Source organism: Salvia splendens, chromosome 4, assembly GCF_004379255.2.
Source record: "Salvia splendens isolate huo1 chromosome 4, SspV2, whole genome shotgun sequence".
In the NCBI taxonomy this organism is placed as follows: Eukaryota; Viridiplantae; Streptophyta; class Magnoliopsida; order Lamiales; family Lamiaceae; genus Salvia; species Salvia splendens.
The window spans coordinates 27,050,531-27,194,709 of NC_056035.1; the positions used below are offsets into that span (position 1 = coordinate 27,050,531).

The 144,179-nt window shown below is 39.1% G+C and overlaps 3 protein-coding genes, 6 long non-coding RNA genes and 1 pseudogene across 10 annotated transcripts; 4 read left to right on the plus strand and 6 right to left on the minus strand.

The window, feature by feature from the left end:
* The first annotated feature begins 8,760 nt into the window (after positions 1-8,760).
* LOC121801532 (cationic peroxidase 1-like) lies at positions 8,761-11,363 on the plus strand. Its single transcript, XM_042201038.1, has 4 exons — positions 8,761-9,046; positions 9,587-9,778; positions 9,866-10,031; positions 10,853-11,363. Exons 1-4 carry the CDS (start codon positions 8,834-8,836, stop codon positions 11,236-11,238), a joined length of 957 nt encoding a protein of 318 aa, XP_042056972.1. The 5' UTR covers positions 8,761-8,833; the 3' UTR covers positions 11,239-11,363.
* A 12,730-nt stretch (positions 11,364-24,093) lies between these two features.
* On the minus strand, positions 24,094-33,232 carry LOC121800901 (annotated as a pseudogene).
* A 382-nt stretch (positions 33,233-33,614) lies between these two features.
* Positions 33,615-34,914, minus strand: LOC121798519. 2 transcript variants are annotated; one of them, XR_006050063.1, is made up of 3 exons: positions 34,568-34,914; positions 33,951-34,423; positions 33,615-33,868 (listed from the first exon to the last, which is right to left on the minus strand). It is a non-coding gene; the product is annotated as an uncharacterized LOC121798519 (long non-coding RNA). The 2 variants fall into 2 exon arrangements; XR_006050062.1 differs by having other exon boundaries at positions 33,951-34,914.
* Positions 34,375-36,293, plus strand: LOC121798520. The gene is made up of 3 exons (XR_006050064.1): positions 34,375-34,450; positions 35,595-35,660; positions 36,132-36,293. It is a non-coding gene; the product is annotated as an uncharacterized LOC121798520 (long non-coding RNA).
* Positions 36,294-49,493: 13,200 nt separating this feature from the next.
* On the plus strand, positions 49,494-49,872 carry LOC121798928. The gene is made up of 2 exons (XR_006050117.1): positions 49,494-49,613; positions 49,703-49,872. It is a non-coding gene; the product is annotated as an uncharacterized LOC121798928 (long non-coding RNA).
* A 7,378-nt stretch (positions 49,873-57,250) lies between these two features.
* Positions 57,251-58,533, minus strand: LOC121799908. Its single transcript, XR_006050387.1, has 2 exons — positions 57,587-58,533; positions 57,251-57,504 (listed from the first exon to the last, which is right to left on the minus strand). It is a non-coding gene; the product is annotated as an uncharacterized LOC121799908 (long non-coding RNA).
* Positions 58,011-59,959, plus strand: LOC121799909. Its single transcript, XR_006050388.1, has 3 exons — positions 58,011-58,086; positions 59,253-59,318; positions 59,790-59,959. It is a non-coding gene; the product is annotated as an uncharacterized LOC121799909 (long non-coding RNA).
* Positions 59,960-74,214: 14,255 nt separating this feature from the next.
* On the minus strand, positions 74,215-75,649 carry LOC121800206. Its single transcript, XR_006050452.1, has 2 exons — positions 75,452-75,649; positions 74,215-74,799 (listed from the first exon to the last, which is right to left on the minus strand). It is a non-coding gene; the product is annotated as an uncharacterized LOC121800206 (long non-coding RNA).
* Positions 75,650-106,518: 30,869 nt separating this feature from the next.
* On the minus strand, positions 106,519-107,765 carry LOC121800902. The gene is made up of 4 exons (XM_042200391.1): positions 107,547-107,765; positions 107,206-107,430; positions 106,852-107,093; positions 106,519-106,711 (listed from the first exon to the last, which is right to left on the minus strand). The coding sequence occupies exons 1-4, from the start codon at positions 107,763-107,765 to the stop codon at positions 106,519-106,521; spliced, it is 879 nt and encodes a 292-aa protein (XP_042056325.1).
* A 28,865-nt stretch (positions 107,766-136,630) lies between these two features.
* On the minus strand, positions 136,631-137,892 carry LOC121800903. Its single transcript, XM_042200392.1, has 2 exons — positions 137,213-137,892; positions 136,631-137,006 (listed from the first exon to the last, which is right to left on the minus strand). The coding sequence occupies exons 1-2, from the start codon at positions 137,890-137,892 to the stop codon at positions 136,631-136,633; spliced, it is 1,056 nt and encodes a 351-aa protein (XP_042056326.1).
* Positions 137,893-144,179: the final 6,287 nt, after the last annotated feature.

Consider the following 144,179-nt stretch of genomic DNA (forward strand, 5'->3'; position numbering starts at 1 on the left):
ACGTGCTAAAAATGAAGGAGGAGGCATTCCACCCGACCGGGTGGGATTTGTCGCACCAAGCCACCCGGCCGTGTACAATTCTCTAGAGGAGTCTAGTTCAAGCTGTTCCACCCCGCCGGGTACCCATGTTGCCACCTGACTGGGTGCGTCGTCGAAGGCATGAAGAGTCCAGGGGGTTTCACCCGACCGGGTGACTTTTGGGGTCACTTATTCCACCCGGTCGGGTGACTCACGGAAGGCACGGTGGGTCCAGAGACCTTCACTCGGCCGGGTGATTTAGCACCCTAAAATCCACCCGGTCGGGCAGAGTGACGCAAGATAGATTTTGTGGGCCTTTTTCTTGGGATTTGGGCCTAAACTATAAATACCCTTTTTTCCATTTTATTCCTTAGTTTTTGCTGAAATCATTTACTTGAGAGATTTGTTCCTCTTGAAGATGGTTTTCATCTAATTCCTAGATTTAGGTTGCTTAGTTCATCAATTCCTAGTGAAGTATGGATCAAGTAGAGGTATGATTTGGGGATTGTGGTTGCCTTGAAGATCTAGCCATGAATGCATGTTAGTTATATTGTAAGTGCCTTAGCTTACTTCATCAATGACTTTTTCTTCCAATTTCCACACTATCGTATGTTAAACCTTCTTGTTTCATCTTAGATTCATGAATTCTTGTTGGATCTATGATTTGCCTTTGTTTATTTTGATAAATTGAAAATATATTTCACCAAAAATATTGATCAAGCATCTACAATTGAGTTTTCCTTGGGTTAATGGATCATGATCTACATGGATCCATATCAGGAAAGAGTGCATATTCTTGTGGGACGGAGGGAGTACCATTTTTTCAAAATGAGTGCATAAAATAAAATGTGACAAATTTTCAGGGACGGAGGGAGTTAATTTTCCGTCCAATCTCAAACTATGCGTCATTCATGATTTCCTCTTTAATTTATTCTTTTATGTATTTATGATATAAATTATTCATTAATTAATTTAAGTTGTTTGTAAAATAAATTTCAACCGACTAGATTTCTGAATAATAAAACTCTTTTCTAAACACCTCTTGAAGATATTATCAAATCGAACTCTCCCAATCTGATATCGAACTCGAAGACTGATTTTTTATGTGGAAAAATGATCAAATTCATATGCCTAGATCTACAAACGAGACAGAAATCGACTTGAATAAAAGTTCTAAAGTTGTGAAATTATAAGGGAAGTTAACAAAAGTATTTTTTATGGAGGCTAACGTTTTCTTATGTGTTCTAAAAGATGTATTGCTTCTCATATCTAGTCTTCTATTTGTAGATTCATTATGAGTCATATTAGGGATTTAAGGAGTTAATTAGGATTAGTATATAGAGTACTTTCTCTGTCCAATAATAATATGTGAGTGGAATTAGTTGGTGGAATGTAAGGCCACTTTACCATTAATGGTAATTATGAACTGGGACTCCTATTTGCAGACGGACCAAAATGGAAAAATGAGGCTTGTATTCGCGGACGGAGGGAGTAAAACCTAAAAATGTAAGGAAAACTTTTGTAGCATGTAGCTTTCTATTAGGTTTATTTAGTTTCTATATTATACATTATTTGTCCCAATAAAAATTAAACACTTTTTTTTGTCCTATTGAAAATGATATGTTTCCTGAAATAGAAACAATATCATCGTTACTTTTTAATTTTCTTTCTCTTATTTTACTTTTTATTCATTCACTCATAAAATATCACTGCATCAAATTTTGTGCTGCTAATAGTTACATATTTATTGGGACGGAAGGAGCATATGCTTATGCTTATCAAAAACTACTAGTTAGAACACGAACTTATATTGTTAACTTTGTATTGATGAAATTTAAAAGATTATCAAACTAAACAAATCACTATAAGAATATATTAAGTCAATCACATGATTCATTGCTTTAATGATAAAAAAATAATCATTGTTGGGGTTTTGGTGAATCATGTACAACGGAAGATTTGCATATACAAATAAATACAAAAACAAATATATTTATCTGATTATGTGATTAATCAAATTCACATGTTAAACATAATAGCATATTAGAACGCAAATAATTCATGAATAAGAATTTAAATCGTAAATCATGAATTGTTCAATTTTCTTTAAAATTCAATGAATCAAAGATGACGTGCGACTTCTCCACGTGATAGTCATCGTACTCAACCATGAAACTTGTAATTAGTTTCACGAACTCAAAGTTTGAACTTTGTGTGGCTAGAACTTATAAAACAATAAAGGTTTAGACTAGAAACGAGATATGACTCCAGCTCTGGAGTGATGGTGAAAATTTTGACAAACTTTGGGGGAAACGAAATTTGTGAGCAATTCTTGCTCTGTCTCATGTCGTCGTCTTTATAAAGAGTTATTATTGCCATATCCAAGAATAGTGGAGGTGGACTTGGCCAAAATCTGTTAGACATATAAATTAAATTGAAGCTCAATTTAATTCATGTCAAATCAAAATATAATACTCCATTCGTCCCTGAAAATTTGTCACATTTTATTTTCTGCACTCGTTTTAGAAAAATGATACTCCCTCTGTCCCCAAAGAATATGCACTTTGGGTTCGGCATGAGTTTTAATGCAAAATTGGTAAAGTAAGAGAGGTAGAGTTTTAAATAAAGTATTATTAGTGGAGAATGATTCTCACCTCATTAGAGAGAAAAAAGTTTCCAAAATTAGAAAGTGTATATTTTTGTGGGACGAACTAAAAAGGAAATTGTACGACCCCACGTGGAGGCCCCATGACGAAGTCCATGGCGAGGCGGCTACGGGAGGGGCTCTCTACTTTCGTGCAAAAGGTCATGCTGGAGGAGGCCATGAAGAACGAGGAGCCCACGATGAGGAACGTGCTAAAAATGAAGGAGGAGGCATTCCACCCGACCGGGTGGGATTTGTCGCACCAAGCCACCCGGCCGTGTACAATTCTCTGGAGGAGTCTAGTTCAAGCTGTTCCACCCCGCCGGGTACCCATGTTGCCACCTGACTGGGTGCGTCGTCGAAGGCATGAAGAGTCCAGGGGGTTTCACCCGACCGGGTGACTTTTGGGGTCACTTATTCCACCCGGTCGGGTGACTCACGGAAGGCACGGTGGGTCCAGAGACCTTCACTCGGCCGGGTGATTTAGCACCCTAAAATCCACCCGGTCGGGCAGAGTGACGCAAGATAGATTTTGTGGGCCTTTTTCTTGGGATTTGGGCCTAAACTATAAATACCCTTTTTTCCATTTTATTCCTTAGTTTTTGCTGAAATCATTTACTTGAGAGATTTGTTCCTCTTGAAGAGGGTTTTCATCTAATTCCTAGATTTAGGTTGCTTAGTTCATCAATTCCTAGTGAAGTATGGATCAAGTAGAGGTATGATTTGGGGATTGTGGTTGCCTTGAAGATCTAGCCATGAATGCATGTTAGTTATATTGTAAGTGCCTTAGCTTACTTCATCAATGACTTTTTCTTCCAATTTCCACACTATCGTATGTTAAACCTTCTTGTTTCATCTTAGATTCATGAATTCTTGTTGGATCTATGATTTGCCTTTGTTTATTTTGATAAATTGAAAATATATTTCACCAAAAATATTGATCAAGCATCTACAATTGAGTTTTCCTTGGGTTAATGGATCATGATCTACATGGATCCATATCAGGAAAGAGTGCATATTCTTGTGGGACGGAGGGAGTACCATTTTTTCAAAATGAGTGCATAAAATAAAATGTGACAAATTTTCAGGGACGGAGGGAGTTAATTTTCCGTCCAATCTCAAACTATGCGTCATTCATGATTTCCTCTTTAATTTATTCTTTTATGTATTTATGATATAAATTATTCATTAATTAATTTAAGTTGTTTGTAAAATAAATTTCAACCGACTAGATTTCTGAATAATAAAACTCTTTTCTAAACACCTCTTGAAGATATTATCAAATCGAACTCTCCCAATCTGATATCGAACTCGAAGACTGATTTTTTATGTGGAAAAATGATCAAATTCATATGCCTAGATCTACAAACGAGACAGAAATCGACTTGAATAAAAGTTCTAAAGTTGTGAAATTATAAGGGAAGTTAACAAAAGTATTTTTTATGGAGGCTAACGTTTTCTTATGTGTTCTAAAAGATGTATTGCTTCTCATATCTAGTCTTCTATTTGTAGATTCATTATGAGTCATATTAGGGATTTAAGGAGTTAATTAGGATTAGTATATAGAGTACTTTCTCCGTCCAATAAGAATATGCACTCTTTTCATTTTAGTCTGTCTCATAAGAATATGCATTTTCTAATTTGGAAACTATTTTCTCTCTTATGAGGTGGGACCTATTCTCCACAAATAATACTTTAATTACTTTTTCTCTCCACCTCTCTCTTACTTTACCAATTTTGCATTAAAATTTGTGTAGAACACAAAGTGCATATTCTTTAGGGACAGAGGGAGTAACATATTTCGAGTAGGTTGCGCTATTATAATTGTTTGTATATGATAAATTCTACAATCCTCATTTACCCAAGGCGAGAAGAAGAAATTTTATTACATTGTGTTTGCTTATGTGTTTATAAAATGTTTCTTAAACATTTGAATGTATAACAAGCAAACTGGTATAATTCTCTACTTAGTAGACTGGTTCACAATCATTTATTTGCATAAGACAAACTGAATTTCACAACATAGATAGACTTTGATTACCTAACCGTGACAGGTTGCAGTTTCAGTCCTCAGTTTTACTTTTTTTAAGGAAACCATCGACACTGGGTGTGGTATCGCACTAAATGGACCTAGCAGTGAGATAAGTTTTTTTGGCTATTAACTAAAACATGAGTCCTTAGTGATTGTTGTTTCTTAATCGTTGTTGACATAACATTGAGCATACAATATTGGTTCTTTCATTGCCTTGACAAATCAAAAGGTATGAGTCTTTCGTTACCCCGAAAATCATAATATGTTGGGTAATGATAGCTAATGTTTAGTGGTTCTTGTATTGTTATTGCAACTAATCGTATCCTGTGAGAGTACAATTCGATAGTATCTTTAAGAGGTATTAGGAGAAAAAAAGTTTAATTATTCAGAAATCCGACTGGTTGGAATTTTGTTCCACGAATATTAAATATAGTCTTCGAACTAGACTACTCTTGTAAAGATACTCACTCCGTCCCCAAAAAGTATGAACTGTTTCCTTATTAGTCCGTCCCTTAAAAGTATGAACTTTCTAATTTTAGAGTAGTTAAACAACATACTACCATTACACATCATTTTGTTTACAGCTTATACTATTACACTAACATTACTAATGATGTGGTGCCCACTCCACTAACACTACTGCTCACGATATCAGGTCTAATGGGTTGCTAGAAACCCACACATATAGATAAGTCATAGTAATTCATAATTAATATTCTGCACTCAATGTTATGTAAAATGATTAAGAAATAATAACCACCAAGACTTTATCTTTGAATAAATAACAACAAAGATGTGTCTCACTATTAGATCTATTCTGTATTATGCCACATCAATATTGTTAGTATCTCAAGGCATGAAAATTTTTGGAAAGACACTGCAATATTCATGGTAGCTAGGTAGTTAAAACCTATCGAGGTTGTGAAATAGTAGTACGCACTATTTTACTTTTGTTGGGAACGACTAAATCACCTACTATGATGACATATTTTACTACTCAGTGTACTATGCAGAAGATTTAGGCTTGTTTGATTGTAGACAAGTGCTTGTAAGACACAACATAAATAAATAAGTAAAATATAATACAACAAAAATATTCCTTCTCATAGACATATAAAAATAAACATATAAAAGTGGATGTAGAGTTTTATATATGCAAGCAATTAAAAGATGTTTTGGGTTGCGTTAGTGTGCTAACTATTTTACAGTAATAACTAATAACTTTCAATTATGTGTATTAAAATTATCAACACGGAGACATAAATAATTATATCAATACAATATGTAAATTTAAATATCAACACAAAGACATAAGTTTATCAACACAAGAAGATTGATAAATTTATGTCTTTGCGTTGATATTTTTAACATACAAAATTGATATTTAGTTATTAGTTATTACTGTAAAAAGTTACACATCTGCTTTTACAATTCCTAACAAATATGCTTTACAATGTATGAACCCTAATAAATATCCCTAATAATTATATCTAAGCTAGGGAGTTTTTGCTCCAAGGTTAGGTGACCCTGTATGATGAAGTTCACCATAAACTGCTACCCTTACTAATGTAAATAGTTGAATTTAAACTGATGAAAATTCACCATATATAAACTGCAACCCATACTGGTATATAGTTGAATTTAAACTGAAGGAGATATATATATAGTGATAATTTAGACGAGCATTCATCTTTTCAGTTTGGGAGATCCTGGAATTGAAATAGGCAAGAACAAAGTTTATGATTTTACAATTAATTTTGAATTATTGTAAAAGTTTTAAACTGAATTATATTTCCATCATCACATCAAAGATGATCCATTTTCGTTTTTGATTTGTGTCAATTAAGATGAGTCATTACTAAAAATATAAGTGCATTAATCTCTATTTTATTCACTCTCCTACTTTATTCTCTCTATTTAACACCTAAAATAAAATTAAATAAAATATTATGACGTCAAAGAAAGTGACCATCTTCTCTTTATTCTCTCTATTTAACACACAAAATAAAATTAAATAAAATATTATGACGTCAAAGAAAGTGACCATCTTCTCTAGAACCGATGGAGTTTTAAAAATAAAAGCGCTTGTAGACCCACTTAAAGAAGAGTAGATCATTGATTGGTCCCACATAAAACGAAATATGATTATGTTTAATGAGATAGGCAATTTTTTCAACAAATCTTTCTTGAATTATTTAGTAAAAATGGTGTGGACAAAATCAACAAAATTGATAACGACATATCCAGCTATTTATTTACGAAGGCTGAAGAGCCGTAGTAACATTGTTTCAACGTCACTTTCTTTTTATATTTACTTATCTAATTCATTAACGTAATTTTAAAGATTTTTATAGATTAGTTGCACGAGTAGTAAACTTTATTTTAATCAGCATCCATGATTTCCTCTCTGTTTCTTCTTGCAATTAAAAAAAAAGTTTGGGTAAATATAATTTGAAGGATATGTTCTGACATCCAAGAGGATTCTAGAAAACACGCATTTTGAGACACAGAATTTGACTCTACTCTTAATCATGCATTAGAGAGAGAGGGGGTTTTTTATACATACTCTTTCAACAATCAGACTTATATTTTATTATTTATGTTTCTCCCATATTTCACTTTTACTATGAATGGTAAGTAGACTCACCTTACATTAACTTATTCCATTCACATTTATTATAAAACTAATACTACCTCCGTCTCACATTAACTGCCACGTTTACTTTTCTACACTCATTTTGTAAAATTGATAATAAATAATTAAAGTAAAAAAATAGTAAAGTAAGAGAGAGAATAATGTAAACAAGATTCTTCACTACCTTATTCTCTTTCTTATTTTACTATTTCTCGACTTTAACTATTTACTATCATTTTTATAAAACGAGTGAAAAGCAAATATGACAGTTAATGCGGGACGACTGGAGGTAATACTATATATAAATGAAACTCATATTCCATTAACTTATTTAATCACTTTTCTCTTAATTTCTTAAATCTCGTATCGAAATCAAATAGGACTCCTATGTAGAATAGAAGGAATAGTTCAGTTCAGTTCAGTTTTCCTATTGTAAGCTTTGAGTTATATGTATATAGGTTCAACGATTACCAAATTCATATCCCATGACCATAGCCCCTTAATTCATTAATACTTTCTCAGTCCTGACTAAGATTTGTTGGATAATATGGTTAATTTGGAGAGAAAAATAATGAATGTAAATATTAAATAAAAAGAAAAAAAATGTGATAGGGGTGTAATAATTAGAGAGAAAACAAAAATGTATCATCTTAATTAACAAATTAAAAAAGAAATTATATATCTTAATTATGAATGAGAAAGTATTACTCAAAACACTTTGAACTATGAGTACTGCATTGGTATAAAAGTCATCCAAAGAAAGATTTTCATGGGAATCTTAAATACATCCTTATCCTTGTCCACCCGCATACTAATAATTAAGGTTCTCCACTTTACAATGTTCACACACAATTTTCACTTCTCGACAAAATTACATAATTAATATTCCCTACAAGCATGTAACCGCGTTATGTGTGTACTAATGTCTTACTAAGAGATAGGCCCACGTCTCGACCAATTAGTGTGCATTGCATGCTTGTATATACGTAATTGTGACTTTTCATCAACCCTACCCCTTTTCAAGGAAAATTAGGCGTGATTAAAAGACTATGTGTCGATTTTGTCAATTAGGTAATATGATTAATCTAAATTGCATGCAATTAATAACATATATAACTAATTCCACCCTAAAAAGGAAGAATAATTCACCAATTAATTCCCATGCTACATGGTTGGATCATTTACTTAGACATGAAGTTGCCATTTTGCTAATGTAATAATTAACTAAACTTGACGATAACTAATCAATGTTCAATGGCTCTCACAATCGTGGGTATAATAATTAATAATAAAATAAATAAATCCAGCTTTTTTGTAGGTTGACTCGACCCAAAAGGGCAAGAAAAAGCTACAAATCAACCAATAGCTAACAAAAATAACACCGACTCTTTTTTCTTCGTCCACTATAAATATGTGAAGCAAATCTCTTTTTTTTTTATCACTACAACTTGAAGTATTTACTCGACAAATTTAAAGTCTGTTTTCCTTGAAACTAAGCTTGAGCATGGCCATTCTAGTACCTCAATGTTTGGCTCGATTAATGCTCCTTCTCCTCCTCATTGGAGTGACCAATGCTCAGTTATCTTCCAATTTCTATTCTTCTTCATGCCCTAACCTCCTTTCCATTATCCAAACAGCCGTAAATTCAGCCGTCTCGAGCGACTCTCGCATGGGGGCTTCCTTGCTTCGTCTTCATTTCCATGACTGCTTTGTCGCGGTATATATTCATTTCGCCTCTCATTATTCTTTTTATTCATAGATAATACTCCATCAGTCCATGAAATAATGTCCTATTTTGTCATTTTGGGGTGTCTGTGATTTAAAGTCTCAATTACCTTTTTACATTCTAAGTAAATGGACTCCACGATTCACCTAAATCATTAAACTCATATTCAATTATACACCAGTATATTAAAGTGTTGGCCACATTCCACTAACTCATTTTTCTTCACAAAGTCAAATAATTTCTTAAAATCCATGCCGAGTCAAAATAGAACTATAAATTGCGGACGGAGAGAGTACTATTTTTAATTGCATTTACAATTTTTGATTTTCATGCATCAACTAATCCCGCCATGTCTACGTGCATGCATAGAGAGACATAATTATTAGGCAACACGAAAATAAAATTTTCATTAGCACACTTTAATTGGTTCACATGCCATTTGCTTCCTAACTAGAAAAACACACACACAATTAGTAATAACACTAGAAAGTTTTGAGATTCAAGAATAACATATACGAGTATATAATACAGGGGTGCGATGCATCGGTTTTGCTGGACGATACGGCGAATTTCACCGGCGAAAAGACCGCCGGTCCGAACAACAACTCGTTAAGAGGGTTCGAGGTGATCGACAACATAAAGACTCAAGTCGAGGCCGCCTGCCCTGGTGTGGTTTCGTGTGCTGATATCCTGACCGTAGCTGCCCGAGACGGCGTTGTAGCTGTAAGTGAAATTGAGTTAAATAAATTCCATATCTAATACTAGTACTAATAGTACGTATTTCCTAATATTTGGAGTTATTTCATTAAGCTGAACGGGCCGAGCTGGGCTATCGCACTAGGAAGAAGGGACTCGACCACCGCAAGTTTGAGCAACGCAAACAGCCAAATCCCGGGTCCTAACAATAACCTCAACGGCCTCATCACTGCTTTTTCTAACAAAGGCTTCACCGCTAGAGAAATGGTTGCCCTCTCAGGTAATCTCTTTGTTTCCGATCACTTACAGTGATAGTTCTACCCCCTCCATTTCTCGACTCTAGATCCGCCACTAGGACCAACCCAAAGTTATCCCTCTTGTTCCTATTTAGTCCTCTTCATTTCGGAAGTTGTTTCTATTTCTACATATCTTTCTTCTGTTTTGGAGGTTTCTTTGAGTTTCATTCCCATCTCTTTTTTTATTTCAATAACAAAAAATACTTTTTGCATAATTTTAACCCACGATACTTGATTCCTTTTTGAAGTTTCTACTGCCTTTCTACTCATCATTTACGTAAAAACAGTCAAAATCTAAATGATTAATTCGATTTAATTTCAAATGAATTTGAATCAAACTTTTCTTACAAATCACATCGACCCATATAATTCAATCTTGTATTGTAAAACTTAATAAAATAAGTGAATAATTATTTTGAGTGAAAGAATAACACAAATTTTAACACATGCTTTGCACATACATATATGTACCTCAGTGATGGTACAAGCGAGTTCAATATAAAATAAGTGTCATCAATATTCAATATGCTAAGAATTCGTTGTGAAACTAAAGGAAATGAAATTTTGCTAAGAATTACTTTAGACTGATCAAAGTAATTCTTGTGTACAATTTAATTACATGATAAATTTCGCTCATGGATGGTGATAATATGTTAACTGCATTTCCTACAAAGTCCAAACTATGACCTGGACGGTTAAATTTCAAGATTTGATGTTAACAGATGACAAATAACTTCAACTAGAAATATCAAGAGTTTGCATTTGATTACATTTCTGTCGCTCATTCATATAATTCCGAGTGCAGGATCCCACACAATAGGTCAAGCAAGGTGCACCACATTCCGGAACCGGATCTATAACGAGGCAAACATAAACGCGACGTTCGCTACCAGCACGAGGGCCAACTGCCCCCGCAGCGGTGGCGACAACACTCTGTCTCCGCTGGACGTTGCCACGCCAACGGCCTTCAACAACGACTACTACAGAAATCTCATCAGCCTCAAAGGCTTGCTGCATTCCGACCAACAGCTCTTCAATAATGGATCAACCGACGCTCAAGTCCGAGCCTACTCGACCAATTCGGCTTCGTTTTTCAATGACTTTGCCGCGGCCATGGTCAAGATGACGAACCTTAGCCCCCTTACCGGCACCAACGGCCAGATCAGGAGGAACTGCAGAAGGACCAATTAAATAGTTTTCACTTTGTTTTGACTTTGTCATCACTAAATTTGGATGTTGTTTGAGGTTTTTTCTCTGTTTTTGATCTTGTCTTATTTGAAGTGATCAATAAAGATTGGTGTTAAGTGTTGTTATAAGATTGTTGGTCACTGTTAAGGGTAAATCCCTTAAAAACAACGTAGAACAAATAAAGGAAGTCGCCGAAACAAAGTCTGTCGATCAACCGAGAACTGATACTAAAATAAAGTGCGAAAAAGCATAAAAGGAAAAATAGATAATTTGATTATTTCTTAAATGATTGAAATGAAGAACAATTTATAATATGCTATAACCTAACTCAATGAACAAGAAAAAATCCTAAACATATATAGAAGATATGGTAAATCATTAATGGTCTAAATAATAGAGATATTATTAAAAATATGTTCGTATCAAAATCCACCCTGTCCTCAAGGTTCACAATCAATAAGCAAGGATGCGTTCCATTATATCAGATGCACCGTAACAACGAGCACTCCCACCAATTTAAAAATATTGCCAAAGAATTTCGAATCCCTCCAACTTTGGAGTAGTAATCTTTGTTGATAAAAGTGTGAGTATGATTCTTCACAAACAAAATTTTCTCACCTTCAGCATGATTGTCTAAAGTAGTTCTCCCAAAAATCCCTCTCCCGGACAAAACAGCCGGAGCTCCCTACGAGCCATCATTTAGTCTGTTCAAACTCCGACCTCCATCCTCCATCTTAAGCACTTCTGGAACCTCGAGTCCCCGTGCTCTCAACCATCAACTTCATTTTCTTTTTCTCCTCACTGATTTCCCCAATTCCTAATTACATTCCAAACTTGATTTACCTAGTTGTGAAATCAAAGACCATCCTCTCGTCATCATCTAACAAAGCCTCTTCATCTCCATTAATATCGGGGCTGCATGGCTGGTGGGGGCGGGACAACAGCCGCAATAGGTAACGAGTTGCTAGATGGATCATGATGGAGATAGGGGCGCAAGAGGCATCCGGAATCCGTGGTTCAAGGCGGCGGGCAATCAGCAGGGATTGGTTGATCATAAGCCGTGTATCCTTGCGGCGCACGCAATCCCGGCGGATCCCAACATGTAGGTGAGCTCGGTGGCAGGTATGGGGGCGGCGTGGACTGATATTCAGGCAGCCCAAGTGATATCCGACTTAAGGATTTTGCGGTGGCGCGTCTGAAGAGTAGGGAGGCTGCCCAAAAGTCGAGGTCGTGTACTGCATCGGCGGCGCGTTTGATGCACTATTATTTAGCACTACAACTACTTGCAAGTATACAAGGCAGAAATAGTATAGTTAAAGGTCAGTACCGGATATTGAACACAGGAAAAACGATCACAAATTGTCTATCTTCTACTAGGCTTCTTCTACTATTTGGAGAAACGAAAAGAATTTGGTTTGAAAATATAGATGCAGAATTAATAGCAAATAGTGATTGCAGACAAATAAACATAGAGAAAGATCAGATGAGATAAGGAAATTTCAGGGATGTTCTTTCACAGTTATGATTATACAAATTTCAACTACAACACCCTAGCACAGTTCATACTTCACTATAACGAGCACAACTATATTGTCCATGCGGCACAAAGTGGATTATACACACTAGGGGCGTCAATCCTAGATTAATACTCCCTCCGTCCCCGAATAAGAGTCGCTAATTTCCTTTTTGGGCCGTCCCCCATTAAGAGTCACTCTTCATTTTTACCATAAATGGTAGTAGGTCCCACATTCCACTAACTCACTCCACTCACATTTTATTATAAAATCAATATAAAAAAGTGGGTCCCACATTCCACTAACTTTTTCAACCAACTTTTCTTTACATTTCTTAAAACTCGTGCCCGGTCAAACAACGACTCCTATTAGGGGACGGAGGGAGTAACTCCTAAAAGCTCATAAGACTCCTAATGTTCTCACTCTCAATTAATAGTGTCGTTTTAAGGGAATCTAATTGTAACGTCAACTAAGCTCTTCTAACTCGCCAACCTCCTCTCACGATTATGTAGCAAGTCAATAGATCATCACAAAATGTGTTACTCAAACGTGAAGCAATTATCCAACACTTAGAATAGAAGCGAATTAATGAACAAAACATATATTAAATAAATAGGAATTGTATAACCAAAGTCGCTACTGACACATATCTAGAATTCTATGAGTTTAGTTACACATGAATGGATAATCTAAAAACATACTCCCTCCGTCCCCGAATAAGAGTCGCTAATTTCCATTTTGGGCCGTCCCCCATTAAGAGTCACTCTTCATTTTTACCATAAATGGTAGTAGGCCCCACATTTCCACTAACTCACTCCACTCACATTTTATTATAAAACCAATATAAAAATATGGGTCCCATATTCCACTAACTTTTTCAACCAACTTTTCTCTACATTTCTTAAAACTCGTGCCCGGTCAAAGAGCGACTCCTATTAGGGGACGGAGGGAGTAGTTTCTAAGGAAAACAATGAAAACATATAAAATCCAAAGGTTGAATCTTTGTAGCTCTGATCTTCTTTTGAATCCTTCTTCAAACACCTTGAACTTGATTAACAATGGAAGAACTCTCAAATTATCCTCTCTGGAAAATTGTGCAGCAAAAGGATCTCTTTGATGAAGCTTGAGGGAATATTTATAGCCTTATATTCGTGTCCCATAATTACGGCAAATGTTCAACATTGTATGGTAAATCTTAGAGAGAAAGTAGGTCAAATCTGTGCGCCGCGTTTTCCAGCGAGCCGCTGCACCTTGTTCAGCGGTCGCTGGCTAGTGTTCTATAGCTCTATCTCTTTATCAGCAGTCGCTGCACTTTGTTTCAGCGGTCGCTGGCAATCATCACGTAGCTAATGGATCTCCCGGAGCGGTCGCTGCCCACGGCCCAACGGTCGATGGGCGTGTTCCTCTTTTCAGCTCAACTTTTCCGAAGCGGACCGCTACCTGTTCAGGGGTCATTGGCTGTCAGCGGTCGCTGGCAGTGTTGCAGTAGACCGCTGGACTCCTCGAATACTCCAGATTTCCAACTTCTAATTTTAGCTATCTTTTTAGGCTCTGTTTTGCACATTTCTCACAAAACACGTCTAAATACCAAAATAGACAAAATATGCAATTAATGGACATGTAATGCAACTTTGACACTCAAAACGGACCAAATAATGGCCTTTAAACAGTGCAAAATCCGAGCGTATCAGTGTTTAAAGACTACGTGTCGGTATAGAGTAGTAGTCCATAAAGTGGTAGGTCCCAGGTAGGGCGGCGCATGGGCGGCTCTCCGTAGTCGGCTTGTTGATAGTGTTGATGTCCATACTGTGTGTACCCCAGATGTACGCGATTACCTTGTGGCTCCCACCAAGAGGTTTGGTGAGCATGGTGCTGATCGTTGGTGGATATCCCTACAGTGGCTGCTATCTCGGCGGGTCCCAGCATGATGGCTGAGAAATAGGCCTGTGTTGCACCTACTGAAACTGATGCGGCGGAAACCGATATTCGGGTTATGATTTGGTTGCCCATGTTTGAGAGCTTGACGATTGTACCAATCAATTGTATGACAGGTGGTGTGTGACTGGGTATACGCGCTGAGGCGGGTCTCGTGGTCGGTGAGCGAAGTGTGCGACGACTCCATAGTCACTAGAATAGTGTAGGTCTCTGCACTGAAAACTGCAGCTACTGCGCGGCCGAGCGCGACGAGGTCTGTGGTTCCAAAATCATGGGAACCTTAGGGCAGCAGCTTTGAATTGAGTTGCCAATCTGGCGGATCAGGTGGTTATTGCCAAGGTTGTGTGTCTGGGCGTAAGTTGTGCACCTGCCAGAAAGGTCTGTCATCTCACATCACTGGAGTTATAGATCCTCCCCCAACATTGAAGCCAACCTCTTCAATGAAGTATCACAATACGCGATGGCTCGGGACTATGGGAGGGCATGGCCATCACGTATGGAAGGGGAGCTTATCCATTCAAGTTTACCTACAGACATGCATACAACATGAAGCAGGAGAATATAAGCCTCGAAAGTGTATGGAATAAATTCTAAGACCTCTGGATTCCTATAGATGCAAGGGATCCGAACTCAATGGATACTCCATCAACAATCGAGAAGTACAACAAGGACACCTAGAGACATAGGTTATTCCAATTCCTATGGGCTCTAGATGACAAATATGATGCTGTAAAGAGAGAGATCTTGAACAAAGATCTGTTACCCACTGTGCGGAGAGCATACGGATTGGTGAGGCGCGAATCTGCCAATGAACGGATCCTTTATAGTTTTTAAAGAATATATGCCTAGTTAAAGTGAGATATTTATTTATGCACAATGAAATATAACTATTTATTTTTATTAACATTAAATTTAAGTTTTAGAAAATATATGTTAAATTAAAGTGAGATATTTGTTTATAAACAGAGGGAAAATAGCAATACATTTTTATTTCATTAAATTGTAATAAAACAGTAAAATTACAGCTAAGAGACTAGATCTCAAGTGTACTTACCGAATCAGAAATTAATTTATCCTTATTATGGACCAAATAATATGCAATAAAATTAGTGTATTGAGTTTAATTCAGTAGAGAAGCTTCCTTCTTTCAGTATGTGAGGTAGACTAGACACTAAAGATTCCAAAATGAAAATGTATGATATTAAAAACTTAGATAGCTACCTGCAACCCAACTATATTTACATTAAATACTCCTACTATACTGACAAAACCACTAAACTCATGTATGACCCAGAGACCTATGTCTGTCCTTCACAAACTAACTACATGATACTCTATTTATGATTGGATGATCTGTCACAAAAGTTTAAAATGAAATTTTAACAATTATAGGTGGAGGATTTTGAGCTGATGATTTTACATATCTCAAAATCACTGCAGTAATATTTTTAATCAATATGGGAATTTTTAAATTTCCAAAATATGTCATTCCAGCTCAAAGCAAAAGAAATGCAATAATTTCAAAAGTGTAAAAGAATAGCGGTGATTGGTGACTGGTGAACTTTTTCTATCGTTTTATATTTACATTTATACGTGTAATATAAATTCCTATAATAGTAGTAGCTACTTAATGAGGTAGAACAACTACTAGCAATGCCACTATTTATGAGACTGTTATATGCCCCATGTGTTTTATTGCTACATACTTCACGTGCCCATTTAGGGCATGGGCAACGCATGGTCTCAGGCACGTTCGGCCTGGATGCGATGATCACGAGCCGTGTTGCGGGCCGTCATATCGTCAAGCCAGCTCATGAGTGAGAACTGTCTCGCCCCATGTGTCACGATCTTTATATTTTTTTTGTATTTAAAAAAAATTAACTCCTATATAAGGGAGGAAATTACAAATAAACTCATATACTATAGATAGGAGGAAATTACAACTGATGTTAAGAGGGATCAAACTCTGCACCTCATACAATAATGTCTAAGCTCCTAGGACAAAAGCTCTTGACTCTTTTTTTGGTCATAAAGATATTGCTAGTGTAGCGGTATCAGACTTTTTTTACTTTATTTATGCATAAAGTAAACCCAACTTAAATTTTGCATTCTTATAGCTTGTTGATAATTTTAAAGATAAATTTCTTAAGGGATGTTTGAGTTTGAATTCATTGTAATGAATTAAAAAAAAACTTGTTGATTTTCTATAGAATTTGGAGAGAGGATGTAGAATCGTGAAGAATGATATGGACTTGAGAGTATTTATAGAACAAATATGTCGACAAATACCCTAACTAAGGCAGCAAACTCAATAAATTTTAGTGAAGTACGGAACAAGTTAAGTAGTAGTATTGAATATCTCATTAAGGAAGAGTGTTGAAATAAATAAATATGCAAAGATCGATCAAAGATGGATGGTTTTGAGGTATTATACTTTCCCTAATTACGTGATTGATTACTTTAATATATCTTACGAGGTTTATGTAAAATCAATTTATAAAATAAATATAATTCTCCCCTTATGTAAATAATTCGTCTGTCAAAAAGTGTACCTTTTATCACATTCTAATTTTTTATTTCTCTCATATAATTTACTCATTTTATTTATTTCTCTTCTCAATATGTGACAGTCCGCCAACAGAACTATTTCCTTTTATCACATTCTAATATTTTTTTACTCAAACTAACTTTCAAATGTGATATCAGGGTTTTATTTTATGAAGTAGAAAAGAAAAAATAATGTAACATTCTCATATCAACAGATATCAATCATTGACAACTCTAATTTGATAGTAAAATTGGGCTGCTATTAATAGAAATAATTGGATTAAAAGAAAATTAGCACAATGCAAGATAGGGACATTTCAATAATTGGTAACAAAACATTCAATTTAATTATTTGAAGTGCCATCCAACATTATTAACTATAAATCAGGAAACTGTGAAATTACCTCTAAACCGCGATCTACTGTAAAGATGAACTAATTAATTAAGAATTTCTATAACCTCAGGCGTCGGATCAACGGCCGACGATCGACAGCAACGCTCTCTTCACCGACCGTCCGCCGCCGCCGATCCCGACGCACATCCTCGGCGATCGGAGATCGTCCGCTCTCTCGTCGAACGACGATCCGAAGCTGGAGACGCGTCGCCTCCTGCGTACGTTAGCAGGGGTGGAGATCGGATCTGATTGCGGCGATGACGACGAGGAGTGATCGCTTCGGATTCATCCTCCTCAAGAGGCTGTGGAGGAGCACCTTCGATCTGGATCCGCCGCCGCCGGTTTTGGCGCCGGCGGCGGTGAAGCAGGACGGAGGCGGAGTGAGCGGCAGGATTTCGCAATTCGCGGCGGAATTGTGCTTCGGCGTGCCCGGGCGCGTCTCCCAAACGAAGGGGACCTCGCTGGGGGCGGCGGCGTAGTAGACGCGGAAGGAGGATTCGCGAGAGAGAAGCTACGAGAACAATTTGTCGTTTTCCGGCGTGATTTTGAAGGATTTCTCTTCGCGGCTGATTATTGAAGCCATTTTTGGGTGAGTGGAGAAAATGATTATGGATCTACGTTTGAGTTTTATTTTATTAAACTGGAGTTTCATTTAAATATGTATATATAGGATTTGTGCTAGGGTTTTAATTTAAATTGACAAATACTATTAAATGAGGGTCAATTTTTTTAAATTGAACTATAAATTTGGTTTCTAGTAATAGAAGATTGCATATTTACGATAGTCTATAAAAATAAATTATATTTTGGATTAAGATCTGAGATATTATTCATCTTTTATAAAATGTACTATTGTTTTATAACTTTATTGACAAATATGCAATGAGTGTCAATTTTTTTTAATTGTACTATACTAATATAATATTCCATATTTACGATAGTCTATAAACATGAATTATATCATATGTTTTTGGATTAAGATTTAAGATATTTTTCATCTTTTATAAAATCTATAGTTTTAATTGACAAATATGCAATGAGTGTCATTTTTTTTTAATTGTACTATAGTAATAAAATATTCCATATTTGCGATAGTCTACAAAAATAAATTATATTAGATGTGTTTGGATTAAGATTTGAGATAATTCTTCATCTTTTATAATTATTTCTTTCCTATTTTGGCATTTTCAACTTAAGAACAAATTTGACCATATCTCTTTATTTGAAACTCTCTCGTCAATGATTCTTGTTTCTTATCCTCCCAATTCAGTTTCTGAATAATTAGTCTTATTTTATGCAATAAGTCAACTTACTTGTCCCTCAAGAATTTGAAATGAATACTACTATTTGTTGACTCTACTTTAATAACTTTTCTGCTTTTTTATTTCTTACATTTGATCAATTTAACATCCACAGAGCCTCTATTTTTAAGGAATTGATGTAGTAGTAGTAGTAGTATATAAATATAAGAAATTTAAATTGACGGAAAAAATGAAAATAGAATACACAGTGAGATACTAAAAATTGAGTGGGATCATGGTTGTGAATTGGCCTTCAAGGAATTTTAAGCAATGAAATTCCCATGCATCATGCATGTGTCTATTCATAGCATTATTAGGACACGCTAAATAGCCCTTGTCCCTTGAATCCTGATGAATAATGTTTTATTAAGTGAGCAGATACAATAACATATTATGCGCACACATATTTTGTATTCAGTCAAAGCATACAATTCCACTGTAATTCATTAAGTTGTAAACATTTATTTATTTAATTTGTGAAGATTTGACTTTGGGGGATGATATCATAATGTATGTCCATATATATTTATATACTCCCACGGTCTCTAAATAGAGCTCTTTTCTAGTATATCCCATAAAAATAATCTATCTTCTAATTTTAGTAATTAGTACTTTTTTTTAGAGGTGAACCCCATTTTATACTTCTAATAACTTTTTTATGATCTCTCTTATGTTACTAATTATTATACATTAAAACTTGTGTCAATTTCAAATATCTTTATTATTTGTGAGATGGAGTTTTTAGACTTTAAATTTCTGTTTTGAAATGGAATGTGATTTTCCTATAGTTAAAGTGACATAATTAGATTAAACAAGTCTTGTTGAAACTAAAAATTTAATATGTACAGTACAATATTTATTGGTGTATCTACCCATTCATATAATTAATTGGACAAATTTGACTATATAAAGTATAAATACGGAGCCTCATAGTTTGTGTGTAAAGGAAGGGGAAGCCATAGAAGGCATGGGCTACGTAGATTTAATTTTATCCTACTATGTTAAAATTTTGAAATTGGTAATTGAGGAACAAGGTATTATTTGTGATTTTGTACATTCCTAACACGCAATAATGCTGTGAATTAACAAATTCTATGATTTTTAATTACTTTATTACTTACCTCAAACATACTAATATAAGAATAAAATCAAACAATAACTAATAACAATTACTAAAATCAAACAATTACTAAACTACAACCATTAGATAGTCATGTGGGAATTTGATTGCCATATATAAATATTTAATTAATGGAAAAGGGTAATTAAGTCTGTAATTATTTGTGGTAGTTATAATATTCTTTAAATTTCTAGTTCTTTCCAACATTAAAATCATAATCATGGAAACGGATATTTGCGTTTTTTTACTAAGAGATTGATTTGTTGAGCTCCTAGTGAGCTCCAGCTTCAGCGACTACCAAATAATTGCTTTTTTTATTTGTTTTTATTAATTTCTCTCTCCTCTTGCCTACATACCCCTTCTTCAAAATTTCTACTTCTCTACAATTCTGCCTCAACATTTACCTCTTTGCAAAATTAAAAAAAATATCTGTACTTCTCCTCCACAATTTACTAATAGCCAAAATCTTATTTTTATTTTACAGCGACTATCTGCTATCTGGAAATACCACCACTAGAGCTGTTTTTTAGCATGAACATAAGAGAAAATACAGTCCCTAGGATCACCTCCTCCACTCATAAGATCAACCAAAACCTAAATTCAAGATGGAATTAGGGGAAGCAAGAATAAGAGAATTTTTTATTGAATAAGTGCAAGCGTTTGCTTTAGCATGTTCTCAAACGGTTGAGTATCAGGAATTATAAAAACTTAGATCCTAACAATCTCAATTCACACGATTATTCAATACAAATATGAATTACTTCAACAACCTAATTGGTGTAAAAGCAATCGAACTGGAGCTCTTTTCCTTTTTCTTCTTCAGCCCTATCATCGGTCAATGTTTCAATTTTTGTGTAGTGTGATGAAAGAATTGTGAAGAAGATATTGTGGAAGATAAGTAGAGAGATTTTTTAATTTTTACAGAGAGTTAAATGTTGAGGTAGAATTTTACGGGAGTAGAAGTTTGATGAAGAGCGTGTATATAGGTAAGAGGATAGAGAAATTAAAAAAAAAAAAAAATAGCAATAACGTGGTAGTCGCTCAGGCTGGCGCTCACTAGGAGCGCTCAGCATATCATCCTATTTTTACAAAATCTCACTATATGCCATATTTTCTATATGTCATATTTTCTACACTACATATCATAATATTAATCATGGGATATATTAAAATGATAACCCAAATTAAAATGAAAACTTACCACCAATGAGGACCCTAAGTTTAAGAGCAGATCCAACCTTAGCTTGCTATGTGTCAAGCTTATTTGCGTATGTATCGCAGATTGCTTGATTATTTGTGATTTCATATCGCGGATTGCTTCGAACCATATGTCAAGTTGCTTGCTTATGTATAGCAGATTGATTGCTTAGATTGTCATTTTAACAATGGTGTCACCATAGTGCTCTAATTTCGTATCATTATTACGTGGAAACTTATGCTGAGTTGCTTGCCTATGTATCGCAGATTGCATGATACGTTATTGCTACATTGTCACTTTTAGAGTGGTGTACCCTAACGCACCCCTATTAATCATTATAGTAAATATTCGATGGTTTATGTGATTATCCTAAAGAGTCTTACAATAATTAATTTTATGTGGACAATTATAGAATGAAGTTGAAGCCATATATAACAATCTTCATCTAGAAAACTGTTGTACTTACCTGAACATTGCCTACAACTATGTTATTCGAGAATAAAGTTAAAAACACAAATTGCCTGTTCTTTGATAATTCTTCTATGAACTAACAATTCTGTTTTCGTACGTAATACTCCTCTCGTCCTAATAAATATGAAATATTTGGTTTTCGGCACGAAATTTTATTTAGTGTTTCGCGAATTAATGAATAGAGAGTAAAATAAGAAAGGTGAAAAAGTAGAGATGATGTTATTTCCAGTTAGGAAACGTTTCATTTTTAATAAGACAGTAACAAATAAAAATGTTTCATTTTTAATGAGACATATAGAGAATATTATTTCAGTATTTTGATTATATGGATGGTTCATTCAACACATATGGTATGTTATTTTATGTTGTTTAAGGTTTTTGTTCAATCGAATCCTATAGTTGCAATTGATATTAATCAGACGCTATGTTAATTGTGTTAGGATTGATATACTATAAAAGTATATTTCGAATCGAATGGTTTGTTTGTATAACGACAACTACACTCTCATGACGCAGAAAAAATATCGATAAGGGGCTGTGATTTCTAAATTTTGTTCCAAAGTTACATTTTTGGGTGTGTTAGATTATTTGTAAGAGTTTACAATAATTTACATTAAACTTGAATTTTAAAAATTTATAAAAGTGAAATGTTCAAAAAATATTTTTATTGAGGGCTTTAGCCCCACCCCACTTCCACATGGGTCCGCCTAGGCATGCACACGGTTCAAAAACAGCCGGTTCCGATTCAGAACCGCCGGTTCACGGTTTAAAATTTCATTGAACCTGAACCTGCCGCCAAGGTTCTAGGCGGTTCCGGTTCTAGTTCAAAAACCGACGGTTCATGGGGCTGTTCAAAACAGCAGGTTTTCAGCCTAAACCTCCGGTTCCGGGCCGGTTCGGCGGTTCAATTTTTTTCCCGTTCAAGTCTTTGTTTCAACGAGACTACAATTCACAACTTATAAGTTATAAGTTACTTAATGTTGGACTTGAGTCTTTGAGTTGAAAGAGAGTGTATTGGATCTCTTTTGTAGCTACATGTTCTTAGATGTATTGCTCTTTCTTTCAATGTGGGATAAACGTCATTATTTGTAATTACATGATATATTTCAATCATCTTTGTTTATATCTTGACTATCTTCTATTATTATAAACAACAAATATTATTACATAAAGTATTATTCTTTAATTCTTTATCATTATCGATTCTTTTGTGTATAAGTTTATGTATATGTTAACTAATAAATACCATTATACACATTAGGAGAATAATTATTACAAATTGTATTAATCTAGCGATAGCTATTATATGAATAATTATTTATCTATATACAAATCATATTACTCAATAATTGTTTATTCTTATCAATTAATAATATATTCACAAATAATAATTTTATTTATATAAATTATACTACATCTATTAGAATAATAGCTATTATACAAAATCATACTATTAGTCTACTACTAATATATAAATATATAAACTATATTATACCGCTATACAAATAATTCTTTAGTGATCTATTTTTATCATTATTATACAAATTATATTAATTTTTGTTTTTTCACATTTTAATCAATATATTGAGAAAAATTAGAAACATACTTATATTTAAATCCAATTATTTGAACACGTCCACATTCTATAAATATACAAATTATGAGCAACATGCAACATTCAAATTTAAATAAACTATTCAAAGTTTCAAAATAAACTATTCTAGTTGATACTATTATTATCTATAAACTTGTCTTGAAAAAGAATCATAACAAAAATAAAGATAAAGTTAGTGAATAATAAAATGTAGTAAAAAATAAAGAAAAGTAGAAAACAAAAGAAAGTTTGGTATCCCACATTGGAAAAAGATGAATGAATGATCTAATCATATAGTTATAAAAGAAAATATTTCAACATATTTTGTCCCACATTGAAAGTGAAACAAAAAATATTCAAAGATGTCTCAATAAAAGTGAAACAACCAAGAATTGTTTTATTTATAAATCATATTACTCAATAATTGTTTATTCTTGTATTTATTTATTTGTAAAAATTGTTTTTAAATATAAAAACAATTTTTATAAATAAAAAGTATTTTTTTTTTAAAATTCGATTTTTTTAAAAAAAATTGATTTATTGCGTCAGCGTGACGACGCCGACTCGCGGGCCAGCGAGTGTGCGTGATATAAAGTAGGTTTAGGGCTCTTTGTGAAACAAGTTAGGTTTTAGTTACCAAAACACCGTCAATCAAACCCAAGCTGCAAAACTTACGTAGTATTAATTTAAATGGAAATCTTTCATTAATTATCTATTAGTAAGAAAAAAAATAAATAAAACAGTAACAGGAAACAGAAAATATGAGCACCAAGAAAGTCAAAAGGAATGTGACAGTCGAAACCTATTAAAGGGATGCAGGAAATAATGAATTTACAATTCTTCAATATATTAATAACTCGCTTGCATATAATCTACAATTGAACTTGAATAAGAAGATAATGTTCAGTCATGCCTTTCCTCTTCACCAAGACTTTGTTTAAACTGCAATGGCATGGATGCTTCACATCAGGCAGAGAATGTTTTCAAGGGATCTCTACTTTTCTTGAATTTTGGTTTGAAACCTCTGCGTTTAGTAGAAGCAGTATTTCCCAATCTTGCTAGCTTCTTCTGTTGTTGCGTCCAGCAAGTATTTGCTCAGAACTTTGTCATGTTTCAACAGATCTGCACAATGAAAAGCAACAGGTATGTATCAAGTATCAAAAAAGTTTTATCAAACCCAGTAAGATTTCAGTTTTACCTAGGTCATTTGGGTGTTTTCTTGAAAATGAGCTTTCAGCCTACAACAAAAGAAGTGGGAGTGGTAAAGTAACTCTCTTTAAGCAAAGTCACAAGTAGAAGCCCAAGACCAAACAAAGGTGTGATAAGCAAGAAACGTACTATTTGCTTTTCTCTCACTGCAACTTTTGTTATGCTCCTCCAAACATCCTGAAATAACAATATCAAGATCATTCACGGAATCATGAAAACATAAGAAGAATCACTCTGTGAAATACATGAGTATAGCATATTATTCAAGGAATTCTTCCACTTATAAAATGGACTTTTACTGAAAGAATAGTGAATTCAATCTACCTCAGCTGACTCCACAAAATCTTTGTTAAGCCTGGGGAATGGAGCAATATATTTTGAGTCATCTGCATCATTTTCTCCCAAAATAGATTTTATCTCTTCAAAAATTTCCATCTCCTTAGATTGGAATTCAGATTAGTGAATCAGATTCCATAATACATATGAGAAAATCCAGAATATTCAATAAATGTTGCTACTAGCAAATTTGTTTTGTTTGATTAGGTGAAACAAATAGCAAGTAATAAGTCCTTTTGAAGGTGCAATGAATAATCTTACTAAAGAAACAGATGCACATATCCAGGTGCAGTTTGAGGCATGCCATAGTTCACCATCTATAAAAAAGTAAAATAGCAAAGCACGCAGCATCAATTTGTCTGAAATAATTACCAAATAAACAAGCACAAATTCTGTTGATGAAACAATTCAAAAACACAAATTTGGCATATGATCAACTAAGTCAGGATAGGGCAGCATACAGCTTTCAAACAGATAAAGTGGCAAAATCTCAATGTATAAAATTAGGCATGGCATATATACAATATCCTTCATTTCATTTCACACATAAAAGGAGTAGATACTAGATAATATAGATTAGAAGGACACATCAGAATGGCATAGATAAACAACCAGAGAATACTAAGCTAAGTACAAGTTGACCAATCACTAGCTCACCGTGTACACATTTTTGAAGTCTATTCCTCTTACTACACCGAATTCTGCATCCAACTTCTTGGAGTGCTTTTTATATTTTTTTTTCAAAACATGAGTTTCCTTATCGTTCTGCTCTTCAACTGATTGACTGTCATCAGTTGCAATAAGGTACTCAAACAGACCAGCATTGAACTCCTGATGTAAAAAAAATTAAAAAGGTTTAGAACTGATGCCAAAACTTAAGTTCTTCTCTCGGTTCGACTCTGAACTAATGATTGTACAAGACAATGTTCTACAACAAAAATGAAAAACCTAACATTCAATCGAAACAGCAAGGAGAATATTTCAATTAGTACCTCAAGAATATGTAGACGAGAATTCTGAGGGAGCTCAGCATTCAAAACTGCAGATTTTATTCCAAACTGTAGTTAGACTTTTGATCCCTAATAACATAAAATATACAACAATATTGGAACACAGCATTGGGAAACACCCGAGGAGGAGTTACTATATTAGACAACAGAAAGTCGCATTCACTTGGCAATGATGTTTATTTTAGCAATTAATTCTAAAGATAGCAGGTCTAAACACAATAATTATTCTACATGCATATTTAAGTACGAGAATTCCAAATTACATACAAGAGTAGGCAGTTTTTATTTTCATGTGTATCTGCAAGTACTTCTATATCCAATAATCTTTCAATGAGTTGTTTCCCTATGTCTTGTAAGTGATAGAAATGTTTCTCTTCAATTATTCTGATTGTGAATCTTGTGATTTTGTCACGACCGCATTTTCTAAGGATAGAAAACACGGTTGATCGCGACTAGGGGAGGATTAAAGAAGCGGGGAAGAAAGGAGAAAACACAAATCGACCATAGCTCGAAACAAATGAGAATAGCTCGAAATAAAATCAAACATTGGTTGCGAGACATGACTAATTAAGTGCTGATACATAGAAGAAAGATACTCGATCATGAAGACTCGAGTAATTATTTAAAAAAAAATCAAAATATCAGAGTTTTGAACAAAATAGACCTGAGTCTTTTAAGATGCACAACGGAAGCAAATGAACGCGGTTCCATGTATGAAGACATGAACCTCCGAGAGTCAAAAGCTGACTGAATTAAATGTCTTGTCTCAATAGCACTTCCTCCACCACTTCGCTGCTCAACCTGCACATTTAGAAATATATGCAGGGCTGAGTACAAAAAGTACTCAGTGAACACATTGCCGAAAATAAAAATATACGATTGAAAATATTGTCATGCCATCATCACAGTAACACTCGGGGTATTATTTGAAAAGACCCGAGCTTACTAAAATATTCACATTGGACTGCAGTCCATTTTTCCTGTACTTAGCCATATCTGATCACATTGTGCCGTCGAGATGGTGTTCTCGCACGGTCACCTTCTCTGCCCATCATGTCAGAGGTATCCTTGTGCCGGGAAGGTGGCCACCTTCCACGGTCACCTGCTCTGCCCAACATGTCAGAGGAAGCTTGTGTACACTAGTCCGAGCGGGGACACCACCCTCACTGGGACCCGAATTCGACTTATATCATCATTCATAATTCACTTGGCCGTAGCCAACAGATAGGCATCATACACAAAACATTTATGGCATAACAACATCATTAAAATCACAAACATGTGTTCTTTTTTTCATAAAATACGATTTGTATTTTAGTATAAGAAAGCTCACCTTGATCGTTTAGATTCCTTAACTTGAATCTTTCGTTCCGACTTTACTTGCGAAAGCACCCTTTAAAAAAATCACAATATAATAATACACTAATTACACTCAAGGACAAAACTACTTAAATTAAAATGCATGCACACTCATTAAAGTCTTTTATCTCGTTTCTCGATTTTCGCATATTTTCGATTATTCGTCGGCCGCCCAAGGCGTCGCAGGGCGATGCCGGTCGGCCCTTAGCATCGCCAACTTTAACATCTTCCATCTTTGGAAATTTAATACTTTATTCGGCAATTATTTAAATGAGCTCCAACTCATTCCTTAAATAAATTCCAACATATTCAATTCCAAGCTCTACATAATAAATCTCGGCCCAACGATTAAAACCTTGACCCATACTAATTAATTTCTTAGCTCACATTCCAACATATGATTAGTGTAGTCCATAAGGTAATCGGCAAAATTTTTCCTTAACAACTCCTTTGAGTCCACCTTATTCCATTTTTAAAATACTAAGGTCCAACAACTTAAAATGGCCCCAAACTAAAATAATTCCTTGGCCCAAATTCTGTTAGGGTTAGTATACTGAAAAGCATGTTTCGAGCGAGAGTTCGCACGAATAGAACGTTGCATGTATACGTAAAATCTCTACAATCCACTTTTGACCCGATTCAGTATTATTCGAGCATTTCGCACGAATAGAATCAGTATATTATTACATTGTGTTTGCTTGTGCGTTTATGAGATGTTTTATAAACATTTAAATGCATAAGAAGTAAACAAAGCCTAAGTCTTTTGCTTAGTAGACTGGTTGTGGGCGTCGTCCACTTTAAGGTAACTACAGTCGGTTCTATGCAATGCTTTGCAAAAGAAAAAGAAGAATTTCACAACCTAGATAGACTTTGGCTACCTATCGTGAAAGGTTGCAATGTCAGTCCGATTATTTCTAAGCCTTATTGAAATAAGATGACGTTGGTGTGGTATATCACTGAATGGATCTAACAGCAAGACGTGTCTTTATGCTATCTACTGAAAGACGGTGTCTTCATAAATATTTAGTTCTTAATCAATGTACGTTAGCATTGAGCATACGATATTGAGTATCTACTACTTTGACTTACCAAAGGTGCGGGTTTTTCGTCACCCAACGATCCAGGTATATTGGGTAGTGGTGATCATTATCTAGCGGTGCTAGGATTGCTATTATGTTGAATCGCGCACGAGGTGAGTCTCGTTTGATAATGTCCTCAAGAGGAGCTTGAACAAGGTTTTATTATTCGGAAACTGGCCAGTTGGAGTTTTATTACTCTATGAATAATAAATAAATGTTTCTTGCTAAGTCTACTCTTGGAATTAATAAGATGTTAATTAATTAAGTCCATAGTAGACTTTAATTAATTAATGGATATTTCTATCTTAAGCGCGGGAAATAAATAATAAACAAAATGGAAACCCGGAATACTTATAATTTCGGATTTGGATGGGGAGTTCAATATTACGTCTGTAGTGGCTACTCGTGATATTCCAATATAAGCTTGTATTAAATTGTGGGTTCAATTTAATTAGTAAAAAGCTAATTGAGGGAGCCCTTATCCAAAACCTTCCATAGATCCCTGACTGGGCCCAATATGAACTATTATAAATAGGAGAATAAAAGAGACAGAAATAATAATTTTTGAGTGAAATTTTCGTCCACTCTAAATTGAGAGGGGGGGACGATTTTTCTTAAGGAATTTCTCCTCCGTGAGATTTTCAGCTCCTCATCCGTGAGAAAGTTCTGTCTTCTTTATTCGAGTCCTAGTGTTTCGATAAGATCAGCCCACCCTGATGTCGGAATACAGTTCGGGACACCAGTCAGAAGATCTGTGGTCTAGTATTGAAGATCATCGTGGAGAAGGAGCAATCGACGATTCTTTGGAGAATCAACGAGGTAAATTGGCTAACTCCGTAGCAAGCATGTTTTAGAGATTTTTGTGCTAAAGCATGTATGTAATTCAAGTTATGAGCATGATACATGTGATAATTACGCGAATAGATTTTGTCTAAATAATCTGCTAAATAGATCCGTATTATGTGATCCGTTTGAACGCACGCTTCCGCTGCCAACCCCTACAAATTCTTCATTATTTAATGTGGCCCAACTAAAATGAATAAGGACCCAATATACTCCTTCCCCCATACGTGACTTTCCCCCATTTCACTTCCTTCTCCAATTCCAATCCCTAATTGAAGAAGCGAGCGTTGTCTCCTCTCCCTCACTCTCACGCCTCCTCTCGCTCGTCTCTCTCTCTCTCTCTCTTCTCTTCTCTTCTCTTCTATTCTCTCTTCACCGTCACGCCGCCATCCTCACCGTCTTTCTCCCGTTCCGCCGCCGCCACCGCTGTGCATGCACAGCCGTCCCGGAAGTCTGCTGGTCTGCACGCTCCGTCCCTCTCTCTCCCAGTCGGCCTCTCTCTCTCGGTCGGTCTCTCTCTCCCTCGATTCGCCGCACCGCCACCGCTGCTGCGGATCCGCCGCCGTCGCCGAGAACCGCTGCTGTCCCAGCCTGCCGGTCAGCCTCCGATTGACTCCGAGTCCACCCCGAACCGACACCGCGCAGCCCCGAACAACTCCGAACAGCCCCGAAACGTCCCGGAACTAACCCGTTCAGCCTCGAAAGATAAGTTCCCTTTACCAAGTTCTTTCGCATTTCGATTTAATCGTGGGAGTGTTCAATTGTGTTAATTGCTTGAGTTATGCGATTAGTTCGGATGATGGTATGTTTATGCATAAACTGATGATTGAAACTCGAAATTTGGAGGGAGTATACCTTCAATTGACAGATCGTGAAAAAGAAGCAACTTGATGAATCCCTCTGTATCTATTTCAATTGCCAGTTCCTCCTCAACTGTGAATTCAAGAATTGGTATCATGGAATTAAAATATGAGGTTCGTATTCATGGAATTGTGAAGAAATTACCTTTGTTGAATAGATAACCACAGATCAAAACCGAAGTCTTGAACTCACGGTTCCTCTCTATTTCTTTTCTTTCCAGATTGTTGGTGGAATTAGGAAACTGATTTGTGAAGGGCAGATTATAAAGGGAAGGTAGTTGATAGATTTGGGGAAGATTCATGGAGTGGTGGTGAAAAAGATTGTATATCTACATATATGTATAAAAGATGGCTGTGAAAGTGGCGTGGGTAGCAAGTTGTGCAGCAAGTTGCTAACATTCTTATCCCATCTTTCTTCTTCTTTTTATTTTATTTTATTATTTAAGTATTATATTTATTTACTTATTTGTTTAATTTGGTGTAGGAAAAACCCAGTTTAAGCTCGTGGCTTTGGTGTAGGAAAATAAATAACATCCATAGTCTTCCCTGATGATGTACCAGACTTTCTTGGAGTACGAGCACGACCGTTGAACGGGCTGCGTGAACTTTTCCCTAATTGTAATAGATAAGGATTTGATAAATTTGTATAATAGTAATTTAGCGGACTTCGGAGATATGTCGAACATTATAAATTTTTATTTGGTGTTACTTTTTTTTTTACTTGAAATATTCGTTCGAGAACGAAGCAACGATTATTTATAATTCCAAGATCAATTATTATACATGAAAATGGCAGATTTCGAATACTACAACGATCACTTATTATTTATCTTTAGGCTAATAATAATAATAAGGTACGAAAGTTCGGGTTGTTACAGATTTACAACAGGCAAAAAATATCAAACTACTTCAACACAATGCACTTTTCTTAATGCTAATGGTATAAGAATATAATCTTAGAAACATTTCAACTATTTTTCAATGTTTTTGCCAATAAATATTAGAGGTTGGACAAGTAGTAAATTGGTAATATGATTTTATGGTCAGTCTACTTAAGAAAAACTTAAAGAGGTTTCTTAAATACATTCACTTTGGGCATCAATATAACAAAAATCTTCAATCTAAAACTTGTGTCAATGGAATTAACAAAAATCAGCACTTTCTTTAGAATCAGCTCCGATTTCAAGAGAGCAAGGATATGGATAAGATCAACAACAGGTTCATTGTTAGGCAACAGATTATAATAAAAACCCATCGAACAGGTGGGACTCCAAAGGGTCATTAGTTTACATAGTCGTCAAAAAAATGAATAGAAGAAATAGTAATTAAGTGCACATAATATACAAAAGTTGCATGCCTGGAATAGAAAGTTTAGTTTAACAACCGTGTGAAAAATATAAGATAACTTACATAATATTGCTGAACATTTCTGGGGATGATATCGTCCTTTACGTCTCCCTCCTCCGCTAGTGTTAGAATGCATCGATTGTGTAGAATAAGCTTTTTCAGCTTTTCAACATCAGCACTGAGTAACATGCAGGTTAAAGGAGGCTTTAGAGATAGCCATGTTTCTTAGTTCACAAAGTGAGAACAGTATCAAAGCAAATAAGCATGGATAGAAAAGTACGAGTGACAACTGATATATAATACATTGATGACTGCCATGAAAGAATGTATTGTGCAGTATTTACACATAAGAAACACGAGCTGATCAATGTCATTAAGTTTCTAAATATTCCCAGTACCCAGCTCAGAACATGTTATAACTTCAAAAAGAAATAGAAGCCGACTCCCACTGATCTGGGAATAAGCAATTGTTTTCGGAAAATAAAATGCCAACTTAACGATTTACAGTTTCCAGTAACAAATGACACACATAACAGATTCTAGCCAAAGTAAACCCAAGTAGTGTATAACCTAATTAGGGGAGCAGTGTTATAAAATGAAATAAACCTTGAAGTAGCAGACGTGAGAAGGCACTGGCTGGCAGCGCTGTGGAACATATGGTGCAAGTGCTTTTATATCGTCCCCATATTCATACAACAACAGAAGATCAGCCTGAGAGAAAATATTCAGGATAAATTATTATATAGTAGTGCAATTGGATCAACATTATGTGAATATGAGATGATGAGCAAGGACAAGAAATGAAAGTGATTTAGCTTCTTTCAAGCATGTTAGTACACAAGCAGGAGTTGATACAACGATATCAGGAAGCCCAGCCAAGGACGTTTTCTATGGGAGAAAAAAAGTAACAAAAAGTTTCAGTCCTTGCCAATTCTGATTAAAATAAGAACTGTTTACATTTACAACAAACTAAATTTACCAACCAAGTCAGAAGCAGACATCGAACTCCTTAACTGAACAGCTTGTAGTTGCACTCTGCATAGCTCAATAAGTGATGTCACTTCCGAATAAACCTTGACAATTCACAGACGAGCAAATGAATAAAGTAAAAAATCTACATAAATTCAAAGGAACATACTTGTTGGCACAACTCTAGTGTTGGAACAAGAATAAACGCAAGATTCGATTTCGAAGGCAAATCAGCAAACAGTTTGTGAAGCAGCGGGAGCAGATAAGCTAATGTTTTACCGGAGCCGGTTTTTGCTCGAGCAACCACATCTTTACTTATTGAGTTCGCCTACAACAACAGTTTCCAGGCAACAATAAACATGGCGCCGTATGAAGCCTTGTATGGGAGAAAATGTAGATCCCCGCTCTACTGGGACGAAGTTGGTGAGAGAAGAGTACTTGGACCCGATGCAGTTGAAGAGATGGTTGGAATTGTTCGACAAATTCTTGAAAGGATAAAAGAAGCTCAAGACAGACAGAAGTCATACGCGGATGCCCGACGAACCGACTTGCAATTTCAAGCTGGCGATAAAGTTTTCCTCAAAGTATCCCCGTCGAAAGGGATAACACGTTTCGGCGTCAAGGGAAAATTAAAACCACGATTTATTGGGCCTTATGAAATCCTTGAAGGAGTGGGTCCTGTTGCATACCGTTTGGCGCTACCCCCAAGACTTGGAAATGTGCACAACGTCTTTCATGTGTCGCAGTTGCGGAAATACCTGTTCGACCCAAAGCACGTGATTCACTACGAGGAAGTCGCTTTGAACCCAGACTTGAGCTACGAAGAGAGTCCTCAAATGATTTTGGACCGAAGGATCCAGAATGTGAGAAATAAACCAATTGCTTGTGTGAAAGTACTTTGGAGAAATCATGGGCACGAAGAAGCCACGTGGGAGAATGAGGAAAAGATGATAGAACTGTACCCTGAACTCTTTCCTTGAGGATGCCAAATTTCGGGACGAAATTTCTTTTAAGATTGGTAGGATGTAACGCCCCACTTTTTGAACCCTAATTTGCGAACCCTAAGACGGTATCATTTATCCCTTTTAATGACATGAAATAAATGACGAGTGGAATTGTTATATGATTTCTTTAGTGACCTAATTTTGGTTCGGAGTTATGATTGTGGGTTGACCGAGTCAACTCCGTCGAATATGTGACGTGGCTGATGTGGGGCGAATTTATTTGTTTTCGAATAATTGATGATTTTTTTTACAAGCTCGAATTTTGTGATGGTAAAATCACATTGTGAAATTAATTAAATCCTTTCCTTGAGGATTATTTATTTGACTCAACTCCGTGTTGGATTCAATAAATTAAAAAAATAATAATATCGTTGGCTACACAATTTAAATAAAATACTGATGCTCGAAATCCCAAATAAGTTATAGATCCTTATTCCTTGTCTTGGTCACCAAGAATTCCCTTGTTTTCAATTTATAAATAAATATTCTGGAGAGATTCTCCCCTCCTCTCTTATACGATTATCTTCTCTTCTCCCCTTTGATCTGCCAATAATGGTTAGTCAAGGTAAGAATTAAACCCCAATTAATAGTGAAATCAAATACACACAATGAAAGGCAAATATACCTTCAGCACATTTGCGTTTTTTTCCAATCCTCAATCTGCACCAAAAATAAACCCCAATCACCTTTAATTGCTTTTATTTTGAGAATCAATTCCACGTTTCCCTCCCACGCTCCATAACCGCTTCTCCTCTGCAAATCTTTCCTAATTTGTGACCATAATCAAAGTGAAATCAATCACCAGAAATGACTCTCAATACACGGTATATTAATACCCATACCCTAATCCATTTTCCTCACACAAATTCGCAGTCACTCATTCTCACTTTGCACCTCAAAAATTTCCTCAGGCGGCGGAGGAAGCAGTAGGAAGAAGGAGCTCATCCTTTCCCAACCAAATCCTAGTTTCAACACGGTAATCATTCTTTTCACGGTTCCCCCTTATTTTTCTTCGTAAGGTGATTTCAGACCAGAACCTTTTCTTGACAGAAATTTGGAACCAAATCCGGAAAGGGGGAAACCAGAAGCTTCGATCTCCTGTCAAAGCCAATTTGTCCAGCGAAGGTATAAATCTCACCCTCTCTATTAATTCTCCAAACATCAAGCATATCACTTTTTACGTCAATCGAAACTCGAGAACCCAATTAAAACAATCAACTTAATCAAAATTTAAGAACTTACCTTACGGGGTTAATCGGGTAGAAACCGAGTTGTTTCGAACGAATTCGAGGCCGCCGGAGCGGCGACGCAGCGGCGCCGAGCGACGGCGGTGGACGCGGGTGATGAATCGGAGTCAGCAGCGGCATCGACTCTGGTGCAGCGGCGAATTGGAGAAACGACGATTTTTGTTTTGGGACTTTAAATTGTTCTGTTTTGTTTTGTTTCGATCTACTCTTTCGAAAGAAAAAAAAGGGGCTTAAGGGAAAGAGAGAGAGAGGTGGAGTTGGGGGTTCTGTTTGAAGAAATGCAGTAGAGAGAGAGGGAGTAGCCGATAGTTTTGAGAAAGGAGTATGTATCATCTGTTCACTTTTAAAATTTTAATTACTTTCTTTTCCTTTTATTTTGGTGGATGGAATTTAAATAAAAATGGAATGGAGAGTGGAGCACGTGTGTCTTTTTTGGAAGGAGAGTGGTGCTCGTTTCTGGAGTGGGAGCTTCTGCCTCATTTATTTTAAAATTCATATGCAAACACTTACTTTTTTTAATATGTAGTGTATATATTAACTTAGAGTTGATTTAAAATGGAATGGCAGAGTACGTGTGGTGGGAATGGGAGTACTTTATATATATATATATATATATATATATATATATATATCCTAATTCCTTAAAAGAAAATTTGGGTATTTGATCAAGAATGGAAGTGAGGTTGTACGTGTATTTTATCTACTTTGATTTAATGTGGTTAGGAGTGGTTATACTGTTGCACTAATTTGGTAACTATTTTTTGGGCCAATTTTGTTTAAGTTTGAACTGTTTTAAAATAATCACTTGAGGTCGGAACGGAGTTAATTAAATCCGGGTTGGTCGGGTTATCTCTTTGCTTTTGTTGGGACGTGAGCGGGTGAAATTAATTGAAAAGATCAAGATTTAAATTGGGAAGAATTCATAATCATATCGGTAGAATAATTGAAGCTTTAGGATGCATGCATCTTAGCTTTTGCCTGACCTCTCATGTTGATATATGTGCTATTTCCAATATTTAAAGGTGATTTCTTGCGCGCGAAACTTGATTCCAAGGGAAAGGATATAGTTGAGACTTAAGCGCTTTGAGGTGGGCTTTCTTTTAAATAAGGACGATGTCCTAAATGTTTTTATCGATGAAAATGAAATCGTGTTTATCATGCCTTATTTGATTTTTTAACGTGCCTATCTGATATGGCTTGAAGCCATTATTATATAAATCGAATTCGGGTCCTCGTAGGGCTGCAAACCCTACTTGGATTAGTGTACACCTATGGTAGATCGTGTGCTAGCGTACGGGCTGGCCGGTCTAGTGACCTGGTTTGCGGCCACATTCCTTGTCATGTATCGGCAGATATGGCTAACGTCTATGGGAAAATGACTGCAGTCGACTTTTACAATGGGAAATGATTTTAGTACCTCGGGCCTTTCTAAAGCTAAAACCCGATGGTTACTCTCGTATGGCATGATAAATAAAACTCTTTAATGAAAATGTTTTCGGCATGAGCCCATTGAGTATTATTTTAGTACTCAGCCCTGCATGTGTTTTCCTTATGTGCAGGTTGAGCGGCGACGAGCGGTTGGCGGTGTGGAGCAAATTAAATGAAGAATTAAACATTTATATATATATATATTTTTTACTATGAGTGTCGTTGTGTCTTCACACATGACGTCACTTTTCTCTTGGATGCTTCCACTGAAACTCGTTTTACTTATTGTTGAATTCTCGAAACTATTTTGATTTCGTTTAAAATCTAAAGACATGATATGTTTTGGAATACGTTGAACCCTCGTTATTTTGAAATAAATGGTGATAATTGTTTCCTCTATTTAGTCTATCTGTCAAAGCGTCGCTCTGCCCTTTTCTTTTGATTATTTGTCGTTAAATACCTTGGTCAAACCCCTTTTATAAAACCCTAGTCCTTTTTCTTTGATTGTATTTAAGTCCGTTTAAGTCGCGATCGCCGCATTTATTATACCCTAGAAGGGCGGTCGTGACAAGGCGGGCTTCGAGCCCCAATTCTTCGAAGCTCCGCTCATCGTCTACTACTTCGCCTGTAACAACCGCTTTTTCTTCGCTTTGGGTTGGCGTTTTGTTTTCGCCATTGATGGTGGGAACTTTGCAGTGAGGGAGAAGGAAATAATAAGGATCGATTGATATTTTTTCTAGGGTTTTTCATCATTGTCTTCTCTCTATTTCTATCGTTGCATGCATTAAGGCCCGCCCAACAATTAATAAATTTTCAAAATTTTCCATTTAATGATAAGTTCGAATATAAGAAAATTTAGTACTGCAGTAGTAGTATTTATTTTTTTATTAAAAAAATTGAGTATTGGATATCGGATTAATGATGATCATTTAAACGATTGTTCGAGAGTGGCACACCCTACATACTTTGTGATTGATGATGAATAAGTAAATGACACGCATAATGATACGATCCCCTTAACATATAAGAAATCTCAATTATTTAGTATCTTTTGATTCGCCATATCTTTTCCATATCTTAGTTTTCTTATTCAATAAGTTAGGGTAGTATTCTACTATTATAAATAGGAGAGCTTGTTATCATATTTAATCATCCAACAATGAATCAATGAATATTATTATTTTAGCCAAATGCCCCGAGTTATGCTTTGAATCCGTAATTCCCTACGCTACCTGCTGCCCGACGGAAGGTCTCCGCGCACAGCCGGAACGTATATCTTATATGTAGCCGTTGCCCGACGGGTTGGAACCCGCGCACAGCCGCCCAGATCTTTATCTCCGCCGACCCTCACGGGTGCCGGATTATCTTTATCTCGTTATTGTCCGTTTTTATCGGATCGTTAGGGATTTAGGTCCTTAACAACTGGTGCTTTCATCGTGATCTTACCCTCCCACCATCTCGAACCGAAGCTACACCGCTGCCTATCGGAAAACATTCCGCGCACAGCAACTGCTTTGGTTGTCGAGTCCCGCCTGTCCGCCGAGCTCTAGCCGCCGGACAACTCTACTTCTGCAACGCCCGACGGGAAGGATTCCCGTGTGCCGCGTCTAAGTCAGACGATCATCATCCACCACAGCCACGCCTCAGTCCGTCAACATGTCATACGACTATCACCGTCGTCAATACGACCCTCCTCAGGTCGCGCAACAGTTACATCTTTACCAGCCGGTCCGACCACGACGTGCAACCTGCTGGGACCCTCCGGGCAGCCGCGACCCACCGGGTATTCCGCCCTATGATCAGCCGCCACCCAAGTACAGGCGTGAACCCTACGGTCCGCCGCAACCTCACCAAATGGGGTCTATCCAGACACGCCGCCCCACCTGTTGGGATCCTCCCGGTACCCGACCACTACCGAGTTTCCAACCTTATGACCCACCACAGTCAAGGCAGCCTTCTTGTTGGGAACCACCGCCCCACCGTGCATCGCAAGGATACTCGGATTATGAACCCGTTTCCAGTAAACTAGATCGCGTTTTGGACAGATTGGACAGATTCGATGCTTGGAGAGACGACACAGATCGCCGCTTCGAGAATCTTGAGAGCGAACCTCCTTCCGGTTTCGACGACGGCGATGATTGGGATTATGAGGATGTCCGTCGGCAGAGATCAGGAGATAAGGGTTTGTGCGGGAGAAACCCTAGCGGGGGCTTTCGCGAGGGCCCACATGAGGACAGGGTGCGACGCGATAGCGGGGGTCGTAATGGACCGGGATGGACCACGCAAGGTAACCGCCACCCAAGCCAGCAGTTTGGGGGGGTCGATCAGTCTTATGATCGTACGAAGCCGTGTTGGGATCCACATCAGCTATATCAGGCCAACACGCAGGGTTTCGACGGACAACAACAGGTTAAGATGGAACCACCTAAGGCCGCTACCGGCTCGGGTCAGGCAACAGGTTTAGGGGGTCGCAACGGAGAACGGCCGCGACCCGCGGTGATTCGGGTATCACAAGCGGAAAAGGCTGAACGAGGCCGTCTGGGTTTGTGTTACTATTGCCCCGAGAAGTGGATTATAGGGCATGTGTGCAAGCAGAGATTGCTCTGCTACGCTGATGAGGATGAGGAGAATATTGATGACGATAATCTAGTTGAGGATGTTCCCGATAGCGTTGCTCACAATGGGGGGTGCTAATCTTGTTGTACCAAATGACGAGTCTCTAGAAGAGATCGCCGAGACCGACAATACGCCGCTGCAACTGCTCGTCGGGGTATATGATGAGAAGATTGGTGAAGAGGAGGAGACATTACTAGAAGATAAAGAGGAGCATTGTGAAAACTTGGGCAGTATGCTTTTTATGGACTCTAAATCCGAGACAGAAGTGGAAGATGTATGTGGCGATGATGCTTTTAATTCGGATACTACTGGTGTATCGATTTTATCTATTGCCTTGCTGGGTGAAAAGCATGGAGTTGAGGAGGATAGAGCTGTAAGTCCGGCAGACTACCAGGTTTCAGCTTCTAAAGAAATATATTGGTCGTGCAGCTCCGATGTGAATAGCATCCTCTCAACAACGCCTCTGTCTGCTGCTACATTATTGTCAGATGTCGACAGGGATTTCAAGTGTTTGCTGCAGGGACATACACAGGACGAGTGGGACATCTGCTTGGTAAGCAATCATTCCGTGCAAGAATATAAAGGGAGACATTCCGTTGTTCGATATGTGTTTGATCCAGGAGGAGACGTCTTGCTAAAGCTTTTGCCTTCAACTCTCGTCAATGGTTCGTGGTTCCCACCTTGAGGACAAGGTGAATTTCAACCGTGGGGGAGTTGATACGATCCCCTTAACATATAAGAAATCTCAATTATTTAGTATCTTTTGATTCGCCATATCTTTTCCATATCTTAGTTTTCTTATTCAATAAGTTAGGGTAGTATTCTACTATTATAAATAGGAGAGCTTGTTATCATATTTAATCATCCAACAATGAATCAATGAATATTATTATTTTAGCCAAATGCCCCGAGTTATGCTTTGAATCCGTAATTCCCTACGCTACCTGCTGCCCGACGGAAAGTCTCCGCGCACAGCCGGAACGTATATCTTATCTGTAGCCGTTGCCCGACGGGTTGGAACCCGCGCACAGCCGCCCAGATCTTTATCTCCGCCGACCCTCACGGGTGCCGGATTATCTTTATCTCGTTATTGTCCGTTTTTATCGGATCGTTAGGGATTTAGGTCCTTAACACATAACATATATTCTAGCATTGTAGGTTTGTGTATTAAATATTGCAAATTACATAATTGTTAGTATTTGTTTTCTACAAAGTTCACTTCTGGTTTTTATGTAGTCATGTATTTTTTGTTTTCAAGAATAGGTTTGTAAAGGTTATCCATGATAAGTACTTCAATCGGAGGTGGTTGAATACTGTTTTAGTGAATGCTATTCATGGACTAGCTGCTGACATCGCACAATCGTACATACCATTAGATGCAACAAGCCGATTGGTGTTCATGAACTTGATGACCAAACCATTGCGTCGATGTGGAAAATGTGGAGAAATATATCACCATGACTCTAGAGATTGAGTATTATCAAATTTATGATGTGTTCAGATCTTTGATTCTATAATTTTATGGAAATACTCTTGTTCTTTATCTGATTCTTATATGTATACTATATTGCAGGTTTATGCATTAAATATTGCAGGTTTGTGTATAAATTATTGCAGATCACCTAATTGTTATTTGCTTTATACGAAGCTCGCTACTGGTTTCTATGTAGTCATATATTTTTTTGTTTTCAAGAACAGGTTTGTAAAGGTTATCCCTGATAAGTACTTCAGTCGGATGTGGTTGAACACTGTTTTAGCCAATGTTTTAAAAGTCAGACCGGTAAGTGAACCGGTGAAGCTATTGGTTCATGGTTCAACCGGTCAGACCGGTTTAATCACTGGTCGAACTATTTTACCGTTATTAATATATATAATTAAATATATAATGCAAAATATAATAAATAATAAAATATAATCAATAATATATCACAAAAACATTAAATCTTACAAATATTTAGTATATATACAAATATAAAAACATTAAAATTTATAGTATATAAATTGTTAGTTAGAGTAGATAAAAATTTAATATTTTACATATAAAAGTAGATAAAGTTTATATTAATACAAAAAGTGTACATCGTGGAATAATATTATAACCAAAACAAATTGTTAAATAAAAATATACTTTGATATCAATAGTTAGGTTACATAAATTTAATATATACTATAAAAATATATAGTAGTATTTATTAAATAATAAACTACATTATAATGAATAAATATATCACAAAAATTGAACCTTATAATATAACAATGGTAATAATATAGGAGTATTAGAAACTAGTAGAGTATACTTAAAGTTTAGAGGATGATAATTATATGTATCACTGTCACGACCGCATTTTCTAAGGATAGAAAACACGGTTGATCGCGACTAGGGGAGGATTAAAGAAGCAGGGAAGAAAGGGGAAAATCAACACAACTCAACCACAGCCCGAAACAAATGGGAATAGCTCGAAGTAAAATCAGAGTTTTAACAAAATAGACTTGAGTCTTTTAAGATGCACAACGGAAGCAAATGAACGCGGTTCCATGTATGAAGACATGAACCTCCGAGAGTCAAAATCTGACTGAATTAAATGTCTTGTCTCAATAGCACTTCCTCCACCACTTCGCTGCTCAACCTGCACATTTAGAAATATATGCAGAACTGAGTACAAAAAAAAGTACTCAGTGAACACATTGCCGAAAATTACACATATACATTTGAAAATATTGTCAAGCCATCATCACAGTAACACTCGGGGTGTTGTTGAAAAGACCCGAGCTTACTAAAAATATCACATTGGACTGCAGTCCCTTTTTCCTGTACTTAGCCATATCTGATCACATTTTGCCGTTGAGATGGTGTTCTCACACGGTCACCTTACATACATGTGCCGGGAAGGTGGCCACCTTCCACGGTCACCTTCTCTGCCCAATATGTCAGAGGTATCCTTGTGCCGGGAAGGTGGCCACCTTCCTCGGTCACCTGCTCTGCCCAACATGTCAGAGGTAGCTTGTGTACACTAGTCCGAGCGGGGACACCACCCTCACTGGGACCCGAATTCGACTTATATCATCATTCATAATTCACTTGGCCTTAGCCAAATAGATAGGCATCATACACAAAACATTTATGGCAGGACAACATATTTAAAAAAAATCACGAACATGTATTCGTGTTTTCATAAAATACGATTTGTATTTTAGTATAAGAAAGCTCACCTTGATCGTTTAGTTTCTTTAACTTGAACTTTCCTGACTCCACCCTTAACTCACAGAGATAGCCTTTTGAAAACAAACAACGTACTAATAAGACTCGAGAATTTCACATACTTATAGGAATGCATGCCCCTACTTTATTTCTTTTATCATTTGCTCACCGTTAGAAAATTTTAGAAACTTGCATATTAATTAAATTGGGAAATTTAATTAATAGCACTTCTTTGTTAAACTTAATTATTTCTGTGACTTGAGAACGTCGTCTCCCTCTTTCTTTCCATTTCCTTAGCGGCCGCCCTAGGCGTCGAGGGCGACGCCGGTCGGTCCTTCACATTTCCAGCTTCAACATTTTCCGTTCAGAAACTTAGTAATTTATTCAGGGATTAATTTATTAAGCTCCAAGCTCAATTCATTAAATTAATTCCATCCCAACAATTAAAATCTCGGCCCAAACTAATATTTAATTTTTGGCCAAGTTGTTTAATTCATCACAACCCATTCAACAATTATAAGAATACTTCCTGGCCTAATTAAATTAGAGAGTCTGCCCAATTCCTTAAATAAAAACAGCCCATTATACCAATTAATTATTAGGGCCCAACCTAAAAAAAAATTGGCCCAAATCAAACAAAAAGCAACAATTTCCCTTACTCTCTCCATCTCGGTCAACTCCCTCTCTCTCTTTCTCACCATTCTAATTCATTTCTTCTCTTTCTTCGTTTTCCCCCAAATTCACAAAAGAAAGAACAGTCTCTCCCCCCCCTCTCCTCTTTCTCTCCCTCGGCTACACTCACGCCGCCACCGCCGCTGCCGTACGCGCAGCTCGCCGTCGCTGCCCTTCACCTCTCCCGAGCCGCCGCCGCCGCCGCGGATCTGCCTCCTTCCTCTCCTCCTCCTTCTCCCTTCTCTCCCTCTATCTCTCTTCCTTTCCAGCCTCACGCCGTCGCGCCGCCATCCCCCCTCCGTCTTTCCAGATTCGCCGCTCGCTCCATCGCGTTGATTGTCGTTCGCCGCTGACGACGCTCGACATCGCCGCTGCTATCACGACGCTGTCGGTGCAGCCGCCGATTCCCCGGAAGAGTTGCTGCTGCCGGGGGCCGCTGCCGGGAGACGCGACGCTGCTGCTGTCTCGCCGGGAAGACGCGACGCAGCTGCCGGGAGGCGCTGCTGTCCCAGCCTGCCGGTCAGCTTCCGATTGACTCCGAGTCCACCCCGAACCGACACCGCGCAGCTCCGAGCAACTCCGAACAGCCCCGAAACGTCCCGAAACTAACCCGTTCTGCCCCGAAAGATAAGTTCCCTTTACCAAGTTCTTTCGCATTTCGAATTAATCGTGGGAGTGTTCAATTGTGTTAATTGCTTGAGTTATGCGATTAGTTCAGATTATGGTATGTTTATGCATAAACTGATGATTGAAACTCGAAATTGGGAAAGGATTTTACCTCGATAATCCGATATCGATTGTGAAATTGTAGGACCAAAAGGAGTAGCCCACTGTAATTCAATTGATTGAGCTCTCGGTTTCTTGAATTTTCTTGCTGCGGAAACCGATCGGAGGAAAGAAATGGATTGAAGATTTAATATTGAGGGAGAGTAGTTAAAGACATGGGAGAGATTTAGCAGAGGAGAATGGGCGGTTTGGATGTGGGAGGAGGAAAATATCTTAGAATTTTTAATTAAAATGATTGACTTGGTGACCAAGTTAGATAAATTTGATTTATTTTTTTTATAGTAAATAATTGATTATTTATTTATTTACTTGTTTAACTAATTTGGTGTAGGTATAATCGGTTCAAGCTCGTGGCCGTCCGCGTTGAAGTACCCGATTTTCTTTAGAACGAAGGATGTATTAAGTTAAATTTTCGTTGGACTTTTATTGAATGTATCGGACATTAAAATTTTAATTATGGGTCTTGATTCTTTTATTATACATATATATATTTTTTATATACTTGGCTGGCGTTAGAAACAACAACGACACTCTATCGTAGCTCAGATTTAATCGCATACACGTCACTTATATAGATAATCAAGCTAATAATATTGTTTCTAATAATATCGGTTTTAAGGGTCGTTACATTCTACCCCTCTTAAAAGAAATTTCGTCTCGAAATTTAGGAGGTGTTTAGACGAAAAGCTCGGGATATTTCTCCTTCATTTTCTCTTCTAGCTCTCATGTTGCCTCTTCCTGTCCGTGGTTTTTCCACAATACTTTCACTGTAGTAATCGACTTATTCCGAAGCTGCTGCACCTTTTGATCTAGTATTTACACCGGCTTTTCTTCGTTACTCAGGTTAGGCTGTAGAGCGATTTCTTCGTGGCGCATCACATTTTTTTTTTGGTCGAACACGTACCTTTCAAGTTGGGAGACGCGGTATACGTTGTGTACGTTCCCCAAAGTTGGGTGGTAATGTCAAGCGTTTTGCTACTGGGCCCACTTCCTCCAGAATTTCATAGGGTCCAATAAATCGTGGTTTTAGCTTACCTTTGAGTCCAAATCTGGTTATTCCTTTGGAAGGGGATATTTTCAAAAAGACTTTCTCTCCGATGTTAAATTTCAATTCGGTTCGACGTTCGTTGGCATAGGATTTATTTATTTATTTTTGGCGTTTTCTGCAGTGGTCAATGTCTTGCCTCCCATGAGGGTCTCACGCGAGGAAATATAGAGTTGATCTAACCGTTTTAACTTTGATAGGAACTAAATTTGGGATCCCAAGAGAAATATTCGAATCGTTCTTGCTTTGTGTAGGCTCCAAGATAACCATGAAAACAAAATAATTATAATTATTTCAATTACGTGAGTGTTTGGTTCACCACAAACTCTCACCAGTTGCTTGCAACAAAGGTTTTCATGAAGTGCAAAGGCTAGGCTAAATTGGGCTCATTATGCTGACTCCAAGAAAAGAAAAGATACAACTTCAAAGGGCTTGAGCTATACCCATAGGACTTGGAAATTTTATTGTGGGAAGAGCTTGTCGGATGGAATAAATTGCAAAAGTGGGGATATGATGAATAGAATGTAGATGTCAATAATAGATGACCAATAATACAATAAAAATGAAAAGTGAAGTAGAAAAGTTTCAAGTATCCCCAAATGATAGCAGGGAGACCTAAGATGGTTTGTTACAAATGGATTTGAAAAGAATAGGATAAACAAACAATTGCAATTTGCTCAACAACACTGTGATAGAAGATCATATCAACGAATTTTTTTTTTTTTTAAGTAGTTCAGGGAAACTGACTAATAAAGAGGGCAACAAGAGGAAACTAGCCAAGAGAGAAGCAATGTGTCAGCTTTAACATGGAGCTTGCGGAAAAGCTCAACTCAAGAGACAATAGTCATATTTGAATTCAGAAGATAAGAATACTCATGTAAAACAAAGAGCTTGTCAATAAGTATGTCTGAAAACACAAAGGGTCAAATATAAAAGGTTTAAGGTCTCACCAGATGGCTGTTCCAATATAGTAAGACTGAAAATGATTGGGCTCAAGTGGATTTGAGAAAAAGAAGAATAGCAATGAACTACCCTTTTGGGTCAACAACATCGTGATACTATATCACGTTAACGAATTCACAAAGTTTACAACCAAATCACGGAAATTAACTAGTAGAGAAGACAATCAAAGCAAACTAGTTCAGGGAGAGAGCAAATTGCTTTAGACCCGGAGTTGCTGAAGATCTCAAAGCATGATGGAATAATTGTAGTGGAATTAATAAGAGGGAACTACTCATATAAAATAAAGAGCTTTTCAAGAAGCACTTTTGAAAACACAAAAGTCCACTAATGATCTTTGAAGAATATATTATCATTGAAGAGACAATAGTTTAGAGAAACATGTTCATTCTGAAGGCTATAAATAAAGCAGCTCCTAGTATAGGAGTTTGGTGGCAAGAATTCAGAGAGTCAAAGTATTGCTTTTATACAGAACGAGTAAAGAAAGACCGTAGTCACTGGAGGTTATCAGAAAACATGAGGGAGCAAGCTCAAAACTGAAAGTGATTCACAACCTTGACATAGAAGAGGAAAAATAATGGCACATTACCTTGCAAAAGAAGTCATTTAATATCTTAATTCAACAAAAGTATTTTCATCAAGGGGGATGTGAGAAAATGGGATTCAAGGGGACCCAAGTAAGCGCTGCTGATGAATCTTCTTGGTTAACTACAATGGTGATTCTCCCTTGTTTAACTCTTTATAGAGAATGGTAAACGAGTTATGGGAAACTTTGGTTACAAGCTACTTTCACTTTATGATCACGTTAGATGACCATATGTGGCGATTACGACTCTCTGGTACTCTCGGTTCGTCATAACGCTCATCCTCGTAACACGTCGTTTCTGATTACTTATATTGTATAGCTAGGTTCTTTCTTTACATTGTAATCATATTTTCTTGCTATGTATGTGTACATCGCTTAATTGGATCAAAGGTATGATCCTTTGGAGTGATTGGATTGTCAAGAAAGACAAAAGCTAACCTAGATTATTCATGTCATTGGGACGTAGAAAATGACCTTCAGCCCCTACCATCTTTCTAGAAACATCGTTTTGTTTTGTTCTATGCTGGATTTCTTTTCTCGTGACGAAGTTTCTTTGTTATCGCATACTTTCTTTTCGTCGCTCGGGAAAGCGAGAAATGTTCATACTGTACTTTTAAGTTCGAGTTCATATTGTGTTCTAGAAGGAACGCATAACTAAGTATTCTAAGTTCTTGGAAATTTTGATTTCCCCATTCTAGCAACATGATTCAATGACTAGTAAAAAGATGCATCATTTCACAAACTCAAAAAGAGACATCATTTCAACAATTGGTATCAGACTCGTATACTTTATACTTTCATATTTCAGTACCTTTTTCCGTTCAGGAAAGTCACTTCTTTTATTTATACATTCACAGTCATTAGCCAAGAAAAGACAGACTAACTCTTTCTTTAAGCATGCTACCAAATCAAGAAACATCAACTCTTTCTTTAAACTTGGTATTTTCATCTGTTCACTCAAATTAACTGCATGAGTTATTTCTCCATTTCAAACTTTCAAACATCTTGACTTTCTTCTAAAAAAGAACAAGTTCCATTTTTTCCTCGTTGAGTGCGATTGCTGGGAGTGCTAAGAGCATTTTCATCGATTAGATAGTCTAGTGGAACAAGGCTAGACCAAAGATTTTCAAAGAAGACTTCTCGGGTTCAGAGCGAGAAAGAATGCTCTGATACCACTCTGTCACGACCGCATTTTCTAAGGATAGAAAACACGGTTGATCGCGACTAGGGGAGGATTAAAGAAGCGGGGAAGAAAGGGGAAAATCAACACAACTCAACCACAGCCCGAAACAAATGGGAATAGCTCGAAGTAAAATCAGAGTTTTAACAAAATAGAGTTGAGTCTTTTAAGATGCACAACGGAAGCAAATGAACGCGGTTCCATGTATGAAGACATGAACCTCCGAGAGTCAAAATCTGACTGAATTAAATGTCTTGTCTCAATAGCACTTCCTCCACCACTTCGCTGCTCAACCTGCACATTTAGAAATATATGCAGGACTGAGTACAAAAAAAAGTACTCAGTGAACACATTGCCGAAAATTACACATATACATTTGAAAATATTGTCAAGCCATCATCACAGTAACACTCGGGGTGTTGTTGAAAAGACCCGAGCTTACTAAAAATATCACATTGGACTGCAGTCCCTTTTTCCTGTACTTAGCCATATCTGATCACATTTTGCCGTTGAGATGGTGTTCTCACACGGTCACCTTACATACATGTGCCGGGAAGGTGGCCACCTTCCACGGTCACCTTCTCTGCCCAATATGTTAGAGGTATCCTTGTGCCGGGAAGGTGGCCACCTTCCTCGGTCACCTGCTCTGCCCAACATGTCAGAGGTAGCTTGTGTACACTAGTCCGAGCGGGGACACCACCCTCACTGGGACCCGAATTCGACTTATATCATCATTCATAATTCACTTGGCCTTAGCCAAACAGATAGGCATCATACACAAAACATTTATGGCAGCACAACATCTTTAAAAAAAATCACGAACATGTATTCGTGTTTTCATAAAATACGATTTGTATTTTAGTATAAGAAAGCTCACCTTGATCGTTTAGTTTCTTTAACTTGAACTTTCCTGACTCCACCCTTAACTCACAGAGATAGCCTTTTGAAAACAAACAACGTACTAATAAGACTCGAGAATTTCACATACTTATAGGAATGCATGCCCCTACTTTATTTCTTTTATCATTTGCTCACCGTTAGAAAATTTTAGAAACTTGCATATTAATTAAATTGGGAAATTTAATTAATAGCACTTCTTTGTTAAACTTAATTATTTCTGTGACTTGAGAACGTCGTCTCCCTCTTTCTTTCCATTTCCTTAGCGGCCGCCCTAGGCGTCGAGGGCGACGCCGGTCGGTCCTTCACATTTCCAGCTTCAACATTTTCCGTTCAGAAACTTAGTAATTTATTCAGGGATTAATTTATTAAGCTCCAAGCTCAATTCATTAAATTAATTCCATCCCAACAATTAAAATCTCGGCCCAAACTAATATTTAATTTTCGGCCCAGTTGTTTAATTCATCACAACCCATTCAACAATTATAAGAATACTTCCTGGCCTAATTAAATTAGAGAGTCTGCCCAATTCCTTAAATAAAAACAGCCCATTATACCAATTAATTATTAGGGCCCAACCTAAAAAAAAATTGGCCCAAATCAAACAAAAAGCAACAATTTCCCTTACTCCCTCCATCTCGGTCAACTCCCTCTCTCTCTTTCTCACCATTCTAATTCATTTCTTCTCTTTCTTCGTTTTCCCCCAAATTCACAAAAGAAAGAACAGTCTCTCCCCCCCTCTCCTCTTTCTCTCCCTCGGCTACACTCACGCCGCCACCGCCGCTGCCGTATGCGCGGCGGCTCGCCGTCGCTGCCCTTCACCTCTCCCGAGCCGCCGCCGCCGCCGCGGATCTGCCTCCTTCCTCTCCTCCTCCTTCTCCCTTCTCTCCCTCTCTCTCTCTTCCTTTCCAGCCTCACGCCGTCGCGCCGCCATCCCCCCTCCGTCTTTCCAGATTCGCCGCTCGCTCCATCGCGTTGATTGCCGTTCGCCGCTGACGACGCTCGACATCGCTGCTGCTGTCACGACGCTGTCGGTGCAGCCGCCGATTCCCCGGAAGAGTTGCTGCTGCCGGGGGCCGCTGCCGGGAGACGCGACGCTGCTGCTGTCTCGCCGGGAAGACGCGACGCAGCTGCCGGGAGGCGCTGCTGTCCCAGCCTGCCGGTCAGCTTCCGATTGACTCCGAGTCCACCCCGAACCGACACCGCGCAGCTCCGAGCAACTCCGAACAGCCCCGAAACGTCCCGAAACTAACCCGTTCTGCCCCGAAAGATAAGTTCCCTTTACCAAGTTCTTTCGCATTTCGAATTAATCGTGGGAGTGTTCAATTGTGTTAATTGCTTGAGTTATGCGATTAGTTCGGATTATGGTATGTTTATGCATAAACTGATGATTGAAACTCGAAATTGGGAAAGGATTTTACCTCGATAATCCGATATCGATTGTGAAATTGTAGGACCAAAAGGAGTAGCCCACTGTAATTCAATTGATTGAGCTCTCGGTTTCTTGAATTTTCTTGCTGCGGAAACCGATCGGAGGAAAGAAATGGATTGAAGATTTAATATTGAGGGAGAGTAGTTAAAGACATGGGAGAGATTTAGCAGAGGAGAATGGGCGGTTTGGATGTGGGAGGAGGAAAATATCTTAGAATTTTTAATTAAAATGATTGACTTGGTGACCAAGTTAGATAAATTTGATTTATTTTTTTTTATAGTAAATAATTGATTATTTATTTATTTACTTGTTTAACTAATTTGGTGTAGGTATAATCGGTTCAAGCTCGTGGCCGTCCGCGTTGAAGTACCCGATTTTCTTTAGAACGAAGGATGTATTAAGTTAAATTTTCGTTGGACTTTTATTGAATGTATCGGACATTAAAATTTTAATTATGGGTCTTGATTCTTTTATTATACATATATATATTTTTTATATACTTGGCTGGCGTTAGAAACAACAACGACACTCTATCGTAGCTCAGATTTAATCGCATACACGTCACTTATATAGATAATCAAGCTAATAATATTGTTTCTAATAATATCGGTTTTAAGGGTCATTACAATCACGTTACATAAAGAATATATAAAATAACGTGAATTATTAGTTTGTTTAAATAAAAATTTAATATTCAATGTATAAGAATATTTATTGTTCTTATTTCTCCATATGAGTCTTGTGGTGGAGTGGTTAAACTCTTGTTAGATGGAGTGGAGGTCATGTGTTTCAAGCCCTTTCAACAACAAAATTTAAAAATTTTGAAAACAAAAGGCATAAAACGGTTTTCGGCCAAACCGGTCCAACCGGCCGGTTCAAGCGGTTCGAAGCGGCTCAACTTGTTACTGGTTTAAATAGGTAAACCGGATCGGTTGAACTGGCCGGTCCGGTCCGGTTTTTAAAACACAGGTTTTAGCCGATGCTATTCATGGACTAGTTGTTGATGTCACACAATCGTACATACCATTAGATGCAACAAGTCAATTGGTGTTCATGAAGTTGATGTGAAAAATATGTCACCATGACTCTAGAAATTGTGGCAGACAAAACGAAGTGCTTGAAGCATTTAGTTTGTATTAGTTTTTACCTTAACATATTGCAGCTTTAGTCTATGAATATTGTATTGTTACCACGTAGGATTTGCAGTTGATATATTACTTTATTGTATTTGTTTTGATATAGTATATTGATACGATTGTAGAACATTATTGCTTACAATTGTTTTCTGGTTGGCAGATTCATTGAATTACTTTAGTACTTGCACAATACAATACAAGTAATTGATAATAATGAACGTGGATGTGCGAAATGCCTAGTGCAAGGCGAGTGGCCTATGGGGAAGTTGGCGTACCACGACTCGACTAAACGCGAAAACGCACGAACTAATAACCTTGGAATTTAAATTCTTGACATGATGTTACTTATATACCTCAACCTTTTGATATACAGCCATCTTCATATGCATCATATTCTCAGCATCTTTTTGAAACTTAAACCCCATTGTTTCCTTCTATCCTTGGAATGATGCTGAGTTTTCTTTCTTTCTTTTAGATGGCCCAACGGTATTATGCTCCGATGAGAAACCGTTACTCCAGCAATAGTGACCACCCAGTTGAGCGCTACCAAGAGTACGAGTGGGATGGGAAGCTCTTCCTTATGTCCTACGTCACCGAGTTTTACAGTAGATGGATGAACGCCTACGCGTATGCGGGAGCCACCCATCACGCATGAATCAAAAAGCTCATCCACACTCTACCATCACCTTGGAGCGAGTGGGTAGCCCAGGCGTCTGAGTCATTCACATGGTGTAGCCCGCCCGAATACACACCGCGGGGGGATTTGGTTGTCCTTGTAAAGGTGCTACTTCCGGCCATGACAGCTGCATTCGACGGACCACCACGTGATCCACCTCCACATATCTATCCGCCGGGTCAGGCCCGCATGCGGAAATATCGCTACGACGAGGAGCCACATGTCTCCCGTGTTCCTAAGAGAAGGAGACTCGGGATGCGTACCTCAGCCCCTCTAAGAATAGACAGAGAGGACGATAGGATGCTCGAGATGACTCCTCCACTCTTAAACGCCGAAGAAGAAAATGAGGATGAGGAACCACTCGAGGAGGGGGAGGACCCAAATGGAGAGAGTGTTGGAGAGACCGAGGATGAGGAGAATGAGGGTGGAGATAATTAGAAATGATATTTCTGGAACGTCTTGTTGCACTTTCCCCATGTTTTGATACTCTTTTGTTTTGCTTGACCTTACCATTTTCTGTCCACGTTTGTTTTACTCTTCTTGCTTTCATTGTGATGGATACTAAGACCTCGTAGAGGCAACGTTTTGATATTTCTATGGGAAATTCTTGTCTTTTGCTAGCCTATGGTGCAATTACTTTTTGGCTATACTATATTGTAATTGTCTTTTTCTATCCTATTGCACAATTACCTTTGGTGTACTATTGCGCAACTATCTTTTGCTACTCGATTGTACAATTGCTTTTTGCCATAATTTGAAATTATCCTTGCTATTCCATTATGCAATTGTCTTTTGTTATACTATTGTGCAAATATTCTTTACTATCTTATTGTGCAACTATCTGTTGACTACTCCATTGTACAATTGTCTTTTCCCATCTTATTATGCAATTGTATTATTCTGTTGTTCAACTGCCTTTTATCATCCTATTGTGCCCTTATATTTTGCTATTCCATTGTACATTTGTCTTTTGTTACACTATTAATCAATTACCTTTTACTATCCTGTTGAGCAATCGTCTTTTGCTATCTTATGTTACAATTACCTATGGCTATGCTATTTTGCAATTGCTCTCTTGCTATCGTTCTGTGCAATTGTATTTTGATATCCTTGCAAAAGCCCTTTATTATCCTATGATGCAATTGCCCCTTGATCCCCACTTTTCAACTATACCACATGATTATTCTTGGATTTTGAATAAATGCGATAATAACTCATGTGATAATGAATCAGAATGCCACCAAGACGTAACATAAGACGTGGGAACCCTGAACCTACCCCTCAGACGATGGCGGAAAGTGTGACACAACCCATACCTCCACCGCCGGTTGACCGTGAAATCGTGAAGTTATTCCTAGAGCAAAAACCTCCCGTCTTTGATGGAATGGGAGAACCAGCCAAGGCCGAATCATGGATACGCGCAATGGAGCGCATCTTCGCAATCCTAGGGTGCAATGACAAAGAACGGTTAAGTTGTGTGACCTACCAACTAACCGAGGCTGCTGACTTCTGCTGGGACACCAGGATGAAGACAATGCCCCGAGATCAAGCAGTGGGGATGACTTGGGAAGGCTTCAAGACCGAAATCTATAATAAGTACGTACCAAAGAGCTATCGGAAGGCAAAGGCGTCAGAGTTTTACAATTTGACCCAAGGGCGCATGACCGTGACCGAGTACGACCGCGTGCTCAACAGCATGGCCAGGTACGCCCCTGATCAAGTCGATACTGACGAGAAGCTGGCTGAAAAGTTCCGTGAGGGACTAAGACATGAAATAAAGATGTCTTTGGCTAGTCGTGGGAGACTACCGTACATGGAAGCGTTAGCCCTTGCACTAGATATTGAGGCAGCTATGCCCAAGGAGAGAATGAAGGAAAAAACTACTTTGGCACTACCTCCACCACACCACTCTCGAGAGAAAAGAAAGTGGGAGGAGAATAGGACCCCGTACGATAACAAGAGGTACCAGCCCACCCAGAACCGACCACAGTATGGGGGAGGGCAAAACCCATCTAACCATAGAGGCGACTTCCGACCTAAGCCACCCCAATGCAATGTGTGCTCCAAGTACCACTTTGGAGAGTGCAGAATCCAGAACACCACCAAGTGCTTTAACTGTGGGGGAAACGACCACTTCTCTAGAGAGTGTCCGAGCAAGAGGGTGGCAATGGAGTCGAGGCAGAATACTCAAGGACCCCGCCAGCAGCCAAGAGCACCGCAAATGGAATCAAGGGGAAATCGCGATCAACCTCCTCGACAACAACAACCTTACCGCCCTAGACTTCCTTCCCAGGCTAGAGCATATGCCCTGAGTCGGAAACAACCCAAGATTGAACAGGGGAGTCGCGAAAACGGAAACCTTGCAGGTATGGGCAAAATCCTCGACACTCCTATCGTTGTGTTGTTTGATACGGGCGCATCGCATTCATTCATATCTGAATTATGTGTGGACACCTTAAGTTTGTCTGCTTACAAATCTGAACATAAGATGATGGTGTCCTCACCAGTGGGAAGGGTAATAGAGGTTTCTCGAACATGCTCGAACGTAGAAATTATTATGGGAGAACTTAAGCTAGTCGCTCACAACCTACAAGTCATGGCAATGGGGGATATTGACATAATTTTAGGAATGGATTGGCTAGCTGCGAATTTTGCTACTATTCGTTGCAAGGAGAGACAAATATCTCTGCAAGCCCCGGGGGAGGAACCCACCATATACTATGGAATCTCGATGAACCGGCGCACGTCCATCATCTCTGCGCTTCAAGCTAGTACGATGGTGAGAAAAGGGCGTCCTGCTTATCTTGTCTATCTACAAGGAGATGAGAAAGGAGAAAGGAAAGTGGAAGATGTTGCCGTTGTATGAGAATTTCCAGACGTGTTCCCCGAAGCTTTGCCTGGACCACCGCCAGATCGACAGTTGGAATTCACAATCGACCTAGAGCCAGGGTCGGCGCCTGTGTCCAAGGCACCATACCGAATGACGCCTAAAGAGTTAGAGGAACTCAAGATACAACTTCAAGAGCTTATGGACCTGGGTTTCATTAGACCCAGTGTCTCACCGTGGGGCGCTCCTGTGCTTTTTGTCAAGAAGAAGGATGGGTCGATGAGGATGTGTATCGACTATAGAGAGTTGAACAAAATGACCCTCAAAAACAAGTATCCACTGCCGAGGATAGATGACCTATTCGATCAACTCCGAGGCGCCGGGGTGTTCTCAAAGATGGACTTGAGGTCCGGATACCACCAATTAAGGGTCCGAAGGGAGGACATACCGAAGACCGCTTTTCGCACAAGATATGGTCACTATGAGTTCGTGGTAATGCCGTTCGGATTGACAAATGCACCCGCAGTATTCATGGATTTGATGAACCGAGTATTCCACCCATACTTGGATAAATTCGTCTTGGTCTTCATAGATGACGTACTTGTTTACTCGAAGAATGAGAAAGAGCACGAGGAGCATATGCGAATCACATTGGAAACGTTGAGGAGTGAGAAACTGTACGCCAAATTCAGCAAGTGTGAGTTTTGGCTTAAGGAAGTAAATTTCCTTGGTCACATCGTGTCGGCAGAAGGAATCCGAGTGGATCCCGCCAAGGTTGAGGCGGTACAACAATGGAAGGCACCTTCGACACCAAACGAGATTCGAAGTTTCCTGGGTTTGGCAGGATATTACCGAAGGTTTATAGAGGGATTCTCCAAGATAGCGAGACCAATGACCCAACAACTCAAAAAATGGGTAAAGGTCAATTGGACACCGGAGTGTGAGGCAAGTTTTCAACTTTTGAAGGAGAAACTGACCACTGCACCAATCTTAGCTGTGCCAGAGCCTGGAATGGGCTACGTGGTCTACACTGACGCTTCGGAAGTGGGACTTGGGTGTGTTTTGATGCAAAACAACAAAGTGATTGCCTACGCATCACGACAATTGAGGCCACACGAGTTGAACTATCCAACCCACGACTTGGAGCTAGCAGCGGTTGTACACGCCCTAAAGATTTGGAGGCATCATCTCTACGGGGTACGATGTGAAATCTTTACGGACCACAAAAGCCTGAAATACTTTTTCGAGCAAAAGGATTTAAACATGCGACAACGAAGTTGGCTCGAATTGGTGAAGGACTACGATTGCAGCATCAATTACCACCCCGGCAAGGCAAATGTAGTGGCAGATGCCTTGAACCAGAGCCATCCCCAACTGGCCACTTTTCTCACCAAAGAAGAAAGCTTAATACGTGAATTTAGCAAGATGCGTTTGGAAGTGGTAAGGGCACCTGAAACAGTGGAAGGCCGAATTGCCACCTTGGTGGTTACACCCGATCTAAGAACAAGAATTGTTGAAGCCCAACGAATGGATGCGAAATTGGAAGAAATTCGAGTCGAAGTAAGAACTGGCGAATCTGGGAATTTCCGTGAGGAATCCGACAATGCCCTCACTTTCGAAGGGAGACTCTGCATACCGAGTGACGAAGGACTCAAAAACGAAATCATGAGTGAAGCACATGAGACTCCTTACACCGCCCACCCGGGGAGTACGAAGATGTATCAAGACTTGAAAAAGATCTTTTGGTGGAATGGTATGAAGAGGGATATAGCGGCATTTGTGGAGCGCTGCTTAGCATGCCAACAGGTGAAGGCTCTACATCAACGACCGTACGGAAAGTTGCAACCACTAGAAATTCCTGAGTGGAGATGGGAGCACATCGCCATGGATTTTGTGACAGCATTACCAAAGACGCAAAGAGGGAATACTGCCATATGGGTAATTATAGACCGACTCACCAAGAGTGCTCACTTCATACCGATTCCCATAACCTATGGATCAAATAAGCTAGCTCAAATTTATATAAGGGAAATAGTGCGACTGCATGGAGTCCCAGTGACGATCACGTCTGACCGTGACCCTAAGTTCACCTCAAGATTTTGGATCAGCCTACAACGTGAGCTAGGAACTCGATTGAATTTCAGCACAGCGTTTCACCCGCAGACAGACGGGCAGTCCGAAAGAACGATCCAAACCCTCGAAGATATGTTGAGAGCTGTGGTGCTAGACCGAGGAGGAAGTTGGGAGTCCGCACTACCACTTATTGAGTTCGCCTACAACAACAGTTTCCAGGCAACAATAAACATGGCGCCGTATGAAGCCTTGTATGGGAGAAAATGTAGATCCCCGCTCTACTGGGACGAAGTTGGTGAGAGAAGAGTACTTGGACCCGATGCAGTTGAAGAGATGGTTGGAATTGTTCGACAAATTCTTGAAAGGATAAAAGAAGCTCAAGACAGACAGAAGTCATACGCGGATGCCCGGCGAACCGACTTGCAATTTCAAGCTGGCGATAAAGTTTTCCTCAAAGTATCCCCGTCGAAAGGGATAACACGTTTCGGCGTCAAGGGAAAATTAAAACCACGATTTATTGGGCCTTATGAAATCCTTGAAGGAGTGGGTCCTGTTGCATACCGTTTGGCGCTACCCCCAAGACTTGGAAATGTGCACAACGTCTTTCATGTGTCGCAGTTGCGGAAATACCTGTTCGACCCAAAGCACGTGATTCACTACGAGGAAGTCGCTTTGAACCCAGACTTGAGCTACGAAGAGAGTCCTCAAATGATTTTGGACCGAAGGATCCAGAATGTGAGAAATAAACCAATTGCTTGTGTGAAAGTACTTTGGAGAAATCATGGGCACGAAGAAGCCACGTGGGAGAATGAGGAAAAGATGATAGAACTGTACCCTGAACTCTTTCCTTGAGGATGCCAAATTTCGGGACGAAATTTCTTTTAAGATTGGTAGGATGTAACGCCCCACTTTTTGAACCCTAATTTGCGAACCCTAAGACGGTATCATTTATCCCTTTTAATGACATGAAATAAATGACGAGTGGAATTGTTATATGATTTCTTTAGTGACCTAATTTTGGTTCGGAGTTATGATTGTGGGTTGACCGAGTCAACTCCGTCGAATATGTGACGTGGCTGATGTGGGGCGAATTTATTTGTTTTCGAATAATTGATGATTTTTTTTACAAGCTCGAATTTTGTGATGGTAAAATCACATTGTGAAATTAATTAAATCCTTTCCTTGAGGATTATTTATTTGACTCAACTCCGTGTTGGATTCAATAAATTAAAAAAATAATAATATCGTTGGCTACACAATTTAAATAAAATACTGATGCTCGAAATCCCAAATAAGTTATAGATCCTTATTCCTTGTCTTGGTCACCAAGAATTCCCTTGTTTTCAATTTATAAATAAATATTCTGGAGAGATTCTCCCCTCCTCTCTTATACGATTATCTTCTCTTCTCCCCTTTGATCTGCCAATAATGGTTAGTCAAGGTAACAATTAAACCCCAATTAATAGTGAAATCAAATACACACAATGAAAGACAAATATACCTTCAGCACATTTGCGTTTTTTTCCAATCCTCAATCTGCACCAAAAATAAACCCCAATCACCTTTAATTGCTTTTATTTTGAGAATCAATTCCACGTTTCCCTCCCACGCTCCATAACCGCTTCTCCTCTGCAAATCTTTCCTAATTTGTGACCATAATCAAAGTGAAATCAATCACCAGAAATGACTCTCAATACACGGTATATTAATACCCATACCCTAATCCCTTTTCCTCACACAAATTCGCAGTCACTCATTCTCACTTTGCACCTCAAAAATTTCCTCAGGCGGCGGAGGGAGCAGTAGGAAGAAGGAGCTCATCCTTTCCCAACCAAATCCTAGTTTCAACACGGTAATCATTCTTTTCACGGTTCCCCCTTGTTTTTCTTCGTAAGGTGATTTCAGACCAGAACCTTTTCTTGACAGAAATTTGGAACCAAATCCGGAAAGGGGGAAACCAGAAGCTTCGATCTCCTGTCAAAGCCAATTTGTCCAGCGAAGGTATAAATCTCACCCTCTCTATTAATTCTCCAAACATCAAGCATATCACTTTTTACGTCAATCGAAACTCGAGAACCCAATTAAAACAATCAACTTAATCAAAATTTAATAACTTACCTTACGGGGTTAATCGGGTAGAAACCGAGTTGTTTCGAATGAATTCGAGGCCGCCGGAGCGGCGACGCAGCGGCGCCGAGCGACGGCGGTGGACGCGGGTGATGAATCGGAGTCAGCAGCGGCATCGACTCTGGTGCAGCGGCGAATTGGAGAAACGACGATTTTTGTTTTGGGACTTTAAATTGTTCTGTTTTGTTCTGTTTCGATCTACTCTTTCGAAAGAAAAAAAAGGGGCTTAAGAGAAAGAGAGAGAGAGGTGGAGTTGGGGGTTCTGTTTGAAGAAATGCAGTAGAGAGAGAGGGAGTAGCCGATAGTTTTGAGAAAGGAGTATGTATCATCTGTTCACTTTTAAAATTTTAATTACTTTCTTTTCCTTTTATTTTGGTGGATGGAATTTAAATAAAAATGGAATGGAGAGTGGAGCACGTGTGTCTTTTTTGGAAGGAGAGTGGTGCTCGTTTCTGGAGTGGGAGCTTCTGCCTCATTTATTTTAAAATTCATATGCAAACACTTACTTTTTTTAATATGTAGTGTATATATTAACTTAGAGTTGATTTAAAATGGAATGGCAGAGTACGTGTGGTGGGAATGGGAGTACTTTATATATATATATATATATATATATATATATATATATATATATATATATATATATATATCCTAATTCCTTAAAAGAAAATTTGGGTATTTGATTAAGAATGGAAGTGAGGCTGTACGTGTATTTTATCTACTTTGATTTAATGTGGTTAGGAGTGGTTATACTGTTGCACTAATTTAGTAACTATTTTTTGGGCCAATTTTGTTTAAGTTTGAACTGTTTTAAAATAATCACTTGAGGTCGGAACGGAGTTAATTAAATCCGGGTTGGTCGGGTTATCTCTTTGCTTTTGTTGGGACGTGAGCGGGTGAAATTAATTGAAAAGATCAAGATTTAAATTGGGAAGAATTCATAATCATATCGGTAGAATAATTGAAGCTTTAGGATGCATGCATCTTAGCTTTTGCCTGACCTCTCATGTTGATATATGTGCTATTTCCAATATTTAAAGGTGATTTCTTGCGCGCGAAACTTGATTCCAAGGGAAAGGATATAGTTGAGACTTAAGCGCTTTGAGGTGGGCTTTCTTTTAAATAAGGACGATGTCCTAAATGTTTTTATCGATGAAAATGAAATCGTGTTTATCATGCCTTATTTGATTTTTTAACGTGCCTATCTGATATGGCTTGAAGCCATTATTATATAAATCGAATTCGGGTCCTCGTAGGGCTGCAAACCCTACTTGGATTAGTGTACACCTATGGTAGATCGTGTGCTAGCGTACGGGCTGGCCGGTCTAGTGACCTGGTTTGCGGCCGCATTCCTTGTCATGTATCGGCAGATATGGCTAACGTCTATGGGAAAATGACTGCAGTCGACTTTTACAATGGGAAATGATTTTAGTGCCTCGGGCCTTTCTAAAGCTAAAACCCGATGGTTACTCTCGTATGGCATGATAAATAAAACTCTTTAATGAAAATGTTTTCGGCATGAGCCCATTAAGTATTATTTTAGTACTCAGCCCTGCATGTGTTTTCCTTATGTGCAGGTTGAGCGGCGACGAGCGGTTGGCGGTGTGGAGCAAATTAAATGAAGAATTAAACATTTATATATATATATATATTTTTTACTATGAGTGTCGTTGTGTCTTCACACATGACGTAACTTTTCTCTTGGATGCTTCCGCTGAAACTCGTTTTACTTATTGTTGAATTCTCGAAACTATTTTGATTTCGTTTAAAATCTAAAGACATGATATGTTTTGGAATACGTTGAACCCTCGTTATTTTGAAATAAATGGTGATAATTGTTTCCTCTATTTAGTCTATCTGTCAAAGCGTCGCTCTGCCCTTTTCTTTTGATTATTTGTCGTTAAATACCTTGGTCAAACCCCTTTTATAAAACCCTAGTCCTTTTTCTTTGATTGTATTTAAGTCCGTTTAAGTCGCGATCGCCGCATTTATTATACCCTAGAAGGGCGGTCGTGACAAGGCGGGCTTCGAGCCCCAATTCTTCGAAGCTCCGCTCATCGTCTACTACTTCGCCTGTAACAACCGCTTTTTCTTCGCTTTGGGTTGGCGTTTTGTTTTCGCCATTGATGGTGGGAACTTTGCAGTGAGGGAGAAGGAAATAATAAGGATCGATTGATATTTTTTCTAGGGTTTTTCATCATTGTCTTCTCTCTATTTCTATCGTTGCATGCATTAAGGCCCGCCCAACAATTAATAAATTTTCAAAATTTTCCATTTAATGATAAGTTCGAATATAAGAAAATTTAGTACTGCAGTAGTAGTATTTATTTTTTTATTAAAAAAATTGAGTATTGGATATCGGATTAATGATGATCATTTAAACGATTGTTCGAGAGTGGCACACCCTACATACTTTGTGATTGATGATGAATAATTAAATGACACGCATAACATATATTCTAGCATTGTAGGTTTGTGTATTAAATATTGCAAATTACATAATTGTTAGTATTTGTTTTCTACAAAGTTCACTTCTGGTTTTTATGTAGTCATGTATTTTTTGTTTTCAAGAATAGGTTTGTAAAGGTTATCCATGATAAGTACTTCAATCGGAGGTGGTTGAATACTGTTTTAGTGAATGCTATTCATGGACTAGCTGCTGACATCGCACAATCGTACATACCATTAGATGCAACAAGCCGATTGGTGTTCATGAACTTGATGACCAAACCATTGCGTCGATGTGGAAAATGTGGAGAAATATATCACCATGACTCTAGAGATTGAGTATTATCAAATTTATGATGTGTTCAGATCTTTGATTCTATAATTTTATGGAAATACTCTTGTTCTTTATCTGATTCTTATATGTATACTATATTGCAGGTTTATGCATTAAATATTGCAGGTTTGTGTATAAATTATTGCAGATCACCTAATTGTTATTTGCTTTATACGAAGCTCGCTACTGGTTTCTATGTAGTCATATATTTTTTTGTTTTCAAGAACAGGTTTGTAAAGGTTATCCCTGATAAGTACTTCAGTCGGATGTGGTTGAACACTGTTTTAGCCAATGTTTTAAAAGTCAGACCGGTAAGTGAACCGGTGAAGCTATTGGTTCATGGTTCAACCGGTCAGACCGGTTTAATCACTGGTCGAACTATTTTACCGTTATTAATATATATAATTAAATATATAATGCAAAATATAATAAATAATAAAATATAATCAATAATATATCACAAAAACATTAAATCTTACAAATATTTAGTATATATACAAATATAAAAACATTAAAATTTATAGTATATAAATTGTTAGTTAGAGTAGATAAAAATTTAATATTTTACATATAAAAGTAGATAAAGTTTATATTAATACAAAAAGTGTACATCGTGGAATAATATTATAACCAAAACAAATTGTTAAATAAAAATATACTTTGATATCAATAGTTAGGTTACATAAATTTAATATATACTATAAAAATATATAGTAGTATTTATTAAATAATAAACTACATTATAATGAATAAATATATCACAAAAATTGAACCTTATAATATAACAATGGTAATAATATAGGAGTATTAGAAACTAGTAGAGTATACTTAAAGTTTAGAGGATGATAATTATATGTATCACGTTACATAAACAATATATAAAATAACGTGAATTATTAGTTTGTTTAAATAAAAATTTAATATTCAATGTATAAGAATATTTATTGTTCTTATTTCTCCATATGAGTCTTGTGGTGGAGTGGTTAAACTCTTGTTAGATGGAGTGGAGGTCATGTGTTTCAAGCCCTTTCAACAACAAAATTTAAAAATTTTGAAAACAAAAGGCATAAACCGGTTTTCGGCCAAACCGGTCCAACCGGCCGGTTCAAGCGGTTCGAAGCGGCTCAACTTGTTACTGGTTTAAATAGGTAAACCGGATCGGTTGAACTGGCCGGTCCGGTCCGGTTTTTAAACACAGGTTTTAGCCGATGCTATTCATGGACTAGTTGTTGATGTCACACAATCGTACATACCATTAGATGCAACAAGTCAATTGGTGTTCATGAAGTTGATGTGAAAAATGTGTCACCATGACTCTAGAAATTGTGGCAGACAAAACGAAGTACTTGAAGCATTTAGTTTGTATTAGTTTTTACCTTAACATATTGCAGCTTTAGTCAATGAATATTGTATTGTTACCACGTAGGATTTGCAGTTGATATATTACTTTATTGTATTTGTTTTGATATTGTATATTGATACGATTGTAGAACATTATTGCTTACAATTGTTTTCTGGTTGGCAGATTCATTGAATTACTTTAGTACTTGCACAATACAATACTCCCTCCGTTCCATGTTAATAGAGTCATTTTTCTATTTTGGGAAGTTCCAAGTTAATTGAGTCCTTTTTATTTTTAGCAAAAAGTAATTCTTCTTTTTACTTTATTCTCTCTTACTTTACTCTCTCTTACTTTTTTCGCCATCCATTTAACAAACTATTCTTAAACTCCGTGCCGAAAAGAAATACCCCTATTAACAAGGAACGGAGGGAGTACAAGTAATTGGTAATATTATACTATTATTGGTCTCATATTTTATAGTTTGTAGGACCCAAGTATCTATACTAATTAATGTTTTAGGGTTTGTAGGACCCAAGTCGTAGGTTTGTAGACCCAATAACCAAACCTTTCAGGGTACTACGCCCTGTGAAATTATTGTTTCTTAATATTTGTAGATAACATATAACAAAAGATATTGGTTATTTATTTATTTTTATTTATCAATAGGTGCGGGTTGGGAAAAAAGGACAAACTAGATTATGGAATCCATACTAATTAATAGTGACACTTAGATGAAATTATTTTTATACTCTTTTTTAGGGAAAATGGAAAGCTGATTGTGTAGTTAATTTGTTTTTTCTTTTACAAATGTTGCCATTTTTTGTGAGTGGTATCTGTCTGTAATGTTTAGAGTTGTGTCAAAAAGAATTGGATAAAAAAATGGTCCAATCAAATGTAAACGTCTTGAAGAAGATTAAGAACACTTTTAAATAGAAGCATGAAATAGCAGGTTTGTGCAGGTCGTGTAATCAACTGATCAGGAGAGATCCCAAACCTAGTCGTGTCGCTAGCACAATGACCTAAAACCTGGTATCAACAAAATTCCTTAACCCACTTCTACTGGCTAGTATAGCGGAAGCAAGGGTCGAATCCCACAGAGATGGATTAGTGCGAGATGTGATTGTGATGATCATCTGGAATGAGTTGGTTAGTTACCACGTTTGGATTGAGATCTACCTAGACACGAAAACTCAAAAGGGACCTATACTATACTGACTGGTAAGACGGTCTCATATCGGAAATAGGTTGAGTACGTGAAAAGAGGGTTTATAAGACTTGAGTGCATGTGAAAAGTGAAAGTTTACTAAAAATGGACCGACAACGACTGAAACGAATATCCAACCGAACTGGCTGATGAACTACCAGATCCGCAGAAAAGCTGGCGAAAGGTTAAGGACAAAAGTTAAAGTGGCTGAAAAGTGTAAAGTGGTCCACAATTCAGATGTGGGTGTTGTCTTCTCCAACAAGTATGCACATATTGGAGATAAACAAAGACTCCATGAACAATATTTTGAATTAACACTTTTCACAAGTTAAAATATGAAATTAAATGCTAAATGGAAAAGATTAAGGTCGGTTGAAAGAGCAGGTTTGTGCAGGCTCGTGTATTCAACTAATCAGGAGGTGATTCCCAACCTAGTTGTGTCGCTGGCACGACGACCTAAAACCTGGTATCAATAATTTCCTCAACCCACTGCTACTGGCTAGTGTAGTGGAGCAAGAGTCGAATCCCACATAAATAGATTAGTGCGATTTGTGATTGTGGTGATAATCTGGAAGGGTTTGGTTAGCTATTACGCTTGGGTTGATGTTCTATCTAGACACAAACTAAAGGGTGGGCTTGTACTCTACTGACCGGTAAGAAGTTCTCATATCAGAATCAGGTTGGGTACGTGAAAGGTGGTTTACCAAGACTCAAGTGCATGTGAAAAGTGGAAGTTTACTAAAAATAGGCAGACAATGACAGAAACGGATCTCCGACCGAACTGGCTGATGAACTACCAGATCCGCCAAAAGTCTGACAAAAGTGGAATGACAAAAGTTAAAGTAGCTGAAAAGTAAAAGTGGTCAACAAATCAGATGTGGATGTGGAAACCGGGCGAAGCAGAGCGGTGGAACGTGGCGGCGTGATGACAAGGAGAGAGAGGAGCGCCGACTGGAGAGAGAGATGAAGGGACAGGAAGAGAGGAGGCGTGAGAGGATGAGAGAGGAGGAAGAGAGACAGGGAGGCGCGTGAGAGAGGAGAGCGGAAGGAGAGGAAGAGAGAGGGGGCGTCTTTTTCATGTAGGGTTTCCAGGGTAATTCATTTGTTACTTGGGATTTATATTTTGTTTTCATTAATTTATTGATTTATGAATTCAATAATTAGGGGGAGGAGAGAGGAAGGAAGAGAGAGGATAGGGTGGGTGTCTTTTTCATGTAGGTTTCTAGGATTCATGTGGTATTATTTGAGATTTATATTTTACTTTTATTAATTTATGAATTTAACATTTGGATTGTTTAATTGTTAGCGTACGAATTTACTTTACTAAATTATCTGTATCCAAAAAATTCAGTATCTGAATATCTACATATTTCAAATTAAAATTCAAATTGTTGGAGTTATACTGAATTCGTATTGTAAATTTTGATTTAATTAAAAATATAAAATTGTATTGATGATAAAAAAAATTAAAAGAATTGGAATTAAACATAGCGTGTAATCATTTTTTCCAACTAAATAATTAGTTTTTTTAATTTGAATAAAGTTAAACCCTACGCATAAAAAGAGACTTACAACCACTTTTTTTCTCTATAACCCTAGACTTGCAGATCCTTTATTAAGAGCTCCAGCCACTTTTTTCTCTCTGTAGTCCCAAGAAGATGTGCCTACAGCCAGATACTCTAGAAAATATTTTTTTTACGCTAGGGAGATTTTACTAGTCCCTTAGTCCATATTAATACTAATTCTTTTTGCTATTTTTGTTTGTCCTCTATTAATTGTTCATTTTTATTTTCTTATCGTAAATAGTAAATAGACTCTACAGTCTACTACCGTTCATATTTTATTAAAAACTCATATATAAAAATGAATCTCATATATTTTTCTAATTTTTTTAATTCATTATCCTTTAAATTTCTTAAATAGAAGGGAATAATAAAATAAAAAATAAAAGAGAAAGTAAAGTGGATGGTTGAATAAATTAAAGTCATTGAAGGTCAAATTTTTTGTCAAAAAGACAAATTAACTCCAGCATATTTGTGGTGGCCAATGTTTTCTAAAACAAGTTTATCCATTTAATTGCACCTTCCAATGCATGCGTTTAAAATTTTAATCTACAATGCAATCTTTACTAATATAAATATTTTAATGATTGGTTTTTAAGAAAAGACATACTTATCTATCTATACATATATAAAATGTGTGTTTTGAGAGATTTTGAATAACTATTTTGTGCAAGTGATGTAAATGTAATAAACAAAAACTACTAATTTATAAAAATAAATTTTGATTAAATAAATTTAGTTATGAAAAATTTTAATGTAGCAGTTACAATGATTATTCTCATTAATTACTTGTAATTCACTTCATTTGGTAGTAAAACAATATTCTTTAGGAATTGGCATTGTCAATTACTAATATGAAGCGTATAACCGCCTATTAGGATGTGACATTAAATTACATTAATTTTGCATCTAATAATTTAATTATGCATCATTTTCAAATACATAGTAAAAAATAATTTCAATTATTTACTCACAATTTAGTGAATGGCTCTATACTATAGTCCATATCTTGGACGTTTTTTAAACTGCCAAATTAAGCTTATAATAATCAATTAGGAGTATGAATTGAATATGATTATACCAATGATTTCTAACGTTTGTTTATTTATATCATAAATTAATATTTGTTTTAATTACTATTAATATTTTTTTTAATACTCTTAATCAATTAAGAGTATGAATTGAATATGATTATACCAATGATTTCTAACGTTTGTTTATTTATATCATAAATTAATATTTGTTTTAATTACTATTTATTAGCTAGATAAATGTTCTTTCATTTTTGTGATGTATAGTTGCATTAGAAAGGTTTTAGAAATTGTTGGTGATATTTGTCTATAAATACATGTTCGATCATTGTGGAAATCGTAAATGAGGCGGAGCTGGTGTCATGTGAGAGACTGAAAGATGAAGAGCCAAAGATGTGAGTCGGAGGTATGGAGAGAGAGTTGTGCAAAAGATGGTAAAAGCCAAATAGCACCTTTATTTCCTATTTTGAAGATCATTCTATTTTAGTGATATTAGTTCATATCTAAGTATTTTCTTCATGTTAATTTATTTTATTTTTCCGCCTAGGCCACAATATTTTATTTTTTACAAATAAAGAAATCACATAAGTTGTTGACCATCTATAATATTTTGAAGCTACAGCTTTACACATTCGTCGCCAACTTCGTCACTGCCATAATTTTCATGCATAGAACAACACCTAAAGTCAACGAAGTGGCGAAAGGAAGCAGAGAAGACAAAAACCATAAAATATCACATTTGTATTAGCGCATATACATACAACATAAATCATCAATTTAGAGATTAAGGAGAAAAATAAGCCTGAAGAAGAGTCAAGCTGTAGATGTGGTTTGTGTTTTACTATATCTCTTTCCTCTATTTTGCTATTCTTATTATTGTATGGTTAAGATTGTTTACAAATAAGTTTTTTCATGACTTACTAACTTTTGTTTTATTGTTCTAATGTTTATATATGTATGTTTTTTATTTGTTTTATTGTTCATTATTTTATCTTTTTATGGCGATATCATTGTCCTAATTATATTTTTTAGTTTTATATTGAATATTTATATCAATTGAATATTGATAGTATTTCAACAATAAATTGTGTATGTGTTAAGGATGGTAATTTTCTTTGTGGTAAAGACCAATATAAGCGTTGTAATAACAAATATTTTCATGTTAATTTAATTCAAAACTTATTTAATTTTATATTTATAATTATCTAACATATTGTGACTATAACCTATTACATTTTATTTTTTAATCTTATGTAATGATATTATTTTTTATTATATTTAAATTATTCAAAATGTCTAATTAATAAAATAAAAATATTTTGTGTCGCGTATAGCGCGTGGGCTAACACTAGTTCTATTTAGTGCCCAACTGAATATATTACAGAAAGATATTTGTCTGTTTTTCTTTTTCTCCAAGTGATGAATCATCTACCTTCGTATTTTAAAAATATAAACTTTTGGCCATCTCAAGTAGTACTTCCTCCGTCCCCTCATAGTTGAGTAATTTCTATGTATAGTACTCCTTCCATCCCATCTCAAGTGATTGATTTCTTTTTGGCCATTGTTTTGCAAAGATGATAATAAATAGTTAAAGTGGAGAGAAAGTAAAGTATGAGAGAGAATAATATAGAAGAGAGTCGTATCTACATTATTCTCTTATTTACTTTACTTTCTCACCACTCTAACTATTTATTATCATTTTTCCCAAACACATGCCGAAAAACGGTCAATCACTTGAGATGAGATGGAGGCGTAACATTTTTCCCTTTCTTAATTTACTCTCTCTTAATAATAAAAATTATTATATTTTTATTATCCTTATTTTAATCTACTTACCTATAATTTATTTTCATTATTTGAAAATTTTTATGTCCTGTGCATAGCACGGGTTATAACACTAGTTCAGATAAACACAGACTTCATGAATAACAATTCAAATCAACACTTTAAAACTAAAAGATTAACGACCGGTAATCCCAGATTTAAGCATACTGACTAACATGCAAGGTGGCGACAGTCACGTAATCATAGATCTCATGCATTAAACTTCAGATCGAACGACTAACACTTCGAATCCTAGCTAACAAACTCAGATCTAGCCTACTTAAACGAAATCCTGCTTCAACACTTAGAAAATTCTTGCAAACAACTGGATCTAGCTAATTTAGGCAGAATGAAAACGATTGCAACGAAAAGATGAATAAAAACCAACTTTCATATCATAGCGTTTGGATCTCAACATAATACTTCAAAAGCAACAAGGGAATTAAGTTTCAACAACAGATCCAACGAGATAAAACGAAATACGAAGTTAAACTAAGAAAGCAAGTAAAGATTGTTTTTGCCACTCGGGCGATGAAACAGTATTCTGACGACTACAATGGCTGGAAGAGTTGACGGTGAACTATCCCCAGTGGAATACCGAGGTCTTCAAGTGATCATGACTGGCGGCGAGGAACGGGCGGCGGGGAACGAGAGGTGTGGAGCTAGCCTCCGCTTCGGAACTAGGACTTCCGAGAGCGGTTTCCAAGTGTGCCTTCTAAAATGAGTTGAGTCCCCCCTTCATTCTTCATGTAACTTTCTATTTATAGGGTGGCTTGCCCTAAAATTAAGGTTGTTCTTCCTTGTACATTGTCGCTTTTACCCCTGTTAAGTAGTTGGCCGTCTACTAGCAATCTTCTCCTCTCCATCTCGAGCCTTTGGGCATGCATCCTGGTCAGTATTGCACCATTTGGCATCCTTTTTCACTTGAAGTCCCCGATTCCTTCCCTACTGACTTGTACCTTTTCCTGCACACTTACGCAACTTTTCTTACAGAATATGCACGTTAAACTCATCATACTGACCAATAACCAAGACCTAGAATATGACTTATCATCGATAATCCTAGATCATGCAAAATGACTAACATGCAAGGTGGCAGAAACTACGTAATCACAGATCTCATGCATTCAACTTCGAATCGAACGATCAAACACTTGAAATATCACTTAATAAAATCAGATCTATCTTATCCAAGAGAATCCATGCTCAAACAGTTGAAAATTTACGCTAAGCTATCAGATCTACCTAATCTAGGCAGGAAGAAAACATTGTGACTGAAATATGAACAAAAGCAAACTTCTATTTCATAATGACTGAATTCAAAACACAATACGTCAAATCGAAGTATCAACAATGAGTCAATAACAGATCCAAACGAAACAAGTAAAACAAGAGTTAAACTACGAAAGCAAGTAAAAATTGTTTGGCCCCTCGGGCGATGAAATGGTGATGAACCTCCCTCGGCAGAGTACCGGGGTCTTCAAGTAATCATGACTGATGGCGAGGAACGAGAAGTATCGGAGCTAGTCTCCATTGTGGGAACTTCGGATTTCCGGAGGTGTAGTGTCTTTCTTGTATCTTCATGTGACCTTCTATTTATAAAGTAGATTGCCCTAAAAATTAGGGTTGTTCCTCCTTGTGAATTGTCGTTTTTGCCCCCTTAAGTAGTTGGTCGTTTCCTAGAAATCCTTCCTTCTTCATCTCGAGCCCTTGGGCATGCATCTTGATAAGGAGGGTAATGAACCTTATAGGATTGTATTAAATGACAACCACTTTTAAAATGGCAATGTGTCATTGAGAACCCTTAGATTTAGGAGCATATTTTAATATAACCTAGCTTTAATTTTGTTTCATTATGCATATTTTGATAGTTCATGAGGAAATAAAAATAGTTAATTGTTTTAAAAGATTATCAGCAAAGATTTTATTTTAACATTATCTTTAATCGGGGCGGGCACACTCAAGGTAAGAGTAGGGCTTATGCCCTTACCTAAAATGATATATATATATTTTTTCTACTTATATTTTTTTAAATAAAAAAATACTTATCTTAAGTTGTTACTATGTGAATGCCTTTGAAGATCAAATTGCCAAAAATTGAACGAATAGAGGGATTGAACTTAATTTGAAATTGAAAAATTGCACAGCAAAATGAAAAAACATCAGTTTCCCATTAAATTCCACACAAACTCAATAACTTGGACTATTTGGCAATATTAATGTGTAAGGTTTTCTCTCCTTATTATTCTTTTCTTTTTTACTCCCTCCATTCAACAATGAGAGTCTTATTTTACTTTTACCATAAATGATAATTAGGTCTCACATTCCACCAACTTATTTCACTCACATTTTATTATGAAGTGAACTACCCTAATAGTCTCTGATCTTGTCGAAAAATGCATAAATGGTTCTTAAAAAAGTTTATAGCATTTTTGGTATGATAAGACTAAAATAATCCCAGACACAAAAAATGTGAATTTTTAATATTTGAGGGCATTTTGGACCTTAAATACTAGTATACTATTTTTGTAATTTTTGTTACTTAAAATAGTTTATTGTCATTATGTGATTAAAAATAAATGCAACTTAAAATAATTTAATTATACTTTATTTTATTTTTAAAATTAAATATTATTCATTATAAAACTCAATATATACGGAAAAAATAAATAAATCTAATAGTAACTTCTTTTAACAAAAATATTAAAGTGAATTATAGAAATTATTTTTTGCGATGTGAGATTTATTTTTACTTAAAAATTTTAATTATTTTTTTTTTCATTTGGGAAGTAAAAATATTATAATGAACTACAGTATTTTTTATCTTAAAAAATGTTAATTAAATATTTATATGTTACCATACTTATGTGAAAAATAAATATTTTAATTACGTTAATTAAAATATAGTATAGTGAAAAAATATTATTTAAGTATAACAATTAAAATTTAAATGAAATTATATCTAGCGTAAATTAAAGTGAACTCTTGCAAGTAACATTTTATTAAAATTATTAAAGTAAATTAAAGTAACTTTTTATTATAATTCAAGTAATTATTTTAAAATATTAAGTGAATTATAATTCAAAAGAAAATATTTTATGTCATATAAATATAAATTAACTAGTATTAGACATGTAAATTTTTTTTAGCCGAAAAGGTGCTTTTCTATATGTACAAAAACATTTCGAGATTGAAGAGGTATCAAAACTGTGATTTTTCAAAGACCAAAAATGCCCTCCATGACATTTAGACGATTTTTCAAATGCAGAGGGGTATAAAAGACCAACCGGTACCAAAAATGTAATTATTAGGGACCAAAAAAGGATATAAAATTTTTTCAGGGATCATTGATGCATTTTTCGACAAGATTGAGGATTATTAGGGTAGTTCTCTTTATTATGAAACTAATATATAAGTGAGACTAATATTTCACTAACTTACTCAACCCACATTTCTTTACATTTTTTAAAACTCGTGTCATAACCAAATAAGACTCCTATTGCGCGATGGAGGGAGTAGTTCAATAATGCAAAATCTTATTTTTTTTACAATTCACATTGTATTGAGAAATTGAAACTATGAAAAAAATACAGCTTGTATTGTTAAATATATATAGGTTTTTGTGATAAAATGATTGAATTTTGTTGTTATATTTGAGTTTAAGATATAATTTGGAGTAGAGAATTTTGTGTTTTGCTAAAGTTTGTTTACAGTGCTATTTATCCGCATGACCGCATCTATAGTTATCGCATGATAATATTTTAATTTATGTATTGGTTTAGTTTTATGAATATAATATTTATGTTTTTTATAGTTGTTGTGTTTGTGAATTTTTATTTTCATAATTACTTATCTATATAATACTACAATATAATACAAAAATTATATATAGTGGAGCCCTTACCAAAAAAATTTTCTGCGTCCGCCCCTGACCTTTAACACATTTTATGCATATGTTAAAGTGGTCCACTGTTTCATGCTCAAATTCATGAAAATTATGTATAAGTCTATTCTAAACTCATGGATATTATGCATTAATATTATTTTAATTATTTTTATATACATCTCATAGATATTATTAGCAAATATAAATGACCTCCTTTAATTTTAATTGTATATTTTGTATAAATTTATATGATGACAATTAATATACAAATATAAAGACAATAAAGGAAGAAGAACACCCCATCCCCTCTCTTTTTTGAAGCTGTACGAAGAGAGAAGAGATAAGAGATAATTGAATTATTTGTTATAGAAACCAATTTTGGATTAGGATAATATATTAATTGATTTTCATAATCCTAGCAATTTATTATTATTATTATTATTGTTTGATTTATTTATATTTAAGATAACCGTTCTTATTGTCTTTCTTTCAATTCTTCAAAAAAAAAATAAATGATACTCTACAAAATCCATTTGCTTTATTAGTTTATTACAACGAATATTGTGATATATGCAGCATTCTAACAATTTTAGAAATATACTTATAAGAATATTTTAGCATTATTTTTTTTGAAGATTGGAGGTTGCTAAAATATCTTCTTTTTATTACATACTTCAAGATTTTTCTAATTATTATGTGATATGTAAAATTGTACTCTATTTTTTTCATATGATAATACACAATTAAACTATATAATTATTATATTTATATAATAATCTGATTTTTTCTCTTTAATCTCTATCACACATATTTTCTTTATTTGTATATAGTATTCTAACTAAACTCACAATCTTTGGTCATTAGTCACACATCTCTTCTTTGTCATTTATACTCTACTAATCTCATAAATTAAAATTGTATACAATCGTTTGCTGAATTTGAAATGTTTTCATTTATTAGTGTGAAATATTGTGGACTACAATTTGGGCTTGGTATTAATCAGCTGGGCTGAATTAATTGGTTGGCTCGTTCTTTATATTGGTGACCCAATGTGGGTTGGCCCAATACTTAAAGGGGACGCTCCGATGGCTGCCACGTGGCCATCTCACGCGGATCATGGACGTGGACCGTTGGATCTAGGGTGTGTTTGTTGGGACAGTTAAACTCTCCCTATCCCTTCTCGGTACCTCATTCTGTTCAATACTTTCTCTCTCTACATGCTTCGTCTTCGGCTTCTCTCTAGAACTTTTCTCTCTCTCTCTTAGAAATGTCCTCCGATCTTCTTCTCCGGTGACTCTCTTCTCTGTTTTAGTGAGAACTGAGTGTTCATCTCTCAACTCCTATATTGATTCGCAGATTTCCTTTGGTTTCGAACGGTTGAGTTCGAATCTGGTTGTTTGGATGAAGATCTTCGGTTGATTTCTTAGATCCGTGAGATTCTGGTGTTCTTGAAGCCTTGTGGCTGTGGTTGTGAGACATTTGACGTTTGAGGTGGCTACTGTGTTGTAGTAATCGGAGTATCCCTAGGGTTTGGGGTCCGACTGTTTCACTGTGCTCCCTTGAGATTTGTTGGTGAAGATTAAGGAGGTCCTTGGCCCTGTGCAGTCGTGTGTGCGACCTGAGCCATATCCTAAATCTTCTGACTCGTTTTGTTCTTTTATTCTTTTTGATTTAGATCCGAAAGGATCAATTGTCTTGTGTTACTAATCTGTGTACTTAAGTGTGCAGGAGGTTTTCACGGAGTGTAGCTTGCTATATTTGATTGGTTCCAGATTCGATATAGGCTAAAGTTTCTCTGTAATCTTGTACTTAGTCATAAATTGTTCTAGTTGTAACAAATCGCTTGTAATTGGCTTGTTCCTTGCTGAGATTATCCATCTCAGTGTTGATCCAATAACAAAGAGGTCCCGGTAACAAAGAGTTCCTTACAATTAGGAAGGAATAAATTATTGATTTAGAGTGGGACATGTTAAGTAGTACATTTTTGTAATAGTAAATCTTTCTATTGTTTTGAATTCTTAATTTCTATAGTTTCATTGGTATTAGTATTCATTATACAAAAATCTTATGTCTCGTGCATAGCACGGGTGTTAATACTAGTGTGTCAAAACTACGTCTATATTGATTCTAATTAATTGTTCGAAACTCAATAACTTGGACTATTTGGCAATATTAATGTGTAAGGTTTTATGTCCTTATTATTCTTTTCTTTTTTACTCCATCCATTGAATAATAAGAGTCTTATTTTACTTTTACCATAAATGATAATTAGGTCTCACATTTCACCAACTTATTTCACTCACATAAATTTTTTTCACGGATCATTGATGCATTTTTCGATAAGATTAGGGATTATTAGGGTAGTTCACTCTTTATTTTAAAACTAATATATATAAGTGAGACTCATATTTCACTAACATACTCAACCCACATTTCTTTACATTTTTTAAAACCCGTGTGAAAGCTGCTTCTGGAGATTCCTGTGTTGTCGATTGGTTCCCTTCTACGTTAACTGAATTGTGAGTTGATTGTCGTGGATTGATCAAGTCGAAGTCTCTAACTGATCCAGCTGGGTGACGTCTTCTTCTACCTGCGAGTGCCTGTGAACCGGTCCAGTGCCAAATCTAACTGATCAAGTTGACTTAGTGCAACCTACTCATGTTCCCTTGGGTGCGCAAACGGAGGAACTCGGAGCTTTCAAGACTTTAACCCACAATACTATGATTTAGTAAAGGGAAGTAAGGGTCGAATCCCACAGAGACGATGTGTTCTACATTTGTTAAGGAAAAATTTCGAATGGCTGCTGCCACGGATTCAAAGTGGGTTAAGTTAAACTGCTTGACTAAATGAACTGAGGAACTAAACTAACTAAAATGATCCACTTGCTAAGCTTAACTAAACTTTTAAACTCTAATTGATCAACCTGTCCGAACGGGAGAACTCATACTGTGATTTCCTGAAATAGCCAAACAAAGTAAAAGTGAGTGGGTGTCGGTCCCCTGCAAATGTACGGTAAAGTAAACTTTTAGTAACAACTTCATCTTCCCCAAGTGATCTTCCTAAAAACAGAGCATGAACCAGGTGTCTGAACATTAGCGAACAACTTGTAGCAACATTAACTCAACATAATGAGCCCAATGCAATAGATCTACGCTAATGGATCACTGAAATTACGTAGAAAGAGTAACTAAACCATGCAGAAATAGAAAAGACGACTCTCAGATCTACAACACAGAAACTTAATCAAACATGAATTTACTATCATTCATTGCAAACACATTCAGATCTGCTTCATCACATTTCAACAAGTTAGATCTAAACATCCTGACACCTTCCGGCCATGAATCAAACAGTAATCACAAGTCAACAACTCGGATCCAAACAGATTTACTACAACAAAAATTACTCAACTAAACATTGCCAAATGCACTCACGATTCAGAGACATAGTAAAATTAGCTAGATCATTCACAATCAAACATAACATTCCAACGGAAATCAGAGTCATAGCTTCAAACGAGCTTCTGGCAACAAAAAAATTCAGAAAAACAACAAGAAAACTTAAAGGAAATTGTAGCAAAACATAAAATAAAGAGAATGTATCTTTACCCCTTCTCGGGACGGTGTTACACAGCCTGAAATACGAATTAAAAAACTACCACCCAACCACGATTAAAACCCAGAACCAAGTATGTTCTACGGAAATGAAGAAACTGGAGTGAGCTTTCTGATTTCAACTCTAGGAGATAGCTAAATGTCCAGCCATACCTCATTCCTCCTTCCAATCTCCATTTATAGAAAGGCCGAGGCTCTGATCCCTAGGGCAACTTTCCTCTCGAAAAGTCTTTTGTGCCCTTAGCTTTTGGGATCTTTAAATTAGGCTCCATCTCCTACCCAGGTTCTCCCGCTGCCTCTGCTTGATCTGACTTGATCCAATTGCAGCGTGGTGAATTGACTCCATTCTTCTTGATCCGTCTGTCCGCCCAGTTGATCCATGCAATTTTTTATTATGGCGGATTCTGCACACACCTGGCTCACTATTGCACGTTAGTTTACCGAATTGGGTGGAGTTTTACTATAGAACAAATGCATGAAACGAGCCTTATCACCGTGTCATAACCAAATAGGACTCCTATTGCGTGGTGGAGGGAGTAATTTAATAATGCAAAAACTTATACTTTTTTACAATTCATTGTATTGAGAAATTGAAACTATGCAAAAAAAACCGTTTGTATTGTTAAATATATATAAGATTTTGTGATAAAATGATTGAATTTTGTTGTTATACTTGAGTTTAAGATATAATTTGGAGTAGAGAATTTTTTTTTGCTAAAGTTTGAGTTTGAACTGTTCGAGTTAAATAGTTTGAATTTGTTTACAGTGCTATTTATCCGCATGAAGTCGCATCTATAGTTATCGCATGGTAATATTTCAATTTATGTATTGGTTTAGTTTTATGAATATAGTATTTATGCCTTTTATGTTTGTTGTGTTTGTGATTTTTTTTTCATAATTACTATTTTTTATATCTATATAATACTACAATATAATACAAAAATTAAATACAGTGGAGCCCTAACCGGAATTTATTTTTGCGTCCGCCCCTGACCTTTAACACATTGTATGCGTATGTCAAAGTGGTCCACTGTTTCATGCATGAAAATTATGTATACGTCTATTCTAAACTAGATATTATGCATTAATATTATTTTAATTATATTTTATGTATCTCATAGATATTATTAGCTAAAATAAATGACCTCCTTTAATTTTAAATGTATACTTCGCATAAATTTATATGATAATAATTAATACACAAATATAAAGACAAATATAAAGATAATAAAGAAAGAAGAACACCCCATCCCCACTCTTTTTGAAGCTGTACGAAGAGATGGGAGATAAGAGATAATTGAATTATTTGTTATAGAAACCAATTTTAGATTAGGATAATATATTAATTGATTTCATAATCCTAACAATGTATTTTTATTATTATTATTATTATTGTTATTATTATTTGATATATTTTTATTTAAAATAACTTTTCTTATTGTCTTTCTTTCAATTCTTAAAAAAAATGATACTCTACAAAATCCATTTGCTTTATTAGTTTATTTCAACGAATATTTTGATATATGCAGCATTCTAACTGTTAGGATAAATAATAAAATGAATTATATTTCATGTTTATTTGGATAGAGATAATACTTATCAATTATTCAAATTATAAAATACAATATAAATAGATGTAATGCATTTTAATTTAGTATGCTAGCTATATACATAATTCTTAATTGTACTTATATGAATATTTTAGCATTATCTTTTTTGAAGATTGGAGGTTGCTAAAATATCTTCTTTTTATTACCTACTTCAAGATTTTTCTAATTATCATGTGATATGTAAAACTGTACTCTATTTTTTTCATATGATAATACACAATTAAACTATATAATTATTATATTTATATAATAATTTGATTTTTTCTCTTTGATCTCTACTCACACATATTTTTTTTATTTGTATATCGTATTCTAACTAACTCACACTCTTTGGTCATTAGTCACACATCTCTTCTTTGTCATTTATACTCCACTTATATCATAAATTAAAATTGTATAAAATCGTTTGCTGAATTTGAAATGTTTTCATTTATTAAGAAGGAATAAATTATTGATTTAGAGTGGGACATGTTAAGTACATCTTTGTATTTGTAAATCTTTCTATTGTTTTGAATTCTTAGTTTCTATAGTTTCATTGGTATTAGTATTCATTATACGAAAATCTTATGTCTCGTGTATATCACGGGTGTTAATACTAGTGTGTCAAAACTACGTCTATATTGAGTCTAATTAATTGTTCCCCACTTCCACATTTCAGCTATAAAGAGGGTTGAGACTGCAAGGTGATCGATCCATGTCACCTTTTCTCATTCTGCTAATTAGAGGGACATTTAGAAGACTTTTCTCTATATGATTGGTGAAGTAGCTATGGAAAAATGTGTACACTAGGTGTTTCTCAATCCAACAGGTTCAGAGGATTCATTAGATCACAAGGTCTAGGAGATCATGAATCTATCAGAAATGGTCGTTGGATACACTTTTTACTGCTTCAAAATCTTAACCCATCATACTATTGGCTAGTATATGGAAGTAAGGATCGATCCCACAGAGACAGAGGTGTTAGCAAGTGTTCAGAGGATTTGGTAAAAGGGGTCGACTGCTGCCACGCAGGTCATGGGTTAAGAATTTCGTAAAAAACTACTGGACGCAAGAGAATTGAAAGTACTAAACTAACTACTAGACCTAGGAAACAAGAAAAACACGTACGCATGCATGACTCGAGAAATGAATGAAAGAAGGAAAGTTTAAACGAACTACCAGGTCAAGTAAATTGTTTCCCAAAACAGTTAGACAAATAAGTATGAAAAAGGCAATGAGACAGATTTCCCGATTTAGCTACTGCGATAGATAAAGCTGCATAACAAACAAACAAACGGATCTGAATCTAACTACCAACGATCTTCATCTTCTTTATCAAATTAACGTGAACATGAACGAAACAGTGCATCAAACACAGAGAAACAGAGCAAACTCAGATCGGACTTCGAACACAACGATTAAGCTAGAAACTACCAGATCTAAACTACCCGGTCGAGCAAATCGAAAGCAACGGTAAAAACAATCATAAATCATGCAAATCCAAGCCAGTACATATCAGATCTACAACTCCAAATCACAATTCCACTCCCAATCAACCCGATCCAAACTCGACCGCATCCAGATCCACATCCATCAACTGCGATTCAACCGATTCAACAACAAAACAACTCCAATTCAACTGATCTCAACTCCGATTCAGTAACCAATTGCGAAAAGCATCCAAATCAATAAAAACTAACATCAAGCATAAAAACCAAAATAAAACGGAAAACATATACTTCCATAGCTACTGAAAATAGGTTCTAACAGATTAGTAGTCACCGAGCTTCCAGCAAAGAAGTTCACGGCGAGATAAAAACAGCAGAAATGTAAAATGATTGTATCTTCACCCCCCCTTGGGGACGGTGTTACACCACAGAACTAAGCTAAACCGCCACAAAATACCCAGAATTTTCCCATCGATGCCAAGTGCGTGTGTGAAGTGAGCTAAAACTAAAAATGAAACTAAGGAGTGTGTTGAAGCTGGTGAGAAGTGCCCTCTCTTCAAAGTGGTTGTCCCTTTATATAGTTGAGGCATGAATCCCTAGGGCACTCCTTCTTCATGATTTGTCATTTTTGCCCTCCGAAATTGCTCCTTGCTCCACTTTTGCTTCCTGCCAGCGTTTTCGTCATTTCCTCGGTCAGGTAGATTTCTGGCGCTTTTCACTTCACTTTTCCTCACTTTTATCTGCCCAGTTGATTTACGTGCATTTCCTGGGTCTAGCAGATTTTTCACGCACCTGAACTTACAAACACTTATTAGTTCACTGAGATTACAAAATTTAACCCCATAACCAATGCATGAAATAAGCATTATTAAACTGCTCACACTTGAACAATACTTGTCCTCAAGTATAAAAGAGAAGATAAAAGAAATAAGGCAAATTTCAATGCATTGTTATCACTTGACCGACTCTACAGACAAGAAAAATACTCAAACTCCTAGACCTAGACGCTAAAAGACTTAGACAAAAAACACAGACACAAGCACACTTAAACGAAAACCAACAAGACACAGAAAACAAAAACAAACACAGATGTGTAAACATGTTCAAGTTCTAGCAGTCGTTCCCACGAGCTTAAGGTCAATCCAATCGTCTACAGTCTGAGATTCCTCCCCCTCCCTTCTTCTATCTGGTCAGTCTGTTAGTTCGTCAAGACAGCCTCTATTTTTACCAATTGTTGGATTCACTCGGTCACTCATTCCTTACCAGAAACGTTAGGATCATTCACTCATTCATTTTTGCCATACCACTAGTGCCTTGAGTTCTACCGACACATGGAAAGTTCCTTAAGGTCTTTCATTTGTTTGTAATGGGGCCAGGGGATTACAGTGTATAGATGAGAATCCTAGGGGGCCTAAGTTCAAAAAGTACGAGAAAATTATACTTAGGACATGTGAACTTAGGGACAAAAGATGGAAAAAACCTCCCTTTTTACAATCTAACTTCCCAAAATTTGGAGCTGTTCCTTGGGCATTTTGTCCTTATTCATCTATTCTTTTTCTTTTCTACCGGGCGAGGTTACAATTTTTCCTGCCCTGAATTTTATTTCTAACTTTTTTTCTTTTTCCTGGGTCAGGCTACAACTTTTCCTGCCCACTTTTTTTCTCTAAAATTTTTCTTTGGTCAAGTTACAGCATTTTCCTGCCCATTTTCTAACTAACTCTTTTTTTCACTTTTTTTTCTCGGGTCAGATTACAGATTTCCTTGCCCATTTTATTTTCTTAATTTTTACTTATATCTCTCATGCTCCGAATGGTGAGTTGCCCTCTACTCCGCCCCCTTGTTCACATGACATGAAAGCTTTTAGAAAGATGAAAAAAAAATTTAGTACAGACTCAAATTGTTTACTAGGGGGTGCCTTTCCAATGTGGCAGGTCTAGCAGATTCGAAAGAATTAAGCTCAACTGGTTATCCTATTTCCTTTAGTCCTTACTCCCCTATGTCATTTCTCCCTAAGCATCAAGTGGCAGCCTCTTTTTTTTTCTCGTTTAGTAGAAAGTGTTCTACTCTAGGCTTTTAACTCACATTATAGAGGGCTTCACAACTAGATCAAATTAAGGCCATTCTATCGTTCTTACTTCATTCAAACTGATTTTGATTTATTAAGAATTTCTCATCATGATTTTCTCTGCAGATTCCGGCTTGAACAAACCCTAGTTCCGAAAACCACACATTCTACCCAAGGGAAATGGAAGGACAGTCACAGACCGCCTCAGGAAGCACCTCTACGCCCAAATCCGCTAGAATTTCAAAACCCGTACAACAAGGAGTCGAAGGGGCGGGTACCATTCCGACCAATATGGCACCGCAAACCACTGGAAGCGGTCAACCAGCCACCATCACACTCTCTCTAGAGACATTGAAGTTGTTGATCCAGTCGCTGAAACCCGAAGTTAATGCTACTCAATTGCTAACTCAGGCGGGGATAATACCTACCCCACCGTCTACCGAAGATGTCCAATCCTCAGTAATCTGTAGGGAGGAAACTAAGACTGCCGATAATTACGAAGAAGCAGGGATGACGAAGACGGGTTTAGCAGTGGAACAAGGAGAAGGGATAGAGCACCAACTCTTAAGTACAGACAAACATATAGAGGAGCCCACCGCCCAGCAAGACGAAGCCCTGGAGATTGTTAGGCAGAAAGATACATGGGTGGAGCCAGACTCGTCATTTGAATTATCGAAGGAGGTTCAGGTAGAACCAATTCCTTTGGATACTGAAGGAGCAACTGAAACTGAGTAACCGTTACTCGCTACAGAGGCGGTCGCAGCACACTTGGCGATGGGGGAATTGGAGACGACTGAGATAGGTATGGGAACAGATGGAGATAGTACTGCTGGGTTGCAATCCACTAGGAGAGTTGAAGTGACTACTTATGGGGAACCAGGACGAAGAGGAGTGGTAGGTGAGAAGGAGTTGACTAAGCAAGCTTCTCCTAGGGATGAGGCTACAAAAGTGGGAGCTGCTGCCGTCTGAACATATCAGCGAAGGGCAGCTAGAGAAGAGACCTCGGGGAGGAAGTATGTAGATGAACAACGTAGGAGAACCTCTGGAGAAATGACAGAGGAAGATATAAGCAGAGAAGTAAGTCCCCCACGTTGCAGGAGGAGGCTCCTAATTGATGAAGAACCCGAGGAAGAAGACGATATCATCTTCACTCTGATAGACGCGTTGCCTAGCTCTGGGCAAGTCAAACCGCCTGTACAGAGGATGACATTGAGAGGGACAGAAAGGAAAGAAAAAGGAAGGGGAAGGCCATAGCTTCCCCGTTAAAGAAAAAACCTAGACAGGCTCCAGCAACCTTGGTAATTCAAGAAGGAAGGCGGAGATCTGAGGAACAAGATGAGGACGAGGATGAGGTACTGAGAAAGGAGCTTCTCACCAAGCGACGGAATTATGGGGCGAGGAGTACGTCCGAACAGATGCCAGAAATGGCTAGAATACAATTCAAGAAGATCCAGGTCCGTCTGGACAATGACCTGCTCGGACTAATGATTACGTTCGAAGACCTCTAATAGATGAAGAATTGTGGGGCCAAGATCGAGCGAGGCAAGAAACCAAGATCTGGGAGACGACTGAACCAAGAGGCCTTGGAGGAGCTGGAAGCAGTAGAGGAATTCATGGAGTTTATCACAGGGATTGGTTTTGATTGGTTTTTGGTTCCAAGCTCGCCAAAGATGCCAATAGAGTTGGCTCAAAAGTTCTTCAATTCATTCCATCTCACATACTCGACTGATGTCGGAGCTGAGTCTATCCGCTTCAGGCTATTTACAAGAGATATGAGAATGAGCATCCGGCAGTGGTCGGTTAGGCTTGGCCTGTACACTGCGGACCAGGAGATTGAATGGTTTGCGAGGGACATAGGCCCTCCAAGGGAAATCCCAGGGTTCAGCGAGCAAGCTGCTTGGCAAGAAATGGTTCTGAGGGGCACTAAGGCCTACCAACAGACCGTATCCACAGCTGATTACTTCAGGAACCCCATCCTCAAGTCTTTGTGGACACCAATCTGCTTTGCCAAGCCAACACTGCAGCCCCCGTTACAGAAGCCGAGTTGTACTTTATGTGGTGTAGGATGAAGAAAAGGAAGGTTCACTTAGGCTATTGGATTGACCGCACCTATCAATCGATCTCTAGCCGGGTTGCCCGAAATCTGAATGGCTGTCATCTTCTCGGAGCCATCTTCAAGAACTGTGTAGAGGTAACCATCGTAGAAAGGATACCCAGGCTATCTTATTGCCCTCAACCCGAGTTATTTGGTGAACAATTCCTCTTGAATGTCGGCGTTCTAGTAAAAAGGGGTGGCGTTGTTAACTTCTACGATGTGACTAAGCCAGGTTCACAGCCGGTGGAATATGTTAAGAAGAGAAAGATAAAGAAGCAGGTGGAGGTAATTGTGGCTGAGAAAGAGACAGAGACTAGAGTGGCAACTGAGATAGCCACCTACACTCTCCACACACAAGATGAAGCTGTTGCACCTTCTACATCCGCTGCACCTGAAGTGTCACCTAGACAAGCTAGTCTTGTGGAGCTTGTAGGACAGCATGGTGAGTGGAGAGCCAAAATGGAAGGGCTGGTTGAGAGGATAGCTCTAAATACTGAAAGAATAGCCATGAGCATCGAGGCCCAAATGCAGCTGCTAACATCCCAGATGGAAATACAGATGAAACATAATGAGGATATTAGAACGTCGGTCTTCGCGGTGCGGGATATGATTTCTTTGATGGCCAGAGAAGTAATCCCACCGAGGCAGAGGACTCCCCATCATGCTACCCATGGCCAAAGCAGTCGGCGACCGACTGACAGAGTTGATTCCCACCCCAGATAAGCTGACTTCAGACAGGATCAGCCGTGGAGATGAATCCTCCCCTGATGACCAAGTAATTTACGTGTTTTAGTTTTTGTATATATGTGTGTGTGTGTCTGTTTGTCTTCTTCACACTTAGCCTGGTGCCCAGTCTAAGTGTGAGAAGTTTATTTTCTGTTATATGTTCTCGATGTTTGTTGTGTTACCTTCTCCTACTTAGCCTGTTGCTCGGTCTAAGTGTGAGAAGTTTTGTCTCTGTCATTAGGTTTTTAGAATGTTTTTGGTTGCAACACTACTACTCTTTTCCACTTTATCTGGCTAGCATGAGGGCAACTTATGATAAAGTGAGAGGGGGGATGTCACGACCGCCCTTACTAAGGATAGTAAAGACGGGGAACTCGCGACTAGAGGAGGAACTAAGAAGCGAGGAAGAAATTGGGGAAGCAATAAAGGACAACATTTAATATGAAAACTCAATTAACTTCCAAAAGAAATATTTTAGTCTATCGAATAGTTAAGCAGCGGATTAATGTCTCCAGGTAATTAATGTCATAACATAGTATGGGAAAACAAACGGAAGACTTTTAGAAAGAAAGCAATTTCAAACAAGGCAGCGGAGAGAGAGTCATAGGATGATGCCCATGTATGAAGACACGATGCATCCGGGAAATCTTAAGGCTCGACTCAACATCCACCGCAACATCATCGCTCAACCTGCACATAGGGAAAACATCTGCAGGGCTGAGTACTTAATATACTCAATGGGCTCATGCCGAAAATATTTGATAAAAGTTATGTCATCCATACCATAGTGAACTCGAGTTTTACATTTAGAAGAGAAATATCATCGAGTATCACAAAAACAGTTTCATAGTCTGGCAAGACAAAACAATCTTCCCACTTTCTCAACAATCAATCATTCACATCCGCATACCATAGTGCAACGAAAGTGTGGCCACACTATTCGCCCACAAGACCGGCCGACTAGCAAGGACTGCTCACGATCCCACCAGTGTACACAGCCTGATAGGGTTTGCGGCCCTACTCAGACCCGAATTCGTTTAACACAGCCCTATAGCCTAACGGAGCAAGCTCAAACGAACTAGGCATCAGGCAACAATCTCAACATCAAAACAATCATGGCATGACATAACACTTTAAACCACCCTTATAACACCGTATCATACTTTTGAAAGCGTAAAAGAGTTTAGTAAAAGAAAGCCCACCTCGCTTGCTTATACAACACAATTCACAACTTTAATGCAACCCTTGCTCTTTGTACCACGTACGCACAACAACCCTTGTCAACACCATAACACAATCAGTGTTTCCATCAACACATTTATCATGCATGCTCTATCGTTCCTTTCATCGTTTTCTTATATTGCCCATCCCAAATGTTCACCAACATAAACGAAACGAACATTCTAGCATACATCTGTTAGGGAGATTTACTGAAATATGAACAACCAGATATACTGAAAGATGTGAACAACACTTTCAGATCAAATCAATTTGGTGGTTCTACCAATATTTGATCGGATACAATTCAGGTTTGTAGAATATTCGTATGTTGATTTCTAAATCAGATCTTAGAACCGAAAATGATCAATAAGAAGATGTAGAAACGAAGCATCGCGTCTGTTCACGAAACATTGCGTCTCTTCATCAGTTAACCGATTTTAACTGATTTTTGGCGGGTTTCTAAAATTACAAATTAGTCCTTCAATTATCGGAAATTAGATTTCCGGATGAATTTTCTGTACAGCTCGACCCCAGCCAGGGGCTCTGCCCCTTGGACCCCGCTACTCGGGGGCACTGCCCCCGAACCCCCTTCTTGTCATAATGAATTCAAACAAGCGTGCACTCCGCACTTCCAACTTATATGTTGTCTCGTTATGACAATATTGATCAATCAAGTTAATCCAATTATACTAAAATAAACAACAATCCTCCCCTATTTTAGTGAAATCCTTGATTAACTAAAACAAGTCATCTTAAAATTCAAACTTTTGCATAAATGAAATATCGTAACGATTGAATTGCACCTTAGTACATTACACATTTCATACATTCGAATACTCAGGGGCTGCTGTAGTACATTACACGATTGAATCTATCCTCATTCCCAAAATCAACATCTCTTGACTCAATAATAGAGTGCACAGATACATAGTCATTAGGTTCTATGACGTAGAACCTATAACAGACAGAATTTTCAGGATAACTAAGGAATACACAATCTATACCTCTCTGATCTATGGTCTTTATTTTAGGATCAGTTAATCTTACCACAGCTCGACAACCCAAAACGCTGAGATAACTCAGTTTTGTTGGTTTCTTATGCCAAAGTTCATAAGGGGTTATTTTGTTCATTTTATTAGGAACTCTGTTCAATAAGTAACAGGCTGTTAACATAGCCTTACCCCAAAATCCTTCACTTAGGCCAGAATATATTTATCACTTTCTAAAACTTGTTTGTAATATATTTATCACTTTCTAAAACTTGTTTGTAACCACAATTGTTTAATATAATACCAGACACCAAGTTTTTACGAATACCAGGTACATATGCAACATTCTTTAACACTAAAGAGTTTCCGGAAGTAAACGCTAGGCTAACAGTTCCTAATCCTTTGATTGGTTCAGTTGCAACGTTGTCCATCTTCAACGAAGATCCATCTTCAATTGGTTTGAAATCTTTGAACCATTGACGATCCTTGCACACATGACACGTTGCACCCGAATCAACCCACCACGAGAGATCATCATCCTGCACATAAAGTGCTTCAGAAATTATTGATGCATAATAATTTTCAACCGAATGATCATTAGGTACAGAAAACGAACCTGATTGTTTTCCCGGATCCTTGGATCCACTTGTACCAGCCATGTTCTTTCCTTTACTTCCACCGTTTCCAGACTTGCAGTCCCTTTTGAAGTGCCCAGATTTACTGCACTTCCAACACATCAATTTAGGCTTCTTATCCCCAGCCTTACTGTAGTTTCCTTGAAACTTTCGTTTTCCTTGAAACGATCTTTTCTCTTTCCCAGCCTTGGAGGATTCACCCCCTTCCACCATGTTCACAGAAGAACCAACCATTATTTTCCCATTAACGACAGAGCCCTTTTCCATATCACGTATGGACTGATCGATTTGGAAGTCATTTCCAAGTTCGACCAGATTCAACTCATCCTTCTTATGTTTCATATTGTTTTTAAAATCTTTCCAGGAGGGTGGCAGTTTATCGATAATGCTAGAAACAGAAATGGATTCATCCATTTTCATATGATATTGGGGAAATTGTCCCAATATCCTTAACAATTCATTATATTTTTCCATGACAGGCCTCGAATCAACCATTTTATAGTTAATAAAATTACCAACAAGAAATTTCTTGCTAGAGGCATCTTCTGCCATATATTTGGCTTCGAGGGAATCCCACAACTCTTTAGCAGACTCTACGTTTTGATACACATCAAATAGGGAATCAGACATACCGTTTAAAATGTGACCACGACATATGTAGTTGTCGTTCTCCCACTTCATCCGCCTCCTCGTCTGTTCCAGAGTTTCATTATCAACAGCCTCAGGCATGGGAGTACTCAGAACATACACGACCTTCAGACCAGTTAACATGAAATGCATCTTCTTCTGACAGCATCTGAAATCCTGGCCAGCAAACTTATCCAACTTCGCAAAACCTTTCGTTGCTTCCTTCGCCGTTTCCTTGTTCGACATTTTCAGATAAATTGATTTGATCTTTGTTAGGGAGATTTACTGAAATATGAACAACCGGATATACTGAAAGGTGTGAACAACACTTTCAGATCAAATCAATTTGGTGGTTCTACCAATATTTGATCGGATACAATTCAGGTTTGTAGAAGATTCGTATGTTGATTTCTAGATCAGATCTTAGAACCGAAAATGATCAATAAGAAGATGCAGAAATGAAGCATCGCGTCTGGTCACGAAACATTGCGTCTCTTCATCAGTTAACCGATTTTAACTGATTTTTGGCAGGTTTCTAAAATTACAAATTAGTCCTTCAATTATCGGAAATTAGATTTCCAGATGAATTTTCTGCACAGCTCGACCCCTGCCAGGGGCTCTGCCCCTTGGACCCCTCTACTCGGGGGCGCTACCCCCGAACCCCCGTCTTGTCATAATGAATTCAAACAAGCGTGCACTCCGCACTTCCAACTTATATGATGTTTCGTTATGACAATATTGATCAATCAAGTTAATCCAATTATACTAAAATAAACAACAATCCTCCCCTATTTTAGTGCAATCCTTGATTAACTAAAACAAGTCATCTCAAAATTCAAACTTTTGCATAAATGAAATATCGTAACAATTGAATTGCACCTTAGTACATTACACATTCCATACATTCGAATACTCAGGGGCTGCTGTCCCTTGGACCCCGCTACTCGGGGGTGCTGCTGTCCCTTGGACCCCGCTACTCGGGGGTGCTGCCCCTAAACCCCCGTATTGTCATAATGAATCCAAACAAGCGTGCACTCCGCACTTCCAATCAAGTTAATCCAATTACACTAAAATAAACAACAACATCAACGTGCAACACATAACCACATCATAGGATACGTTCCTTATTCATACATGTATCATGTAATGCATTCAAAGCTTGTCAACAAAGCTTATTTTAACAAAACCAGAATCTGGCAGAACAACACAGTATTTTTGTAAAAATCATTAAAATTCAATCCGATCTCATATGAAGCTAAAATTTGGTCACCACACAGTAGACACATAAAGGTTTGTCCATTTAAAATTCCACACCAAAATCATATCTTTTGATCGGTCTAAACAAAAACGAAATTCACTGGACGAAACACAATTTCTAGCAGGACTACGCAGTTAAATTGAAATATTCGTTATAAATTCGTCCGTTATCAATTGAAGCTGAAATTTTGACACAACACAGAAGACATCTAAAACTTGATCCAGTTAAAAATCCGTCTGAACCTACTGTCCGAACACAACAGTTTTCATGCTCAACATTCACAAACCCTAGTTTGTCTATCATACATTCACACATACATATTCATGCTTCCAACACATAGTCATGCTTCAAAAATGAGATTACAACTATGCTTTCCTATTCGCACATAACATTCACAACGATTCATCCACACACTCACACACACTTAGATACACGCGCACACACACAACCATTCATGTGCAACCATCCTTCCCAACCAATAAATTCTTAGATTTACGATTTTCCACTCACTATATGCATGAGGGGTTCAAGAATCATGGATTCAATGATAAGAAGGGGAAAGATGGATAAAAAATTATACCTTTCTCTTGAAAACAATCGGTAGAAAAGACAATTGGTGCGATTCCTCAACGGATCTTGAGTTTCCAACTCCAAATCGAAGCAACAATGAAGGATTGATTTGGAGCACTTGAGAGAGAGGGGACGGGAGGAGAAAAACATGTGGGAGGGGAGAGGAAGAGAGGGAGGCATGTGGAGTGAAGATTAGGGTTAGGGTTTTCTTAATTTATATTCAATAATTATTCCCACACTTAACTAAACAATTAAAATTGTGGAAGAATAAAATAGAGATCAATGAATAAGTCCACAATTAGAAAAATAGGCGTGTAGTGTGGGAGTAATTTGTCGAAAATTATGGTATTACTCGGAGAGAAATATACTCACAAAAATGGGTAAAAAGATATTGAGCATCCCATAAATATGAATTCTTCAAATAGGAGGGGGGGGGGGCGTGTAAAGTAGGGAGTAATCAAAGGAAATATTTAAATCCCCAAATTAAATAGGAGTAGGATTTAAATTTGGTAATTTCTTGTGGAAAAGGCTCCCATAAAAAAAGTAACAATTAAATTAATCCAACAAGGTAATTGAAAGGCATAAGGGGCGAAAATTTATGAGGTCTTAAAGAAGGAAAGAGTCAAATCCTAATTAAAATAGGATATAGAGAGATTTAATTGAATTTTTAATTCAAAGAAGGAAATAAGTAAGGTACCAATTAAATCTACAAAATAATTTATTCTCCTAATTAATAGGAGATTTTGAAAAACCAAGAAATGGGCAAGGAGTCGGAAATTATGTAGAATAACATAGGGATAATTTGGTTTGGATTTAATTTGGATAATTATCCCAAAATAATTAATTAAATCCAAGAAAGAAAATACTATTTCAAATAATTAGGAGGGCCGAAAAGTATCAAATAAAATGGCTAGAAAAATATGCAGATCCCATTTAATTTAATTCACACATTGGAACATAATTCGTATTATTCCACATAATTAACTCAATCACATAGAAAATCAATTTCCATAAAAGAAATTCCCATTCAACATCCACATTAATAAAAACAAAAGTCGCAAATTTTTTGGGGTGCTACATCCTTCCCCTCTTAACAGAAATTTCGTCCCAAAATATGGTCGTCTCACATAAACAATTCGGGGTACTTTTCTTTCATCATGTCTTCTAACTCCCATGTGGCTTCCTCGGGACCATGGTGTTTCCACAACACTTTCACTGATGCTATTGACTTGTTTCGTAACTCTTGCACCCTTCGATCTAAGATTGCTCCGGGTCTCTCCTCGTAGCTCATGACGGGGGTCAGGACAACCTCTTCTTGATGAATCAAATGCTTGGGATCAAACACGTACTTGCGCAACTGCGACACATGGAATACGTTGTGCACACTCCTAAAACTAGGAGGTAACGCCTGGCGATACGGTACAGGACCTACTTTACCACTAATCTTGTACCGCCCTACAAAACGCGGTTTCAATATGCCCTTCACTCCAAACCTCACAACTCCTCTCGTCGGGGATACTTTCAAGAAGACTTTGTCACCAACATCGAATTTGATTTCCGTTCGGTGCACGTCAGCATACGACTTCTGCCTATATTGAGCTTCTTTGATCCTTGCACGGATTTGATGCACAATTTCAGTCATCTCCTTGATAGCGTCGGGTCCTAACATCCTTCTTTCACCAACTTCATCCTAGTAGAGTGGGGATCGATATTTCCTACCATACAGGGCTTCATACGGCGCCATGTCGATCGTTGCTTGGTAACTATTGTTGTAGGCGAATTCAACCAAAGGCAGAACAGTTTTCCAACTTTCCCCTTGGTCTAGGACAACGGCTCGCAGCATATCTTCAAGTATTTGAATCATCCTTTCCGACTGCCCGTCAGATTGCGGGTGATAAGCAGTGCTAAAGTTCAACTTCGTGCCTAGCTCCTATTGCAAACTCATCCAAAATTTTGACATGAACTTCTTATCACGATCGGACACAATGGTCTTTGGCGCTCCCTGTAAACGTACAATCTCACTCACGTAGAGCTTAGCTAACTTGTCCGATCCATAGGTAATTCTAATCGGTAAGAGGTGCGCGCTTTTAGTGAGTCGATCGATGATCACCCAAATTGCAGTATTCCCCTTTTGTGACTTCGGTAAACCCATCACGAAGTCCATGGCCAAGTGATCCCACTTTCATTCTGGAATTTTGATCGGTTGCAATTTCTCATACGGTCGTTGGTGTAAGGCCTTCACTTGTTGACACGCTAGACATCGTTCCACAAACGATGCTACATCACCTTTCATTCCATTCCACCAAAAACGTTGCTTCAAGTCTCGATACATCTTCGTGCTTCCAGGGTGAGCAGTGTAAGGCGTGTGGTAAGCATTGTCTGCCTCCTCACGAAAGTGGTCTTGTTTCTCGATTCTCACCTTCGCACGTGTCTCTTCCAACTTCTCATCACGTCGTTGAGATTCTATGATCTTCGCACGTGTAACCCGACCCCAAAAAATAAGAAAAGAAAAAATGCATAGTTGATAGGAACGGCAGGAAAATAATGTAACTTGGCCATAGAAAAAAACAGAGAGTTAGATGAATAAGGCCACAATGGCCAAATGATAGTGTTTATGAGGGGAATATTGAAGATGTAATAGGGAGGCTGCTCCAGTTTTGTTCCCAAGTTCATATGTCCTTCGTTGTTGCGAAGAAATTTAGGAACATAGAACCCCTAGGATCCTTACCTATTTACATCATGACCTCTGGCCCTGTTACAACCTTAAAAAAGACCTTAAGGAACTGGTCTGTGCCCGTGAAACTCAAAGCATCAGTGGTATGACAAAATGAATGAGTGAATGGTCCTAACATCTCTGGTGAGGAATGAGTGACCAAGTGAATCCTACAGTTGGCTAGGGTAGGGGCTATCTTGACAAACTGATGGGCTGATCAGACTAAGAAAAAGAGGAGGGAGGAGTTTGAGACTGCAAAATATTGGGAATGACCTTAAGCTTGTGGGGAATATTGCCAGAATTTGAGCCAGTTTCAAACATGAAAATATAACTGTGGTTTAAAGTGTTGTTTTTAGTCAGTATTGTAAATATCAGTGAGTCTGTTTTTTTTAGGAGTCAATCAGGGACTCATGCATGTAACTTGCCCTTTTTCTTGTTGTTCTTTCATACTTGAGGACAAGCATGGTTTAAGTGTGAGTAGTTTGATATGGCTCGTTACAAGCATGGTTTTGTAGGGTTTATTACACTAACATGGCTGATATTGTGCGAAAAGAATGTTGAATTTGAGTGTACAAGGGCTATAAAGTGTAAAAGCGGCAAATGCAGGATCGACTTGATCAACTCAGGAAAGGAGTGAAGAATGGCCAGGATTGAAGCTAAGTTGATCAGTTGCGTACGAGCAGCGGAATTGCCCATCCGACAAGTTGATCAAGTGGAGTTCACCCCATGAAGTGATGAGTCACAGGAGAGAGAAGAAAAGATGCCATCTAAAGGGGCATAAATGTCAAGATAGGATGAGCTTAACCTAGGAATTCGGGCCCAACACCTTCCCATAAATAGCAAGGAGAATGCATGCAAAAGGATTCCTCGGCCTTTCAAGTCCACTATCACCTCAGTTATCACACAGTCCTCTTTACATATTCAAGCATGGAGAATGGGAGCTAGGAGTCATCGGAGTCGCATTTCTACTTCAACCGTCCTCTTTTCTTCCTCATCGGGAAGAAAAGACGCAGATCCGCCTAAGAAGCCTTCATGGTTTGCTTTTCTTTAAAACCCTGAGGGGTCAAAATAATTGTTGCTCTGTTGCCCTCTTCGCCGCCATTAACTCATCAGCCTTTTTGCTCCTACGGGTGTTCCTTCTCGTCATCCTTTCGTTGACCTGCATCTCCTCCGCCACTGACCCATCATCCAGATCCACAATTTCTTTCAACCCTTCTCTTCGGGTTAAACAACAGTCTATGTCCAAACTATCACCACCGTCCTCACTGACGATTTTCCCCCCATTCTCAGCAGCATTAACTTCCTTAGGTATCTCTCCCTCAACATTCTCCTCCTCCTCATTCTGTCCAGCCTCTTCCTTATCATCAGCCATCTCACTACCGTCAACTCTCTCAACATTAGCAATGTCCCTATTATCAACAACTTCTTCGATTTCTCTACCCTCCCATGCAACCACAGTATCTTCCTCCACGTCCCCCTCATTCCCCTCATCACCCTTTGGCTCATCTCCCACCACTCCCTCATCACCCTACTCTTCTAAAGTTCTCTCATCTTCGTCCCCTCCCACACTACCATGTTCTCCTCCCTCCTCCTCCTCCTCTTCATTCCCATCTACTTCCTCTACCTACTCCTCGCAGGGACAATCAGCCGATTCTGCATGTGGCATAATAGGGGCAGGGGTAGATGTCGTGGGTTGATTTTCGATTTGTGTCACCGAAGATGGGGGTTCTATCGCATGGGTTAGGGTTTCGGGTAATTTTTGTGGGCTTTCTTTGTGAGAGGTTAGGGCTTGGGCTGTGGGGGTATCTCGGAAGGTCGACGGTCTGGGTGGAATTTCCAGTGGGGTTAGGGCGGCTTTTTCTTCTTGACATGCCGTTGCCATACGAGCATAAAATGCACTCGCCTTCGTTCCACGGCCAATTTTTTGGAGGAATTCCTCCATAATTTGCTCTGGATCGGGCACATCGGTCGGTTCTGTGGTGGTGAAGGCGGTTGCGGCAGGTAAAGCGGTGGAAATCATTAGCGAAATAGTAGAGGTTGTAGTTGCCACCGCCGTTGGCTCCGGCCGTACTGTAATCGGGGTGGGAGTCACGATTTGAGATGATTAAGTCGCCACCACCTCCGTTTGAGGGACGATTGGTGGCTTCTTCGCAGGCGGGTTCGTCGAGGATTTTGAAGAAGATTAGCCGGTCTTTGCCTTGGTGGGTTGAGGATTCTTCCTTCGGCTGGTGTGTTTGGGTGGTTGGTTCTCCATGACGGTCCGAACTGAAATCCGCAGTGGTCGGTGGAAGTTTCGCCGGAAACTGACACAAAGGAAATTTGGAATGGTTTGATGTGGGTTTTCGAAAATTGAATGTGTGCGTTGTGAGAGAAATAAGTTGTGAGGGAGAAGTTAATAAGGTAGGGAAAGTTATTTTTAGGAAAATAGAAATAGGAAAGGAAAAAGAAAATGAGGAAATAACAATAATAAAAAAAGAAGATAAAAGATAAAAGGAAAAGGAAGATGGGCGGTTGCAGGATGATGAAAGCAACCATACGCTTCCCCAAAAGTTTGAATTTTGAAATTTGAATTTTAAAAACATCCCCCATTTTGTCCGAAAATTCCTCTCTCTCACTGAACGGCTGATTCCAAACTCCCTCTCACAATACAACACTTTAGAAAATGTTTTAACTAAAAAGATGAGACACCAAACAACCTGGTCAAGGGGTTATGAATCCAACATATTTTCAATCTCAATTGCTTTTCCAGGTATGCTTGGTGTCTCAAAAATATTTTTGGGTAATCATTTTTTTCTTCGTTTGGATTTTTTGATATCAAGATTCAAGAAACATATTCACATTAATTACAATTCATGCGTAAGTATTCTTAGGAATATGCTAGTTCAGTCCATTGAGTTTAAAACTTCATTTCTATCTACTTGACCTAGGAATTCCCAAAGAATACTTAGCAACCTAACTGGTTAGGTAATAGTGGAGAGCATGCGTAGTGGAATTTCTTCCACTACACACAACTCTGAACTATCCATAAATACCTTGACCCTGTGGCCGTTAACAAGAAAAGGTATAGAGTTAGAAGCGCTTCCCTAAATTTCCACAGCTCCATTCGCTCGGAGGCCAACGATCGTGTAGGGTCCTATCCATTTAGACATCAGCTTTCCCAGCATTAACTTTAGCCTCGATTAGAACAAGAGAACTTTCTGACCCACTTGTAATTCTTTGATCCAGAGGTTTTTGTGGTGCCACAACTTAGTTTTTTCCTTGTACCACATCGCCGCATCATACGACTCAAGTCTCAATTCCTTCAACTCTTGTAGTTGAAGTTTCCTCTCTTCCTCACAGGCCTGGGGCTTTAGATTCATCTCCTTGACCGCCCAGTAAGCTCTATGTTCAACACCCAAAGGGAGATGGCACATTTTTCCGAAAAGGAGCATGTAAGGCGACATTCCAATGTGGGTCTTGAACGCAGTACGGTAGGCCCAAAGAGCATCAACCAACCGTTTACTCCAGTCTTTCCTCGACGGGTTAACTATTTTCTCCAAAATTCCTTTTATCTCCCGGTTGGAGATCTCCGCCTGCCCGTTACTCTGTGGATGATGCGGAGTGGACAATCTGTGATGTACTCTGTATTTCTTCATCAGGGCTTCCATGTTGTGGTTGCAGAAATGTGTTCCTTGATCCGAAATAACCGCCCTAGCAACGTCGTAGCGGCTGAAAATATTGGCCTTTAGGAACTTCATGACCTCCTTTGCTTCTCACGTGGCAGTCGCCTTAGCCTCTATCCATTTTGATACCTAATCTACTGCCACCAGCATATAAGAATTTCCATAGGAAGACGGGAATAGACCCATGAAGTCCATCCCCCAGACATCAAACACTTCATAGACGATCACTGGGACCTGGGCATTTCGTCACGAGCGGAGATTCCCCCGATCTGTTGGCAACGACCACAACTCTGGAAAAACTCATACGCGTCTATGTTCAATGTGGCCCAGTAAAAACCGCTGTCCAGAACCTTCCGACCAGTTTTTCTTGGGCCAAAATGCCCACCGCATGCCAATGCATGGCAATGATCGTCCCAAAAATAGTACTTCGCTTCACTCCTAATTTTCATCCTCTAGGCCTGAGAAACTTCTGGTGCACTAGGGAGGTCTCCTGTAACTAAGAAATTTGCCAGGTCTGCGAACCAGGGTTCTGCATTTAGCTTATACTTCCCTCTCTCAGAATCTCCTGGACTAGTCACCGCTATCACTTCCATCCATCTAATCGGCCTGGAAGAATTTCCCACATAATAAAGATGTTCTTATGGGAGCGCATCTGATATATAGCATCCTCTGTATCTCCATGAAATATTCTGCTTAAATGGTCAGGCACTTGGTTTTCTGTCCCTTTCTTGTCTCTTACCTCCCAGTTGAATTCCTAAAGTAACAACACCCATCTGATCAGTCGTGGCTTAGACTCCTTTTTCGCCAATAGAAATTTTAAATCCGCGTGGTCATTGAACACTATCACCCTCGACCCAAGTAGATATGGGCGGAACTTCTCAAAAGAATACACAACAACTAGCATTTCTTTCTCCGTGGTGTCTTAATTCTTCTGTGCCTGATTAAGAGTCTTCGAGGCGTAGAAAATTACATAGCTCTTCCCATCAATTCTTTGACCTAGCACAGCTCCGACGACGAAGTCACTGGTATCGCACATCACCTTGAAGGGGTGATTCCAGTCTGGAGCTCTAATTATCGGGGCTGATACAAGCTTATCCTTCAGAAGTTGGAAGGCCCCTTGATATACCTCCTCGAAGACAAAATCTACATCATTCTGCAGGAGGTGGGTAAGCGGTTGCACGATCTTCACAAAATCCTTGATGAACCTTCGGTAAAAACCCGCATGACCTAAGAATCCTCTTACTTTCTTCTGACTCGTGGGATAAGGCAGCTTTGAAATTACATCCACTTTCGCCTTGTCGACTTGGATTCCTCTCTCAAATACAACATGGCCCAGGACGATACCATCCGGGACCATAAAATGACACTTCTCGAGGTTGAGGACGCGGTTCTTCTCTTGACACCTTCTCAGAACAACGTCCAGATGACCTAAGCACGACTCAAAAGAATCTTCCTAGAGTGTGAAGTTGTCCATGAAGATTTCTATACATTCTTCTAACAAGTCGGAGAAAATGCTCATCATACACCTTTGGGAGGTTCCAAGTGCATTGTGTAGACCGAAGGGCATCCTCCTATAAGCATATGTGCCAAAAGGGCAGGTGAAAGTTGTCTTGTCCTGATCCTCTGGGTCGACGTAAATCTAAAAATAGCCACTATAACCATCAAGAAAACAAAACTATTGTTTCCCAACTAACCTCTCCAGCATCTGATCGATGAAAGGCAGGGGAAAGTGGTCTTTTCAAGTGGCTGTATTTAATTTCCGGTAGTCAATGCACATTCTCCACCCCGTGACTAATCACGTGGGTACGAGCTCATGTGAACCGGGCTCACCCACTCACTATCTGGGATTGATTAGATGATTCCTAAGGATAGTAACTTCAGCACCTCTTTCAAGACCTCTTCTCTCATGTCCGGGTTCAGTTTTCTCTGTGAATCTCAGTAGGCCTTCGCGCCTTCTTCCAAGCGAATATGATGCATGCAAAGATTCGGGACTGATGCCCACCAGATCTGATAGAGTCCACCCGATAGCTTTTTTATTTCTCCTGAGCACGTCCAGTAATTTACCCTCCTGTTCCTGGGTTAGTTTGCTGTTGACGATCACAGGGAACGTCTCATTCGCCTCCATGTAAGCATACTTCAGGCCTGGTGGAAGTTTCTTCAACTTCTTCTTTGGTAAATTTGTCTCCTGGGGCAGTGAATTCTTCTCCATTACCTTCGTAGCTAAATCCTCTGAGTCAGGAAATATTTCCAAGCTGGCCAAGTGGGCAGATCCCCCTGACCTGACAGACACAGGACTCTTACAGAATTCCACAATCGCTTCTGCAAGGTCTTCATTCGTCATTTCTTGAGTGTTCATTGCCTCGCACCATCCCGCCACCTCTTTATCAATGGAATGGCTCAGGTCTGAATTATTAATCTACTCCTGCATTAGTTCAGTCTCAAGATATTCCTGGACCAAGGGGTTAATGATATCCACTGTTAGAGCTTTGTGTACTGGAAATCACCTTTCGAGTGATTGGATACTGTAAAACTCTAATTGTTATTTTCCAATAAATGCAACAAATTATTTTTTGTCATAATGTTGTTATGTTTTACATTTAATGGTTGTTTATTGCATATTTAAATGTATAAGCAAACGTAACAAAGTCTAAGTCTTTGTTTTAGTAGACCGGTTGTGGGCGTCGTCCAAAGAAAAATAAGAATTTCACAACCTAGATAGGCCTAGACTACCTATCGTGAAAGGTTGCAATGTCAGTCCGATTATTACTAAGCCTTATTTAAATAAGATGACGTTGGTGTGGTATAGCACTGAATGAATCTAACAGCAAGATGAGTCTTTATGCTATCTACTGAAAAGACGAGGTCTTGATAATTAATTTCTTAATCAATGTACGTTAGCATTGAGCATACGATATTGAGTATCTACTACTTTGACTTACCAAAGGTGTGGGTTTTTCGTCACCCAAAGGTGTGGGTTTTTCGTCACCCAAAGGTGTGGGTTTTTCGTCACCCAACGATCCAGGTATATTGGGTAGTGGCGATCATTATCTAGCGGTGCTAGGATTGCTATTACGTTGAATCGTGCGCGAGGAGAGTCTCGTTTGATAACATCCACAAGAGGAGCTCGAAACAAGGTTTTATTATTCAGAACCTAGCTAGTTGGAGTTTAATTACTCTGTGAATAATAAATAAGAGTTTCTTGCTAAGTCCACTCTTGGAGATTAAAATATGTTAATTAATTAAGTCCATAGCAGACAATAATTAATTAATGGATGTTTCTATCTTAAGCGCGAGAAATAAATTAAATGCAATTAAAGGAAACCCGGAATACTTGTAATTTCAGATTTAGAAGACAATGTAATATTACTTCTGTAGTGACTGCTTGTAATATTCTAATATAAGCTTATATTAAATTGTGGGTTCAATTTAATTAGTAAAAAGCTAATTGGGTGAGGCATGTTCCAAATTCTTCCTTAGATCCCTAACTGGGCCTAATATGTGACTTAATATAAATAGGAGAATAAAGGAGACAGAAAATACAATAATTTTGGTTGAGAATTTTCGTCCCCCTCAGAGAAAGAGAGAGTTCAAAATTTTACCTCCTCCGTGAGCTGAGTTATGTCTTCGTTATTCAAGTCCTAGTACGTTGGTGAGATTAGCCCACACAAATATCAGCGTATAGTCCGGGACACCAGTCAGAAGGTCCGAGGTCAAGTACTGAAGATCTTCACGTGGAGAAGACGCAAGCCATCATCGATTCTTGATTGAATCAACAAGGTAAATTGGCTAATTCCGTAGTAAGCATGTTTCAGGGATTTTATATGCTAAAGCATGTTTTAATTCAAGTTATGAGCATGATACATGTGATAATTACGTGAATAAAATTTGTCTAAATAATATGCTAAATAGATCAAATTTATGTGATCGGTAAATTCCCGCACGCTTCCGCTGCCAACCCCTTCAATTGGTATCAGAGACAGTCTTTGGCTCTGATTATTTGGATTTAAATTTCGCGAAATTCATGTATGCATGTCCAATTTGATTGCGAAGCATGTTCTTGGTGTTTTGTTTAATTTATTATGCATGATGAACTCAAGAACTATCGAATCAAAGAACTTGAATTGCTCGATCGTACGAGACGGGCAATCCGTCGGCGCTCGCCCCGAGACGGATCGCACCACGCACGATCGAGGTAGGGATGTCGAGACAGTGGGAGCCAGGGAGCCATGATCACGTGGCGTCGCACGGACGAGCGAGGGCTCGTGCGCGTCGCAGGCCAAGATCGCACGCCCCAGACGCACTCGCGTCAAGACCGACATGGATGCTGGCGTGGTGTGGCGGTTTGACCGAGAACCGACCGAGACACCGAGACGCGAGGGAACTCCAACCCTAGGCGGAAGGTCCGAGACGGAGTCCCTAGCCACTGGCCGAGACAGACGCGCCGAGTCGCGCACCGTGTGCCGCTGGGATGGGAGCATCGTCGCTCGGATAGGCCGAGACGGGCGACAGCAACTGGCCGAGAGCAGTGCCACCGTCGTGCGCGCTGCTGGCCGAGGACCGCATCACCCGACGTGCCGAGACGGCCGAGAGTGTCAGCATCCGACGGCCGAGAGCAAGTGCACCTGGTGCGCTACGCTGGCCGAGGACGGGGCGACAGCCACTGGCCGAGACGCTGCGTGCGTCGTGATTCGACGACGAACTTGTCGGATCTTCATCGTTCATCGTTCGTGCAAACCTCGTACGATGAGATAACGATAAAGGATTATTTTAATGATTATTTAATTATTTTATTAAAAGATATCATTAAAATATTATTATTTAATAGAAATAAAATCTTTTTAGAAGATTTGCCTAGATTTTAGGAATATTTTATTATTTTCTATATCTATGGAAATAAATAATATTATTTTTAATTCCTAGATGATATGGATGAGAATAATTTAATAGTTTCCTAATATTTATCTAGATTTAAGGAATATTTTTATTATTATCTATATCTATGGAAATAAAAAATATTATTTTGATTCCTAGATGATATGGATAAGAATAATTTAATTGTTCCCTAATATTTATATATCTAAGATCCTAAAAAGGATAGATATGTATGGATACATTAAATAATGAAATATCTCTTCCTAATCTTGAACAAGGAAATAATTTGAATTTATTTTTCATGTCTTATTAAGGATTAAATAATTTGTTTATTTTAGATATACCTTATAGTAGACATGAATAAGAATTAAATTCCAGAATAACAGTTTCCTAAAGGAAGATAACAACATTAAACTAAAGATTTAATTATCTAGCAATTTAAATACCAACAGAATTTAATCAAGCCTTTCTCTGCCCTAAGGCTAAGGATAATTAAAGAAAAACCATAACCCAAATATCTAAGCTATAATTACGAACTCAACGTTTGTATATGGTCTCCACCAATTGGTCTGCAATTTATGAAGCCTTTTTTTTAATATTATCGCCACCTGCACTGGGGGACAATAATCCTAAGAAATAGCAAGTTCATATGGCGGACTTCTCAAATATAAATGGTATGAACTAGAATGTGGTTTCCAATATTATCGTCACCTGCTCTGTGGGGACAATAATCCTAAGAAACTACGAGATTCAGAAGTTCACACAGGATTTATGAGATAGCTTGATCTTGTTATCAGCACATAAGCATTGTTATGGGAGTGTGTTGTAGAAATGAGATTCTGTAATGCTAAATTCGGTGGTCTTTCTTAAGCAACATTAGGCGGTCATGCCACTCTGTGGTCTCTGGACTATTCGTCGGTGTTGTGACCAATAATATTGTAAGATTTTAATGCGTATTGACTTCCTCTGGAGGGTACACAATTTTAATTTTACAGCTGTAAGATTTTGAAAAGTTTTATGATTAATCTAATCAAATTTCTTACATAAGTTTATGGCAAATAGTAAAATACTCTGTTTTGTAGTGCAAATCAAATCGTCACAATGTCGTTCAATCCTCTTTCTGCAATTCTCAAAGAAAACAAACTCGAGGGCCAAAATTACATAGAATGGAAACAAAATTTGGACATCGTTCTTACAGCTGAAGAGTACAACTTTGTGCTCACAACCCTGCGACCTCCAGTACCGGCGGCTAACGCTGCGGTAGGACTCAGAGATGCACATAGAAAGTGGCATAAGGCGAATGAGATGGCTAAGTGCTACATGTTGGCATCTATGTCTTCAGTACTCAAGCATCAGCATTCTGCCATGGAAACTGCCACTGAAATTATGCAGAATCTCAAGAATCTCTTTGGTACTTAGAATCGAACTGCTAAGTGTCAAGCCTTTCAGAGTATCATGTCGAAGACAATGAAGGAGGGCTCGTCTGTGAGGGACCATGTCCTCGAGATGATTGTCCACCTCAACCAGATTGAGGTGTTGGGAGGGACCATCGATCCCGAGTCCCAGGTAACAATCATCCTTAAAAGTCTTCCCCCTAGCTTCCAGCAGTTCAAGCTCAACTTTGAGATGAACAAAAGGAATTACACCTTGGCAGAACTATTGACTGAACTTCAGTCAGCAGAGGACCTTATGGTCCAGGCTAAGACTGCCATGATGACTTCGGCACCTCGTTCCTCTGGCTTCAAGCCTAGAAAAGGAAAAAGGAAGGCACCGAACTCAGAATCGGGCAAAGTGGCTAAGGGAAAGAAGAAGAAAAGGGAAAACAAGAAGCCCTCGGGAAGTGTTTCAAGTGCGGAGAAAAGGGGCATTGGAAGCCAGACTGTCCTAAAAGGGGCAAGGCTATAGGTATGCACCAAGCTTTAGTAGTTGAGTCATGTTTGACTTTGACATCTACTTGCACTTGGGTTATTGACACAGGAGCCACAGATCATATTTGTTTTGATCCTGACTTAATGCAGGTGACAAGACGGTTACATGATCGTGAGATCAAAGTCCAGTTGGGCGACGCTACCAAAGTGGCGGCCGTTGCAGTGGGAGACATTTATTTGCGTTTTAGTAGTGATAGATTTTTGATTTTGAAGAATGTTTTGTTGATACCTTCTTTTAGAAGAAATTTAATTTCAGTTTCTAAATTGGTTTATGATGGATATTCGATTTCTTTTAATGAAAACTGCGTTATTAACAAAGATGGTTCTTATATCTGTCGTGGTATCATGGAAAAAATCTGTACACAATCATTTCTACACAATTTAATTATCGCAAATCAGAACTCAATACAACATCGAAAATTTCAAAGAAACCAAAGGAACCTTCAAGTTCAATGAACGAAACGTACTTATGACACCTTAGACTTGGTCATAAAAATGAAAGGAGGATCCATTCTCTTGTTCAACAAGATCTTATCTATGGTCTAGAGGAGGAACCTTTTCATAAGTGTGAGTCATGCTTAGAAGGCAAGATGACCAAGAGGCCTTTTAAGGCTAAGGGCAATAGGGCCAAGGAAGTACTTGAGCTCGTTCATTCCGATGTATGTGGACCAATGTCTACGGAGGCAAGAGGTGGTTTTTGATACTTCATCACATTTATTAATGACTTCTCGAAAATTGGATATGTCTATTTGATGCGTCACAAGTCAGAGTCTTTTGACAAGTTTAAAGACTTTAAGACTCTTGTAGAGAAGCATCATGGAAAGAATATCAAAAGCCTACAATCTGATCGTGGAGGCGAATACCTCAGTGCCGAATTTTTAGTCTACTAATCGGAGTCGGGAATTGAATCCCAACTGACTGCGCCGGGCACGCCCCAGCAGAACGGCGTGGATGAAAGAAGGAACAGGACCTTGTTAAATATGGTTCGATCGATGATGAGTTATGCACGTCTGCCTATTTCGTTTTAGGGACATGCCTTGCTTTCTGCAAGCCATATTTTAGACAATTTACCATCAAAAACCGTACCTACTACTCCTTATGAGTTGTGGACTGGGCACAAGCCCAATCTAGCACATCTCAAGATTTGGGGTTGCCCGGCTCATGTATTGGAAAAGGATCTAACTAAGCTAGGATCAAGGACGGAGGTGTGTTTGTTTATAGGATACACCAAAGGGACGAAAGGTTATGAATTCTTTAGTCTCCGAGACAAGAAAGTCATTGTGAGTACTCACGCGACATTCTTAGAGGAAGACTATGTAATGAATCATAAACCCAGCAGTGAAGTGGCTCTTGATGAGCTAACTTCTGTCACAAGTTCCATTAACCAAGAACGAGTACCAAGTGTATAAACAATTCCCGAAACTTTAACTTCTACTCAAAATATTGTAGTGCCGCGCCGCAGTGGGAGGGTCTCGCATGAGCCCGACAGATACATTGGTTTGGGAGAATCTATGGATCACTCCTCGGACAGCAATGTATTAGATCCCTGGAACTTTGCGGAGGCGCAGACAGATGTCGATCATTGCGAATGGGTGAAAGCAATGGATTCGGAACTACAATCTATGATAGACAAAGACGTCTACGATTTTTCCGTCCTACCCGAAGGCTGTACTGCCATTGGGAGCAAGTGGATATATAAACGTAAACGTGGACCCGATGGACGAGTTAAAGTCTTTAAGGCAAGACTAGTTGACAAGGGGTATACCCAAAAGGAAGAAGTCGATTATGACGAGACCTTCTCCCCAGTGGCCATGCTGAAATCGATCCGGATACTATTGTCTATTGCAGCTTATATGGATTGGGATGTATGGCAGATGGACGTTAAGACAGCGTTTCTAAACGACGGTCTTGAGGAGACCATCTACATGGAAAAACCCGAAGGATATGCCATAAAGGGCAAAGAACACATGGTTTGGAAGCTTAAGAATGCCATTTATGGCCTCAAGAAAGCATCTAGATCGTGGAACCAATGTTTCAATCAAACTGTTCACAAGTTTGGATTTGAAAAGTGCCCAAGTGAAAGCTGCGTGTATAAGAAAGTTGATAAGGGGAATGTGGTGTTCTTAGTTTTATATGTAGATGACATTCTTCTAATTGGAAACAATAAAAAGATGTTGTCATCAGTACGAACATGGTTGTCGAACCAGTTCGAGATGAAGGATATGGGAGACGCGGGACACATCCCCGGGATCAAGGTTCTTCGGAATCGAGAAAAGAAGATGTTGTGCTTATCTCAAAAACCTTACATCAACACAGTACTTAGTCGTTTTAGCATGCAGGACGCCAAGAAAGGCTTCTTACCTTTTAGACACGGCATCCATTTATCTAAAGAGATGTGCCCTAAAACGCCGTCTGAGATACAAGCAATGAGAAGGATTCCATATGCTTCGGTAGTTGGAAGTCTCATGTATGCTATGCTTTGTACTAGATCTGATATTTGCTTTGTTGTTGGCATGGTAGCAAGATATCAGTCGAATCCGGGCCAAGGACATTGGACTGCCGTAAAGAACATACTCAAGTACTTTAAACGGACTAAGGACTATGCTCTAGTTTACAATGCAGCCGAGCTCTGTCCTTTGGGATATACTGACTCAGACTTTCAAGCTGGTCAGGACTCGAGAAAATCTACTTCAGGATATGTGTTCACCTTAGGAGGTGGAGCCGTAATTCGGAAGAGTGTGAAGCAGAAATGCATCTCGGAGTCTACCATGGAAGCCGAGTATGTGGCCGTTTCGTAGGCTGCAAAAGAGGCTGTATAGTTCAAGAACTTCCTTATGGATTTAGGTGTGGTTTCGAATCTGCCCAAGAGCATCACCATTTATTGTGACAATTCTGGTGATGTGGCAAACTCGAAAGAACCAAGAACTCATAAAGCGAGCAAACACATAGAGCGGAAGTATCATATCATCAGGGATATAGTGCAGAGAGGAGACATACAAGTGGTCAAGATTGCGTCAGAGAACAACCTGGCAGATCCTTTTACAAAGGCTTTGGCGGTGAAACCGTTCGAGTGCCACGTTGAAGGGATGGGAATTCGACTCATTCAAGACCTCAACTCGCTTTCAGTATACGTGGGAGAAATTTTAGACATGTGCACTACCATTTTGTATACTCGAAAGCTCCTTTGAGTATAAGTGGGAGATTGTTAGGGTTTTGTATACTAGAAATCACCTTTCGAGTAATTGGATACTGTAAAACTCTAATTGTTATTTACCAATAAATGCAATAGATTATTTTTTTCATAATGTTGTTATGTTTTACATTTAATGGTTTTTATTACATATTTAAATGTATAAGCAAACGTAACAAAGTTTAAATCTTTGTTTTAGTAGACCGGTTGTGGGCGTCGTCCAATTTAAGGTAACACGGTTAGTTCTAAACAAAGAAAATAAAAATTTCACAACCTAGATAGGCCTAGACTACCTATCGTGAAAGGTTGCAATGTCAGTCCGATTATTTTTAAGCCTTATTGAAATAAGATGACGTTGGTGTGGTATAGCACTGAATGGATCTAACAGCAAGACGAGTCTTTATGCTATCTACTGAAAGACGAGGTCTTGATAATTAATTTCTTAATCAATGTACGTTAGCATTGAGCATACGATATGAGTATCTACTACTTTGACTTACCAAAGGTACGGGTTTTTCGTCACCCAACGATCCAGGTATATTGGGTAGTGGCGATCATTATCTAGCGGTGCTAGGATTGCTATTACGTTGAATCGTGCGCGAGGAGAGTCTCATTTGATAACATCCACAAGAGGAGCTCGAAACAAGGTTTTATTATTCGGAACCTAGCTAGTTGGAGTTTAATTACTCTATGAATAATAAATAAGAGTTTCTTGCTAAGTACACTCTTGGAGATTAAAATATGTTAATTAATTATGTCCATAGCAGACAATAATTAATTAATGGATGTTTCTATCTTAAGCACGGGAAATAAATTAAATGCAATTAAAGGAAACCCGGAATACTTGTAATTTCGGATTTGGAAGGCAGTGCAATATTACTTCTGTAGTGGCTGCTTGTAATATTCCAATATAAGCTTATATTAAATTGCAGGTTCAATTTAATTAATAAAAAGCTAATTGAGTGAGGCATGTTCCAAATTCTTCCTTAGATCCCTGACTGGGCCCAATATGTGACTTAATATAAATAGGAGAATAAAGGAGACAGAAAATATAATAATTTTGGTTGAGAATTTTCGTCCCCCTCAGAGAAAGAGAGAGTTCGAAATTTTGCCTCCTCCGTGAGCTGAGTTCTGTCTTCGTTATTCAAGTCCTTGTACGTTGGTGAGATTTTCCCACACAAATATCAGCGTATAGTCCGGGACACCAGTCAGAAGGTCCGAGGTCAAGTACTGAAGATCTTCACGTGGAGAAGACGCAAGCCATCATCGATTCTTGATTGAATCAACAAGGTAAATTGGCTAATTCCGTAGTAAGCATGTTTCAGGGATTTTATATGCTAAAGCATGTTTTAATTCAAGTTATGAGCATGATACATGTGATAATTACGCGAATAAAATTTGTCTAAATAATCTGCTAAATAGATCAAATTTATGTGATCGGTAAATTGATGCATGCTTCCGCTGCCAACCCCTTCAATCCACAGCATGAAGATTTTCTACATCCAAAGGTTTTTTCATAGACTCATCAATGTTAAATGTGAATTTCTCCCCATGATAGTCCGGACAAATGGTTCCATCAAAAACATCAATTATAGTCTTAGCTGTGCGTAAGAACGGTCTTCCTAAAAGCACTCCACTAGACTCAGCAGATTCATTTTCACTCATCCTAATCACATGGAAATCAGCCGGATACAAAAATCATGCACCTTAACTATCACATTCTCTAGCACACGTTCTGGACTTATGCATGACCTATCAGCTATCTAGATCAATACCTTCATATCTACCATTCTAACTCCTACCAACTTCTTATAGATCGACTGAGGTAAAACATTAGATGCTCCTAGATCACACATTGCATGCTCAATTTTAATGTCCTCAATTGAAATAGGCAAAGTGAACATACCAGGGTCAGTTCGTTTCAAAGGCATCCTCCTCTTCTGGATCATTGCTGAAACATTCTCTCCGATCACTATCTTTCCATTGAATTTGGTTTTCCTAGCGATGAATTCCTTGATGAACTTGCTGAAGAGAGGCAATTTCAGAGCCTATTGGAATGGCTGGTTAATTTCCAGTTTGTGAAAAATTTCCATGAAATCCACGGGATCATGCTTAACTGTGAAAGGGTCTAGGAAGACTCTCCAGTTTCTTCTTCTTGACCTCTCCTCTGTAGTGAAAGGGTTTCACATGCTTAACTGTGTTACTGGAGTCTCTCTTGGAAGACTCTCCAGTTTCTTCCCTTACTTCCTCTTTTTCTACTTCAATTCCTGGGTCTAGGAAGAATGGGTCAGCCATTTGGGGTAGTGGTCTTCCCAAGTCACTGGTCTGGATATCATCCTCTGTTCTGGCTTCCCTTGTTTCCACCTCCTTTGTCCCAATGTCTTCCTTTTGATAGATCAAATCAGATCATCTTTTTTCCTTATTCACCACAGCAGGTGTTCCTTCATCATTCTTCATTGTCGGACCTTTGTATTCTCGTCCAGATCTCAGGGTGATCTGACTGATGTTAGCCCTATCCTGTGGCTTAACGGTGGCAGGGATTCTCCTTCAATCCCACGCATTTCACTCAAGGAAGTGGCGATATGGGATAACTGCTTCATCAGCATGTCCATGGCTGCCTTGTGTTCCACCTGAGCGTCTTGAAGCTTATGTACCACATCATTGTTGGACTGCATGTTATTTTGAAGGTGCTGCTGCGAACTGACCAAATTGTTTACCATCTCATCGAGGCTCTTCGGTTGTTTGGAGCTCGGATGACTAGAACTCGGTTCCTCATGGTGGCTAGATCCATGCCTTTGATTGGGATGAAAGTTCCCCTGAGATCCCTGGTTGTTGTTGTATTGATTACCCTACCCTTAATTCCCCTGGTAATTGGTTTGAGGGTTCGGGTTATTGCCCTGGTAATTCCTCTGATGCGGTGGCACATAGGAATTTGCTAGATTGTTCTGATTCTTGTTGGCCCAGTTAGACTGGTTGCCCTGATTCCGTTTGCACCAAATGTTCTGTCCCTCTTGATTTATGCCTGACCAATTAGATTGATGTTCCGGCGGATTCGAATAGTTGGTATTCTGCTGCTGGGGTGGTAGATTCGGGTTACCTTCAGTCCATCTAAAGTTAGGGTGATCCCTCCATGGGGCATCCATTTGCTTCCCTGGGTTCCAGCTTCCATTCGGATTCCAGCTTCCTATTGAATTTGCATAGGCGTGGAAATCTCTTTCCCCTGGCGGACCATAGCATGGTTGAGGTTGCAAATCCTCTGGACCTGGTGCTTTCGCCATTTTCGGTGGGGCCGGCTGGTTATTCTTCTCTATAGCACTCAAGAGCGCTTTCTCTGATCTGTCAATTCGGGCATCTACTTTTTCATCATCTTGCTCTGTGACTGAATTAGCTGATCCTCTTCTGAAAATGGCACGCGGCTGATCATACGCCTTCTTTGCATTAATCAATCTTCCTAAAATCTCTTTGGCCTCGCTCACACGCTTCTTTGGGAAATTTCCCCCGCTCGAGGAGTTCATCAAATCCTTAGACTCTGGATTCATTCTTTCATAGAAGATGTTGTAGACCTCTGCTTCGATCATTCGGTTGGTGGGGAAAGAATCGAGCAATCCCTTGAAGCTTGACCAACACTGGCTCAAGGACTCATCATAGTCCTGTCTGCATGCTTGAATTTCCTTCTTGAGCGCATTAGTCTTGTTAGCAGGAAAGAAGTATTCTAAGAAAACTAGTCTGAAATCTGCCCACGTGCAAATAGAATTGGCCGGTAACCTTAATAACCATCTGTTGGCCTCACCCTTCAGCGCAAATGGGAGCGCTCGCAGTCTGTAATTGGTGGGAGAGGGTGAAGAATTCACGGATCAAGTTATATGGAAAAATAACCGACCAGGTGGATCGGTTTACAAATGTCGTTGCGACTTGATCAAGGCGCTTCTCTCTCTCACAAAAATATTTATAACTCCCTAACATGCAACCTACTTTTAACGGTAAAGCAGCAAGTACGGGGTCGATCCCACAGAGAAACTGGTTCGTTGAGTGTGTGTTTAGTAAACAGGGTTTGGCTGTGGCCACGCTTTAAGTTGGGAGTTTTAAACTACTGGATTAAACTAGGCAGAATGTAACTATCTACCTGATCAAGGAACATATCATGCTGAAAACCGTAAACTGATCAGGTAAGCGATAGACTGAAAATAAATGACTTAGCTACTTTAACATGCTACGAATATACGAAACACTTTTCCATTCAACATTATGCAAGCTCAAACTTTGGATCTGGGTATTTAAGACTAAACTAAGCTCAAACAGTCAACGATTTCTGAAAACAAACAACTTTGATTTAAAACAGAACTCACAACAGATCTTGGAAAATGCAGAATACAAAACAAGAACAATTGCTTTCATCTACTTAACAAACACGAAATTTAACTAAGTAACTAGAACTAAAATGAAAGAAAGTGATAGATCCGAGAGATCCTCGGTTGGAAACTGAAACGGCGGCGAACGGATCTGGATCTCACTTTCGCGCTCCCTTCTACCCTCTAGCTCACCATTCTAACTCTCTACTGGAAAATGGAACTAAAACTACTGATAAAAAAAATAAACGGGAGAAGAAAGAAAAAACCCCAAAAACTCCTCAGCTATGGCGATGCGCCCTCTATTTGTAGGCTCTTCGTAAGAACCTCCAGCTGTGATAAAAAATTTGGCAGCGAATCTTCGTCCTTGCTGGAGTTGCGTGTCTCATCCGTCGATACGTGTTCTCCTTCTAGAATCTAGTGGTCCTTGATAACCGATTGAGGTTCGCTTGCCAGCGCATCGGATGCATACCCTCTTTCTGTTTTGCAGTGGTCCCCCGGCTAACTGCTCGACCGTCAACTTGATCAACCCACACTCTTTTTAGCCTTTTCTGTCTTCTGTACCAGCATGATCATTTTAGCCTTGCTGCCCTTGGTCAAGCGGCATTCCTCCACAATTAACACTCGCTTTCCGCGTAAAACTGATCTAGTAGCCTACATTTTACCCTTTAAACCAATGCATGAAATATGCCTTATCAAACCGCTCACACTTAAAACATACTTGTCCTCAAGTATAAAGAAAAAGAAAAGAAAAAGAGAATAAGACAGATTTCAGGCATGGTTTCTCGTTTCAAGAAAGTAAAAGAAGAAGAAGAAAGGCACAAAACTTAAACATAGGCATATATTTACATAGATGCATAAAACCGAATAAACTTCCAACAATCATACCCGAGGTCGAGGTCAATCCATTTGCCAGCAGCTTATGTTTCCACCATTTCACGTTCACTTGATCAAGGTGTCAGTTCGTCAAGATAGCTCAAATTTAAACCAACTGTTGGATTCAATCAGTCACTCATTTCTCACCAGAGATGTTAGGACTGTTCACTTAGTAATTGCTGCACATTTAAAACCTCGAATCAGACTGCAGAAGATAGTTCCTTAAGGTCTTTGTTATGGTTGTAATGGGGCTTAGGGTTGTAATGTGTTTAGGTAAGGTCCTAGGGGTTCTAGGTTAAAACTTGAAAATATAAACTGGAAAAAGAAAAATGAAAAGCACATGAGTCAAGAGACCAAGATCTGAACAACTTTACTGGATCAAGATGGGTTTACTTCTTGCGACTTGACAACTCACCTGGTCAGGCTACGACCTTAACCTTTAACTTCCTGGCTTATTCTTGACTATCGACTTATTGGGTCAGGTTACAACTTTTTCCTGCCCTTTTTTTTAACTTGATCAACCTAACCTTTTTACATGATCAACCTGACTAATTCACTTGATCACCCTGGCTACCCATTTATTTCGGCCCTTCTATCGCTATCCCCTTTTCTTTTCTTTTTTTTAAAATAATCCATCTCTCGACCTCATTTTTCTCATGTGTTTATAAAATGTAAAAATTTGGGTTTAAGGATTCAAAAGATGGGTAAAAGTGTATACAGGCTCAACTTGGGTTACTAAGGGGTGCCTTGTTTGATGAGGCGGGTTTGTGAAAAAAATTGACTCAAATGGTTAAGTCTTAATGCCTTTAGTCCTTACTACTTGTGCAATTTTCATCTCAATATAAAAAATCAGCCTCTCATTTTTTTGTAAAAATAGTAGAAAGTGTTCTACTTTGGCTTATAACTCACATTTTAGAGAGGCTTCACAGAAGTATTTAAATTGAGCATTTACATCATACTTACGTCATCCAAACTGATCAAGTTGAGCAATTAAGTTTTCACACGTAAACATGTTGTATCCTTTTTCTAACTCTTCCCCAAGCATTCATATCTTTCACTTACCCAATTCCATGCATACTGTCCTAATTAATTCTATATGTTTGTTTGGTTTTTTTTGTATTTTTTAAATTTGACATGTTTGATTTCAATTAGGCTAACCCTCCCCCATCCCACTGCATATTAGCTCGCCCTTGAGCGACTTGATGAAGTGGAAAAAGGGTTAGGCAATGGCACAGGTACAAAAACCAAGTAAAACTTCTTACACTTAGACCAGACACTGGGCTAAGTGGGAGATAATGCCCCAAATCAAAATCATGCCGAAAAACAAGAAAAACAATAATAAAACAAAAGTACTCAGGCAATAAAAGGAACACGAAATCCATAAACTTCTCACACTTAGACCAGTCACTGGGCTAATTGTGAAATGGATAAAAACATATAATAACAGACCAAAAACAAAATATAAAACAGAAAGTGTTTGAAAACTGAAACGAGCTGGGTAAGATGGTATACTATTTCCTCCTTGATGGCTGGGCAGGGTGAGTAGAGGTGGGCCTGGTAGGAGCAGTAACATGCCTTTCTTAAGGGGAGCGAGTAGAGGGTGGTGGTGGGTGCCTTGTGCTCGGTTGTCGGCTAGGACACTGGCTGGATCACACACTACCTCCAGCAGCCTCTCCATAACAGTCCCAATTCTATTCATCTGCACCAGATGGGCTTGAGTGTTCTCCACCAGCTGCGCCATCATCTGCTCCATGCGCAGCTTCCAATCGGCGTCTCTCTGGGCAGCCTCCTCTGTCTGCTCTACTCTCGGGGTGGCCATTATCGCTAGCTGGGGGCCTTGATGCTTGCTCGGGCTGGCTGGGCGTTCAGGTTGCCTCTGCCTTGCTTCTAGTTGGCCTCTTGACTACTCCCGCTGGCCTAGAGTGTAGAAGTGAAATCTCCCTTGGCTGCCTTTCTCCAGCACCTGTATTCTGAAAAAGTAATCCAAGTCAAACGGTTCAGGGGGAGGGCAACGGAGGGGGCATCTAACACTTTCTTGATTCTCTAGATTCCAATTCCTCCTCAGGTAGGCGCCAAGGAGATGGCACACGTTCAGGTGGCGAGCCGAACGGGTAGCTATTTGATTGATTGAGTAGGCCAACCAGAATCCCAAGTGGACGTTCCGCTGCTCCTTCATGCACCACGTAAAATAAAGCTCTGCCAGAGTAATCATGGCAGTGGTGTTGGCTTGGCCTAGGAGATTGCAGCCAAGGTAGACTTGAACTAGGCGGAGGACAGGGTCTGCAATATGATTCCCCCGGGACTCAGACACCTTGAACGCTAGAGCTCGGTCGTGGCTGAGGGCTTTCCAGACTGCTTGCTGGTCGAAATCGGCCTTCTTGTTCGGGAGGCCTATGTCGCGCCCGAACCATTCTCCATTCCTCACATGATTGTTTGTATAGAGTCTCATTCGAATGGAGAACTCGTTAAGGCTCATGTGCTGCGGGCGGCCAAACACCCTAAATCTGATGCTCTGGGCATCAAGGTCGGTTTCTCCAGTAAACCGGAAGGAGGTAAAGAACTCCTTGGCTAGGACTTCGGGGAAAGGGGTTTCATCTGTATCCAGCAGCCACTCGAAGCCTATTTCGGTGATATACTCTGCGAATTTCTCCTCGACCCCTATCTTTTCTAGGGTGGGCTGGTGGAGCTTCTTCCCTGATTTGAGTCGCTTCTGCTTGGTGACCCTTTAATTGACCTCCTCTTGCCACTTTGGTTTATCAAATTCAAGCATCCGCTTGAGGAGATCCGCGGTCTAGACCTTAGACTTTTTAGAGTAGTTCACAACAGGGGGTGGCTCCCCATGCTTTGCTTGGACGTCCTGGTCAGCGCAGCTCACACTCTCCGGTCTCACTGCCCTCTTCATCATCACGTGGCAGTGGGGCGGCTGGTTGGTCAGCATCCTGAAGGACTATCCCCTGGCCGAAAGGGCGTGTTCTCTTTGTGGACGGTTGGGCTAGTTCCTTTCCTTTCCTCTTCGGTTCCATCCTGACATGGCTGTCATCCACAGCCTCTTCTTCATCAATAAGGTGCCGCATACGTCGTGGCCTTCGAAGTAATTGCCCCTCCTCTGTCACGACTGCCCATACTAGGGTTACTACAAACGTGGCGGTCGTGATACAACATGTAAAGGGTAGATTTCTATTGAAAACTTAATTAACTTGAAGGAAAAAAAAAATTCTTTTTGTTTTAAAGAAACTTAAAATTATAACTTTGCGATTAAATAGAACAACATATGATAAACATTTTTAAAAAAAGCAGCGGAGAAAAATAGTTATTTAAGACCCACTCAACTTCTAAGAAAAACATGTAGTCTAACTCACGTGAAAGACATCATTTTCAGACAATAATGTAAATAGACGTTTAAAACCTAACGTGACCAAAACATGCTCATCATAGTACGAAAAGATTTAAGTATTGAAACATGATTCAAAAACCTAGCAGCGGAAATAAGGTTCAAAGGGAGAGTCAAGGATCACGCCTATGTATGAAGACACGACGCATCCTAAGGCTAGCTCAACATCCGCCACAACATCCTGCTCAACCTGCACATAAGAAAATAATATGCAGGGCTGAGTACTTGATGTACTCAATGGGCTCATGCCGAAAACATTTTAATAAGTTATGTCATCCATACCAGTGATCTCGAGTTTTATATAGTAAGAAATATCACGAGAACACAAAAATCCAAGTCTGGCCAGACAATTTATCTCCTCATTTACCACATCAATCAATCAATCACATCCTCTTACCATAGTGCGACGAAAGTGTGGCCACACTATTCGCCCACGAGACCGGCCGACTAGCAAGGACGGCTCACGATCCCCTCTGTGTACACAGCCTGATAGGGTTTGCGGCCCTACTCAGACCCGAATTCGTTTATCATAGCCCTATAGCCTAATGGAGCGAACTCACAAACTAGGCATCAAGCACAATCTCAACATAGCCCTATAGCCTAACGGAGCAAGCTCAAACGAACTAGGCATCAGGCAAAAATCTCAACATCAAAACAATCACGGCATGACATAACACTTTAAACCACCCTTATAACACCACATCATATTTTCAGAAAAATAAAGATGTTTGAAAAGAAAACCCACCTCGATCGCTTAGCAAATTCACAACCCAACTTATAGCAACTCACGATCCTCGAGTTCACGAGTACACAACACCCTTGTCAATGACAACACAAGTCAGTCTTCCACATCAACATTTTACTATGCATGTCCTATCGTTTTCTCTCTCATCGTTTTTCTCACATTCCCCAACCCAACATACGTCAAAAGGGTGTAAACACACACGTAACACATTCCAACTTATCACAAGTATTTTCAACATTTAAACACGTTCCTTGGACATACATGCATCATATAATACTTTGAAACTTGAAACTAGGTGTCATTTTAACAAGGCAGAAAACTGGCAGAACTGCGCGACCGTTTTGTAAAAATCACTATAAATTCACCCGACCTCATATGAAGCTAAATTTTGGTCACAATACAGAGGGCACATTCAAGTTCATCCATGAAGCTAAATTTTGGTCACAATACAGAACTGCGCGACCGTTTTTGTAAAAATCACTATAAATTCACCCGACCTCATATGAAGCTAAATTTTGGTCACAATACAGAGGGCACATTCAAGTTCATCCATGAAGATTTTCACACCGAAATCACGTCATTTAGTCAGTCATATCACATATTAAACTCTCTGGTCGGAACATACAATTTCTGACAGCACTGCGCAGTTCATTTGAAAAATTTACCATAAATTCATCCAATGCCCAAAAAGGCTGAAAATTTAACACGACTCAGAAAACACTTCAAATGTTCATCTAGTTCAAGAATCACATCAATCGGAGGTCATTTGATTAGTCAAAAAGAAAACGAAACATTCTTGGCGAGAACACGAGTTTCTGGCAGATTTGCGCAGTCAACTTCAAAAATTTATTACAAATTCATTTTTTGATAAAAAGGGCTGAAATTCACACGAGACACAGGTAACACCTTGAAGTTTACTTAGTAAAATTTTCATACCAAAATTCGGCTGTTTGATAGGTCAATTACTCATCAGAAGCTACTGGTCGAACATCACAGATAACAGATACACAATTTCTAAATTAGGGTTTCCTTCTCAATCATCCAAACACCAATTCTCATGCTTATAACACACAATCATGCTTGATAAGACTCTCTTAATCATTTTTGCACATAAACTTACATCATTCACCAAAGATTCCAATCAAACTTCACACAATTCAATTGAAACGCATATTTATCAAGGTTTTCAAGCAAACTCACTTTTCCCCCGATTAAACTTGCGATCTACAATTCCTACACCCACTACATGCATGTAGGATTCAAGAACATGGTTCAAACGAAAAGAATGAGGAAAAGTGAAGCCAATATACCTTCTTTGACAAAACGAATCGGTAGAACCAAGAAACGAGGTGATTCGTCGGAGATTCTTGAAAATAAACTTCAATGGATGCGAGAAACAATGGTGGAAGAAGTTTTTTGGAGAGAATGTGGAGAGGTAGGAGGGAGGCACGAAAATTGAGGGAGAATGGGGGCTAGGGTTTAGTTTAGGTGTTTTTATAGGATTAGGGTTAGGTTTAAAATCAATTAATTAATTAATTGTGGGGAAAAATACAATTAAATAAATCCCACAATTAAAAGAATAAAATAAGCATGTGGGAAGGGGATGAAATTTTTGAAAATTCCATGTAGGAATAGCAAGGAATTTATTTGGTATTTACTTGGAGAGAATATATTCACAACTTAGGAAATAAAAGTTTATATTTCATAAACAAGGGAACAAAATAAATTAAATCTCCAAGTATGAAAATAATGGTGGGGGGCCGAAAATTTCCATAAGGAATTGCACAAGGAAATTATTTAAATCCCCAATTAAAAGAATAGGATTTAAATTAGGCAATTTATTTATAGGAAAAAGGCTCCCATAAAATAGGCAACAATTAATTAAATTCCCACAAGGAAAATATTGCATAGGGGGCGTGTGATATGGAAGAAAAGTAGGAGAAAAATATTCACATCCCCAATTAATTAGACATAGGAATTTATTTGAATAAAAAGGGATTCCACAAATTAGGAAACAAATAAAATATCCTCCAAAATTTAGTGGATGGGCCGAAAATTGCTAACCAAGGAATGTCCCAACTCTCTATTTATTTTTGGTGAAGAAATAAATTATAACATGATTTAATTGGATTAAATTCAAAGGAAGAGAGTCAATAAAGCACCAATTAAATCAAATGAAAATAATTCTTTCTCCTATAGGAGATTTTCGAAAACTCCCACGGAAAATAAAAATGGAGTTCGAATTCCATGTAGTACCATTTAGGGGTCATTTGGTTTGGATTTAATTTGGATAAGTATCCCAACACAATTAATTAAATCCAAGAAATGAAATACTATTTCAATAATTAGGAAGGGCCGAAAATTTCAATGAATTGGCTCGAAGAATATAAATGCATGATCCTATTAATTATTTCCCCACATTGGAAAATATAAAACATCAAGCTCATCATTCCACATTAACCACGAAAATTTATTTCACGCAAAACACTTAATCACATAGAAACGAAAGTTTCATAATTCCAAGAATCCAAAATTCGAATAACATATAAGAAGAGTCACAAAAATTTGGGATGTTACATCATTCCCCTCTTAACAGAAATTTCGTCCCAAAATTTCATCGTCACACAAAAATAACTCGGGAAACTTTTCTTTCATTTTATCTTCTAACTCCCACGTGGCTTCCTCGGGACCATGGTGCATCCACAACACCTTCACTGACGCTATCGATTTGTTTCGTAACTCTTGTACCTTCCGATCTAGAATTGCCTCGGGCCATTCCTCGTAGCTCATGTCGGGGTTAAGAACACTTCCTCTTGATGAATTACATGTTTGGGGTCGAACACGTATTTGCGCAACTGCGACACATGGAACACGGTGTGCACGTTCCCAAAGCTGGGAGGTAACGCCAAACGATACGCTACAGGGCCTACTTCATCGATAATCTCGTACGGTCCTACGAAACGCGGTTTTAGCTTGCCTTTCACTCCAAACCTCACAACTCCTCTCGTCGGGGACGCTTTCAAGAACACTTTGTCACCGACGTCGAATTTGATTTCCGTTGGACGCACGTCGGCATACGACTTCTGCCTATCTTGAGCTTCCTTGATCCTTGCGCGGATTTGATGCACAATTTCGGTCACCTCCTTTATCGCATCGGGGCCTAACATTTTCCTCTCGCCAACTTCATCCCAAAAAAGTGGGGATTGACACTTCCTTCCATACAAGGCTTCATACGGAGCCATATCGATCGTCGCTTGGTAGCTATTGTTGTAGGCGAATTCAACCAACGGTAGAACAGTTTCCCAACCTTCCCCTCGATCTAGAACAACGACTCACAGCATATCCTCAAGCGTTTGAATCGTCCTCTCTGACTGCCCATCCGATTGCGGGTGATAAGCGGTGCTGAAATTCAGTTGCGTGCCCAATTCGCGCTGCAAACTCATCCAAAACTTCGATGTGAACTTCGTATCGCGGTCGGACACAATAGTCTTTGGCACTCCATGCAAACGCACAATCTCATTCACGTAGAGCCTAGCTAACTTGTCCGCGCCATAAGTAATCTTAATCGGTAAGAAGTGCGCGCTCTTTGTAAGTCGATTAAACTATACTAATTTAAATCGCGAGTATGATCGCTCGTCGTTGCATGAAAATATCTCTTAGCATCGGTTCTTCTTGTCTCGCACATTGACTTAAGCGTTTGCCTAAACTCTCATATTCTCGTACGTTTCATTGCTCGGAAAAGCAATTGTTAAGTTTTCAACTTAGAACTACGATTCACGCGGTCAACTAGGCTTATATTTTAGGCACTCTAAGTTCACAACACAATTCATCATCTCATAGATCATCATCTACTTCAATTTACGTAATTCATACCTCAAGATAAACACACCACATTTTCACATCCCATAGCAAAACACTTTCGAACTTCACATTATATTCGAAACTTTTGAAATAATTTTCTTTACACCTTCACACTTTCCTAAAAATTTTCCACATCTCACTTTTAAAAATAAAAGTTTTGACTCAAACTAAAACGTACTTTCACATCAACTTTCATCATCCGTATAAAACACTCCATAGAATAACGCATCATACTTCGCACCTCATAACATACATAACATCACACTTGTAACACCCGTACTTTTTAAAGTACTAATTTAATGTATATCACGAAATAATTAATAAAATTATTTCGAATTATGATGCTTCTCGATAAATGTGCTCTCGGAGAATTATGGTTATTGTGGTTAATGTGAAAAGAAGCGTGCATGTTTATATTTAATTGTGAACGTTGGAGACACGTTTAAGGTCTCGTTGAAAGATCGATGATGAAATTGCTATTCTTGAGCAAACGAAGGAATGTAGTGGGAAGGAATATATGTTTTTATGGATAACGACGCGCGTAAATCGAGGAATGGTTGAAGGAATATTATATTTGGAATAACACCAAATATAAGTTATGCCGGTAAACGTACATTAATTTTGGTTGTGAAGAACGAGATAACAAAATAAATAAAGACCCGTGAATTTTAATTAACGAGGGAAAATGCGGAAAAAATAAACTATGAATTTATTTTGGACTTTTCAAAATAAATTTGAAGTCCAATTAAAAATAAGATAATTTGGATTTTAATTACTCTTTAAAATCCATCAAGTAGTAGTTTTTTTTCTTGGGCTTGCAACTTATTTATTTCTTTAGCCCAATGGAAATTAAATCATGGAAGCCCAAGTGGATTTTAATTTTAGTGGATCAAGCCCAAGTCTTTTTCCTTTTCTTTTCCTTTTTCTTTCTTTTTCTTCTTCTTTCCTCCTCATGGCCGACGGCCCTATTCTTCATGGGAGACTCTCCAAGTTCTCACCCTTCCATCTCCCACCATCCCAAGAGTCACCACCACTCCTTCATTACCCTCCTCACTAACTCCTCTCATCATTCACACTTCAAGAAAAAAAAAAAGAGAGAGAGAGAAGGGCCGAGAGAAGTCGACGGGAAGGAGAGGGGAGAAGAAGGAGTTGGTTTCATTTTTTTGTTCAACCACATCAAGTTTAAGCTCTTGAGGTATACCATTTCTTCCATCCTCAAAGCATGAATTGTTTACTAACTTTGCATGCATATAGCCTTGATTTTATTTTCATAACCAAGCTATGAATAATCCGTAAGAATCAACCAAACGATCGCCGCGCGTAACCGAAACTAAGAAAGAACGTAACTTTATAAACATAACGTATGTTGCGGGATGTTTCGAAGTCGTTTCGGAAGAGGAGAAGCCGCCGCCGACGACGGGCAGCGGCGGACAGCCGTTTGACGTCTTCCCGACGGCAGGCATCTCAAGTTGCGACGGGAGGCAGCAGCGGCAGTGGCGCGACGGCGAGACAGCAGCTCCCGGAGAGGCGAGGCAGCAGCTCCAGCCGCACGGCAGCGGCGACGTGGACTCTCCTCCGCGGCAGCAGCTCCCGCCGGCGAGCAGCGAAGACAGCAGCCTCCTCGGCGGCTCCAGCTGCGGCGGCAGGCGGCTCCAGCCGCGACGGTGGCGAGCCGGAGGGAGAACGACGGCGACGGCAGCTCCACGGCTGTTGTGTGATTGCCGAGAGAGAGAAAGAAGGAAGAGAGAGAGAGTATGTTGGAGAGGGAGATGAGTTTGGGCCAACATTTTATTAAGTTTGGGCCATATATTCTTTTAATTGTTGGGCCTTTTACTAATTAATTGGAACTTTAATTAAATTGATGTTGGGCTTTTCTTTTAATTGATGGGCTCACTAATTGTTTTTTTTTTGAGGAATAAGGTGGGCTAAGTTAAGTCTCTTGGGCCGATAATTAAAATTTAATCGGGGAAAATTATTTAATTAATTCCCGGAAGACTTTTGAAGAATGAATAATTTACCTAAGTATGAATTAATACTTTTTCAATGGTAAATAAATACAGAAATTAAAGTATGCGCTTAAATAAATTTTTTAGAAATTATTTTCGACGATTATGGAAAAAATATGAGGAGCCAACGAAGGAAAGAACGAGCGTAAGCGGCCGACCGGCGTCGCACGCGACGCCTTGGGCGGCCGCCGAATAATCGAAAATACACGGAAATCGAGAAAGAAGATTTAAAAGAATTTAATTAGAGTGCATGCATTCTAATTATCATCGTTACCGAATTTTGATATGAATTTTATGTAATTTGCGAAAAGGTGGTTCGCACGCACGCTAAAAGTCGAAACGAGGATTGTTACGGAAAACCTAAGTTTTTGAGGCGGGCTTTATTCTTTAAAAGTTTATTCTTAAATTGATGTATTTATGGTGTGATAAGGATGATTTTACAAGTATGTCATGCCGTGTTTATGTTTTGAAACTGCCTATCTGATTGTCTACTAGAATAACACTCTACTAGACTTTGATGGTTAACGAATTCGGGTCTGACTAGGGAGTGAGTCCCTACTCGGACTAGTGCACTGATGGGGATCGTGAGCCGTCCCCTAGGTCGGCCGGTACAGTGATCGAGTTTGTGGCCACATTCTCGTTTCACATGATGGTTCAAATATGGTATATGATGGAGGATGATGTTAGTCCGCGCGGACACTATTTTATGGAAATGGATTTATGTGTTTCTCGGTCTCTTTTAAAGAAAAACCCGGGATTCACACGATGATGGCTTGACATAACTTAAATGATAAATGTATTTCGGGCATGAGTTCACTGGGTGCATCAAGTACTCAGCCCCTGCATATGTTTTCCCTATGTGCAGGTTGAGCGAGGTCGGAAGGCGGAGGATGTTGAGTGATGTTATCAAGAATTGGTCCGGTTACTATTACGTCTTCATACGTAGTAGTAACTACACTCTCAAATTGCTTCCGCTATTCAATGTCTTAAGAAACTCTGTTATTTCCGTTATTGTTGAACTCTGTTATCTTTCATTATGAGACTTGGGTTTTGAAACGTTGATTGATTTAAATGGAATTTCCTCTTTGATTGTTAAGTTGTATTGCCTTGAATTGTTTTCCCCCTTCCTCCCCGCTTCTTAAATCCCCCACGAGTCACGATTTCCCGTGCCTCCTATCCTTAACACTCAACACTCCGTCTCACCGCGCTCAACACGAAAGAGGGCAAAAGTTGAAACGAAGCATAATAGAAGTGATAGAATGAATGGGGTGCGAAAGGGCGCGAATTCCAAAGGACGATGAAATGACGAGACAAGGATAACCTTGTGAAACGCGATTGTGATAGATGGAAGGATAGACGAAGTTGCAAAAGTACCACGTTTATAAAATACGAAACATCTATCCTTAGGGAAAAAAAAAAAAAAAAAAGAATTGTTACGACTTTTCCTTATGGAAATCGACAGGTATATGCACGGTAGTACGTATGACGTTCTTTATGCGTTCTATCTTTCTCTACCTTGCTTTACTCTTTTCTACGACTGGTTGCTAAGGGGACTCACTTTTATGTAGATGGCGATCATGATCCACGCACCGCTAAGGGGAAGGTACGTCAAAAATGGATTGCGGGCGGTGGAAATGTATCGTGAGTTCGAGAGGGACGAGAGGACCCCTTTGATATCTTATGTCACAGATTACTTGACTTTATGGCGGGATGCTCATGGCTGTGGAGTGAGGCACTATGAGGGAATCAAGAGATTGATTGATGGACTACCGGCACCTTGGAATAGGTGGGCCGATGAGGCTTCACGGTCATACGTCTGGCATAAGCTTCCCGACTACAGCATGCAAGGTTTTGTGAAGGTTCTCTTGGAAGCACTGGTTGATGCTCGTGATGGACCGCCACCCTATGCTCCTCCTAGGAAGGAGGCATCCTCATCGAGTCGCAGCCTCTACAGCGGGGGTCGGTACGAGAGTGAGACTCTGCAACCAAACTTCCCCAAGAGGAGGAGGCTTGGGATGCGCACCTCCGCACCTCCCGCGATGGAAGTTCTTGTAGTCGATAAGCATATCGACGTGGCTACTTATGTTTGGGAGAACGACGAGGAAGTGGAGGAAGATCCTCTCGAAGATGAAGAGGAACCTCTTGAAGACGAGGAGGATCCCATGAAAGACGAGGAAGACGCCGAAGAAGAGCCCCTTGCGAGAGAGGTTGGGATTGACAGCGAGGAAGGGGCGAATTATGAGAGAGCTCCCGAGGAGTAGTGTTTCTTTCGATGGTTATTAGCTTTTGAATGTTTTGTTTTGACGAACTATGTAACAGTTTCTTTTGACGTTTGTTTTTCCTTCCCTGCTTCAAAGACCTTGTGGAAACACGTACTTGTTGGTTTGAGTTAATAAAGTTTTCCGTTGTTTTATCGTTGTGTTCGTTTTACCACGTTGTGTATGGAAAGTTGTGTTATCGCTTTGGAAAGGTTATGTGGAGTGGTGATGGTAAAGTTGGATGTTACGCTAACGTATGTGTTGAACAGAATGCCTCCCCGACGTGCAGCCGTTCACCACGAGAATGAGGCAAGCAACGAGACCCAGAGCAGTGTGGGTCCTGAAGGACAATCACAACCACCACCACCACCTCCACCACCGCCACAGCCGGAACGGAACATCGAGAAGGAGTTCCGAAAGGAACGTCCTCCCGTGTTTGACGGAATGGGAGATCCAACCAAGGCCGAGACCTGGATTCGGGCCATAGAACGCATCTTTAAGTTCTTAAGGTGCACCGACCAGGAGCGCCTATCGTGCGTGACCTATCAGCTCACCGGGTCCGCAGAGTTTTGGTGGGAGACTAAGCAGCGTACAATGACGCAAGAGCAATTGGACACCCTGACGTGGGAAGACTTTAAGGAGGAACTGTATGACAAATACATTCCAAGGAGCTACCGTAAGGCAAAGGAGGCCGAGTTCTACAACTTAAAACAGGGGCGGATGACTGTGACAGAATATGACCGTGCCCTATGTGACATGTCTCGATATGCACCCGAACAGGTAAACACAGACGAGAAGATGGCGGAGAAGTTTTGTGCCGGTCTGAGGCACGAAATCAGGATGGCTTTGGCATGCCGTGGCAGACTCTCGTATGCCGAGTCATTGTCTCGTGCATTGGACGTGGAGGAAGCGATGCCACGGGAAAGGACAGTCACACCCACTACTCCAACACCGCCGACCCCACAGCAGAATTTCCAGGATAAGAGGAAATGGGACGGGAACCGTGCACCCTTTGACAACAAGAGGTTCCAGGGTACCCCAAACTCTTCCCAGGGAAAAGGAAAGCAGGCTGCTCCATTCCAAAATGGAGATTTCCGTCAGAGAGCACCTCCATGTGCCAAATGTCAGAAGAACCACATGGGAGAGTGCAGAGTCGGGACCAACATATGCTATAAGTGTGGGGGAATGGGACACTTCGCCAAGGAGTGCCCGAGCAACAACAACACTGGAGGTGGGGGAACACCGAACGGACCTCGAGGGAATCCTACACCACCTCAGCAGCAGCAGCGTCGCCAACCATACCCAACTCAAGCTAGGGCCTATGCCTTGGGACGCAAGCAAGCTAAAGCCCCACAGGGAGAGCCAAAACAAGATAATCTGGCAGGTATGGGAACACTACTTGACATGCCTGTTGCTGTTCGAAAATGGATTTAAGGTCGGGATATCACCAGTTGAGGGTACGAAGGGAGGACATACCCAAAACAGCATTTCGAACGAGGTATGGGCATTATGAGTTCATAGTAATGCCGTTTGGACTGACGAATGCACCGGCGGTATTTATGGATTTAATGAATCGAGTATTCCATCCATACTTGGACAAGTTTGTTCTGGTATTCATAGATGATGTGCTGGTTTACTCGAAGGATGAAAAAGAACATGAGGAGCACCTAAGGATCACGTTGGAAACACTACGAACGGAGAAGTTGTACGCCAAGTTCAGTAAGTGTGACTTCTGGCTAAAGGAAGTGAATTTTCTGGGGCATATTGTGACGGCCGAAGGGATTCGAGTTGACCCTGCAAAGGTTGAGGCCGTACAACAGTGGAAGGCGCCAAAGACCCCAAACGAGATTCGGAGTTTCCTTGGACTGGCAGGATACTACCGGAGATTTATAGAAGGATTTTCAAAAATCGCACGGCCAATGACTTGACAACTAAAGAAGGGGACCAAGGTCAATTGGACGCCGGAGTGTGAGGCCAGCTTCCAATTGTTGAAGGAAAAGTTAACCACCGCACCTATTCTAGCCGTGCCGGAACCAGGGGTAGACTATGTGGTTTACACCGATGCATCGAAGGTTGGATTGGGGTGTGTTTTGATGCAGAATGGTAAGGTGATTGCCTATGCTTCGCGGCAGTTGAGGCCACACGAGTTGAACTACCCCACTCATGACTTAGAACTAGCGGCTGTTGTGCACGCATTGAAGATCTGGAGGCACCATCTCTATGGAGTTCGGTGTGAGATTTTTACCGATCACAAGAGCCTGAAATACTTCTTTGAACAGAAAGACTTGAATATGAGGCAACGCAGATGGCTCGAACTAGTCAAGGATTATGACTGTGGCATTAACTATCACCCAGGCAAAGCAAACATGGTGGCGGATGCCTTGAGCCGGAAAGCTCAACCGCAGTTGGCTACTTTTCTCACTCAGGAAGCGGAGTTGATTCGCGATTTTAGCAAGATGCGACTGGAGGTAGTGAGAGCTCCGGAAACTGTGAAGGGAAAGATTGCCACCTTGGTAATTGCATCCGATCTACGGACAAGGATAATAGAAGGGCAGCGGAATGATGAAAATCTGGAGAAAATTCGACTGAGGGTGAGGAAGGGCGAACAAGAAAAGTTTAGAGAAGAAGCTGATAATGCTCTTACCTACGAGGGGAGACTGTGTGTGCCTAGTGACGATGGACTCCGAAATGAAATCTTGACCGAGGCACACGAGACTCCATACACCGCTCATCCTGGAAGTACAAAGATGTACCAGGACTTGAAGGGATCATTCTGGTGGGATGGAATGAAGAGGGACATAGCTTTGTTTGTGGAAAGATGTTTGGCATGTCAACAAGTAAAAGCTTTACATCAACGACCCTATGGGAAGTTGCAACCATTGGAGATTCCGGAGTGGAAGTGGGAACATATCGCTATGAATTTTGTGACAGGTTTACCAAAGACCCGACAAGGGAATACAGCCATTTGGGTAATCATAGATCGCCTCACCAAGAGTGCGCATTTTATACCTATCCCTATAACTCATGGGTCCGACAAACTGGCCCGGATCTATGTGAAGGAAATCATTCGATTGCATGGAGTGCCAGTAACAATCACGTCAGACAGAGATACAAGGTTTACTTCAAGGTTTTGGATGAGTCTACAACGAGAACTGGGTACACGACTGAATTTCAGTACTGCTTTCCACCCACAAACCGATGGACAGTCCGAGAGAACGATTCAAACTCTCGAGGACATGTTGAGAGCCGTGGTTCTTGACAGAGGAGAAAATTGGGAAGTTGTATTGCCGTTGATCGAGTTCGCTTACAACAACAGTTTCCAGGCGACAATAAATATGGCCCCATATGAAGCATTGTATGGGAGGAAGTGTAGATCACCACTCTACTGGGATGAGGTTGGTGAAAGAAGAATACTCGGGCCAGATTCGGTCGAGGAAATGATAGAGATCGTGCGACAAATCCGACGAAGGATAAAAGAAGCTCAAGACCGACAGAAGTCGTATGCTGATGTTCGGCGCACAGATTTACAGTTCAATTATGGAGATAAGGTGTTCTTGAAAGTATCTCCGTCGAAGGGAATAACGAGGTTTGGTGTAAAGGGGAAGTTGAAGCCACGATACGTAGGGCCTTATGAAATCCTCGAGAAGGTGGGACCCGTAGCGTATAGATTGGCACTACCACCGAGTTTTGGGACTGTGCATAATGTTTTTCATGTGTCACAATTACGGAAGTACGTGTTCAATCCCAAACACGTGGTTCATCAAGAGGAAATGATATTGAATCCCGACTTGAGTTATGAGGAGAAACCCGAAGCTATTCTGGAGAGGAAAGTGCAAGAGTTGAGGAATAAATCGATCGCGTCCGTGAAGGTACTTTGGAAACACCATGGCCACGAGGAGGCTACTTGGGAACTCGAGGATAAAATGAAAGAGAAATACCCGGAGCTTTTCGCTGGAAACAAGTAAATTTCGGGACGAAATTTCTGTTAAGGTGGGTAGAATGTAACACCCGTACTTTTTAAAGTACTAATTTAATGTATATCACGAAATAATTAATAAAATTATTTCGAATTATGATGCTTCTCGATAAATGTGCTCTCGGAGAATTATGGTTATTGTGGTTAATGTGAAAAGAAGCGTGCATGTTTATATTTAATTGTGAACGTTGGAGACACGTTTAAGGTCTCGTTGAAAGATCGATGATGAAATTGCTATTCTTGAGCAAACGAAGGAATGTAGTGGGAAGGAATATATGTTTTTATGGATAACGACGTGCGTAAATCGAGGAATGGTTGAAGGAATATTATATTTGGAATAACACCAAATATAAGTTATGCCGGTAAACGTACATTAATTTTGGTTGTGAAGAACGAGATAACAAAATAAATAAAGACCCGTGAATTTTAATTAATGAGGGAAAATGCGGAAAAAATAAACTATGAATTTATTTTGGACTTTTCAAAATAAATTTGAAGTCCAATTAAAAATAAGATAATTTGGATTTTAATTACTCTTTAAAATCCATCAAGTAGTAGTTTTTTTTCTTGGGCTTGCAACTTATTTATTTCTTTAGCCCAATGGAAATTAAATCATGGAAGCCCAAGTGGATTTTAATTTTAGTGGATCAAGCCCAAGTCTTTTTCCTTTTCTTTTCCTTTTTCTTTCTTTTTCTTCTTATTTCCTCCTCATGGCCGACGGCCCTATTCTTCATGGGAGACTCTCCAAGTTCTCACCCTTCCATCTCCCACCATCCCAAGAGTCACCACCACTCCTTCATTACCCTCCTCACTAACTCCTCTCATCATTCACACTTCAAGAAAAAAAAAGAGAGAGAGAGAAGGGCCGAGAGAAGTCGACGGGAAGGAGAGGGGAGAAGAAGGAGTTGGTTTCATTTTTTTGTTCAACCACATCAAGTTTAAGCTCTTGAGGTATACCATTTCTTCCATCCTCAAAGCATGAATTGTTTACTAACTTTGCATGCATATAGCCTTGATTTTATTTTCATAACCAAGCTATGAATAATCCGTAAGAATCAACCAAACGATCGCCGCGCGTAACCGAAACTAAGAAAGAACGTAACTTTATAAACATAACGTATGTTGCGGGATGTTTCGAAGTCGTTTCGGAAGAGGAGAAGCCGCCGCCGGCGACGGGCAGCGGCGGACAGCCGTTTGACGTCTTCCCGACGGCAGGCATCTCAAGTTGCGACGGGAGGCAGCAGCGGCAGTGGCGCGACGGCGAGATAGCAGCTCCCGGAGTGGCGAGGCAGCAGCTCCAGCCGCACGGCAGCGGCGACGTGGACTCTCCTCCGCGGCAGCAGCTCCCGCCGGCGAGCAGCGAAGACAGCAGCCTCCTCGGCGGCTCCAGCTGCGGCGGCAGGCGGCTCCAGCCGCGACGGTGGCGAGCCGGAGGGAGAACGACGGCGACGGCAGCTCCACGGCTGTTGTGTGATTGCCGAGAGAGAGAAAGAAGGAAGAGAGAGAGAGTATGTTGGAGAGGGAGATGAGTTTGGGCCAACATTTTATTAAGTTTGGGCCATATATTCTTTTAATTGTTGGGCCTTTTACTAATTAATTGGAACTTTAATTAAATTGATGTTGGGCTTTTCTTTTAATTGATGGGCTCACTAATTTTTTTTTTTTGAGGAATAAGGTGGGCTAAGTTTAGTCTCTTGGGCCGATAATTAAAATTTAATCGGGGAAAATTATTTAATTAATTCCCGGAAGACTTTTGAAGAATGAATAATTTACCTAAGTATGAATTAATACTTTTTCAACGGTAAATAAATATAGAAATTAAAGTATGCGCTTAAATAAATTTTTTAGAAATTATTTTCGACGATTATGGAAAAAAGGGGGGCCAACGAAGGAAAGAACGAGCGTAAGCGGCCGACCGGCGTCGCACGCGACGCCTTGGGCGGCCGCCGAATAACCGAAAATACACGGAAATCGAGAAAGAAGATTTAAAAGAATTTAATTAGAGTGCATGCATTCTAATTATCATCGTTACCGAATTTTGATATGAATTTTATGTAATTTGCGAAAAGGTGGTTCGCACGCACGCTAAAAGTCGGAACGAGGATTGTTACGGAAAACCTAAGCTTTTGAGGTGGGCTTTATTCTTTAAAAGTTTATTCTTAAATTGATGTATTTATGGTGTGATAAGGATGATTTTACAAGTATGTCATGCCGTGTTTATGTTTTGAAACTGCCTATCTGATTGTCTACTAGAATGACACTCTACTAGACTTTGATGGTTAACGAATTCGGGTCTGACTAGGGAGTGAGTCCCTACTCGGACTAGTGCACTGATGGGGATCGTGAGCCGTCCCCTAGGTCGGCCGGTCCAGTGATCGAGTTTGTGGCCACATTCTCGTTTCACATGATGGTTCAGATATGGTATATGATGGAGGATGATGTTAGTCCGCGCGGACACTATTTTATGGAAATGGATTTATGTGCTTCTCGGTCTCTTTTAAAGAAAAACCCGGGATTCACACGATGATGGCTTGACATAACTTAAATGATAAATGTATTTCGGGCATGAGTTCACTGGGTGCATCAAGTACTCAGCCCCTGCATATGTTTTCCCTATGTGCAGGTTGAGCGAGGTCGGAAGGCGGAGGATGTTGAGTGATGTTATCAAGAATTGGTCCGGTTACTATTACGTCTTCATACGTAGTAGTAACTACACTGTCAAATTGCTTCCGCTATTCAATGTCTTAAGAAACTCTGTTATTTCCGTTATTGTTGAACTCTGTTATCTTTCATTATGAGACTTGGGTTTTGAAACGTTGATTGATTTAAATGGAATTTCCTCTTTGATTGTTAAGTTGTATTGCCTTGAATTGTTTTCCCCCTTCTTCCCCGCTTCTTAAATCCCCCACGAGTCACGATTTCCCGTGCCTCCTATCCTTAGGAAGTGCGGTCGTGACAACACTTCTACACTATCACAATATTGTTTTCACCCATAATACACGCGTTTAAATCATCATGCTCACATTCAACATATGTATGTCATCATATCATTTATTCTCGAATTTCAACATGAAAATAACATCACATCATCACGTAATTACATGCTCATGCAATCTTTTGCCCAAAACATCCTCATCATATCGTGAATTTTATACATAGTTCACACATTTCATCAACAACTTAAAACATACCTCACTTTCCTTGGTTGAGCGTGATGCTTTGGATGTTGAGCCTTCGTGACACTTCTAGTCAATAAGGGTTCACTAACTTAGACTCAAAGTAAAAGAAGACTCTCGGACCAGAGCAAAAGAACAAAGCTCTGATACCACTCTGTCACGACCGCCCATACTAGGGTTACTACAAACGCGGCGGTCGTGATACAACATGTAAAGGGTAGATTTCTATTGAAAACTTAATTAACTTGAAGGAAAAAAAAAAAATTTTGTTTTAAAGAAACATAAAATTATAACTTTGCTATTAAATAAAACAACATATGATAAACATTTTTAAAAGAAGCAGCGGAGAAAAATAGTTATTTAAGACCCAATCAACTTCTAAGAAAAACATGTAGTCTAACTCACGTGAAAGACATCATTTTCAGACAATAATGTAAATAGACGTTTAAAACCTAACGTGACCAAAACATGCTCATCATAGTACGAAAAGATTTAAGTATTGAAACATGATTCAAAAACCTAGCAGCGGAAATAAGGTTCAAAGGGAGAGTCCAGGATCACGCCTATGTATGAAGACACGACGCATCCTAAGGCTAGCTCAACATCCTCCGCAACATCCTGCTCAACCTGCACATACGAAAATAATATGCAGGGCTGAGTACTTGATGTACTCAATGGGCTCATGCCGAAAACATTTTAATAAGTTATGTCATCCATACCAGTGATCTCGTGTTTTATATAGTAAGAAATATCACGAGAACACAAAAATCCAAGTCTGGCCAGACAATTTATCTCCTCATTTTCCACATCAATCAATCAATCACATCCTCTTACCATAGTGCGACGAAAGTGTGGCCACACTATTCGCCCACGAGACCGGCCGACTAGCAAGGACGGCTCACGATCCCCTCTGTGTACACAGCCTGATAGGGTTTGCGGCCATACTCAGACCCGAATTCGTTTATCATAGCCCTATAGCCTAATGGAGCGAACTCACAAACTAGGCATCAAGCACAATCTCAACATAGGCCTATAGCCTAACGGAGCAAGCTCAAACGAACTAGGCATCAGACAAAAATCTCAACATCAAAACAATCACGGTATGACATAACACTTTAAACCACCCTTATAACACCACATCATATTTTCGGAAAAATAAAGAGGTTTGAAAAGAAAGCCCACCTCGATCGCTTAGCAAATTCACAACCCAACTTATAGCAACTCACGATCCTCGAGTTCGCGAGTACACAACACCCTTGTCAATGACAACACAAGTCAGCCTTCTACATCAACATTTTACTATGCATGTCCTATCGTTTTCTCTCTCATCGTTTTTCTCACATTCCCTAACCCAACATACGTCAAAAGGGTGTAAAGACACACGTAACACATTCCAACTTATCACAAGTGATTTCAACATTTAAACACGTATCTTGGACATACATGCATCATATAATACTTTGAAACTTGAAACTAGGTGTCATTTTAACAAGGCAGAAAACTGGCAGAACTGCGCGACTGTTTTGTAAAAATCACTATAAATTCACCCGACCTCATATGAAGCTAAATTTTGGTCACAATACATAGGGTACATTAAAGTTCATCCATGAAGATTTTCACACTGAAATCACGTCATTTAGTCAGTCATATCACATATTAAACTCTCTGGTCGGAACATACAATTTCTGACAGCACTGCGCAGTTCATTTGAAACATTTACCATAAATTCATCCAATGCCCAAAAAGGCTGAAAATTTAACACGACTCAGAAAACACTTCAAATATTCATCTAGTTTAATAATCACATCAATCGGAGGTCATTTGGTTAGTCAAAAAGAAAACGAAACATTCTTGGCGAGAACACGAGTTTCTGGCAGATTTGCGCAATCAACTTCAAAAATTTATTACGAATTTCACACGAGACACAGGTAACACCTTGAAGTTTACTTAGTAAAATTTTCATATCAAAATTCGGCTGTTTGATAGGTCAATTACTCATCAGAAGCTACTGGTCGAACATCACAGATAACAGATACACAATTTCTAAATTAGGGTTTCCTTCTCAATCATCCAAACACCAATTCTCATGCTTATAACACACAATCATGCTTGATAAGACTCTCTTAATCATGTTTGCACATAAACTTACATCATTCACCAAAGATTCCAATCAAACTTCACACAATTCAATTGAAACGCATATTTATCAAGGTTTTCAAGCAAACTCACTTTTCCCCCGATTAAACTTGCGATCTACAATTCCTACACCCACTACATGCATGTAGGATTCAAGAACATGGTTCAAACGAAAAGAATGAGGAAAAGTGAAGCCAATATACCTTCTTTGTCAAAACGAATCGGTAGAACCAAGAAACGAGGTGATTCGTCGGAGATTCTTGAAAATAAACTTCAATGGATGCAAGAACCAATGGTGGAAGAAGTTTTTTGGAGAGAATGTGGAGAGGTAGGAGGGAGGCACGAAAATTGAGGGAGAATGGGGGCTAGGGTTTAGTTTAGGTGTTTTTATAGGATTAGGGTTATGTTTAAAATCAATTAATTAATTAATTGTGGGGAAAAATACAATTAAATAAATCCCACAATTAAAAGAATAAAATAAGCATGTGGGAAGGGGAGGAAATTTTTGAAAATTCCATGTAGGAATAGCAAGGAATTTATTTGGTATTTACTTGGAGAGAATATATTCACAACTTAGGAAATAAAAGTGAATATTTCATAAACAAGGGAACAAAATAAATTAAATCTCCAAGTATGAAAATAATGGTGGGGGGCCGAAAATTTCCATAAGGAATTGCACAAGGAAATTATTTAAATCCCCAATTAAAAGAATAGGATTTAAATTAGGCAATTTATTTATAGGAAAAAAGCTCCCATAAAATAGGCAACAATTAATTAAATTCCCACAAGGAAAATATTGCATAGGGGGCGTGTGATATGGAAGAAAAGTAGGAGAAAAATATTCACATCCCCAATTAATTAGACATAGGTATTTATTTGAATAAAAAGGGATTCCACAAATTAGGAAACAAATAAAATATCCTCCAAAATTTAGTGGATGGGCCGAAAATTGCTAACCAAGGAATGTCCCAACTCTCTATTTATTTTTGGTGAAGAAATAAATTATAACATGATTTAATTGGATTAAATTCAAAGGAAGAGAGTCAATAAAGCACCAATTAAATCAAATGAAAATAATTCTTTCTCCTATAGGAGATTTTCGAAAACTCCCAAGGAAAATAAAAATGGAGTTCGAATTCCATGTAGTACCATTTAGGGGTCATTTGGTTTGGATTTAATTTGGATAAGTATCCCAAGATAATTAATTAAATCCAAGAAATGAAATACTATTTCAATAATTAGGAAGGGCCGAAAATTCCAATGAATTGGCTCGAAGAATATAAATGCATGATCCTATTAATTATTTCCCCACATTGAAAAATATAAAACATCTAGCTCATCATTCCACATTAACCACGAAAATTTATTTCACGCAAAACACTTAATCACATAGAAACGAAAGTTTCATAATTCCAAGAATCCAAAATTCGAATAACATATAAGAAGAGTCACAAAAATTTGGGATGTTACATCCTCCCTTTCGAGGCATGGCTCATCATCGAGCGTATGCAGGAAGTTCCAGTCGGCCCCCCTGCTTTGAAGTAATATCTCGCTGGGGAGGGGCTGATGGACCTCCATGTCATCCTCAATCTCCACCACTTCAATCGGCTGTAGCTCTTGGAAATGGGTGGAGTTAGAGCCTCCGCCACTCGAGGGTGACGGGATATTTAAGGAATGGTCGCCTTCTTCTTCTCTAGGGCTAGCTCGACCGGTCTCCTCGATTGGCATCTCGATGTCTGCCCCCTCCAGCCTCGAGGTAGGTACGCCCTCGGCGGGGTGACCAATAGGCTGCTCAACGTCTTCCCCCTTCTCCATAGCATCAAGATCTTCTGTCGGTACAATATATCCACTGTAGTTGTCCACTAAATCCCTTGGGTTAGATATGGGCTTGTGGGATTTAGGGGAGGGAGGCGGACTTTGTGTTTTGGGAAGAGATGCTGGGATTTGGGCTTTGGGAATAGGAACTGGGTTTTGAGATCTGGGGAACACCAGATTTGCTCTGAGGAGGGCGAAAGTCGTCGCGGCGTCCGTCCCTATCGTCAGGCTGTCTAGGAGCCTTTCCAATTGCTCCGACAATCGCGGATCTACTGTTGGAAGTGGGGGAGGGGGAGCGGCCGTGCTAGGGTTTACAGGTGGTGTCGCCGAGGCTGGGACGGAAGTCCGTCGTCCACTGCCGCTGGTACCGGAACCGACGTTCCTTGAGGAGGTAGCTTGGTCGCTGGCTCTGTTCTTCTTCATTTTGCTGGTAGTTGAAATCGGTGGAGATTTGGGCTAGGGTTCCTGCGATTTGAGAGAGAGAGAGAGAGAGAGAGAAATCGAGAGAGAAATTTGGGTACAGTTAGCGTGTGAGGGAAAAAGTGAAGGACGTAGCAGATAAAACCCCTTTAATTTGAAAAAACGATGGTTGGCTTCCCCACGACGCTTCATATATTAGGCGCGTCAGCAATCAAGCGCGCCTTTTCATTTCCCTGCCTTGATCAAGCCACTGCATTTAGACCACAAAATACACCCAGCATCCAACTGATCAAGTGGACAGGTCAATCTAGATGAATACTCAAATAATAACCACTTGATCAGTTTAATCTTCTTTATATTTTCATATTTTATATTTGTTTTGTGTGTTTAACTTTAATAAGGAAAAACATATTTACACTAAGTTACTAAGGAGTCGACTGAGTGCCCTTAGAATGTCACTTGATCAGTTTATAAATTTTTAAATCCACAGTTGGCTCGATCAAGCAGAATACCCAAAGGTACTCAGTTCCTTTTACCTGCGATCACTGGAGAGATTCAGGTATGAGTAGTGGAATTTCTTCCACTACGCACACCTCACTTCCGTCTCTGTAAAGCTTCACCCGATGGCCATTCACCAAGAAGGAAGACGAATCAGGGTTACTTCCTTGGAGTTCGATTGCTCCATTTGCACGTATGGCCACAATGGTATAGAGGCATGCCCACCTTGACCTCAGCTTTCCCGGCATTAGTATGAGTCTTGACTAGAAAAGCAACACCTTCTGCCCCACATTGAGCTCCTTCCTTTGGAGATTCTTGTCATACCACATCTTCGTTCTTTCTTTGTACAACATGGCTGAATCATACGCATCGAGGCAAAGCTCTTCAAGCTCCTGCGGCTGTAATTTCCTCTATTCAGTGCAGGCCTCTGTGTTCATGTTCATCTCCTTAATGGCCCAGAAGGCTTGATGCTCAACCCCCACCGGTAGATGGCACATCTTCCCAAACACCAGTCGGTAAGGGGACATTCCGATCAGAGTTTTGAAGGCGGTCATGTATGCCCAGAGTGCGGTACTCCAGTCGGCGGCTCCAATCCTTCCTCGTTGGGTTCACTGTCTTTTCTAAGATCGCCTTGATCTCCCGGTTGGACACTTCAGCTTGGCCATTCGACTGGGGGTGGTAGGGTGTAGACAGTCGGTGGTCGACGGCGTATTTTCTCATCAGAGCTTCGATGGTCCGGTTGATGAAATGAGTGCCTTGATCAGAGATGATGGCCCGCGGTACCCCGTACTAGGTAAAGATATTTGACTTCAGAAATTTAGCTACCTCTTTGGACTCACAGGTCTTGGTTGCCTTGGCCTCGATCCACTTGGACACATAGTCTACCGCCACCAAGATATATAGATTCCCCTCAGATGATGGGAATGGTCCCATGAAATCCTTCCCCCAAACGTCGAAGATCTCGCAGACTATCACGGGGACCTGCGCAATTTCATCTCTCGCCGAGATTCCTCCAGTCAGTTGGCATCGTGAGCATCTCTTGCAGAATTCATAGGCATCTTTATGAATGGAGGGCCAATAAAACCCGCTGTCAAGCACCTTCCTCGCTGTTTTCTTTGGACCAAAATGACCGCCACAAGCTAGTGTGTGGCAGTGGACCAGTACGTCCTCTTGTTCCCACTCGGGTAGAAGCGGCGGATGACTTGATCAGCTCCCATCTTCCACAAGTAAGGATCATCCCAATAGAAGTAGCGGGAGTCACTTTTGATTTTCTGCTTAACTGTTCTCGTGACCTCAGTACTCGTGGGCAGTTCGTCTGTCACCAGATAATTGGCCATATCAGCAAACCATGGTTCCCCTCTCTGCTGGGTCTCCTTACTCTCAGCTTGGTTGATCAACTGAAGGCTGGACTTGACCAGGTACAGATGTTCTTCGGGAAATGCGTCAGAAATGGCTTCCCCATTTTCCTCTTGCATGATTCGGCTCAGGTGATCAGCCACTCTATTCTCCGAGCCCTTCTTGTCGACTGCCTCCCAGTCAAACTCTTGCAGAAGAAGTACCCCTCTGATCAAGTGCGGCTTCGACTCTTTCTTCGCTAGGAGGTATTTGATAGCCGTGTGGTCTGTGTAGACAATCACTTTTGAACCCAGTAAGTAGGGTCTGAATTTCTCAAAGGCGTAAACCACCGACAGCATCTCCTCTGTAGTATCATAATTCTTCTGTGCTTGATTGAGAGTCTTCGAAGTGTAGAATATCACATGGATTTTCCCATCGATCCATTGGCCCAACACCGCCCCTACTGCATAATCGCTTGCATCGCACATCACCTCGAAGAGGTGACTCCAGTCGGGGGCGCGGATGATTGGCGCACTGATCAATCTGTCCTTTAAAATCTGGAAGGCGGCTTTGCAAGGATCGAAAAACTCAAACTCCACTTCATTTTGTAGCAGCCTCATCATGGGTTGGGCAATCCTTGCAAAATCTTTTATGAAGCGTCTGTAAAAGCCTGCATGGCCCAGGAAAACCAGGATTTTCTTCTGATTACTGGGGTATGGAAGCTTCGCAATAACAGCCACCTTGGCTTAATCAACTTCAATCCCTCTTCTTGATACAACATGGCCCAGTACGATGCCCTCAGTCACCATGAAGTGGTATTTCTCAAAGTTCAAGACCAGGTCCTTCTGTTGGCATCTCTCCAGCACTCTGTTTAGGCTATGGAGCTCTTGCTCAAACGTGTCCCCATAGACAGTAAAGTCGTCCATGAAGATCTCAATACAATCTTCTAACAAGTCGGAGAAGATGCTCATCATGCATCTATGGAAGGTCCCTGGGGCATTGTAGAGTCCGGACGGCATCCTTCTGTAGGCGTAGGTGCCGAAGGGGCATGTAAATGTTGTCTTCTCTTGATCATCTGGGTTCACAGCAATTTGGAAGTAGCCACTATACCCATCAAGGAAGCTGAAGTATTGCTTCCCGGCCAATCTCTCAAGAATTTAGTCAATGAATGGCAGCGGGAAATGATCCTTCTTCGTGGCTGCATTCAGCTTCCTATAGTCTATGCACATCCTCCATTCAGTGACGGGCCTTGTTGGAATCAACTCATTTTTCTCGTTCTTCACCACTTGGATTCCACCCTTCTTTGGCACCATATGAACTGGACTGACCAGTTGCTATCCGGAATGAAGTATATAATTCCGATAGAGACCATCTTGACTATCTCCTTGAGCACTTCCTCCCTCATGTTGGGGCTGAGCTTGCGTTGCTGGTCAAGGTGGGGCTTTGCTCCTTCCTCTAGCCGGATGTGGTGCATGCATAAATCTGGGCTAATTCCCACCAAATCCGTCAACTTCCACCCGATTGCTTTCTGATTGCACCTCAGTACCTCCAGCAATTGCTTTTCCTGTCCCTGGGTCAACTGATTGTTGCTGATTACTGGCAGCGTTTCATTCTCCCCCAGATAGGCGTACTTCAAATGTGCTGGAAGCAGCTTCAATTCTTTTGCGGTTGTGGCTAATTCAGTAGGCAGAGGGTTCTCTTCCTTTTCTCTTCTCAGTGGGGTGCCTTGAGCAGGCAGCTTCTCGACGTTTGACAGATGAGCTCTCCCGCTTGAACCAGCTGGCCGCGGTCGCTCGTAAAAATCCATCACCGCTTTTGCGATGGCTTGATCATCCATCTCCCCAACTTTCATAGTCTCGTACCAGTCAGCAATTTCCTTCTCAACCTCTTCGTCTGCTGCGGAGTCGGTGAATTTCCTCTGTAGGAACTCCTCTTCGAGATACTCTTGCACCAGAGGCACGGTTACGTCCACCGAGTACACGTTCTCACTGTCCGTCGGCCTTTTCATTGCTTAGTCAATGTTGAAAGTGAATTGATCTCCTTTGAAGTCCAAACTGATCGTCCCATTGCGGACGTCAATTACAGTGCTGGCTGTGGACAGGAACGACATTCCCAATAAGACTCCACTAGACTCCTTTGCTACTGGATCTGTCATTTTGATGACGAAGAAGTCGGCTGGGTACAGGAAATTGTTCACCTTAACTATCACATCTTCGAGAATTCCCTCGGGGTGAATGCAAGACTTGTCAGCTAGCTGTATCATGATGTCGGTGACGAGCTTAGCCTCTCCCAGCTTCTTATATATGGAATACGGCAATACATTGATAGACGCCCCGAGATCGCACATTGCGTGCTCAACTTGAATGCCTCCAATCGAGATTGGGAGTGTGAACATCCCTGGGTCGGACTTCTTTGACGGGAGATCACTCCGCTGGATCACTGCAGAGACATTCTCCTCTGTAATCATTCTTCCTTCTTCATTGACCTTTCCCGCCAGGTAGTCTTTAACAAATTGCTGAAAGGGGGCATGTTCAATGCCGTCAAGAGTGGCACTTTGACTTCCACGTCCTTGAATAAGCTGGCCACATCAATCATTGCATCCCTCTTCCTTGTAATCATCCCGCGGTAGATGTAGGGCTTGGTCTTCTCAGTTCCATCGCCTTGACCTCCTACTGAGGTCTCGCCGCATACCTTCCATTTTCCCTTATCTCTTCCTCCAACGGCTTGATCATGGAAGCTTAACTCTGCTTCTTCTTTGCGGCCCTGTCCAGATGTAGATACTGGGGAACTTTCAGGTGGAGTGGGGCTTTGATACACCTTCCCTGACCTTAGGGAGACCTCGCTGATGTTCTCCCGCCCAGTGGGCTGCACCGTGGCTGGGATCTTTCCTTCATTCCCTCTCAACTCCCCCAGTGACATGGCAACTTGAGAGAGTTGCTTTGTAAGCATATCCAGAGCTGCGCTCTGCTCTTTTTACGCCTTCGGGATTTCACGTATCGTATCATTCTGATGGTGCGGAACTATATCCTCTCCCGAACCTTCATTCGGGTGCCTGTTATATCTCTGATTAGAAGATCCTCCACCGTGGCTGGGCTGAGGGTAGTCTGACGGCCCATAATTATCAGATTGTTACTGGGGCTGATGGTATGGTTGGTTCCCTTGGTACTGTTGGTTCCCTCTTTGATGCAGTGGAATGTAGCTCACCACCGGATTGTTCGGTTGTCTCCCAAAGATGCTTGACTGGGGGCCTTGATATTTGTATCCCCAATTCCATTCCTGTTGTATGCCTGTCCAGTTGGGCTGACCTCCGTTGGACCAGTTACCCTGGGGTTCGCCTGACCAGTTGCCTTGACCACCTTGCCTTCTGTTTCCTCCGGTGTTTGGTCTTTCTTGAATTCGAGCAGGCCAATTGGGCTGCCCTTCGGAGGGTTGTGTCTGCTGAAAAGTTGGTTGAGGCAGTTGTCTTTGGCTCTGATCAGTCCACCTGAAATTTGGATGATCTCTCCATGGAGCATCCCTCTTTTTTTCCTGGATCCAGTGGCCATCCGGGCTCCAATGGCCGACAGCGTTTACTTGATTCGGAGCTTTTGGCTCAGGAGGAAACTCGCAATAGTAATAATGGTGCTTCTCCGGAGGTGGTGGCACACACGTCTACTCCTTAGGGGCTGGAGGTGGAGGTGCTCTGGCCTTCTCCACGACATCTAGCAGCTTTTTCTCTATTTGCTCAAATCGAGCCTCCAACTTCTCGTTGCTTCGCGCATCTGCTGCGTGCACCTCTCCTCTTCTGTAGTGGCCTCGGGAGGTATCATAAGATCTTTTTTCTTTGACCAACCTCTCCAGAGTATTCTTTGCTTGACTGAACGGGGTTTTGGAGAAATCCCCTTGGGCAGCTAAATTGAGGTCGTTTTTGCTGTCCATAGTCAACCCACCATAAAAGGTTGAATAGACCTCCCGCTCTCCCATTTTGTGATTAGGACACACTTGCAGCAGTCCCTGGAATATGTCCCAATATTGCTCGAGAGGCTTATCATACTCCTGCCTCGCCTCTGTAATTTCTCTCTTCAAGGCACTTGTCTTTCATGTTGGGAAGAAGCGGTCCAGGAAGATCATGCGGAACTCGGCCCAGGTTCTAATCGAGCTTTCTGGCAGCCTTCTCAACCAGATTCCTGCATCACCCTTCAAAACGAAGGGTATCACCTTGAGCCTGTAATCTTCTTACATGGATCCAACTGGTATTGGTTGAAAGTCACAATATCTGCAAAATTCCTCCAAAAAGGTATAAGGGCATTCCTTCGGAAGTCCATAGAAATTTGACAGCACCGCAAGCACCCTCGATTTGATTGCGATTGCCCATATTCCTGGGGTAACTGTGATGGCATGAGTGGGCTCCTTCTCGTCATAAGCGTGTAGGGAGCCAATTCCCCAATAGTTGTCTACGACGGCCATCTTTGCTTCTACTTCTTCGAGTAATGGTATTTCATGTTTAACCGGCGTGGACAACTCTCCTTCCTCCTCACTGGTCAGTTGCTCAGTAGTAGATGAAGATGCGGTTGCTGCTAACGCGGCTCTATAGCGAGTGGTTACTACATCGGCCTCCTGGACTCGCCACTGAGCGTTTGTATTTCTGTAAATGAGAGGATGATTCCAGTGTCCTCCGCGGTGGTACCTTCTCATGAAAAGAAGGAAAAACAAATTATAAGCAAGAAACAAATCTATTTACACCTATGCATTAAACACATCCATGTAATAACACAATGTTTCCCCGGTCGGTGCCATTTGGTGGTTCTTTCCTTTCGAACCCAATCAATCGGGCATCCGCTCGCCAGTGAATAAAGACGAAAGTGTCGGCTAAAATAAAAAAGGGAGAGGATGAAGAATTCGCGGATCAAGTTATATGGGAAAATAACCGACCGGGTGGATCATTTTGCAAATGTCGTTGTGACTTGATCAAGGCGCTTCTCTCTCTCACAAGAATATTTATAATTCCCTAACATGCAACCTACTTGTAACAGTAAAGCAGCAAGTACGGGGTCGATCCCACAGAGAAACTGGTGCGTTGAGTGTGTGTTTAGTGAATAAGGTTTTGCTGCAGCCACGCTTTAAGTTGGGAGTTTTAAACTATAGGATTAAACTAGGCAAAATGTAACTACCTACTTGATCCAGGAACATATCATGCTGAAAACCGTAAACTGATCAGGTATGCGACAGACTGAAAATAAAGGACTTAGCTACTTTAACATGCTACGAATCTACGAAACACTTTTCCATTCAATATTATGAAAGCTTAAACTTTGGATCTGGGTATTTAAGACTAAACTAAGCTCAAACAGTCAACAAGATTTCCGAAAACAAACAACTTTGATTTAAAACAGAACTTAGAACAGATCTTGGAAAATGCGGAATATAAAACAAGAACGATTACTTTCAACTACTTAACAAACACGAAATTTAACTAAGTAACTAGAAATGAAATGAAAAAAGTGATAGATCTGAGAGATCCTCGGTCGGAAACTGAAACGGCGGCGAACGGATCTGGATCTCTCTATCGCGTTCCCTTCTACTATCTAGCTAACCATTCTAACTCTCTACTGAAAAACGGAACTAAAACTACTGATAAAACAAAATAAATGGGAGAAGAAAGAAAAAACCCCAAAAACTCCTCAGCTATGGCGATGTGCCCTCTATTTATAGGCTCTTCGTAACAACCTCCAGTTGTGATAACAAATTTGGCAGCGAATCTTCGTCCTTGCTGGAGTTGCGCGTCTCATCTGTCGATACGTGTCCTCCTTCTAGAATGTAGTGGTCCTTGATAACCGATTGAGGATCGCTTTCTAGCGCATCGGATATACGTGACTTCTTTCTGTTTCGCAGTGGTCCCCCGGCTGACTGCTTGATCGTCAACTTGATCAACCCACACTCTTTTTAGCCTTTTCTGCCTTCTGCGCTAGCATGATCAGTTTGGCTTTGCTGCCCTTGGTCAAGCGGCATTCCTGCACAATTAACACTCGATTTTCACGTAAAACTGATCAAGTAAAACTGATCAAGTATCCTACATTTTACCCTCTAAACCAATGCATGAAATAGACCTTATCAGTAATCTTCCTCAATCGAATTAGGAGGTCTCTTCTTAATACTGCAAAGTTTGCAAAACTCATAGAGGAATTCATACGGACACTCAATCTTCCACCCGTAGAAATGTGGCATTACGGACAGCACGTTCGTCTTGATGTCAATCGCCTAGTGGGCAGGGGTAATGACAATGGCTTGGGATGCCTCACCATTCAGATGGGCGGATCGTTATCAATTACGTCTGCCATACTTCTTGTACTTTCCTCCTTTGTTTCTGAAAACGATTCTGGTTCCTTCTTAACTGGTGAGGTCGGGTCCTCTTCACTTCCTGAACTCAACTGGAGTGGGTCAGCTGTTGTGAACCCTGATCTGGTGGTTACAGGGGCAAGTACTTCCTTAGGTTGCCAGCTGAACTGAGTGTCTCTCCAATTGGGTGCGTGATTCCAGTTCCCGAACTTTGAGCCTCAGCTCATAAACTGAAAACCAAAAGAAAAACAACAAATCAAAACTATATACACCAAATCACTCTAAACACAAACATATTTAACGCCATCCATCCCCGACAACGGCGCCATTTGAAGTAGCTATGAAACAATTTGTACACTAGGTGTTTCTCAATCCAACAGGTCTAGAGGATTCACTAGATCACAAGGTCTAGGAGATCATGAATCTATATGAAATAGATCCTTTAGAAATTGATTCCCTAGGGCACTCCTTCTTCATGATTTGTCATTTTTTCCCTCCGAAAAAGGATCCTTTAGAAATTGCTCCTTGCTAAACTTTTGCTTCCAGCCAGTGTTTTCGTCATTTCCTCGGTGAGGTTTGGCGCTTTTCACTTCACTTTTCCTCACTTTTATCTGCCCAGTTGATTTACATGCATTTCCTGGATCTGGCAAATTTTTCACGCACCTAAACTTACAAACACTTATTAGTTCATTGAGATCACAAAATTTAACTCATAACTGATGCATGAAATGAGTTTTATCAATTGGACTCTTATGAATCTCATTTACCCATTTCCAAATTTACTGAGAAAACAGTTATCCAAGTTTGAAGTTCTTGATCATATAAGAAGCTTCTAAAGTGTTTTACTTTGCTATCTTGGTTGAAGATAACTACAAGAAATCCGTTCTTATCTCGTTCAAATGTGATAATGATTAGGTTGAGGAAGCTTGTCAATTTGTTGAGATGTGGAGTCTTCAAACTTCATATAATATACCACTTACTGTAAGTTCGAAAACCAATTATAGACAAGGTGGAAACATTTGGATTTGGCCAGTTTGTACCGTTGTATATATCATCAATGATCTCATTCAAAAAAATATAGACAATGTGGAAAAAAAAACCTTCCTTACGGAAAGAGAGGATCCTCTCAAAAGCAAGAAGACTAGTCTTTATCAAATTGGTCCTAAACAACTCCCAATGTCTTATCTCGGTTATTTCTGAATGCCAAAGAAGCCCACTAATCGCATTATTCAACTATAGAGACAATTGTTTTGAACTGAAAAAGGTTGTAATTTGGAGTTGGTGGCCTTCAGAGTGATTGAAATCATTATTTTAGGTCATTTCCTTTTTACTCTCCAAACTTCACCCTTTGTCCATTTTATCCCGCGGCACTACTTATGAGAACAAACTTGAATTATAAAACCAAGAGGAAAAATAATGCAAATGCGATTCACATTAGTGGTGCCCGGACATATGAATGACATCGAATGATGTAAGAGATTGAATTAGTTTGTGAAGCCGCGTCACGTATAACCAACGCCGGCATACTAATACTGTCATTATTTCATATCTCTTTCATATCTTGCATTATTATTTAGTTGCATTGTTTCATAATTTAGAGATTGTATATTTTTTCCATATCTTGGTTGTCTTACTCATTAAGTTAGTATTAGTATTAGTATTATATTCCCTCCGTCCGTGAAATGTTGTCTAGTTTTTTTCATTTTTATCCGTCCGCAAAATGTTGTTCACTTTGTTGGCCCCCCACTTTCCACTAACTCATTACACTCACATTATATTATAAAACCAATATATAACTGTGGGACCTAGAATCCACTAACTTTTCCCATTCACTTTTTTTTCACATTTCTTAAAACTTGAACTGGGTCAAACATGGACAACATTTTGCGGATGAAGGGAGTAAACAGGGCTATTGTTATTCTCTTCAATCAAGCAAAGAAATAATCTATTTTTATCTATTATTGAATTTACTTTTTCTGT

What these genes read in the sequence shown, in the direction of transcription:
- LOC121801532 (XM_042201038.1), top strand. Translation starts at nt 8,834, where the DNA reads ATGGCCATTCTAGTACCTCAATGTTTGGCTCGATTAATGCTCCTTCTC. An exon ending in CCCGAGACGGCGTTGTAGCT is followed by an intron (nt 9,779 to 9,865) that starts GTAAGTGAAATT and finishes TATTTCATTAAG; the next exon opens with CTGAACGGGCCGAGCTGGGC. An exon ending in AGAAATGGTTGCCCTCTCAG is followed by an intron (nt 10,032 to 10,852) that starts GTAATCTCTTTG and finishes TTCCGAGTGCAG; the next exon opens with GATCCCACACAATAGGTCAA.
- LOC121800902 (XM_042200391.1), bottom strand. Translation starts at nt 107,765, where the DNA reads ATGGTAAACAATTTGGTCAGTTCGCAGCAGCACCTTCAAAATAACATG. An exon ending in ACAGGATAGGGCTAACATCA is followed by an intron (nt 107,431 to 107,546) that starts GTCAGATCACCC and finishes ATCTATCAAAAG; the next exon opens with GAAGACATTGGGACAAAGGA. An exon ending in CCTTTCACTACAGAGGAGAG is followed by an intron (nt 107,094 to 107,205) that starts GTCAAGAAGAAG and finishes CCATTCCAATAG; the next exon opens with GCTCTGAAATTGCCTCTCTT.
- LOC121800903 (XM_042200392.1), bottom strand. Translation starts at nt 137,892, where the DNA reads ATGAAAAGGCCGACGGACAGTGAGAACGTGTACTCGGTGGACGTAACC. An exon ending in TTCATTCCGGATAGCAACTG is followed by an intron (nt 137,007 to 137,212) that starts GTCAGTCCAGTT and finishes GCAATACTTCAG; the next exon opens with CTTCCTTGATGGGTATAGTG.